The sequence below is a fragment of the Drosophila hydei genome, unplaced genomic scaffold (genome assembly GCF_003285905.1).
Source record: "Drosophila hydei strain 15085-1641.00,03,60 unplaced genomic scaffold, DhydRS2 tig00008114-arrow-pilon, whole genome shotgun sequence".
Taxonomy (NCBI): domain Eukaryota; kingdom Metazoa; phylum Arthropoda; class Insecta; order Diptera; family Drosophilidae; genus Drosophila; species Drosophila hydei.
In genome coordinates this window covers 6070329-6174145 of record NW_022045827.1, presented here as the reverse complement: position 1 = coordinate 6174145, position 103817 = coordinate 6070329, and the positions used below count along the sequence as shown (strand labels likewise).

Genomic DNA, 103817 nt, shown 5'->3' with positions numbered 1-103817 from the left:
ATTACGTGACTGCTGCAGACATGCAATTGCCTTGTTTGTGCCATAAACTCGATTTCCATTTCAATTTACTTACTCGTAGATTTTACATTTCATTGCTAGTCAAATAATTCATATAGTTGCCTCAGTTGTTATTATATTTGTTGTTGTACCTGCAGCTGTTGCTATCAAATATGTAGTTTTAATTAAACAAATAAAATGCTCTCAACTTGTGCCTTGCTGCATTGTGGCTTAAAGCAGTCGAAAACAGCGAAAGCACGAGCATACACACACACACACACACACACGATAGACAACATGTGGAGTGCATGATAATAGAAATTAAGTATACGACCGCGAGCGCTGTCAGTGTGCGTACTGTCTGGGCCTGCCTTTGTTGGGCATATCAAATGCATCCCTTTTTCAACTCATCCACGTCCATTGTCGTCTGCCATGCTACTGGCAGGATAACAGTTCAGGATTATCTCTAAACATGCGCTACAAAAGGGCAAAAGAGAGAGCTCGACACAGTTTTATGGTAAAGAATTTTATTCAAAAAAGTTACTCGGCTTAACTTTATACAAATTATAATTTACAAGGTAAAAAATCAATAATCAAAGTATATATATATAATTGTAATTAGTGCTGCGCTTAAATTATACATAATAATTATCATAATCATATAATTTATATTTATTTATTTTTTTTAATTCACTTTTAAATTAATAACGTAATAATAGGCCTGGCTTGGATTGGAAAATGTGAATAGAAATTAGCATAAAATACTTTCGGTTACAATTTTGTTGCGCCTTCGTGGAGATTCGAGAATGATCGATAACTATCGATAATGAAGATTAATGAATAAAGCTTATTCGCTTTTCTCTGTATTATCAACTTTTGCTTAAATGCTTTACTCTGGCTGCTCGAATTGTTTGTGTTTGTTTTTCGTTAAATGTTTATCAAAAAGTTGTTAAAAAAATCCATTTTCTTTTTTGTATAAAAAATCGTTTTGTAATAAATAAAATTTTTTTGTGGGGCTTTTTTTTTTGTTTTTGCATATTTTCTTGGCTTAAATTACATTTAGCTTAATTGCGAGACATTTATGTAAATAATTGAGATTTTCAAATATTTTTTTAAGGTTTTCATTTGATTTTTTTAATATATTTTTTTATATTTATTTTTTTTATTTGTGTTTTGCCTATGTAAATTTAATTTATAATCTTTTATTAATTTTATGCTTGTTTTAGTTTTATTTTGTTGTAAATTTTATTTAGGTGTGTGTGGGACTGTGTATGGATTTAGCTGTGCGTATGTTTTTTTTGTTTTTAATTATATATTTATGTATGTGGAAAAATGTTTTTTTTTTTAGTTTTTGTATTGTTTTTTTAACACATTAATTACGTTTTGTCTTGTAATTAGCTTTAAGATTTTTCTTGTTTTTTAGTACACACATTCAATGGAGTTTTTGAAAAACCACACTTAAAATTCATAATTTTTTTATATTTATTTTCTTTTTTTTTAATGTTATTTTATGTTTATGCATTGGGTTTTGTTGTGTTTTTTTTGTATTTTGTTGTGGTTCACAATATATATAATAATTTTTTAATGTTGTTGTTGTTGTTGTTGTTGCTGTTGTTGTAGCTGTTGTTGGTACAGCCTCATTGGGCATTTTGTTGAGTATTTTTATTTCTTGCCATCGCCCTTTTGCACATAGACTATTTCGGCATATTCAGTAGCATTTTTGCCAGCTGCATCTGCGCCCGCCAGAGCTGCAGCTGTTGTTGTGTTGGCTGGTGTTGCTGCTGCTGCTGTTGTTGTTGCTGTTGTTAGTGCAGCTGGCGTCTTCTCCTGGGCGGGCTTTAGTACAAGTTCAGCATAGACGAGTTGTTTGTCTTGCTGCGGGCAATAAACAAAAATTTCTATTAAATTTCAATCTAGAAAGGAAACACACTTCAAATTGTAAATAAAAATAAATTTATATACATTTTATTTTGATTCATGTCATTTATTTTGGTGGAAGGGCAAATTGTGATACCTTTTTGCTGCTGCGCTACGTGTTTTCATTTGCTTAGCTTTCTTACTTAAAAGTCCACACGGGTGAGGTGCTCTGCCAAACTATAGCCTTATATAGCAAATATCGATAAATCGTACAGAGTATATAGACAGAGTATTTACAAGTTACACAAATTTTTTGCATGCGTTATCAACACGACGAATTTACAAAAAAAGCATTAAAAATGAAGCAAAAAATTGTGTAGCAGCCAAAAAGAGAGCAAGAGAGAGAGAGAGAGAGAGAGAGAGAGCAAATGACAAAAAAGTTTGTGATTATAGAAAAATTATAAATCGATATAAAATATATATATCTATATATATTTGGCCTAAGAGTATGCTAAGCTAAATGGTGTAGAAAACACACAATTAAATAAACACGCGCACACACACACGCACACACATACAAGCACGCATAGTAAGAGATATATAGAGAGAGAGATAGAGAAAGAGACAGCAAGATTTTCGTGTGGTTGTCTATTCAAGGACTGGTTCAGTTTTTGTATACCTTTGGTTCATTGTCATTGCCATCGATTGTTGTTGCTGTTGCTGCTGCTGCTGTTGTTGTATTGTTGTCGTTGTCATTTGCGCCTGCCGCCGTTGTCAGCGTCTCACCATTGTTATCCTTGGCATCCTTCTCATTGAAACGCTTTAAAATGGCAACAGCAAAGGCTGGCAAACGTTTGGCCTTCTTGCCGGCCGGCGCCTCCTGGTCGCTGCCATTGTTGCCCACATCCTCAGATTCAACGCCAGCTCCAGCGCCAGCTCCTGTTGTCGTCGCCGTCGTTGTTGCCGTGGCGGTTGAGGTGGAGGTGGCTTTTATGTCGGCGCTTTCGGTGTCGCTGCTGTTTTTGGTTTCAATTGTGGTTAAGGGCTTGGTGTTTCGTGGTCGTTGCGACTTTTTGGGGCTACTTATTAAATGTGTCAAAATAATTGTTTGTCGTGCAGCCGGGACATTAGTTAGATTAACAGACAGTATAGTATAGCATGGCATAGCGCTGGCTGGCCCCAAAAAATAGCCATTAAAGCGGTATTAGTCGTGGGTTAGATAGAAGGTGTGTTTGTGTGTGCTTTGGATTAGAGAAAGTATTTGGTTTTCAGTTTGGCTGCAGCTGCGTGGCACCAATAAACCAGAGCCTTCAACTACTCAAAATTATTTGATTTGGATTGCAATTAGTTGGGGCGTTGCTCAAGGGAATGTTACGAAAACAGAGAGAGAGGATTGTCAAGGAATGTGAACTTTAGCTGTCGGTCGAGCGGTATCTGTTAAAGAGTTTTGAATGTGTTTAGTAAGGCAGAGTTTGAAGTGGATTTCAGGTTTTTATCTCGGGGTTTTTAAGTCAGAATTGGGTACTAAAGAAAAACTGACAATTTATTTTTTTATAAATGAGCTAAGTCCCTTAACAGAAACATTTTCTAAAGAATCTTTGAATAGCTCTTTAAGACTTTCATCTGTATTTAATTTCGATCTTCTGCTTTAGCTTTTCTTTCAGATATATGAAAAGCAGATCATAACGTATATAAGAAGAACTCTTTTAATATATTTTCTACTTTAGATAATGGACTATAACTGAACTCAGCAAGAGTCTCTTTGCAGATTTAGGCAAAACCTCGCAGCATTGGCAAATAACTCTCACAGTCAGCTAGGCTTAAAGTATCAAGTCCTGAACTTCTTAAAGCTGCTTTAACTTTTTAGCACATGTTTCTTTTTTTGATATACTGAATTCTAAGTCAGCTAGGCTTAAAGAATGGCAAGAAAAATGTTCTGCTGAAATTCAGAATTTAAGCAAAACTCTTAAAAAATTGTTCTCTTTAGCTTTACCATTGACCTCCGCTCAGCTCGTGCGCAATTGACCTTCAAAGCTGGCGCTGTGCAGATGCCAGTAAGCTGATAGCTGATAGTTGGTCGCATAATTTGTTTGCCACACACACAGAGAGAGAGAGAGAGACAGAGATAGAGAGACGTGCAGCACACGTTAAGTGTATCCATATAAATTCCATAAATAATTTTTTGGCTCATTTGAATGTCTGGCAGCCGTCTGGCTGCGTGTTTGTTCAGTTGCCTGATATCATGTTGGAAACAACTATTAAAAAACTATTGCTGCTATTGTAGTGAGTGTGAGTGTGTGTGTATGTGTGTGTATAGTTAAGCTGCGACACGTATTCTCTAGCTGGCCAACCAAATTGCAAATGTAAAGCACGCAGCTTCAACAAATCCAATAAAATGCAGTTTTCATACGAAAACATGTGTTATATTGTGCTTATTTAAAAAAAAAGTTTGAAAAGTAATTGAAACAATATATAAAATAAATGCATAAAAAATAACATTTGAAACAACCCCGAAACCATGGAACACACGCACACACACGCAGGCATTTATTCAGTTTTCGCTTTTGTTTTTTGTTAATTTATTAAAAATATATATATGTATATATAGATATAAAATAAAGAACAACCTTAGCAAAAAGACTCAACTAACTACAACTTAATAAATAAACGCGCGCTTCGTTTCGTCTTCAACCTTAACTACTTGTTCAACTTAGGTTAAATGTTGTAATTAGAACAAATTAATACAATTGCAATAAAGGAAAATATGTTGCGGCTCTTAAGGAAGTGAAAAAAATAATATATATAAAGTACAGTGGGCACAGCTTAAACTTTGTTCCAAATAAATACTTGAGAAAAGTTAAAAACAAAAAAAAAAGAACAAAATCTTTTTTGCTTTTCTTCAACTTTTTGTTGTCGTTTGAGTAACATAACATTTAGCTTTTTGACGCTCAGACTTGGCCATGCAACAACTCTATTAATTACATACATATTCGAAAAATTCTTAATTTCATGTCTAAATTTCATGCTGTTTTGGTAAAAATTCTCAACTATGTCAAGATTTCGTATATGTGTAAGTGTGTGTGTGTGTGTGTGAATGAAGCTGTCATGAGTCTCGCTTTGCTTGTCGAGCTGCATAGCTCGCTGCTATGTAACGACATTCTGAACTAAATAAATTAGAAATTCTAGACTTCAATTTTGTGGCATTTCCTGCACCTAACTAAACACATGTTTACACACAAACACACACACATTTAAATTTCCGTTTCCTGTGGCAGCTTTGGTGTTGTCGGCGTTGTCGTCTGTGTTGTTGGTGAACTTTTGTTTGGTTTTGGGGGCGTTGCTGGCGGTGCTGCCTTCGCCAGTGCCTGACTGCGTCCTGACAGCAGCTTAGCCTGCTTCTCGAGCAGCTCGCGCTGATCCTTGGGCAGCCAGCGTGAGAAACGTGACTCGGGTATGCCCAACTGATTGCCGCGCTGCAGCAGATCCGTGTCCGTATCGCTGTCGGCTGTCGGTGCCTCCGGCTCGCTTCTGCTCGCCTGCGTGTTGCGTCCGCCCGCCTGGCCCATTAGCACATTACGCAGCGGCTTTGTGGTGGGATTATAGACGCTGCTCTCGCGATCCGTGCCATATTCAAATGAATCATCTTCATCGTGCACGCGTCGCTCCACCGAGAACCGCTCGTGATTATGCCCATGGCCATTGCCAGTGCCGTTCCCATTCGCCTCGCGCGTTTTACTGGCGCCTAGAAGCGTGATGCCATTGGGCGTCTCCAGCAGCGCCACATTTTGGCCATGATACGCTGCCTCGCCGGAGTCGAGCTGCTTCTCGCTGCAAATGTAGTCCGCGAATGGTTGGGTTGGTTGAGTGGTTGAGTGGTTCAGTGGTTCAATGTTTGGGGCAGAACAACAAATTTTTGACAGTTTTGAATTTATTTTGACAGTTTAGTTTTTTGGTGGATGTTATGTTGGCCATATGAAAGTACACAAAATAAGTACAATGGGAAATTGTGTTGTTGCTGTTGTTGTTGTTTTTGTTGCTACTGTTGTTGTTGCAGTTGTTGTTTTTGAGATGCATTTGCGAAATGGACAATTTCAGTTGTTGATTTTTTGGTATATGGCTTGGACAGCGACTTGACGTTTTAGTATATGCATATTAAATTGTTGTTGTTTTGCGGTACGGCACAGTGAATAGTTGGAGAGAGAGAGAGAGCGACAGCGAGAGCGAGAGAGTGGGAGGAAGAGATAGACAGACTGCAACTAGTACGACTAGGGAGAGTTTTTGGTGGACGAGGCGAGGCGAGGCGAGCGAACGAGCGAGCGAGCAGTGTGTGAGGGGGTTGAGTGTGTGCGTGTGTGTGTTGTGTGTGTGTGTGGCAGCGTGAAATTTGTTTAGCTAAGTGATTTTGATTTGATTTCAATTTTGAAAATAGACAAGACAACGTCACGCAACGAAAATGAGACAAAACACAATTCTTTTTTGGACGCTAAATTTTTAGTCGTTCCACTGACAATCAAAATAATTGCATTTCAATTGTTTAGCTTAATTTGAATTTGCAAAAAGTTTTTATTTTTTATTTTATATGTTTACTTATGCTAAATATAAAAACTGTTGCCCCGAGTTTACTTTCTCTGCCGCAACATCATTTCATTTAATATATGGTCAGTTTTTTCTGCTTGCCTAATATACAATTGCCAGTGGAAACGATGAATGAGCATTAAATGTGTGTATGCATGTGAGTGTGTATGTATGTGCTTATGTTAAACGCTGACTAAAGTTGTACTAGCCTATAGATAATGATAATAATGATGATGCTGATGATGACTAAATGCTATCTAGCTGCGCTTGTTAATGAAGATAGTAAAATTAAGTATACGAATTAGCTAACAGGAAGAAGCACATGCAACCAGATTCATGCAAAGCTTTATGAAAATTGATCTAATTATAAAGGATGCAAAGAACAGATACCGTTACAATGGGTTAGTTGTATGGATTGTCCAGTTAAGGATAGTTAATTGATGGCTTTATAGAAATGACCTGGTCCCGTTGCACGTTGAACTTATTTTGACAGTTGCTCAGGATCTGTTTTGGGGTACTTACGTTTCGTTAGTGGGCGTCTTGATCGATTTACCTGTGGAAACATGTGAGAGAAGACAAGTATTAAAGTATATATTAAGCATTAAGTAAGTAAGGAATGGATTGTGACTGGGTCAGAAGGGAAGCCCCGCCATCATCATCTTAAGCCAAAGCTGCATAGTGAAGCCAAATGAGTTGCAAGACAAATCGCTGATTATTTAAATAAAAACACAATTTATTGTTAACTTTAAAAATATATATGTTTTGTTTTCATTTGTTTATACAAATTACTACAAACTGCAAATTAAGTGTGAGCAAATTATAATAAAATAAGTTTTGTTTTGTTTTGTTTTGTTTTTTTTTAGCCAATTTGTTTACGATTTATAACTATATATAATTTACGTACGTCGCTTCTAATTATTCGAGCCAAGTTTCATTTTTAACATATGCATAATATTCCTTTTGTTTTAAATATTATTAACTAATAAGTTGAGTGAGCTAAAAAATTTGTGTATTTATTGGAGAAAAAATGCAAAATGCTGGCAGGTCGGAGCTTAAAATAAATTAATTGCTGGCAAAAAAATTATAAAACAAATGTGAGAAATTATGTTACAAAATACAATTTGTGATTTACATATAATAAAGGTGGAGAAAATATGTGAATATATAAATATATATAAAAAAATATATATAAGTATATTTTGAGTGCGGACGGGTTTATAAAAATTGCGAGATTCCTAAAGATTTCGAGATGTGTTAACCTTAACTTAAGGGTGGAAGGACGAGAGCTTATCAAAATACTTGGCCAACTTAAGGTTTTCTTCTATTTATATTTTTAGTTTTAGTTTTTAATTTTTCTGATTTTCATTTGTTTTGATATTTTGTGCGCCTTTGTGATTGCTGAGTGAAATATAGAGAGCGTTGCTGTTTCGTTTAAGGTATCTTAAGGTTTGTTTGCTTAAAGCAGTTGCTAAGCGCGCACAGCTAACAGAGTTCCTCTCACGTTGCTCAAACGGACGTGTTTGGTGGCTTGGGTGCATCGGCGCCGTTTTGCTGTTGGCCATTGCCGGCCGCAATTACAGCGGCTGCGGTCGCTGCGGCGCTTCGCTTTAGATCGGCTTTCTTCTGCGCCTCCAATTTATCAGTGACTGGGGGCGTGGCTTCCTCTGATTGCTGTGTGGTATCGATGTGCTCGTCGCCATTGTCTTGGCCATCGAGCTCGTCCTCCTGCTGGTCGGGATGGATCTGGGCCTCCGAATCGGGACCGAGATCCGTATTGAGCGTGGCGCCTGCAAGAACAACAACAACAAGAACTAACATTTAGCGACGAGCGAGCTCTGACTGCTTGACACAACCATCGGGGCCAACCTTCGAACCAGTTTAGTCGGTTTGAGCCAAAGCTATAAAACGTGTGGGGTTAGTCCAATTACCAAGTAAAGCAACAAAGTAGAAAAGGTTACAAAAGAATAGAGTAGAAAATCTAAAATTAAAAGTGAAACAGAGAAAAGCAAATACCAGAATCGAATTCTCTTCATCTTCATATTTTTTGATAGAAATTTGAAACACATAAGAATTAAAATTAAAAAAATAAATAAATTAATTAGAGAAATGGCTGTAATTAATATTTGTGAAGCGTCTCTTATGTTAGCTCTTCTTGTTGTTGTCATTTGTAGACATTTTTTAAGGCAGAGTATTTGTGTGTTTGCTAAATTATTTATACAGTTTTTTCTTCTGTTGTTGTTTAACAATTGTTTTTGTTATTTTGTTGTTTCTTTTTATATGCTAAATACATTTATATAATGGAGAACAAAATGATATTCAAATTTCGTTTGTGCTTGGCTTTTGTCTTGTATTTATTATTAACATGCTGTGGCTTGAGCGAGCTGTGTGTGTGTGTGGCTGTGTGTGTGTTGGCCTTGTGTATAAACAGCAATTTTATAGGTATTTGATAGGGTCTTTGTTTACTCTTTATAGCCTAAGCCCATTGATAGTGGGCTTTGCTTTTACTGTAATATTTTTAAAGAAAACTTTGAAAACATTTTTAAAGGCTTTATAAATATATATATAGAAGTACAGATAATTGAGTATATTTCATTGTAATATATATATTTTAAATTTGGCTTTTAATACATTTTAAAGGAATTTAATTTAAATATATTTATTGCTGATGACAAGTTGTTAAATTAAGCTTTTAGAATATTTTTTATTGCACAATTTCTTTGACAGAAAGGTTAAGCTGGCTCAGAGTGTAAGGAGAGTATATTAGTTCGTTCGTCGAAGAGTTGAAATTCGAAATAGATATGCCCCATAAGCTAATAAGTGCATAAAACTATGTTCACTGGGGTCTGGCAATCATCAATCAGTTCCACAAACCATTTGACCTAGCCCTTTTCTTTTCTTTCACAAATTTTTAACTGGATGTTTGATCACGTCTAAGAAATTTGTTGTCTTAGCATTTAATGCTAATTAAGTGTCGCATATTAAAAACTGAAAGACATCTAAAGAATCTGTCGCAATCCCTTAATTTGTGCCCGCAGCTCTACAAAAGCTTAGAAAGCCGACAAAGAAAAGCAAAGAACAAGCCGCCCAAAAGTCAAGTGAAATACGTAAAAAATGGAAGAGAAAAAGGAATTTAAATATGAAAAGTATGTTTAATTAGATGAGTTTTTAAGGCTGCGCGAGTTGCTGCCACTGCCAGCTTGCAACTCGACGCTAATTAAAATTTAAAAGCCGCACAATGAGTTAAAAGTTAGCAACTGGCTGTGGCAATGCCACGCCCACTCCCATACACACATACACATGTGCTGTGGGGGCGAATGAGATGAGCGATGGCCAAATGGCTTGGGGTAGGTTTTGTGGGCCAGAAATTATTGTTAGCATAGCTGATGATGATGGCATGATGTCTACAATGATGCGAGTACATGGTTGATGGTTGATGATGATGATGAAGGGCTGGGGCAAGGGCAACCGCGCACAAATAAAATGTGATGAAAGCCCCAAGAAAAGAGTGTATGAGCCAGAGAGAGATTGAGAGAGAGGGAGAGTGAGAGAGGTAACGCTCTTGTTACTTACCGCCAAAGCACCATCTGCCGGTGGCGCGCGCAAACAGTATGAGCAGCACAATCAGGACAAGAACAGCAACGGCCACAACGATGCCCACAATGGCAGCCACATCCAAGCTGCTGCTGGGCGGCTTGCTCGACGAACTGATGCGCACATGATAGTCGGTGGTGCCCAGCTCATTGCTGGCGCGCAGATTATACGTTTTGGTCGTGTCCTCCAGTGTGAGGCCGGCAATCGCCAGGGTCACATTGTACTCATCATTGCCGACATACTGTGGCTCATAGGCCGAATAACGTCCCTCGGTCCGGCCCTGCGACACAATGGTACCGTCGATGTTCCACTCAATAGACGGCGGCGGGCTGGCACGAATCGTAATATTCACAATGGCGGTGTGCTCCAAATAGAGACCGTACACCGATGCCTCGGGCTGATGAACAGGCGCATCTGCGGGCGAAGAGGAATATTGATTTTAATCAATTTATAGTTTGAATTAATAAAAGGTTTTAGGTGCATAACTCTCGGTGTAGTTTGAGCTAGTCTTACTTTCACTTTCATATATATACATATCGATTTATGGTTCGATATATATCGATATAGACAGACATTCCATTCTAGATACTTACAGCGCACATTGATGATATAGGCAGCCTCTTGGGGTGGCACGCTCTCGCGATCGGTTTGATGATGTGAACGGCAGACCAATTTGCGATTGCTATCGTCCGCTGTCAATGGCCATTGGATTTCCTGCACCGAGGTGGATAGCTCAACATTGTCGTGGGTGGGCGTGGCCACAACCTGCAGGGGACTGGTGCGCTTATTGGCGGGCATGTTGTCAATGTACCAGGAAATGTTAGCAGCCGGACGACCATCGCGCACACTGCAACGGGCATGGAATTCAGTAGACTCCGAGAAGAAGCCATCGCGATTGGGCTTCGAGATGAGCTCAATAATGGGCTGCTGCGGGCGAACTATAAAAGAGATGAAGAAAAGGAGCATAAATAAGCTGTGGATCTAGCTGAAAATTGGAGTTAAGCTTATGCTTGGGTAATATGAAATTGATAGTTGGTTAACTTACGTGCCACAACCAGATCTATGGTGCCGGACAGCTCCTCGCCCTCGACGCCCAGACTGCACTTGACCTGGCCATTGTTGCTGGCCTTAACGCGCTCAATGGTAACGCCGCACTGGCCGGCATTCAAGCCGGAGCCGTAGTAGGTAAATCCTGGCGTCTTGCTCCAAACGGGCGATAAATTGAGCACCTTCTGCTCGCCGGGTATCTCGATGCGGCAGTAGTTGATGGCGCGTCCATAGCGGCAGAGCAACTCAGTGCGATCGCCCTCGTTGAGCAGCGCTGTGTTGGGCTCCACATTCACCTGGCCAAAGCTGAGCGCATCTGAAAAACAAAACAGCAAATAAATCATAAATGCATGCCCATTGTTCAGCATTGTGCAATGCACACAGAGTAGAGTATCTTGTATCTGTTAACTGGTATTTTATGGCTTGAAAGCTAAAAAATGTATCTTATAACCGCTTTATGGCAGCGCTTGCCTAATGCCTTGGCAAATGACTGGCCATAGCTCAGCCAGACACTGGCACGTTTTGCATCTTTCAGATACGCATCTGCGCTGCAGAGTATCTTCAGTTACGAACGCACGACAAACACCCCATTACTCGGCGTGACTTTGCCAACAACTTGTCCCAGCTTCAAATATGCATGTGGCTGATGCGGCTGCTCCGACTGCTCCGACTGCTCCGACTGCTGCGGCTGCTGTCTCTACTCATTAAGTTTCAATTACGCCATCTTTTTTCTTGGCAAACAGTTTTCAAATACCTCTCAGTCTCCGTCTCTGTGGAGAACTTAACTGCAATGGCATTTGCAAAAGTTCGTTTTGACTCGCTTTTTTTCTGCTTTTCTGCTGCCAATTAAGATGTTGAAGCGATTTGCCAACTTACAAATTAAATGATTTAGCAACATGGAAAGTTTTCTTTAAACTGTTCCTGAAATCGCTTTCTGCTTAATTACGCTTCAATTATACTTGACGTCGAGCTAGCAGCTAGAACTAGCTATTGCATATATGTAATTTGCTTAACCTTTCCCAACTAGCTTCGATAGCTCTTTGGGTAGCATCTGCTTATGTCTGTTTTCGTCAAGCATTCACTTATGTCTTGCTCAACCATAACGCTTTTAGTAGCCCTATCAATTTCGTTTCACTTTTCTTTCAACTTGTTTGGAAAACATTTATCCAACTGTTGCCAGCAAATTTGGCTTGAAAATTTCATTTTTCTTTACACGTTTTTTTTTTTTTGTTTTGCTGCAAATTTTGTGCTGTTGATCGATTGATTTGTTGTTTTTGCGCTTTTCCGCATAGGCTTCATTTTTCACACTGCAGCAATTGGCTGTTCTGCAGCCTCTTGCGCCTCCCTCGTGTGCACAATGCCAATCTAACTAATTTTGTAAATGAAAGCCACAAAATTGCAAAATGTGGCATAAACATGAGTCGGTTGCTGTTGCAGCTGTTTGCTGAGATGGCCATAAGGGAGGGGCGAGTGGCCAGTTGGGCGGGAGTGGTGTGAAGGCCAGCCAAGTGCAGCTGGGCATGCATTGATTTCAATTTCGTTGCGCTTTTTGGCTTTTTGACTGACTCTGTCTGGCTGACGTGCGGGCCGTGCTGCCAAGACTTTTGTTTGGTCAGCCGCACACACACTCGCAGCGGCACAGCACGACAGGAAACAACAGCAGCAACAGCAACAGCAACAGCAGCAACAATGGTTGTTTTGCATGCCGGCTGCCAATTCATTGGACTCGTCTTTGATATTTGCATTTGTTTGGCTTTAAAGCGGGTCAGCCAGCTGGTCCGTTGCTCTGGCTGAAATTTAAAACCCACTCGACTTGCTGCCGCTGCCAAACTGTTGACAATTGAGTTGCGAGTGATTTTTTTCTTGTTCTCTCGCTGCCATTCAATAATTCTTTGCTATTTTATTTCACACTTGAGCTTGCGGCGCAATGAAACCACTTAGAGTTCTGCACATAAACCAAATCGCCGAATTTATATTCAGTTTTAAGCTAGAATTTCAAGCGTCAGCACTTGTCGACAACTCCCACACCCAGACCCGGACTCCAGTGCCCGCCACACAACTGTGGAATGTCACATTCACAGCTATGAAAACAAAGATGATGGCGACAATGGCAAACGGATGCGGAATGGATTGGCTACATAGTCGTCCCCTCACCTCAGTGATGCTATTTGTATACCCTTTTTTTGCGATATACCCAAACGGGGTATGATGTTGTTGTTGCTGACAGGGAAGCAACATGAATAACATAAATAAAGCTTAAGAGGTTTACTCTAAATGCAAAAATTTGTCATAGAGTGTGCCAGGCAGGGCATTGGCTAGTCTGCAGTTTTTGTCTGCAGTTTTTCGTTATTGCTGACTAGTCAGACAGGCCATCTATACCCTGTTTCTTATTGCAAGCAACGCATCGTGATATTTATTTATTTAGTTTCTTCTGTTTTTTTCGAGCTGGCTGCATTTTCAGTGGAATGTCGTCGTCTCTTCCCATGTTCTATGTCTCCCTCCCTCTTCCTCTCTCCCTCTCTCTCTCTCTCTCGCAATATGTGTGCTTTATTTGATGCCAAGTCTGCAGTTTTCGCCTTGGTTCAGCCAGACCCAGCGGCGGCTGCTGCCGGACGGACACTGTCCAGTTCAGTGGTCATGGCTCAGTTGGTGCTATGTGCAAAAGTTGCTTTCCGTTTTGCTTCATTTTTTTTACCCCTGCTGTGTGTGTGTACGTGCGTGTGTGTGTGCGGCTACAAAATCATTTCACTTCACTTTCTTTCTATATAAATTGTACAATATATTTAATTTAAAGCGCAATAAAATCAACTTGCCGACCATTGCCGGGCAATCGCGGTCAAGTGGCACGCCCCGCCACACGCCCCCCTTTTGCATGGCTATTGTTTCCATTTGACTTTGGCCACGTTAGCGTCTTTTATGTGAAACGTGATTTTTCCTTAAATATAACGTTCAAGTATTTGATTTTCCGCCCCGCGGGGCAGTCGCCTCAACAATTTTTTCCTCTGTCGACGTTCTCTCGAATTTCTATTGCACAGTGGTGCAATGGTCAATGAAAAGCTCTTGAAATATGATATATATAGATGTGTACATAAGTCTAAGTCTTTATATAGTCATGGCAAGCACATCGAAATGTGAATCGTTGGACTAAAAAGATTTTCTTAGAGTAGCTTCAGATTATATATATTTTTGTATATATATATTAAAAAAAAAAATAAAACAAATAAAAAAAAAAAAAAAAATATATATATATATATATATATAAATTAATATGTTGCTGGTCCAGCGATGAACTAGGCGTCGGTGGCAGGTCCAGCGTTGATCGGGTATTTATAGTCTTAATCAATAAGTTGCTGGTCCAGCTATGAGCTAGGCGTCGGTGGCAGGTCCAGCGTTGATCGGGTAATTATAATCTTCTTATGATGATTATGTTGGAGGGTTTGACTTCACCCCCTTTTCTATTAACTGGCCTTGTGGCTCAGCAATGATCAGAAATATAACAATTTGATTACGGCGGTGTGCCGGAGTAGTGCGGGTTTATTCTTCAAACTTCAATGCAAAACTGATTTTTAGCTACATAGAATATTTCACTTAAGCTAAGCCAAAACTCGCATCACACCACAATGTCATGGTCGGCAAGCCGACTCAGCAATCTTAGGCAATAACGGAAACTCTTGCAGTAAACAAAAGTATCTGGTTACCGCCGCTGACCATTGCAGTTATAGCGCGCTGATACAAAGTATGCAGTGTCGCAATTGCGAGGGCTGTTTCTTAACTTACGAAACACGCGATAGCGAGGGTTGATTATAAACTTATGAAATACCCTATATTAAATGTTATGTGTTAACTACTCCCCCTTCAAGTGTAAGGCCGCCCTCGGCCGACCCAATTCCGGCGACGACTTCTCGTAATTGCTTCGCAGACTTCCTTGCGTCGATGAACCGCCAAAGGGTGAGGCCAATGCAGATTAAAGCACAGCATATACCTCCAATGATGAATGCCACACGATAAGCTTGATCAGTTCCGGCGTCTTTCTTGAATTGCTGTATCTCCTCCAAATTACGTTCATTTAAACGATGAAGATAAGGGAGGCTGAGGACATCTTGGCTGGCAGTGATGTTCAGCAAGGGAGAGTTGGCAATGCCCGGGACTCTATTGCGTACGTTGTTGTGGTTGTAAAACAGAGTCCCGTTGATCGCGACTCGGTCCCCGAACGTAATGAGATGCGTGCCGTGTACTTGGATTTCAGTGCCGTTATCCACCTGGATCCTTGCGGACCCGTCGTTAAGAATGATGATTCCATCATCTACGTGGGTGATTATTTCCAGGTTGCTCGGCTGGATTTCACAGTGTGCCGTGCCACCTGCATGGAGCTCTTTGGCACATGAACTCTCTAATGCCAGACGACAAAAGGTGGCTCCAGGTGAAGCGGTGCAACTCTGCAGTGTGTGGGTTTTTCCATCGCATTCGGCTATGACGTTGTCAGGCAATCGCAATATGAAATTCTTGTGAATGACAGGATAAATCGTAATTTTTCTGCAAGCTTGTTTAATATGATTTAAATTCCAAAAAAAAAAAAATTTTTTTTTTTTTTTTTTTTTTTTTTTACGTTGGGCGCCAATTAATATGTTGCTGGTCCAGCGATGAACTAGGCGTCGGTGGCAGGTCCAGCGTTGATCGGGTATTTATAGTCTTAATCAATAAGTTGCTGGTCCAGCTATGAGCTAGGCGTCGGTGGCAGGTCCAGCGTTGATCGGGTAATTATAATCTTCTTATGATGATTATGTTGGAGGGTTTGACTTCACCCCCTTTTCTATTAACTGGCCTTGTGGCTCAGCAATGATCAGAAATATAACAATTTGATTACGGCGGTGTGCCGGAGTAGTGCGGGTTTATTCTTCAAACTTCAATGCAAAACTGATTTTTAGCTACATAGAATATTTCACTTAAGCTAAGCCAAAACTCGCATCACACCACAATGTCATGGTCGGCAAGCCGACTCAGCAATCTTAGGCAATAACGGAAACTCTTGCAGTAAACAAAAGTATCTGGTTACCGCCGCTGACCATTGCAGTTATAGCGCGCTGATACAAAGTATGCAGTGTCGCAATTGCGAGGGCTGTTTCTTAACTTACGAAACACGCGATAGCGAGGGTTGATTATAAACTTATGAAATACCCTATATTAAATGTTATGTGTTAACTTATATATATATATATATATATATATATATATATATATATATATATATATATATATATATATATATATATATATATATATATGTATATATATATATATATATATATTTATATATATTTTTATATATTCGTATCTCTTCTCACGCAGTCCCACTGTCTTCGGTGCATGTTTTATTCATGCTTCAGACAGATTACTGCCATCATTATTCTCATTTGCTACACAATTCGTTTGCTTGCCCCACTGTGTGGCACAGGTCAAAAGGAATAAGCCAAATCCAGCGCGCAATGTCTGGCTGGCTGGCTGTCTGCCTGGTTGGATGGCAAGCCACAAGAAGTCGGCATGCAATTTGGGCATAAAGAAAGGAATCAGCCACACATTGTGGCTATAGAGTCATGTTTATGTCTGTGGCATAGATAGACATGCGCGACTCGTACCGAAGCAGCTGCCGCCTTGTTGTGTTCCTTCGTAATTTTCAATTTATCAGCGTCGACTTATCGATATGTTGTTGTTGTTATTGTTGCTGCCACCTGCAGCGCAATAAAATGAACCAAAATATAAAAAAATATTGAAGCAAAAAAAACTAATAATTATTGTTGATTTATGGCTAAGGAAAGCGCGATTATATCCCAGTCTAGAGCTGATATGTGATATCTGTGTGTGCACATCTTAAGCTTGACTCTTGGCCACGAATTAAACAAAAAGCACAAAACCTCGTTGCTCTTATGTCTTTTTTTGCTTTCTAGTATTATGCGGGCTAACATGGCGTGTGTGCAATTTCTTTGGCTATTAATAATGATTGGTTGTTACATCAAATTGCCGGGTCGCGGTCTCTGGCTTTCCTTTTATTTATTATTAGCATTATTTATGGCCTTTATGAATCACGCTTTATGTACAAGGTGTCCAAATTTATTAAATATTACATTTGATTTATGCGCCGGATAATGAAAAGTGTTAAGCGACAAATTATCAAAGCCAGCCTCACTTCAGAAAAGTCCTTCTGCCCCTCTCTCTCTCTCTCTCTTAGGGTCATTTGCTACACGTGCCACACAGCAAGCGGTAAAAGTGAGCTGGGCCCAACCCTGTCTGCAGTCAGTTCCTCTTAATCGAAAACTGGCCTCAACTGTGGCTTGGCTTTCGAATTTGGCAAGGGCAATCGCTGCACCGCAGCGCCATCTATGATTGGGCTCTGCATTTCACTAATCGCAGGCTTGGGCTTTATGAAAGTGAAAGACGGCGCCAAATTGCCAAATTTCCATTGGTATTGAGTGTAATTTTCAGTTGGCAAGGTGAAAGTTGCCCAGACACAGCGAGTTTAATCAAGCCGCGAAGTGTTTCCTGTTGCGCAGCAATCAAATGCCAATTAGAACGGCTTGAAGTCGTTGAAATTTGTTGCACTCTCAACAGGCACCAAGCAAGCAAGCCTAAGCTGTAGAATTAAGTGATTTGATTTGAGTTGTAAATATCTAATAAAATTTCAAAAGTATTTTTCGGGTTTTATGTGCGATTTGTATATGCAAAAAGTAAAGTCTGCACGCCTTCTTCCTATGCATTAGATAAAATATTTTGTCAGTATTTAAGAACCCTCTGCATTCTAGAAACATAGAAGTCATAGCGATGAACTAGCTTGATAAAGATACTGAAAGTTTTGCAGCATCAGGTACAGATGGAAAGACATATAGATATGGATATAGATATAGATATAGATATAGATATAGATATAGATATAGATATAGATATAGATATAGATATAGATATAGATATAGATATAGATATAGATATAGGTATAGATATAGATATAGATATAGATATAGATATAGATATAGATATAGATATAGATATAGATATAGATATAGATATAGATATAGATATAGATATAGATATAGATATAGATATAGATATAGATATAGATATAGATATAGATATAGATAAAGATATGAATACATATACAAATATATATAGACAGATAGAGCTACAGATACAGATAAAGATACATATACATATACCTATATAGATGCAGATGCAGATACAGATACACATAAGTTATTGATAGTCAGATATGCCCATATCTACTCGATACAAGATTCTTGTCAGTATAAAGAAACCCATTCGTTGTCTAAGATCAAAGACACAATATCCAAGATGCCACAGTTTAATTTCTACTTTCAATTTAAGTAGCTAAACAATTAACAATTGCAATTATGTAGAGGAGCGAAAAACCTTGTTAACAGTTGCCTAGAATCTATTTTAATTGCCTCGTTCGTTAGCATCGACTCTGTCTGCTGCAACTGTTGGACTGTTGTTCAGGTTCTTTACAGCTTTTCTCTGCTTTCTGTCATTGCACTAGCAACAACTGTGTGTATGTGTGTGTGCAGAGATACAGCTGGCAGTCACTTGAACAGCTTCCAGTTAATTATTATAAAATATGCCAAAAACACAAAAGCGGCGAGGCAAAGTATCTCTGGCAGAGACTCAGCAGTTGCTGACGCTGGTGCTGCGGCTGCCGCTATGCAGAGTCGACTTCTTGCACTTGGCACTTAAGTTTTCGATGAGCTTATAAGCGTCTTATTGTAATTACCTGACAATGCACTCAAGTGGCACTGCAACTACAACAGCAATAACAAGTACTATGACAACAACTAGAGCTGACTGCAAGTGGCGAGCTGTTTGCATATTTGAATAGCTGGAACTGGGCAGAAAGGCAAGCAAAGTGCCCACAGAATGCCAAATGCTTATTAAAGCCCCGAGAATTATTATCATAATTAATGCAATGCAATGAGCAGAGTGAGGGCTGATGAGGGGCTAAGTGGTTTTTGCGGCTAAGCCGCAAACTTTGCCAGCTTTGTTGAGTTCGGCTGTGAACCTCTTGACTTATTGTGCAATTTATGCAAATACAACGCGTATTAAATGCATGCATATGAAAATATATATTATATATATATATATATATATATATATATATATATATATATATATATATATATATATATAAAAGCGATTTGCCATTCAAAACTCTGTTTGCCGGACATGTGATAAATTTTGCGGTGCATTTTCCTCATAAATTTTACAGCACAGCCAGAGCAAAACCAATTTATATATAATGCGAGTGTCAAAGAGAGAGAGAGAGAGAGAGAGAGGGCTTGTGCAGCCTGATGTTCTTGTTGTTGCATGCATTTGAATGTATTTTGCCCAATTACGAATATTTCAAATTAATTGCGCTAGTTTTCTGAGCGAGCATTAATATGCGTCAGGTCAGGCCATTTGACCAGAGTCCTCATTGTTGTTGCGACAGCCGTTACTATGACTGAAAATGAACATAACTTAAAGCAAATTCTGCCCATTATTTATATTAAGCTGCATTCACACACACATTTTAAGTGCACAAATCTGGCTTAACAATTGTTAAGCTTTTGCATTAAGTATGACTGGGTCTGATTGAAAATCTATATTGTTCATTGCTAGGAGCTCGAAACTAAGTGATAAATATATAAATATATATATAACACCCTCTTATATTCTATTAACATTTTGAATGCGTTTAATCCTTTCAATTCAACTTGAATTACAGCACTTTGGCACTAGACAGCATAGCTTAGCAACATCAATTTGGGACTTAGGCCTTAGACCTTCGAGTTTTTGATACTTTATTCATTTAAAACAATATGAAATGTGAGTAAAATGACATTAACTGTAAAGCCTAAAAAGTACTTTAAGCTTCAGTGAAAGCATATTAACTTTAAAAGTCTTTAAGAGTCTGAAATATGTGCTCAATCTTGAGATCACATTCTAAGAATAATTTCAATTTTGCTTAATAAAATAATCTGTCTTTCTGAGAATTTGATGTAGTCGATATTAGCACGTGTGAACTCGTTTCGAACCCTTTTGAGCTGTTTCTTCATCATCTTTTTTTTTCTTTTTGCCTCAAAGCAATACGTTTGCGACAGGCAGCAGAATGTTGCCACGTTTTTCCCCTTTAATTTCATAATTTAATGCATGAAGCTCACGCACACGCAAAATGTGACAAGGCGGATGTGTTCACACAGCAAAAGTCAATGATGCCGTCAATAATACCCTGTAATGTGTGAGAGCCCAAAGGACAAATAAACTGCTGGCATGAGCTGCGAGCAGCTTATTAATTTGACAGGGTATTCAGATTGATCAATATATAATAAAAATATGTACATATTTATGAGCGAATCCCTAAATATAGAACGCGCCTAAATATGTCTGGGATTATGTAAAGTAATGCATAAGGAGCTTTAAGATTATTTGGAATATTCGAGCACTTAGACGGAATACAATCAATTCACGGGGTATTTGAGTCAGAGCCAGCATAGTTTGGTATGCTCATGCTATATATATAAACATATATGTGTGGAAGCGGGGCAGAGTGCGGCTTATTCATTAACATAATTTTTATATACACGCGCCAGCTTGCCGCACCTTATGCCAGCCAGGTGAGGCAGTCCTGTTGCGCCGGTTGCTCCCTGCTGGCGTTATGCAAAAGAGCAACACAGACAGCGCTTGAGTTTTATTTGATTCACTTTTCTTTCCTTTTTTGTTTTTTTATTTTGTTTTGAAATACGTAGAAAAACTGCAAAGAATGTCAAAGAAATCGGCTGGAAATGGTCTTACGACGCGCATACAGCATGACAGTTATTAATGCATATAAGCTACGGCAACATAAAGAATCGAAATAAATTTATGGAGAGAACAAAAACGTTGCCTACTTTCAGGTCGCCTGGCCGGACGCCAAGTGTCGCCTGCTATTTGCGAAACATTTATCAAACCTGCAGACGCAGAGACAGGCAAAAAATTGTTAGCCAAATCAGCGCCAAAAGGTAAATAAAGTTAATGGCAATAGCTACTAGCGGGAGGAGGTGTGGACGGAGTGGGCCCAGTAATAGTCCAGACGCAGTCGTCGTAGTCGCCGACGCTCGTAAAATGTCTGGGGCTTAGTTTTAATTGTTTTTGCGGCGCAACGTTGACAGAGCAGGCTATAGCTTAGGGGGCGGGCCGAGCAAAGTGTCTAGAACGTTTTTCTGGCCACAAAATAAATTGATCTGCGGTTTTTGGTCTCATAATTTATGTGCCAACGAACTGCAGAGCACAGAATTCCTTTGACAAATGGCTGCGTATCGTCAAGTCACATTTTGAAAACGAATCAAATCAATTAATTATCGCTGCAAGTGCGTATTAACAATTAAATAAAACCGAAATACCTATAAAAAAAAAAAAAAACCAAACATACATTCGCATAAAATACTATATAAATTGCGCACAATTTGTATTGGCAATTGCCATTTGTCTGCCTGGAGGTTATTGATCCCAATGGGTGTTGACATGCCCTCGAGGCGCACTCGACTGACAGCCCAGCCTTAAAGAGTGGGAGTGGCAATGATTGCGTGGGCTCTGGGCGTGTTGAGTATAAAAATTTAATATTTCATTACGTTTAATTAATATCATTAATAATAGATGTAGCAACTTTTGAGTTTAGAGAAGGGAATATAAATGGAAAGTTCAACACAAATAACTAAATTCTAATTAAATTTATAAAAAAGGCAATCTGTATAGATGATAGATATATATGATAGCTAAGTCAAGAAATTAAAAGAAAATTCTCTTGAGAATTTCATTAAAATTAACTTATTTTAGAGAAGAAAGTAGCTCCAAAATAAATTGCCTTTTATTAAACAGCTGAGTAGGTGTTGAGTCTAAAAACTTAAATTAAATTATAATTATTTTTACACAAATGTTGAGTCTAAGCTGGGTAACAAGTTAAATGGCAAAACTTAATAAATATTTCTACAGCTACAGATTAACCAAAACTTAAAACAGCTTCCAGAATAAAGTTGTCTCGCTGCCTTTGTCATATTATGACATTTTTACTTGACTTTTATTTATTTATGACTTTGAGTTTTCACAAAAGTATTAACAACAATGTGACAAGCATACAAATTAAATACAAAAATTGTTGGCATATTTCTTTTGTATTTAACACCTTTTTTTGCACAGCAGATGCATGCGGCATTTTAATTGCATAATTAATATGCGCACATATACATACATATATTTATATTTATTTATATATATATATATTAAATATTTTCTCTTTTGAATGTTGTGCAAGGGCAAATTTTTTGCATGTGTCATCGCCGCATACACAAACTCAAACGCAAACTATGCTTAAATTTTTTGTTCATTTATATATGTTGTAATCTACCTTTTTCTTTTTATAACGGTGCTTACTTAAGCACAACTAACGGTTGTCATGCCAAAAGTGTCTTTGAACTCGGCTATGTTTTCTCGTTTCTTTTTCCAGCCCAAAACTTTCAAGTTTGCATTTCGTACGCTGATCTGTTGAACCGATTAAATAGCTGCTTAGCTCACTGACTCATAGAGAGCCTCGAAAAGCCGACACCAAAAGTATTTTAATTAACTGCAAATTAAAGCGTCACATATGTGCCGCGCTTATGTTTTATATTTATTTTTATTTTTATTTATTTTTCTTTCCGAGAATTTTTGTCTGCTGGAAATTTCGGTCACAATGTGAATTTGATTATGAATGTCATGCAAATGAAATGCGGAAAATATAAATTATTATATTCCTTACAAGGGTACTTTAAATGTGTCATGCAATGTGTAACGCCTAGAAAGAGGTAGTGAGAGGGAGTGATAAGTGTAACTATGATTCAAGATCAACTTGAAAGTTTAGCAATTGCTTGATTCACTATTTCATATACTCTAACTATGTTAAAGAGTTGTAAGGTCAAAATAGACAAAATATTTTATATGATAATATATATTTAGTAGTTGTTTGTGTCTGGAAAAATAAATAAGAGGATTTGAAGCGGGCCTAATTTGAATAAAACACGTTTAAAGTCTTAAGACTATAAACTAACATAACTTTATCAAAAGTTTGCTTGATAATTATATTTTATAGAGATTTAGTAAAGAACATCTTTTTAATTTTTGTTGTCATTGTACATCATCTGCATTAAAATTGAAGCCACATTCAAAACTTTTTTCTTACAATTATATTTCAATTGTTAGAGTATAAAATCTTCGTCTACCGCCACTCCTTAGAAACTTTTTTTTTCTGCTGTGCTCTCTCTTCTTAGCATCTGACAAAGTGCTAAAGAAGTTGGCCAAGTTGTTGCTGCGTTTTCTGTGTCAGCAACAAATGTAAAGAAAAAACTTGAGTTTGAACTTTGACTCGGCAGGCGGCTGACGAGCTGACAGGCAGTCAGCTCACAGAACTTCAGCTGCAGCATTTCATTTTAATTTATGCAATATTTGTCGCTATTTAAATGCTTTCCAAGCTGGCAAATAAATACAACAAAAATAAATAGCTACACTTTACAATTTAATGTAGTTAGACAGGTTAACGCGCGTCTGTCCATGGCTTAGTTTTTCTTTTGTTTTTTTTATTTAACTTTTGTTTTTGTTTGCTCTCATGCAAATTGTGCAAAGCAAAGTGGGAAACGTGTTTTTTTTTGTACCATTCACAGCGCTGATTTGTGGGAAAATGAGCTGACGGCTGCTGCTGTTGCTGTTGCTGCTGCCTCAAGGTTTCATTGCAGTTGCAGTTAGACGGGCTGCCTATTGGACAAGCGCCAAGAGCTCAAGGTGAGCCGCTTCTGGTCAGAGCTGAGTATACTTCAAATACGAGTTTGCATTTCTTGTAGGAATAAAACAACAAGACAAACTATAAATACAACTTTAAATGTGATTAGGTCTACAATCTTTGCTTGGCATTAGCGTGGGTGTCTCAATGGATCAGCCTTGAGCTCAACTTGACAATTGCGCTGCGACCTCTGCCCTCGGCTCAAGTACGCCAAAAGTCATTTACTTTCCCATCGCATAATAATATTAAACTGTTTTTTGTTTGCTTATTATTATTTGTCATTTGTGCTGTCCAAGCTCATTTGCATAATACTTATTTTTTAATCAACTGATAACATAAATTTGGTTTATGTGCATGGTAAATGACATTGAAATTAACTTGGTTAGTTGCTGTATTTATTTTACGTTTTACACGCTCGCATAATTAAAGCTTATGTGATTTTTTCATTAACTGTCCGCTCAAATAATATGCCTATTAAAATATATTTTGCAGCTCTATTAAATATTTTGACATTAATGCGCATCGAAAAGGGATTGCAGCAACAAAAAGTATATTTATGTATGTATATATATGCAATTCATTATGCATAATTTGATGAGAGACGATGACATAATCATCAGTTACGTATATTTTTTGTTACACCGAAACTGTTAATTGGCAAAAGCCGACAATCATAACAGTTAAATCTGTTACCATAAAAGTATTAACTTTAATATTTCGAATAATGCTTATTATTTCTTAACTATGTCTTAATATTCAATTATATATATTTCTCAATCAATCATAAGAAGTGACTTGGCATTATTAAGGAGAAAGTAATTGAGACCTAAGCTGGTGAGAGCGTAGAGTAGGTAAGAATATGTAAAAGGTAGTTGTAAGTGTGAAATAGAGCAATTATGAACAGAAATATATTAAAGACAATTTAGAAAATATTTTTTAAATATATAAATATTTATTTTAATTAAATTTAATTTTCAGGTCTTTTATTTGATATGCATAAAGTAAAGTATATGGAAATATATATTAATTTTTTGCATTTATATATATATATATATATATATATATTTTTAATTTTTTTTGCTATTTATTTTAGTAAAATTTAATTCTCAGCCAATTTATTTGGAAAGCATAAGCTTAGAGATATTAAAGAAATCTTACATAATATTTATTTATATTATTTTTGCAATTTATTTTTATTAAATTTAACTTTGTCAATTTATTTGGAATTTTATTTCATAATTAATACATTTTTATATTATGTTCTTTATGTCTGAAAACTCTCAAAAAGATTAGGCAAATTATATTTATGTGTTATATGTTAAGCTCTACTTTGCATCAAGTGACATTCCCTTAATTTTATATAAAATTTTCTGCTTGTCGCAAATTGAGGCGCAATTGATTTTCAGAACACATGCGATTATGCAATTAAAGGCGTTCGCCTCAAGTACGGTCTGAGAAGTTGTGCCCTGTGTAATTTATCATAAATGTGGAGTGTGCAAAGTACTCCCAGGTGTGGGCTGTCGTTTGTCACATGAAATAGGTGGGGGCGTGGCAGGTGGTTAGGGCAGAGGCGGCATTGTTTTCGGACCTTTGTTGAAAGTCTAATTAAAAGCGAAAGGTGACCGCACCTTAGCTCAGTGTCTCTACTCCTCTATCTCTCTGTCTCTCTTTATCTTTCTTTCTCTGTCTCTCGCTCTCCCTTTCTCCAACTCTATCTCTGCTCAAATTGAAGGTGGCGACAAATGTGTAGCCTGCCACGAGGCGCTTTTACTGACAGCCGCCTGCAGGTTAAATGCGTCTCACTGCGCCCGTTTAACCTGCACGCTGGGTGTGTATAGGTAGGTGTGTGTGTGTATGGGTGTGTGTGTGCGCGCGCTGGCCACGGGCAAACATAATTGAAGTCATAAATAACGAATTATGTTGCGAAAGTTGAGCTCAGAAACTGTTTGTTTAGTCAACTTTGTGTTTTTTCTCACTTTTCTTGTTTTTTTTTTCCTGTGCTTCACACTTTTGCATAATTATGTTGTGCTGTGCAGGTGCAGGCGGAAGGGGGGATTGGCGGGGCTGACTTCCCGTTTGCTCTATGGACAGGGCTAATTATGGAGTAAGCCCGCACGCTTGGCCGCCGCGTCTAGGCCAGGCAGCTCGTCTACCTTTGGGCCGGCGTCAAGATTTATGATGATGGAATAAGTTTTTTGCCAAGACTGAAACGGGGTGAGGGCGGACATTGGGTTTGGGGTTGGGGCTTGGGTTGCTAGGGTAACTCTAATTAAAAGCTTCAATGCCTAAGAGGAACCCGGAGGCAGGGTGTTAGTTTTAATAAATGTTGCGATTTGTTTGACAGGCGCGAAGCTCTAGTTTTAGTTGTTTGTGATGTGGATTGAAAAGCAGCTTTGCCAAATTGAAAAGTTCCGAGACAAAGAGAAAGAGAAAGAGAGAGAGAGACAGCAAGATTTATGGAGATGGAAAAGTATTTTTAATTAATGAACGTATCGAATGATTCTCACAGCCCGTTGATAGCCTGTAAAACTGCATTAAATTGCAATTATGTTGTGTTTCGTGGTGTAAATGTTGTTGTTGTTGTTATTGTTGCTGTTATTGCTGACAAGTGAAAACACTTTGCTGTCTGCAAAAATACATTCGTCAGTCATTTAATATCGCATCTGTTGCAGCACTTTGTGTGCAGCTACTTTTAATGCCGTGTTGTTTCAGTTTTAAGCACACATTCAATATATATTTATTTTAATTAAGGTCCAAAATACACTTATAAATGCCAAACACTTTTATGCCTTTGACTCTATATATAGTTATATATTTTCATATTTTCATTTTAAGCCCACCGATGCATTATAATATATTATAAAAGCCCGGCCATTCAATGGAACGTAGAGCAGAGCGCCGCAAAGGCTGAGAAGAAAAAACAATTATCGCAAAAGGGCTCGACAATTGTTTCAAATGACAATGAAAATATAGTGCAGAACAACTCAACAGAAACGCAAAGACATCGAAATTCATTAAATTTCAGTCTGTGCTGTGGCCCCTTTCAAAATTTGCCAGTCATAAAAATCATTTTTTCATCATTTAAAGTGGACTTCAAGTGTAATTCGATTCATATATAATTTATTTGTAATTAAGCTTTACTTTGCTTCGTAATCTGATTCGCATGACATGCATAGGAAATTGAAATACGAGATCAACACGTACGGAATAGCATGAAGTATTTAAGATATGGTTCGGCACAGAACAGAGATTGATTGTGGGGGAACGTGCGAGTAGGAAAGATAAAGATAAGCAGAGAGAGGGAGTAAGAGTGAAGAAAAGGAAAAGATTTAGAGAAAGAGACGACAAAAAATAGAGAGTGGTGGAAGAAACAAGTAGAAAGAGTGTGGAAAAAGATATAGAGAGAAAGAGAGAGAGAGTAAGAAAGAGATTGCTTTAGAGAGAAATGAAAAGAGAGAGACAGAGAGAAGCAGGCAGAAAGTGTTTGATAGAGAAAAAAGTGATTGAGGTTTTGGGAAAGAGAGAGAGATAGAGAGAGTGAGGGGGAGAGAGATAGAGAGGGGATGAGGCAGAAGCGAGATAGTTAGAACACGACAGAGAAATCAACGGAAAAAGATATTCAAGAGAAAGAGTTCTAAGGATACAGAGAGCTAGAGACAGTGATCGAGATATCTTGAGAACTAAAGAGGCAGAGAGTACAATAGTATTCAAGAAAGAAATTGGAAGATACAGAAAGATAAAGAGAGACAAAGTCATAGAATGCCAGAGTGATATATACAATGTCGAGACTTGGAGCTATAATTCGATTCTCTCTTATCATGCTCCTCAAGAATGTCTGATTCGGTGTCTTCTTATTTCTATTGAGGCATACTCTCAACTGTTTTTAAACTAGCTAATAACCCTCTCAGCATTGTCAGACATACTTAAACTATCTTATCAACTTCTTGCATTCATATTTCCATTATTCCTATTCAAGTTGCAGTTTTTCTTTCATTTGCATTCAAAGAACTTCAGCTCGCTTTTCAGTTTTCTCGCAGTTTTTCTTTGCTCAGCATTTTTCCTGTTGCCTTCTGTGCCAATCATTGCCAATTAACTGGCTTATCTTTTGTGCAGCTAGCAAATGTAATTCTTAGAAATTCATGTCAACATCAATATGCAGAACACATTGCTTTTTGAGCTGAAGGAAACCAAAAATATTCCCTAACATTGCGATAATTAATAGCAGGACATTTTGCTGGATTTTTGCAAGCGACGTTTGTGCCAAAAAGTTGTTGTCATGTTTTCGTTGCTTCCGCTTCCGTTACGTCAACAGCCCCAACGTCGCAGCCTCCCTCTCTCCCTCTCTCTGTCTCCGGCCAAATAGTGGCCAAGTTCTGCTGGCAAGAACTGATGCTGGGAATTATTTTCATTTAGCAAACGAATGTCTGGCGTGGTTAGGGTAGAGTTTGGGTCTACCTGCCACAGACCCGCAGACGGCCCTGCCACTTCCCTTACCCCTAGTTGCTCTTCCTGCTCATGATGATTATTATGACGATGATGATGGTGATAATTACGAGGGCTGCTCATTTGCGTTGATTTCAAGCGGAAAACGTTTGTCGCAAAATTTCATTTCGATTCGATTGACATTAATTAATGATTGTTTCAATTCACACACACACATACACTCGCACACTCATTGGTTATAGTAAATATGTGTATTGCATTGATTTACGTCGTCAACGATTCCCTGGTTACATTATTATGCTGGCACAGCAACAATTCCTACAGCAGAACCAGAACTTTAACAGCAGAAGCAGCAGCAGCCGCAGCAGCCCACATGCCGGAGTTTCATTTCCCTAACCCAATCCCTGGTTGCCTAGTTGCCAAGTTACGACAATTGTCGTTGGGTGTTAATGATGATGAGCTGTCCTTGTCGATACTGCTGTCCCATGTCCCCTGTCCCTCATGCCCTGTCAAGTTGGCTGCCCGCCTTGCGGTTTGCCTGGGCTTTAGTCGGCTCCGAGCTTCGAGTTTCCAATTCCGCTCGAGCACTGAATTTCACTAATTGTTCAAGACAGTTCGGCCAGAGCTGAAATATTTAATTATGCTTTTCAGACGGCCTTTGGCCACACTTGAATTTCTCGCAACACATTACGAACATTTCAGAGAGTTCGATAATACACTGAGAGAAATATGCCTAGAGTTCACGGTAATCGAATAGAATATGAATTAACTATATTTAATAAAATTTAAACAAATTGTTTTAATTTATTAAGAGAATTACAAAATACAATTCATAAAATTTTATTTAAAAATTGTTACAAGAAATGTTTCTGTCTAAAATTCAACCAAATATTTGAGCTTGACTTAAGCTCTGCTTACTATTTCCATAGTTAAATCATTCTCCTAATCTTAAAGAAACCTAAACTTGTTTTCTTCGACTTATTATAGACTGGGGATCCCATATCTAATCTGACTGCATTAAACATGAATTTGACCTATTAACATTCAGTAAATGAAAACAATCAGCAAAGAGCTCAAACTACAAAATGAAAGCTCAGGCCACATTAAAAATTGAAGCTTAATTTCTGATTTGTCACTACACACACTCAAACACCCTGAGTACACGTGTGCTTCGATTAGCTAATAAAAATCAGAGCAAATAGCTTGAATTTTTCATGAACTAAGTATCTGTGACTATTGAATATTTCACCCAAACTCCGGTTCGGCGAACTGCTCGAAATCCTTCGAGTGCCACAAAAGAACAAAATTCCCGCACTGACGACACTGGAGAAATCAACGCAAAAATTTGAGCGCGCCAAAGCTTTTAGCTTAAGCATTGAGAGAATATCGCTGCCAAATCCAGGAGGATTTCTGCAGTTGCTGACTTGCATTTTTTATGGCACACCAAGGCGAAGCGCGGATGAATAGAGCAACTGCTTCGCCTCGGGCTCTTCGCGACTTGTAATAAATGCTAGGTGCACCCTCTTAATATACTCTGTAGATAACTGCGAGCAGGTGGGGTAGCCTGGGGGTGATCTAGAATGTGCATGAAATGGGGAAGTATTGGTCGAGATTTGTGGCTGTATCTAAGTATGTTGATAAATGTATGCCTGCTGCAAAGCCTTGCAAACTGAGAGACTTTTGCTTATATAGAAACTTCATTTGGTATATTGTTTATAATATAATATATATAATCTATAAGGAAATAAGTTTTATAAATTTAAAAAAATATAAATATATTTAATTTATATATTTAATCTGGCTATGCAGATTTGATGAAATATAATGCGGAATTATTTTGATATCAAATTAAAAAGTACAGGGTATCTTTTAGTGCAACCATCACACTCGAGGTGTGCCACAAAATAGTTGCTAGCTGTTGCTTCCCTTTCTTTTATTTGAGATTTTTTTGATTCTTGCATTTGTGATTTTCATGAAGTTTCGCGCTCGTCGCTTAATGCGTGAAAATGCAACGAGCTCAATGAAAAATTTGCATAATTTGATATTAAAAAGCAAAAGTTTTCATTTAACAATTGTAATGCTTTACATTTGATTGGGTTTTTCCCTGACTGCCAGCTGTGCACACAAGTGAGGGGTGTGGCTACGCATTAATAGGGTAGCTAACACAGCTCACCCTAATTATGCCATTGAGCGGTGTCAGGGTGACTGTGGACAGGGGCATGCAGGCGAAATTCGACCAGGAATTATGTCATTGAAAGTGGATGTAACAAAAGCATCACAACTGTCAGTCGCAATGTAATTAGTTTGGCTATTTCGAAATTGAGACGTCTAGAGTGGGCCTCGAGGCATACAGATATGTACTACTCGTCTTTCGGTAGATCTGTGAACCGCATTGCCATACCAAGCAAATGCAAACAGGTGTCTGCCAACTGTAATGCGAACTCCCCAAAATACAGTGGAATATAAATTATTTTTACCAAATGGCTACAATTTCAATTAGTCAACAATGCGGAAGCATCTAGCTGCTAGCTAAGGAAGTTGACAATGGTAACTGGAAACCGAATGCTTGGGCTGGTCAGCCGCACATACATAAGTCTCTATATATAGACGTAAATAATTTATATATGTGCATAGCTATCTGTGCTGTAAGCTGATCTGCCTCTTGTTGCCAAATGCAAAACGCAAAATGCAAAATTCGAAATTTAATTAATTAATAGGTTCGTTGAGCAGTGTTTGGTGTCGCCTGTGGGTGTGCGCGCGCGTGTGTGTTGCTGTGTGTGTGTGTTGGTTAAGGTTCATATATTTGGTCTACATAATTAGTGGCTAAAACATGAATGGACAAAGTTTGCTGTTTAATATTTCATGTTTAGGTTAGGCAAACATTTGTGCTAAGGCTTTGCAAAATAAAATATTTTGATTAGTTTAATAACTTAATGACTGAGAACTAAAATTCTTTCGATTCTGGAAAAGTTTTTTATACAGGATTACAATTTTTAAAACTATTTTTATATAATATTTATATAAAAAATTTTAATTAAAATTCTTTAACTTCTGGAAAAGTTTTTAAAATGATATTACATCTTTCAAAAATATTTTTAAATATATTTTATTTATTTTTTAATATTGTTAAATATTTTTAAACACTTTTATATGCTTGTAAATATTTTAAAATATTTGTATATAATATTTATATAGATATGAAAACAATTTTATAAAACGTCATTAAGGCTACGTTTAGCATGGATGATAATACATTCTTTAGGAACAATATATACATATATGTATATAAAATTACATGTATTATAAGTAGATCCTGAAATATCTACATAAATATGTATAGAAATATCAACTCTAATATATATTTATTGATATATGCACTGACTCACATTCAGGGCTTGGGACTAGCTGAGCTAAAGTCCTTAGAATCAAGTGCTGTCAAACTGCTTTTAACTTTATCTTCTGCTCACAAAAAAAAACATAAACAACTTATCATTTTGATAATATTTATAACTTCCGACTATAATTTTCCGAGCTGATGAGCCGCTATATACAGCTATCTATTCACGATCGCAACATTGTGAGGCGTAAAAGACTTGAGAGAGCAGCTTGCCAGCTAAATTCAATCAGCGCCCTGCATAAATCTCTATATTTGTTCACTCACTACCCATCGATTTCCAGCTGACCTCATCCGCTGGCTGAGCTGTCAATTAGCTGCCCCTAGTCTCAGCTTCACCAGCAGCTGATTGCGATCCATTCAAGCGTTGGTTGCGGACTGCAGTCAAGCAGCCTTAGCTAATCTCACTCACTGCTCTCTTTGTTTGCGTCTCTTTCTGGCTGCACGCAATGCAGGAAGTGCTTAGCCAAATGGTTCAGTTGCCGCTGAGTTTTCGGAGCAGCTTAAGCCGCATTAGACAATCGAAATGGATGGGTCTTACGCCTTATAGAGCACATGCCAATTGCTACCTGAGCCTAATATGACCTTATTAGCCGATTGGCAAACACGAGTATATAGCCAGAACCAGAGCCAGGAAACACGATTTGGGCCTTTGTTGTGTTTGTATTGTATAGTTGTACTGGCATTGTGCAAGCGAGTTGCGTTTTAACGGCTTTCCCTGATTTCCAAAATCTTTGCATAGATGAATATGTTGTAATAGCTATTGTTGTTGTTGCTGTTGCTGTACTTGATTTATTATGAAATCCGTACATGGTTATTAGTTTTTCAAATGCTTTCGGCACAGGCAATAATTTTCCAAAAAGCAGCCCTTGCCAAAAAAAAAAAGAAGAGAAGAGGAGAAAGGCAAAGGAAACCCCTGCCGTGAATTGTGTTCGTTCGCACACGCAACCCGTGGGCTAACAAAGGTTCAGGATGCCAGAGCTCTGGGACTGCCTCTCGCTGCTCGTGTCCCGCTCTTTCATTAAATCCTCGCACTCCTTTTGCCATTTCAGCGCTAAATTTGATTTATATACATTTTATTATATTTGCCCTTGCTGTCCCCCTGCGCTGTCTATCTTCTGCTATATTTGCCAATAGCCTCTGGTTGTTGTTGTTTTTGTTATTTCGTGTGGCGCTAATGAATTCAAATGTGTGCGTAATTGAGTTATTAAAATTTCAGTGAACAGCGAACGGCATACAGCGAACAGCCGCCGTCTGTTCTACCGCTCGCAGAGCAACTGCTCACGAGTCGGACTGTAGTCGAGAGGGGATGCTGCTTCTGTCTGCTGAGCCAAGCATTTCAATTCTTAAGAGGCGTTCAAGCGTATATTTCTGTTAGATTTACAACAAAAAAATACAAAAAATGAAAAGAAAATTATATATATATTTAATTTATAGCCAAGTGCAGTGCAATTTATCTCCGGGCCGAGCTTGCGAGCTGGCTGCAAGTGTAAATGGAACGAACGAAAAGGGGAGACGCGACAGTGCCAACTGAGCGTATTCGTACCGCAATGCAGACTGGATTACAGATGTACAGCTATACCATTCGATTGTAGCTATAAAACAATTCCAGAAGCGATTACTTAAGTTAGCAATTCTTATAAAGTATTCTTTAGATAATACAGCGAACTTTGCTAGCAAATTTTAACATGCATGTTAAGCTAAATAATTATTTTTGAGTTATTGAAAGCGAAAAACAGTTAGATATTTGAGTAGTTTAAAGTACTCTAGTCTAAAGGATTGACTTAGAGTTGGTCAACAACTTCAACACTTTAATGGAGAATGGAAAGGGAGACGAATCCAAAAATATATATTTTAAAGTTGGCATTTCTAGCTCTTAACTTTCATAAGCTAATTGTTTTAGATCTGAAGAGATTTCATGAAGTCGAGTGCCTTCATTGGCCCAACTTTTAATTGCTAACAAGAATGTGCCTACTTAACGGGGTCGGCCAAGCCTCCTTCTAACTGTTTCAGACTACCATAATGCAATAAATTTCTATTGTTCAAGAGTTCAAGTTAATCAGTTCTCATTTATAGTCTGAAAACTAAAACAAGTTAGATATATTTCAATGAAATAAATTTTAATATATATAGAAATTAATCAGTTGTGATGAAGTAAAGTTTCTGGCCCGTAAATTTTCATTTCATATAACTTTTATACATTTTTTTCAAGAACATACCAAAAAAAATCTCTTGTTTTGTATAAAATATTTTAGTTGAGTCTAGGTATTTAATATGAATGTTAAATTATTAAAGTTTGCTAGATATGCGCTTTAAAAACTAAACTAAATATGTATAAATATAAATATATGTCATATGAAAGGCTTTTCAGGCTTTTTACTTTTTATGCACGAAATGTAAACAAATTATGTTAAAATTTGCATAAGCATATGCCTATTCATGTTAAATATATTTGGGAGCTTGCAGTTTGACATGCATGTTGGAATTACAAGCTGCTAAAACTAAGCAAACACATTCTATCTGCGGGGGCATATTATGTTTTGGAATGCCCAAATACATAGATTATATAATTTGTTTATATTATTTCATAATTAGCATGCATATGCAAGCCCTGCTTTAATTATGTGAATTAAAATTTGAAAAATATTCGACTAGTTGTTAGTCGAAAGTGTTTATATTTTCGCTGTGTGTGTGACTGGAAACGTTTTAAATTATGTTCTATCTGTGATTTATGGCCAATCAGCAAGGGACTAAATAACTAACGAATGGAATTGGCCAAATGCCGCATGTACAACAACAAATTCATCCATTTACAGGAAATGAACACACACACCAAGAGGCACGCCCCCGGGCCACACCCACTTATACCGCAAGCGAATTTTACAGTCAATAATTCCGCTTAAATACATCGCTTAAATTATGCAGCAGTTGGCGGCGCCCCCAACTGCCCGGCCCCAAACAGCAGCAAATAACAATAAAACTAACTAACCAAAAAACAAAGAGGGAAATTTTCACGTTTACGTTTTACCCTCGATGTATGTGAAAATGACTTTTCATTCTTTCATATTTGCCAAATTTTCAATTTTATTTCCTTTTTTTTTTGGTTTTTTTGCTTATGTCTCTCGAAGGACTCGGAGTTGAAATGTTTAAAGAGCGCCATGGGAATGCCACAGAGTTCTGGGCCAATTGGGGGAGTAAAAAAAACTACTCTATGCGAAAATTTAGTTGAGCTCTGTGAGTGAGCGGGGGCGAGCTGCGTACATAGGTCGAGCAAATATTACCCTTGCATTTTTCATGTATAATTCGAAGCGGCGCCTTTTTTTATTTTTTATTTTTTTTTATTTTTTGTTCGCCAGAGCAAATATTTTGCAATCAAACAAACTGCGCTGGGGGTTCGGAGTTTAGCCAGGCTGCAAATCTATATAATAATTTCGCGTGTGCTTGATTTTCACGGCACTTGAAACACTCAAGTGCAGCCGAAGTCGAGGCGGCAAGTCAGCGAGGCAGGCAGCCGGCATTTTATGCGCCTCGTATATTAAAACCCATAATTTGGCTTAATAGTTTTTGCAATTACCCGAAGGGTTGTGCGTACGGCGACAACCCTTTTTTGCGTTCGCGTTCGTTTTTTTTTTGCTTTGCCCGAACGAAGCGCAGCAATTTGCAAAGCAGCAGCCGTGGCAGGAAGCTGGCTGAAGGATGTGGAAGTGCGGCCTGTTTATGCGTGAAATGCGCCGCCTCGCAGCATTTGTCATGTGTGTGCAGGGCCTGAGAGGGGAACTGAAGGGCGTTGTCAATTATGAATTTATTAGAGACTACAATTGTGCTTGCTTATGTGTACATGTGTGTGTGAGTTTTTGACTGGGTAATTATGGCTTGAGAATCAGTAACAGCTGGCATTAAATATAGATATCAAAATTTTGGGACATGGCAGCAGCTGAGGATAATCCCAGACAAAGGGAAAGTTAAGTTAGATAATTGATGGGAAATTTTTTTAAATTTAAATAAAATAGAATTTAAATGTAATATACAAAATATTAAGTCCTGTTTGCACAGCTGTTTACATAAACTAAATTTATTTAATATAAGCTTCAAGTCTTCAAGCTTGACAATAAATGTTGCTGATGCAATATTATTAGACTCTTATTAAACTTTATAAATAGCAAAACGAATTGCATTTTTTATTATTTTATTTTTACATAATATTCAAAAGGAAACTCTCGAACTTCGACTCTTAGTTTTCATTTTATTTATCAACTACATTTGAATATCTAAAGCACTTCAAAGTTAATCTGCTCACAGTGTTTTGACAGACATGTGGACATGCGTGTAAGTATTTGTTAAGCCTCGTTACTGGGCAACAAATCGAAGCAGGCTTTTTCCACTTGATGTTTGTTGCCATAAAATGAAATTTACTAAAATGAAACTGTAACCATGGCTGAATACATAGCCTTGTGTTTTATTGCTTTTGCGGCTTATACTCTAAGACGGAGGCCTTACGTCTGTCAGACAGTTTGTATAAACCGATTTGAGTTGTCTAAAGTCTTTCAGTCTAACTACTCTAACTGCTTAAACCATTCATAAAAGTTTTGGTATATTAATTGAATTTAATTCTACTTTATGCTCTCTGCACAGAGTATTACCCAGTCATGCTGCACTTTTGCGGCACAGATTTATTCTTTTGATAACCTTTTCTATAGAAACTGCCACAGTTTCGTTTCCGTAATTTGCCGCACAAGCCCTGCACACATATTTAGTTTACATTTTTTTTTATGGCTCTAGAATTTGATTTTTATTTTGCTGACTTTCCACTCTTAGCGCTTGTCGCTTGTCTCTGCTCTCTGCTGTGTGTGTGTGTTGCCTCATTTTTGTTGTAAATTGTTTGAAGTGCCTCTCGAATGCGCAACGATTGGCCTTCCCGCCTGCTAAACCTCAGGCTGCCTGCTCTCTCCCTGCCTCTCCCTCTCCCTGTCCCACGTTTTCCGTGCCTGCAATTGCCCGTCCATGCTTCAATTTATGTTGATTTTAAGTGGCAAATTGTATTTGCATTTTAACTTTTATGAAGGAGCCAACCACAAGTAGCCCTTTGTGCATGGCTGACAGAAGTCCGACCACGACAGGGGCTAAGTGACTTTCTTGTCGTGTCACGAGCCGCGCGCAAACACAAAACACGAGCCGCAACTGCGGCTACCAAGTCTTTGATGGATTTTTAATTCAATAGAGCCTGTTTTCTTTATCTAGTTAGACAAATATATGTATATATATATAAATATATATATATATTTATAAATTTGCCATCGATAATAGTTGTTGTTGTCTGCTCTTCAATGTTAAATGCGCGACTAATTGGGGGCTCGGCAAAACACTTACAGTTTACTCAGTTGTGGCTTCCAGCTAAGAGCCATTGTCAGTGGAACACATTGTAATTACCTGTAAGCAAAAGATGACAAAATTTAATTAGTTCGGGTTGCATAAGAAGGTTAAAAATATTAAAGTGTTCTAGTTGTAAATTATGATGAAGGCTAGCCTTATTTTAGACTTCAAACAGGTCGAGAAATGTAGCAGAAAAATATGTGTTAGCATGAAGTTGACATTAGGTTAATTTGCGTGCTATTGACACTAAATTTACTTCATGCTAAAAACAACTTGAGACCGATAGAAAATTGCTTGCAAATCAGTTATGTAAATTGATCTGGGCTTAACATTAAGTTAACATTATGTTAATTACAGGAGAATGAGCTTGGCACTAATTGACTTGACTTTATGCTCAAAGCAACTTACAAACTTATTTTCGAATAAGTGTCGTGATAAGCCCAATTAAACTAGAATTTGTTTTTTTTAAGTTATTGTTAAATCCGCTTTTGTGTGACTTTATTATTAATTTTGCGGCATTTAGTTGTTCAACAAGTTTCTTAAATTTCTCCAATGAATGCAGAAAGCCCTTTGCACTGCACAAAAAAGATGATATATGATTCTGAGTTTGCAAGTTATCTCTGACCGAATCACATATCTACAAAATACCAAAAAAAAGGACAGAAAATAAAAGTTGTGCAAGGCATTTGGTTCAATTCCGTTTGGATTTTGGCTTTTTTGGCTAGCACACAAAATGGCTGCATGGAGAGTGATGCAAAGGATTTAGTTTGCCCACAGTTTCACACAGACACATTTAGTGCTGCATCTGTGTGCATGTGTGTATGTGTGTGTGTACATTGAGGCTTATTACACTAATTACTGTGGGTCACATTCCAGGCAGCCAGTGAGCCAGTGCCTCGTACTAGCCCTAGCCCAGCCAGCATAAACTTTTTGCGGCTGCTCGCAGTTGGCATGGAGAGGGGTTGGCAGCAGGAGATGGCACCAAGGGCTGTTTCGCTTTTTTGGCATGGCTTATTATGGCCGCCAACTGTTGTCTACATACAGAGATATTTGCGAACGTTCTATGCATGATATGTTATGTACTATATGGGCAATTATGCACTCAGAGAAACGGGCGCAGCATTTCGTGCTCAGCATTTAAATTGCCAATGATTTAGGAATAGTCTGGCATATGAATCATGATGATTCATAATGATTCACTAAGTGCGGGCTTGAGTAACAAATTAAATTGTTTAGTTTACAAAATTAATTTATTATTTATCAAGAGAGATTCGTAGAAATTATTTAAGATATATATTCTCGCAGAATAAATACTTTACTTATAAAAAATTATTTAAATTATTTATTAATACTTATTAATTTATTTACTTTAACCCTTTTCAGTTTGATTCCTCTATAAATTACTTGCTAATTTCTCTAAATATATATTTGGGCTATGTGGTCGATGGCTGTTTGTAAATGGTGTATGAAACTGCCCCGTTGAGTTAGTGAGTTACGGTTTGGAGTCTCTGTTACTGTTGCTGTTGCTGTGGCTCTGGCTGTTATTGCCGCTGCTGTCTCTGTTAATGGCTTTCATGGGAATCGCGTGCAGTAATACGATTTAGCACCGAGCTGAGAGTACAGTTGCGCCTCCCTCTCTCGCACTCTATGAGCTGCAGTTGTGCTGCGACTTCATATGTAAATAATAGCATAAATATAAATAAATATAAATAAAAACATTCACACACACACACATCCTGGTGCTGGTGCGAAATTCTGTGCATTTCATTTTATTTTATTGCATTTCACTTTTAGCAACTCCGCGCGTGTGCGACATTGCTTGCCCGCAAATACGCGCCGCAAATTCACGCAAACAAACAAAGAGTGTTGTGTTTGTGTGTGTGCGTGTGTACGCCTGCAAAGCTAATGCCATTGTGGAATTTTTATTGCCCTTCGCCACTGTCAGCGCACAAGCTGTGCACCACCTTACTATCAAAGCTTTAGAGTGTCCCAGCATGAAATATTTCATAAAAAGGCGCAGGACAAATGTATTAAGCAGCAGCTCTGAAAAGGTTGCACTGGCAGATATCCAAAAATGAATATATATATATATGTGTATATATTTATTCAATCGTTAATTTACTTACTTGGAAAGTAAAGCTTTGCTCAGGCTTAAGTTAATTTTATGAAAGAATTTTTAAGCGTCAACAACAAAATCTGATATAAGATTAAAGAGTAAAATTTAAATATTCAGTTCAATAGTTTGACTTAATCAAGCTTGCAACAAGCCAAAATATCTCAGATAATCTTCATATTATATTTGCCTTGACACAATACACCCGCTGCATGGCCTACGTGTTACAGGGTATGGCAAAAGCCAAAGGAATTTTTACAATTCTGCAAGCATTGCATAAATCCATTAGTGGGTGTGAGTGCGTGTGTGTGTGTGTGTGTGAGCATGTAGAAACAACTTTTAGCTGTGAGTGTGTGTGTGAGTGTGCGAGTGTTTGCATGTTTTGAAGTCGGCTTTCATTACGAATTACGTTATTTTCATTTTAATGCCAAAAGCATTTCAGCAACGAGCCAAAAAAGAAGGAATGGCTGGAAAATATTTCAGATTTGCGCCTTTCGTTTTTTACACCTTTGCTGCTGTTGTTGTTGTTGTTGCTACTGTCAACTATGCATGAGCTTCATCTGCAACGTTTGCGGTTAACAGGTCCTTTATACAACACGTTTCCCAGCACCACCACATGCCACACTCTCAGCAGATGCGCCAGCAAAACCAGCTAACAACAATCAAACTAATGAACTTGCCTCATCCATTTTTCACTACTGTGTGGGTCTGTGTGTGGTGGGCGTGGCATTGAAATATTTAACTACAATTTTGAATAGATTTTCTCACCTGTCGCCAACAGTTAGCTGTTGATGTCACACACTATCTATATTTATTTTTGCCAGCTTCTCTATGCGCTGTGATTTTGGATATGAAATTTTAAATAGCGATTGAATAGATGTTGACAGCTCCAGAGAGGGGGAGCTAGTGTGGCTGTGTGTGTGCCAGCTGTGGTGTCTGTGGCCACAATTGGAATTTCGATTGAATTTCCGAGTTGATTTTTATAGTCGATCAAATTCCATATAATAGCTAAAAATCTAGCCATATTTTACCCTAATGCAGTGGGGAGCACGCAGGCCTAATGGGCGTGGCATTGGTTGAGCTGCCATCATAGTTTGTGCGCTATTTGGCAGTTAGTCTTTATGCTGCATACGAATAGCTAGAATTGTATTTAATAGCTAGATTTGGCTATATGTAGTAGTAGCTTTTGGTAACCAAATGTCATATGAAAATGTATTTAGAAAACAAAAAAAAAGAATATTTAGCTCACGTTTTAATGGCCGTGGAACACATAAATTTCCATTTTCTATGCGGCATAAATCAAAAATGGCGATGCAAATGCTACACGCAGCGAAATATGCCAAACATTTAGCCGAAAAATGTGTGTGCGGCTTTATTTATTTGATTTTATCCCCGTCGACAAATAAAAAGTGAAGCAACCCCTCGGCTGATGATAAAAAAAATGGTCGGTAAAGTTCAGGCTGTGAAATTTTTAACATTTGTGGTGCGCCGTGACAACCCTGACAACATTTTGGGGTTGTCTCCGCTTGTGTTGTTGTTGTTGTTGTTGTTGTTTGTATTTCTTTGCCAGGCGGCTTCCTTCTGAGTTTTCCCTTTCCCTCTCTCTCTCTCTCTCTCTCTCTCTCAGTCGTCTTTCTCGGTTTGTTGGTTTATTAAATTTGCCAGCTGTAATGCAATTTTCGCGTGCCAAATTGGTTTAGGCTTGCCTTGGCTAGCGCTGCGGCTGCAGGGTTGTTCCACGCATCATCATCAGTATCAGCATCATCATCAACGTTGTTGTTATGAACATCATTAGCTGCAGCAGCGTCAAAGCCATCAATTTTTTTTTAGAAATTATCTTTAGGCTTTGCAGCCATTGGCTGTTTGCCAGGCGTCGGTTGCAACCCTAAGCAAATGGTTGCTAGAAATGTTTCGTATGTTGCGCTGGCATGGAGCATTAGCAACATGTTGCCGCAACATGCTGTGCAACATTTGTCAACTACATTTGAGTGAATTTTATGCGCTTCAAACGAGCTTAATAACTTTGTCATGAAATGTGAGAGCAGTTCTTATGGAGTATATATATTCCTGTGCAGTATGAATAGTTCAAGCTGAAGGCATGTCTGCTCGAATGTCTTAGTTTTATGGCAACTAAAGTCTTCATTTAAGTGCTAGCTCTGGAAAAGCTTGCATGGTTTTTCTTTTCTTTTATATGATGAACATGTTGTGAAAGCAGTTGAGTTGAGGCTCTATATCATACAGCTGTCATAGCTAGATGTGGTACCACAAAATCTTAATATTTGAGAAGTTTAAATGACTTTCTTTATAAACAAAATATTTCTTTTAAGTCTTTCATAATAACTCCAGCAAACTATGCCAACAAGCGCTCTACTCTTAACATTTGCTTGGCAGTGTATAAATTGTTCGGCAGGTCGAATATCGCTGCTCTTTTTTGTTCGCAGCTTGGGGAATTTAATTCACTTAAAATGCATCTGAGTACATAAATTCACACGTCTTTTAAGCGCAGCATAACAACACACAACACACACACATCCATGTGCCTCTGCAGCTCTGGAGACACATAAATCGCCAGCTAGCATAAAGTGCTGCATGCGCTCCCTTTGCTGCACTCCACTCGCTTGCAGCTCCAGTCAACTTTAGTAATTATTCAAATGTTGCTTCGCCCCGCTCTGCTGCCTGCAGACAGGTGCTGAAAGGGGCGTGGTCGCCGCCGCAGCTGGCAGTTTAGTATGTTAAGTTTTTAGTTGGTTTCTCGCCAATTTAATAATAACCAAAAAACTTTGTTGTTGTTTTTTATTCTTAACACCAAATTGACTGCACGTGCTGCAGCGCCCCGCCTCTCGCACCTATAGTCAGCTGTCCCATTTCGTTACATTTTACCTGGGCTTAGCTGCATCTTTTGGCTGTTGTCAGCTTTCAGTTTTGTTGACATTTTCCCTTCCTCAGGTTTTTATCGCAATTTGTTGCTGGCAGTTTTCTTGGCATTTTCTGCAAATTTAATTTTTATTACTATTTTTATTCACTGCTAACTTTGACAAGTTTGTAGTTGCAGCTTGGCTAAGTGAATTAGAGCATCTGGCTAAAAACTAAAAACTAAAACTTGAGCTAAATTGTTTTTCGAAATGCCTGCGAGCAATTGCGAAATGTTCTTTGATATTTGCTTAAACTTTGTGGCACATCAATTAGCCAAATGCCGAGCAGGAAAGGGGGCAGTCATGCCTCCTGCCACAGGCTCCATGCCTCATGTGGCATTCTCTGTTATTGTTGCTGATTAAATAGAGCAAACTTTAATGTAATTAAATTGTTGTTGTTCTTAATGTAACTTTGTGCTGCTCAGACTTCCGTCTGTGCCATGTCTTTTAGGCCTTTCCAAATTAAACACATTCTGTTTACACACGCTTGCTGCGTATGTGTGTGCGTGTGTGTGTGCGGTAGGCCTTTATCCTTAATGAATGTCTATTACTTAAGTGTCGATTTTCCAAGAACTACAGCTAAGTGGCCACATTCGAATGGAAAATCCTTGTATTGCGCTTAACAGTTGTAAATGTAAATGAAACCCAAATACGTTAATAATAAATTGCACAAAAACCAATTTAGTTTGCAACAATGAAGTACTTTGAGGCTTAAGAAACAAATTACAAAATAGCAAATTTAATAAGAAAGCAATTAATATCGATGACTACGAATGGCATTCGATAGGCATGTATAAGCCTTTCGAGCATATGCAAATCAAAATGGCAATGAGGAAAGTTCAGCATAATTCATTTAAATATTTTTATTCATTTTGGGTTTTTAAGCTGATTTTTTCTTATTATTTATATTTTGATATGAACATCATGTTTATTATTTTTTGTTTAGCATTGTTATTGTCTCAATTATTACTATTAATATTTTTTATTTTATTTTATATTATTTATTTTATTTTATATTTATATATTTTATAATATATTGTAATGCCTTGAATTATTACTGTTATATTATTTTATTTGTATTAAATTTGTTTTATTTGTTTTTACATATTTTTTTATTTTTATTATATTTCTATTTTTTATTATATTTTTATTATTTACTTTCATATTTTTGGCAATATAAATATTATAATTCTCATTATAGTTAAATTATTAAAAATATTTTAAATGTTTTTCTTTTAGCTGTAGAAAGCAATTTCGTCTTCACAGAAATCAATCAACTTCAATATCAAGCGCAATCAATCTAACTCCATAAATTGATCAAATTTTAATTTAAAAGAAAAACAACTTTCATGGCTAAATAAAGTGCTAATTAGCTTGTTCGATATTGTTAATTAATATGGCAATAATGCAGACATTTTCGAAAGCGAACTTCATTTTCGTGCATGAGGCTGTCAAAACCGAATCAAAGTTCATTTGTAACTCGAGCACGTGCCGTTGAGTGGGTGGTGTGGCAAAAGTATCTGTGAGACAGCAACTCAAGTATCTGTCAGATACAAATATACACATACACACACATATATACATAAGTATATATTTTTAAACATAACAGTTAGGCATACGAGCACATACGCAATTAAAATTTTACTCAAAATTTATGCCTGAATTTAATTTAATTTTATACACCCACGCACACACACACGTACACACATGGAATGCGTAAAATCTTAATGCTGATTACATGCGAGGCTTAAAGATAAGTCAAAGTCAGAAGTAAATGATTATTAACTTCCTCAGCTATGCAAATTGAGTGAATGTCGTGCGACGATGGAGTTAAACACGCATTTGCATATGAATAGCCCAATAAAACTGTAAAGTAATTTAATTAACAATACACACAAACAAACACACACACACTCTCACACACATACACACACACAACTCATAACAATTGTCTAATTGCTTCGCATATTTTGCGGTCAAATTATTAAATTTCCAAATTTCAGATTACGATTACGAAATATTATTGTTAAATGTAAATATTAATTAAAATGTTGTTATATAAAATATGCATTTCGGAATGCAGTGATGAATGCCTGCGCTCTTCAATCGATAATTGCTGCACATATCAATTTCAAATTGGTCGCCAAAATAAAACACAAATAAACTTCAAATTAAATTGTTATAAACGCGTTCGACTATCACACGGATTAATCACGTTTTTTACACTTTTTCCTCTCTATTTTTATTTTTAATATGAAAAAAAAACGTTCCGTGTTTACTGTTTGTCATTTTTTAACGACAATTTTTCCGCCCATCGCTTCGCTACTCAATTCATTTTTTGCGTCCTTTAATGAAAATGATGAAAAAAATTACATTTTATATGTGTTTTACTGCCTTATAAACGGGCCAGTTTTCCCCCGTCTGTGCCCCACTGTTAAAAGCCATTGACTTTATTGCGCGAAAATTTATATATAACATATATAACATATATATACTATGTGTACGATACTATATACGTTGTGTAATTCGGTTGCGTAGTTGGTAGTAAATTGTTAAGTGTTCTGAATGCAATTGAAATGTGAAGTCAACAGGAGCAGCAATGCCTTTGATACCCTATAAGGCTGTTGGTCGTGTACTCATATATACATATACAAGTGTATGTGTGTGTTTAAGTGTGTATGCCCATAGTATTCTCTTCGATATAAGCATATATCAAGCAGCTCTTTATGACTTCATTTGATTTGTTTTCGTTTACTTAGTGAAATATATTTAAATGTGCAAAAACCCCATGAAAATATATTGTATTACAGCTTTGGCTAGATGCATTTGTGAGTACGATTCTATAGAGTAACATTTGTTATATTAATAGTAAGCAGCAAAACTGTTAAAGTATGGTAAAAAGTGCGGAAAGTATGGACAAAGTTCTAGCAGTTCAAGAATTAGAAATAAAATCTTAACCAAATATTATTAATAGTTTTTAAAAGAATTCACTTAAAAAAAATAATTTTATTTGTTTTAGGATAAACTATAAATAGTTTGTTTTAAAATATATATATCATACATACTCTATATATATTTATTAATTTAATTTATTTTATTTTTTGCCCATTTTTATTTAATATATTTTGATATATTTTATTTATTTCTTTTATTATTTTATAGCTTTTAATTTTTACAAACTCATAAATTTAAGATAAAATATTATAAAATCCATGTTAATTTCTGTATGTGAGCTGCTCATTTAATTGATAGGGTATTTAGCGAAAGTTGTGTGGAGCAAAGATTTAATCAATGCCTCAACGAGCGAGTGCTTGGGCTGTTGTTGGGTTGTTGTCGTACGAATGCATGGTCATTTCGTGGATTTCGATGGGGGCTTTGCATGTGTAAGGGCCCAAGTTAACAGTATTTGCGCGTTGTAATTCTTAAAAAACATGGCCGCAAAATTGTATTTAAGCTGGCCGGCAGAGGGCAAAGCGGCGCTTTAAGTCGCCGTTTAAAGATATTGTTGCTTTTGCAGTGCGTGCTCAGCTACAACAACAACAATTGCGAAAGCAGCAGCAACAGCAACAGCAAAAGCAATAACAAGACTCAATTTGCATATTGGAGCATTGAACTCCGGCAACTGAGAACTGAGAACTGAGAACTGGGTTGGTAATCGTAATCGCTGCGGTTGAAGTTGAGCTCGTTGACGTTTCGGGGTGGGGTATACACGTTTCAAATGACGTTCGTTTCAATTGAAATGAGTGGCAGGCAGGCAGGCAGGCAGACAGTCGGACAGACTGGCAGGGATAGGTGCGGGTCTAGCCATGGCTCATGACTTGGGCCAGTTTGTTTGCCCAGCTGATGGACAAGTGTCATGGACGCGACTCAAAAGGGCTTGGCTCTGACTGACAACTATCCAACTGTCTGACTATGTGACTGCTGCTCGTTTCGGGGCGCGTCGCACTAAATTTGATTAATTCAGCAAGCATGCATACATCAAATTTAATACGAGAGACATACGCATAACAGTGTTTACGTCGAAAACTGTGCCACGACCGACTTTCCTTAACGGCTAATGAAAAGCTCAAGCTGCAACCAAATCAGCACCAGCAGCAGCTGGAGATGAATTGATTTTAAATCAATATTGACAGATGACATTGGCAGCGATGTGAATGGACCCGCTAAGAAATGCGCCAAGCGCCAAGCGCCGAAGCGTAAAAGAGAACTGACAAAAAGAATAAAAGAAAATGTAGGCAAACAAAACAAAAAGCTTGCAACATGTCGCGAATGCGATGCAAATACTAAACGCAACATAATGAAAATCGCGCTCTCTCGCTCTATATCTGACTATCTTTCTCAATCACTCTAGCGCTGCGTCAAGTGAGGCGACAGTCGAAAGCTAAATTGTCAATAGAAGCATTTTAAAGATAGATGGATAGATAGATAGTTAGATAGATAGATGTGAGGAATGGCATTAGGGATAGCTGGAAGCGCGAATGGCGGAATAGAATGCGCTTGAAATGATTCGCTGCGATGACAACATATCGAATTATGTTGGGAACTGCTGCTGCTGCTGCTGCTGCTGCTTCTGTTGACCCAAATAGTGAATAACAACTGACAAGAGAGAAGGAAATATTTTAAATGGAATTTCTCATTTGTTAATGCCTCAAAGCTGATTGATTGCGAGCACTGCAACTGCAGCATTTGTTATAAGAAATTGTTGCGGTTGACAAAAGCAGAAAAAAGTGTAGGACTCCGAAATTGAGAACTAAGCCGATTTAGGTATTTAATAGCATTGCCACAATTTCAATTGAAGCAGCCTTTTAAAGACCTTCAGAATTTATGTTCGAAAACACTTAAAATATGATATGGTCTCTGTCGAAAATCGCATTAGAATTATGAGTTGGGTAAGCCTTCAGAGCAAACTGAAACTGTGCATCTTTGAATTGCTAAATCTAAACTCAACCCTAAGCCCTCTCTGCATCTTCATTTATCTTAACGCAGTAGCATTTGAGCTATTCGTATTCTGGTCACAGAGCCCGCATAGGCATTGAACAATTGGCTGGGCCAGACAGAAGAAGTGCTCGCCTAATGGAAACGACGTTCGCTTGTGTAGAGAGAAACAGGAATTGTGAGTTAATAAATGTCAAAAGTGACATTTTGCTGACTACTGGGCGAACGTTAATTGAATGACTTTCTAACCTTATCTGGCTGTGAGTCAGTGCCATCGGGCATCCGTTTCAGTATCTTTGGCTGTATATCTTTTTGCGTTTTAATGGGCCTTTCAACTGTCAACACTGGATTAAAACTAAACCGAATTGCCTGTCTGGCTGGCTGGCTGGCTGGGAGCCCTAGTCCTCCTAGTCCTTCTGATCCTGTCGTTGTGGCTAGCCGATGGAAACGCCTCGATAAGACAACATCATGAATGGCAATTATGTTTAACCATTTCCAGCTGTCGCTCTCAGTTGCAGCTTGAACTGGGCCAAGGCTGTTGCTGGCCTAAACAACTCTAAACTTTACAGCAGTTGAGTGAAATTTTGCAATTGCATAATTCCAATTGCCGGCAACTTTTTGCCATTTTCCCAGCACCTGCGGTGCCGACTTGATTTCAGTTAACAGTTTTCATGGCTTTTCACAATTTTCCGCATTTTTTTAGAGTGTCTGTGTCTGTGTGTGTGTGTGTGTGTGACTAAAGCAAGCGTACAAAATGCCGTGAGAGTATCTCAGCAATTTGAAAATTGTATCTGACAGATACTTTTGCTTTTGCTTTTGCTTGCAGTTTGTGCTGTGTTGCTGCAATTGCTTTTGCTGTCTTTTGGCGCCTTCATCCTAGCCTGACTTTTGTAGCCACCGTAATGAACTGTTATTGTTGTTGCTTCGGTTGCTGCTGTCATCGCTTCCGTGTGACTGAGCCACGCCTTGGCCCCGGTCCCCTGCTCACTGCCTGGGGCCCAGTTGTCAGCTGGCATCGCATAATCACAATAGACAGTGCCCGGCAGGCAATCTGCTCGCAAAATCATTTGTGGCACAAACACTTCTGTCGACTGATTGCGTTGCGTGGCAGTTGTCCAAAAGGCTGCTCAACCGCAATCCTTACAAACGGCCCGCAATCAACAAACGGGGCCAAGTCAAGCAGCGCAGCCAGGACGCTGCTTCAATATAAATTGCATTAAATTAACAAGACGCATTGCAGCGCACTTTAAAGCGCATTTCCCATTTACAACTACATTCGATTCCATTTGTCATTCACTTTTTCACGCTCTTCTCTTTCACACGCCATTTTTCTCGCTTTTCCGTGAACTGCATTCAATAAAGTGTGTAAAAAGTTTTCACAAATGAATATAACGCGCGGTACACAAATTATCGAAGCTGATCGCTCGAGTCGGTCGAGACTCTGAAAAACCAAACATTATTTTCCTTCATTCCATTTTTCTTTGCTTTTCCTTTTTTTCCTACTTCTCCAATTATATTTTTACGAAGCTCGAATATATTTTTATAATATTTAATATATACTGAATTTATGGAAATTCAAACGATTTTTTTTTTCGAATATACAAATGCTGCTTGGTGTGAATTTTCGTAATTATTAAAATGGTTATTTTATTTTATTTATGAAAATTGTTGTGGGAATTTCCTTATTCAAAATATTTGTATATAACTTAATAATATTTTTTTATTGTAAATATTAACATTATATAATATTATCAAAATATATTCAATCAAACATTTCAATTTTTATATATGAAATTAATCTTTTACTATCAACACTTATTTTCTCTTAAATTTATATTCAAGCCCTAAGCATATATGCTTAAAAAATATATAAAAAGTAATATTTATAATATAATATTAAATTAAAATTTAATATATTTTTGTATATTTATTTTGTTTCTATTTTAAATATTATAAATTATTATATTCAAATTTTAATTTTGCATATGAACATTGATTTTTTTTAAGAAAATTATTATTATTTTCTTTATATACTTCAGCTGAGGGCTTAGTTGTACAAACTTTATATAGACTATAGCTATTACAGGGTATCTATATATAAATTTTCCCTATCCGAGCATTTTCTCTTAGCATATGTAAAACTTATAGCCGATGAGAGTAGAGTTTCAGCTCGGGGCTAATTTGTGTCATGTCCATTTTCTGACATTGTTCATATTTTATATATATATAAATATATATGTGCATATATATTTATGGATTTTTGTAAAAAGTTGTAGCTGCAATTATTTACATTATTTTATTTGCAGTGCTCTATTCGCAATTGGATTCAATTTGTTTGCTATTTATTTGCATGAAACATTTTCGATGTTGTAAATTTGTGATTTTTTTTATTGTTTTTATTGTTGCTATGGCAACCATTGAATGCTTTCAATTTAATTAACTTTTTCGCCGAATATTTGCTTAAAGGTATTTTTTTATTTGTTGCTTTTGGGAAAGTTTGTAAAAGATTTTTTGTCTGATATTGGTGCAGGCGTTGCTAAACTTATTAAAGTTTTTACCATGGTCGCATCGTCAGTTTGTCAGCGTGGCGCAATCAATCAAATTTAACCTGATGGAAGCGTTTTTTATTTGCAAGGTGGAAAAGCTGAATTAACATTTAAAATACAGTTTGAGAGGTGCATGACATACGGACAAGATGATGAAGTCAATTGCTGTGTTGCTGTCAGGGCTTATAACAATATGAAAATATTTTATATGAAAAGGCTCTCTTTGGTTGCTAATTCCCTTACGTAGTGTTGCTTAACAATGGAATATAACAGTCTACAGTGTTGATCAACATCGGAAAAGCTTTACTAAAAGCTATCCAATCTATCTGATCTACCTGATCTCGTAGCTTATGTATGAAAGTATATTATTTTTAAGAGTTAACTTAAAGCTTAAACGAAAAGCTTTTTCTCTACTCTTCAAAGCATTTTTATAACTGTACACTATTGCTTAATCAAAAAGTTAAGTACTTTAAAGTTGTAGTAAACTTTTTCTTAATTTCCTATACTCATTAATGAGACCCATTAAGAGCTTTGAGCTAATGGCTCACAGATGAGCAGCCACGATCTGCCACGACGTCACTTAATGAATTCTCATTAGAATTGTTAGCCTAACTAGATGCTTAACTACACGTCAAGTCAAACCCTTAAGCGCTCTTGCAATAGCGATTAATTTTAAATCCAATTACAGGCGACAGCTGGCCAAAAACCCACTCGGAGAGTCGTAAAGCTGCATATGCCCGAATAGTATCTTACAGATAGATGCATATCAAATGTCATTCGTCATTTGCATTCGCTACGGTTCAAGCGTTGATAATGAGGCGACGTTCGCTATAAACATAATTACTTGTCTATGTTATTAGAGATCAACTGAAGCGCAGGGCATTCATCAGGCAACTGGCTGAACTCCTGCTCGGGGGCATTAGCATATGTTCAAATGAGCTAGCGTGCAAGCGAACTGGTTCCGTTTTCGGGCACTTTTGCGCCGATGTTTGTGCAAAGTATTTAGTGTAACAATTGAGCCGGAAATATACGAAAACAATAGAAGAGATAAAAAACAAGAGCATGTCTCAGGGAGAAGGGCGAAACCGCTTCAAGCTGAAGCCTGCTCCGCCCCTGCCGGAGCACTAATTTTACGGCAGAGCGCACGGCGGTTTGTAAAAATAACAACAAAACGTGCAACCACATGGAGTGGATGTGCTCGACGAGCAGTTACCCTAAGCTACATACTATATTTGATGGCTGAGATGTAGCTAAATAACAGTATATCGATAACGATTATTATCGATTTGTTGAAAATTGATAAGTGAATGTATACAATTGTGGAACTTTGATCAGGGTGAGCTATAGAAAAGATTTCAATATGTAGCTATACAAAGTAAAAGATATAGATAGAGCCAGTAATAGATGTAGAAATGGATGGGGGGTATGTATAAGTGGTATGTCACTTAAGGGAGCTCAACACCTATATACCCCTCCTAACGCGACTCTCTTTGAATACAGAGCATGAAAAGCGAAATGCGAAAACAAAAACTTCAAAAAACGCGGCGGTTCCAATAAATTGTTGACCAACTTTGAGTCCAGCTTTCTAAAAGAAGAAGAGGGAGCGCGTGCAGAGTGTGAGGGCAATTAAAATTGGATTCAAATGCGTGTTTGATTCCGGGATGCCGGGCACCCAGGGGTATTGCGAGTCAATTAAAAATCCTTGACAGTTGGGCAACAAGATGTCCTAGCAGCGAATAATTGCCAACAACAAGAAAGGGTTTCAAATAGGGTTTACTCAGCTAGCTTCTTTTTATTTGGTTGTTATTCTGGCAAATAAATAAATTGTTGCCGAAAAACTTTGTCTATTCGAAGATGTTGTTGTCAGCCGTCAGAGCTTAGGGCTAAGGGTACGAATTGGAGTTGGGGTGGGGCCGGGCGTTGGGAGTAGGGCGCAGCTGGGCACTGACCGTGCCTAAAGTTCGGTACGTTAAGCTAGCCATAATTAAAATTTCTTGCCGCATTGTAAGCCTCGGGCAGATTATAGCCCCAACTGCAGCAACAGCAACAGCTACATCAACTCGCTCAAGTTTTCAAGTGAAAACTGTGCTGCTCTATACGATTCGGGCTTTGTTTTCGCCCAGCGTTGATTGATGGCAAACAAGAGACCAAAACTTTTGAGTAATGGCCAAAAAGAGTACATTTCTCCTCCCTTATTTTTCATTTTTGAAAATTCAATTGGTGCCGCTTTAAGACCTGCGAGAGTTCAGTTCGCACTAATCGAATTTATTTGACACAAATTTGACCAAATTTTTGTCAGTTAAATTTCATTTCAATAAAATTCGCATTAATTTCATTTAATTGCTTTAGCTGTTGTTTTTTCATCTGGTTTTTCCACCTGTCACGCATTATTCAGCTGTCCGTTTGTCCCCCTCTCGCTCGCACTCACTCTCTACACATTTGCTCGACTCGTCCATTTCAATTAACTCTCAAGGATTATTTTATTATGTCAATCAATTTCCGTAACTAAAAAGGCAGCAATAAACGCAACCAAGCGTCCAATTCGTTTAACTCTTATGCTCTTTTTTGTTGTAGTCTTTTTTATAGGTAGAGGCACTCGCTCTTTTGAACACTTTGCCATTTTGTCGCTTTGCCTGCAGCTAGATAGGATTTTAATTAAATGAAAATTGATATCAACTCTATGATAATTAGTAAGGTATTTGAGTAGGAATTTGAGAGTGAGTGACAAATATTTGAAAGGCATTAAATATTTCAGCAAATGCATAAGTATTCGAGAGCTTTCAAAAGCTCCACATGTGCTTGCAATTCATTACCAAACTAAGCTCTGTATTTATGTATGTGCGCGTGTGTGTGTGCAGTGCTCTAAAATATTGTAAAACAATTTTGAGTTTTGTGTTAAAAAGAGCAAAGCTCATGTTATTCTTGGTATGCATAACCAGACTGCTGTGCATATGGAATGGATAAAATGTTTCCATACAATTGCCCACTTACCGGTGGTTAGTAGTGCCCTATATTTTCTAGTAATTGCCAGTTTATTGCTAACAAATTTCATATAACAATTTTCATAGAAAATACAGAAAATACAAAATGCAAGCGGCAATAAAATCAAAACGGCAATGAATCATTGAACACATTGGAAACACTCGGCCAATTATAATAGTTGGATTTTATGGGGTGGACGTGGGCGTGGCTAGGCATGCTCATGCGTGTATATGTGTGTGTATCTGTAAGTTGATCTATGGCCTGACCGTATGCTGAAAAAGAAACAACAAACAATGGTTACGACTACAATAAATGAGTGGGAAAGCCAATTAAAGATAACAAGAGGCCAGCAGCAAGAACTTAAAGTCGAAAGCTGGAATGAAAACACATTAGCATAACCAAACAGAGAGACGCCCACAGCAGCGAGGGTAGGTGTGTAACTATGTATGTGCAGCAGAAAAAAGCCTATGACTAACCGCCTAACTGGAAATAAATGTTGTATAAAGAACAAACAATTGTTGACTGCAATCAATCAGCAGAGTTAAACGTTTGCCCACACTGCGAACAGTGCTCAACATAGACGGAGCCACAAACCAGTTCAAGGCAGGAAGGAAGTGCTCTGAGCCCCGGGCTTAACTTCTGGCTGACTCTGGCAATGCTGGGCATAACTTCAAGACATGAAATGGGCCGAGCAAATGCAGAAAAGCAAAGTTGAGCACAGCGGCGCACAAGAGGGGCAGAGGCAAGCGAAAGGCATTTGAAATGAAGTGCATGTTGTGCGGGCATTGTATGAAATGCCATAAGAAGCAGACGTAGAAGAAATGAAGAAGAAGCAGTAGAGGTGGTGTGCGTACTAAGCCGACAAGACTGACTGCGCCAGGGCAGAGGCATAGCAGAATGGAAGAGAGTGAGAGAGGGTAACCAAGGGAATGCCTGCAGGAAGCAAGAGTTGTAGCGTGGCATTGAAAAATCATTGCAACGGTAAAGGGGAAGCGCAGAGAGAGAGAGGCAGATAGGATGGGAGCGACAGAGTGTGGGGCGCAACAGCAGGGCAAACAAAGCGGCAATAAATGCAAAAATGCCAAGTGCATAAATATGATAGAGGGTTTGTTGATGCTTGAGCAGGGCGCGGAGGGGGCGTGGATCAGGGCACTACCAATGGGTAGAGGTAGCAAAAGGCTTTATAGCTTTAATCGAGCGTAACAGAAAAAGAGATGCACTGAGCCACAAGCAATGCACGCAATTACATTGAGCTACAAACAAAATTACGGTTAAATATAAATACATATATTTAAAGCAATACTATATTATATTTAATTTTTAAAAACTTTTAACTTATGAATTTCTTTTAATATAGCAACTCTGAATGTTGTTTACAAATATTGTCGCGCAGTGTATCGAAAAAGGAACAAAACAATAACTGTAAACGTTCATACTAATTGTGAAAAGAGCATAAATACTGAGAAGCTTGAAGACAATTGATGTGAGCGAGACGGCACGAGAGACAGGCTTGGTCAGGGATTTCGTTCTTGGAAACTGAATTAACGGCAGAGATTGAGAAAGAGAGATCAACTGATAATAGATGAGCGCATAATATTTATGCAAGCTACCGTCTACAGTAGCAGCAACAGCAACAACAATACTGTTACTGGCAATGACAGTGACAAAAGGTAAATGCGAAAGACAGAAAGAAAAAATAAGCAAAGAAAGCAATAGAATAGAGTAAAATGAACTATTGTGGGGCAGAGACTGACTGACTGACTATTTCAGTGGAACCATTCCGGGTTGTTGTTCACATTGTTGAATGATTCTTTTATTTTGTTGTTCGAGTGCTTCATTTGAATGTATGAATACTATACATAAATGCTATGAATGTGAATTTTTGTTTGTTGGCTATGTTGTATTCATGGCCAATGCACTTGAATATGCCAAGGCACAAAAAAGGAGTTTTGGGCTAGATTTCGAGTAGCTGATTGCGGTTTAAGTGGACGTTGTGTATGTAGGTAGGTTTGGGAATGTGTGCATATGGAACCCTTTTGCGTCTTCAAGGGAGAATCAACTATTGTGTTTGGGGCCCATAAACAGATCGTTAAACGTTCGAGCAAATTGCTGGCACACGCAAGCCACGCCCAAAAACCGGTTCAAAGGCAACTGGTTGCCACAATTCCACAGATATATCAAGCTGCAGGCACAAGCAGTCACAACGCTGCAGAAGATGAAGAAGAAGTAGAGGAGCATGATGCTGATGATGATGCTAATGCTATGGCAGCAGGCAAAACAAAAGATGATGATGCTGCTGCTGCTGCTGCTGGCTGTTGCAGCAGCTATTGCGTGCCACGCCCCCTAATGACCCGGCCATAAAAAGCTCATCAACGTCTTGGAGCAGCTGGCGCAACAACAACAACAACAACATCAAATTTGATAAAAATTGCAGCAGTCAAGGTAAAGCATTCACTGCCCTCACTTATACCCACACACACACATACAGCCACATACCCACACACGCATCAATTTGAGGCAACGATTATTTAAAGTGCACTCAGGCAACAAATGATAATGTAATAGCAACGACAACAACAACAACAACAACAAGAACAGCAACAACAATGGCCAACAAGCTGCCCTAAAGCCGAATGGCAACTGTCATGAAGCCAAATTTCATAAGATTGCATAGATATTTATTTTTTTATGCATATAAAAATGGCAACAATGCAAAAAAGTGAAAAGAAATGCATGAAAAATACACAAACACAAGCACACACATGCACACGTACATAGAGTGACTGTTGTTGTTGTTGTTGCTGTTTGCTGTTGGTCGTTGTCTTTTGTCGTTGTCCTGCAAAACGTTTCCGGCAACAGCTTTAACTATAAACGACATATACACTGTGAATAAAGCATTGTTAGGGCATATACATGCACACATGTGCATATGTTACATAGAAATAATCATAGACATAAATGCTAATGTTATATATGATGTAGACTACCTCGAAAATACTCTTTAATTTTGTAAGTAATTTTTAAAACTTCACAAAGTAAATATAAGCATATACATACTATTTAAATAAATAAACAGTAAAACAAAGTAGCGCATAACTGAGCTCCTGCATAAGCAATTGCGAACTGAGACAGCTGCCGCTAGAGGCCGCCACTGTACAGTCAGCTGCTGCATTTCATATTCAATTAAAGCTCTGATTCCACGAGCTGTGCTACAGGGTATATGAAAGCTGAGCTCTGCACATTATTCATATTTCACTTCCGTAAATATTTATTAATTTTTTACATTTTTGACAATGATTTCGATAATTGTCAAACATTTTTTATCACACATTCATTTTATTAATTTATTATATATTATGTTATCGGAAGCAATCGGGCATTTCAGCAGCTGTCGCTGTGGCTGTTGGCACGGGCCTAAATCCAATGTTGCATGCGGCATGAAGCCGACCAAGCCATTCAGCTAATTAAGAGTCATAAATCTGAATAGAAGCCAAGTGCATAGATCAATAATATATATATAATAATATAAGAATATATATATATATATATATATATATATATATATATATATATATATATATATATATGGAGACAGAGAGATGAATGGTTCCAAATCAAAGCGCGAAAAGTTTCACTCGCGACGAGGCGACGTTTCTTTAGCCATTCAAGGCGCGTCCAACGGCTCAGTTGACCCACATTTTTGGGGTCAACAGAGGATGAGCTGACAGGCGAGACTTTTATGAGTTACGCTACGCTATGGAGTTGGAGGCTTATCGTTATGGTTGAGCGACACGACATGACTCCACGAGAGACTCGTAGCGTGTACAAAGGGGCAGCAGGCAACATTTGCATGTTGCATGTTGACTCGGCTTGACTACAACAGCATTGAAAGTCATGGCCCGATTGCATATGGTATCGTTTTTTCTCTGTTTTATTTTATTTTGTTATGTAGCTTTTTTTTATAATATTATAAACAAAGACATGTGTGTGTGTGTGCGTGTGTCTGTGTTTGTGTGTGTTAAATTTGAAAGTCTTTCGAAAGGCCACTTAGCACTTGGCGCTGCATTGATCGCGGCAAATGTGAATGCGCTTTGGTCAGCTGCTTGGGTTTTGGCCACGATTCGTGCCTTTTTCTCTTTTTATTAATGTTCAGTTTTTATGTTTATTAATTTATGTGTCCATTGCTAAAGACGTCATTAAAGTGAAAGTCAATTTGTTTCATCTGTCGCTTTGGCTCTTTGTTTTTCCCACAGACTTTGCATTTTACTTGAACTTCCCATTGCCAGACCAAAATTTATAGCTAATCATTTGTCTTCTTGTTTATTATTATTTTTTTTTCTAACAATTTTTTCATTTTTTTTTCTGTGTGGTGTAAGCGACTTTTATTAATGACTGCAACAAGGCTTGTATTAGATTTGAGGCTCAATTAAAATTTGGATTGTGTAATTTGTCAGCGAGCTGTGGGCTTGGCTTTGGTTTGGTTAAGGTGCATGGAATGGAAATAGCTTTGGGATTTACTTTAGAAAAATTGTGTTTACTAATAAATCATTTATACTAGTATTTAGTATAAAATTTATAACAAAGTGAAAGAGTTCCAGACGTCTAATGTCAGTCTCAGTGTTAGAGTTGTTAAAAGACAGCGTGAGTGTTAGCTTAATAATTAGATGATGTTAGTTGACTGTTAAAAAGATCAGGCTTAACAGTGCAAGTTAACAGAGCGCTTTAAATACTCGAGAAAAGTTCCAGATATGATGCAATTCAGCATAGAGAGTAGAGAGAGAGAGAGAGTAACAGTAGTTAACATACTGTTAACTCTTAAGCCTCTGTTACACTTAATATGCTAAGCTCTGTACTGTGAAGCTCTACTGTTTTAAGCTTTGCTCTGTTAAGCGTTGTCCTGTTAAGCTCCCCCACCTATAATGTTAACAGCATTAAAATTAAGCCCCTACATAATAGTTATACAATTAGAATGTGTTTATATCTTATTTAATCTTTTACACTAAGTTTTACACACTATAAAAAACTATATTTATAGCATTTGCTCCTCTTCACTATGCCCAACCTAATCCGCTCTTCATTAGCAACCGCACAAAAATCCCAGCAATTTTGTTCACAAAGAAAATCAAAATCGATGCCATAAAAAATGTTGGTAAAGCTTTTACTACGGGCGTAAAAACCAAAGTTTAATTACGCTAAAGGACTATTTGGTGTTTTCGAGCCTGTCGGCGCTTCGATGATGGCTCGCTTAATACCAAAAAAGGGTTGCGACAATGCCAGCGAGTGTCAAAAGCCCAACAGACCGCGACCAAGCCCACGCCCACGCCCACGCCCACGCCCACTTGACTGGCGAAAATGTTTAGCTGTTGCGTAGCATTTCCACTAAACTTGGCCGGAACAAAAGCAGTTAGGGTTATCCGAGTGTTTTTCATTAAAGCCATGAGCCAGTGCGAGCGAGCGCAGAGCTGCTAAATGTTTAGCAAATAGTTACAAAAACGAAGCAACTGGCGACAGTTGAGAGAGTTTTGAGGCCCGCTGAATGGAATCCAATAAACTGCAGTCAGTTGGCCTCTGTATCTGTGTGTGTGTTGGGAAAGTGGCTTCGAGCTGGTTGGCTAAGTGGTCAGGCGGGAATAGAACCAAAGACCGAGAGACCGAGCGAGACCGAGACCGTAGCGAGACCAAACAGCAGCGACTGCCAGTTAACTTGGTCAAGTGTAGCGCCGGAATGTGAAAGCTATAACTATAGAGCATATATGTACACAGACACAGTGTATGTGTGTTTGTGTGTTTGCACAGTCATGACCAGCTATAGCGACCCGCTGACTCTCGAATGGTCGCACGTTTCTGGGCCGCGGTTGCAGCTGCAGCTGCAGCACGGCTTAATACGGTCAAGTGGAGTGGAGCGATTGAAGGCGTGTCTCTACGTGTGTGTGTGTGTGTGTGTGTGTGTGTGTGCGTGTGTTGTTTTTTCTAATTTCACTTGCAGACACCTGAACTTACGAGGCGGCAGCTAGTGCTTCTGCATTTGCCCGTATTTAGTTGGCTTTGGCTTATATTGTTCAGGCATTCTTTGGCCCCATTTTAATTGCAAGCTGTTTGGCCTGCACTTTGTATGCAGGTCTCGGACTCTGGGCCATACTCGAATACGATTGCGTTTAGTGCGTTTCCCGTTTGATGCCACTTTCAGTTGTGCGCTTCATTCGTAATTCGCTTAGCGCCGCTAGATGGCGCTGCTGCTGCTGCTGCTGTTATGGCCCCGTTGACCCAATTGCCAACAGACAAACGCCCTTCGGGCTCATAAAGTACAGACCGCTCCAGCTGGCCAATGTCTAATATTTTTAGTTTCCTGCTCGCTCACGTTTTTAATACCGAGCATATACGTGTCCAGTGTGAAACTGAAGTCCTATTGGAAGTTAGAGACTTGTGAACTTGGTTCCCTGAGCTCTACTAATATATATGCTTTGCTAGCTGAAATCTTTGTGTAGAAATTGTATTCAAATTGTTCATGCTTAGACCTTGCTTTGCTTCTCTGAACACGGTCTAGCTCTTGCCCAGTTCGTGGCGAGTATTTCGCAGTTGTGAACAACTGACTGCAATTTTCTTGTGTTTTTCCTTCTGTTTTTTTTTATGCTCTTGCCATTTTTTTGTGGTTTTTTTATCTGTTTAATTGTAAGTGTGAACATTTTTGTCTATCTTAGAGCTTTTTTCTTCAGCTGCGCAATTCTCTTCGCGTTCTGTTTTTGTGCTGTTTGGCCAGAGGCACGATTTAGTCTGAGTTTTCTATTGCTGCATTTAGCAACTGTTTGAAAACATTAATTTAATTATATATATATATATATTCATATAGATATATATATATATATATATAGACATATATATGTGCTACATTTACCTGTGCAAGATCTAAGACTAAACACGCTTTGAGTTTATGTTACATACCTGTAAAGAGAAGAATGTTAAACAAAAATTAGTTTCACTTTAATTTAAATGGGAAAATGAAGAATTAGATTTGACATAAGAGCGATAAATATATCGATACTACACACTTCTTATCTATAAACTTATTTCAGCTAACTCTAAAAATGCACAAAAATATCTATAATATTTAAGTTCCGTCGCTAATAATGCTGTCTTCATTCTCTGTCCTCTGCAATTTGAATAGTCATCAAATAGTCGTCTGCTCGTCTTCAGCTTTTTACTGTCAATTGAGTTCATTATGTTAGCGTCATTGTGTCTATTATCTATATTTATACGTCCAACCACAAAGGATGTGCGTTTTTGCCTCATGTCTTATTCATTTCATTGTTCTATCTATGCAAATGCAGTCATCCAGCCACCCACACAGCCACCCAAAGAAGAAGCCAAGAAAATATTAAAAATGATAAAGGAAAAAACCTGTGGCAAGAGAAGTTTTCTATGTTCTTTTCTTATATTTTGCAATGCCAACAACTTCACATGTCAAAGCAGCTTATTTTTCACTGCAAATTTCACGGGGTTTGCGCTCACAAAAAAAGTCTTTTATTTACTTAATATTATGTAGTCTAACGCACATATGTCCCATTAGACAACGCACACACATTGTAGACACATAATAAACACACATTGTTGTTGTCGCTGTTGTTGTTGTTGTTCTCTATTTTTTCGCGCGCGCTTTTTCTGCGTGCGCTTGGCAAATGGGGAGATAAAAAGGTGCCACAGGTGGTTAATATCGTAACTTCCACACTTAACGCTGGTGGCTCTCTCTGCTAGTCTTTCAATGTGTCTATCGCCGCTCTCGCTCTCTCTCAGACTCTCCCTCTCTCTCTATCTTTTATGTATACATTATGCTGTAATTTACATACATTTTGCATGCTCTGCTCAGGTACATTGAACCTTCAACGATTACAAACAGAACAAAATAAAAAAAAAAATAGTCCAAAAGCCGCGAGCAAAAAACTAACGCGCCCCGCTGATAAGGTGGGGTACAGACATACATATATGCATATATACATAATATATATAAATATATGTATGTATTGGGGGTGGTTGGGCATAACAAATAAAGTTCTGGCAACAGGCATGACAACAACAACGATAACGCCAACGACAACAACAACTGTTGCTAGTTTCCGGTTTCCTGCAGCGTTGACAAATTCTCTGCTAGCCAGTATTTTGTTCAAGCTTTTTATTTCCAATACCCTATAAAAAAGTAGCAGAGGTATACCGGTTTTTGTGTAGAGGAAAGGATTAACAGCTGTAAGCTTACATAGAAATAAAGCTGACTATATTTGACAATGTTTATGCGCCTGTTCTTATCAGTTTCATCTCACTCAAAGAGTGCAGCTTAGAGGGTATCTCGCAGCCTCTCAACTCTGAACTCTCACATTTTTACAGACTTTGATCGGATTTGAACTGTGTGTGCTGGAGCCTGTGCTTGGTTTGAGTTTTGGTCATGTTTCTGGCTCTGGTTCTGGTCTGTCGTCTGTCGCCATATTTCGTCATGCATTCGATTTCCATGCATATTTTTTTGTTTGTCCCGCTCTCTATGGCAAATGCAATGTTATGAAGTTTAATAATGCACCGTGACAATTGTTAGCTGCTTGGGTATGGTGCATGTAGAAAACAAAAATAAAAACTGTTAATAAATATGCTATCGGGCTTTGCATATCGGTAAACATTGATGGACTTCAGGAAACTCTGTGCAACCCGATTTGAAATAATGCTTGAAATGTATAGAAATATTTAAGCTTGACAACTGGTAGCGATATTGAGTTTATATCAGAGAGTTTTTTTTTGTAATAGTTACAATAAAGTGTGGACAATATTGACAGAGATTACAGTAGAAGGAGCGACTGCTAACGAGATTTCACTAACAGCAAAGATTACAGTAACAGTAGAGTTAACAGTAACTGAAAAGTAGACAATAACATGAGATTTTACAGTAACAGGAGAGAGTAAGAGCAAAGATTACACTAACAGGAGAGTTAACAGTAACATAACAGCTGACAAATACATGAAAGTTTACAGCAACAGTAGAGTTTATCACAGCTTACAACAGCAGAAAGTAGTACAGTAGAGATTACAGTAATATAAGTGTTGTAGTGCTTGTAGTTTTTATAGTAACAGCAAAGATTGCAATAACATGGGAGTTAACAGTCAACAGTACCCATGTACTAACAGCAGGTAGTACACTAACAGTAGCTAGTACAGTAACAGCAGAGCTTGCAGCATCAGCAGAGCTTAAGTACATTAACAGCTGCAGTAACTGTTTACATAACATTAACATTGCCTTAACATTTGAAAGAAATCTTAACCAATTTCTCAGATATTTTATTATTTTTCTCTCAAACACTTTTAGACTATTTGTAAAGATTATTTGAAGCTCTTTTCCAGCACTGAGCTGACAAATTCAAATAAATGTGACTTGCTTTCAGTTCAACGCGTAAAAACTTTGTCTGTTTCGAATTTTCTTTTGTCGCTTTTGCAGTTAACCAATTCAGTTTGCTACTCAATGCGGGTGTAATCGTCTCCAGGGCATACAAATTATTTAGGCAATTTCCATTTCAGTTTCTCACTCTCGCCTGGCACAATGCACAGCTCAATTCTGGCTGCACACATCCTGCCTGCTGCCTGCTGCCCGACTTCTAAGTACTTTAAATAATGAAGCTATTTTCGCGCTCAATTCCCATACGCAGGCAATCACTTCAGAGCTCAGACTTTCGACTTTGCGTCCTAAGAGATTCGAAGAGAGAATGGAAGGGATACAGCATTCCGTTTGGTTAACAATGCCGAAATGGGCTGCATTTTTTTTTGCTTGCTTTTCGCTCGAGTCGAGAACTTTACACGAAATCAATGGGAAAATGGAGGAACTCCTTTGGCGGGCACATGCGCTGGCGTTTTATCTGCATCTCTGGCATCTGCAGCTATCTTCATAATCGCCATCATCATCCGTTTGGCATGACCATAACGTGTCCTGAACACGTACCGCGCATCCCCAGTGAAAGGATGGAACGGGCTGCAAACGCGTTATCAACATGCTTCGCATTCATAAGATCTCTAAACCGAATCGTTTCACGGTATCTCGGGGTATAGCCTCAGCGCTGAGCTACTTAAGACGCGCGACAGCCACAACCAGCTACCAGCTGTGCTGGGGCTAGGTGGGCGCTGCTAGAAGGGCTGCATACACAATAGAGCGAAGGCAATCGTGGTCCGCGCTGCATTGTGCCAGCATTCAAGCGGCAACGCCGATGCCGATGCCGACAACCTGCTCAGGCGCGCAACCAAATATGCTCAACGTACATATAATACCTGCCTTTTGTGTGTGCCATTCCTGTAACCACACCCTTCACACCCTCGCACGCCTCTCTGGCCCACCCCCTTCCGGCCTATTACAGTGCCAGCCACTTGCTTTTGGCACGACAAAGTTTTCAATAAACTCCCTGAAGCGTGTGCATTAAGTGCAGCGAAGGAAGCCAACTCAATGTATTGCGAATGTCTCCCTCTCTCTGTGTGTGTGTGCGCAGGTGTGTGTGTGGGTGTGTGAATATAGGTATACAGTGGGATTTAAAGCACGAAGGGGATACAAGATGTGATAGAAAAAACATACTGAACATTATCGTTTTAATAAAAACAAATCGATCATTATCGACAGTTACTTAATATGAGTCTATAATACATATTTCCTATAGAATATCGAAACTTATCGATAGCAAATTTATTTATATAATTTATAATTTATCGAATAAAATACTCATTAAATGGAAAATCAAAATCAATGTTGTGTGCAGCTGATCGATTAACGCTGATATTATGCTAACTTCAAGTAATCGATTGATATTAGTATGTGTTTATCGATAAAATATTATTTAAATATGCATGAAGAAATTTATTTTAATGGTATATATCACAGACAATCTATAATAAATTCATACTAATCGATAACATATAAATCGATAACAGCTGGATGTTAATCGATAACCAACTTAGGTACCTTGATATATAAATATATTTTAATGATATCAAAAACACATTTAATCGATCACAAATAAGCATTAATCGATAACTCATTTGCGATAATAATCGATAAATAAGTTATCTATACAGTTATCGATGAGTAGTTTTTATTAATTTATATAAATTATTTACACCAATTACGTATCGATGGCATATCGGTTGCTTGTCGCATATGCAAATGAAACTGAATTTCTTTATATTAAAAGTTTTTACCAGGAAAAGCCCCATGACAACCATTGTACTTGGTTGTAGCTCATCATTGGCCTCATTGTGGCCGTGTCGGCGTCTTATTTGTTTCGTTCTTTACATTTTTCTTTTTTTTGGTGGTTGGTTCTGTGTTTTCCATAACCAAAGAGCTGGTTCCCTGTGCCGCACAGCAATTTGCATAGCTTGAGATTCGAATTCGAAATGGAAAAGTAAATCGTGTAATGTGCCTGCAAGAAATTGCCTAATGCGCCGACGCTTGGTAGCGATCCGAGGGATTGAGTTGAGTTAGTGATTGCGAGTGGAATGGAGAACGGAGGAATGGGACTGCGACTGCGACTGGGCTTGGTTATAGTTATGCGAAACGGGAATGGCAGCCGCAAAAGTGCGCCGCGGGATAATCTAACAATAAGCAATGGCTACGAGGCATATGAGACCTCCAAGCAGCTATGACCGTGAGCAGGGCCAGGGGCAAAGTGCTAGCTCATAACGAGTTGTACGTGTCACCTGTTGTCGTTGTTGCTGTTGTTGCTGCGTGGGCACAGCAGCAGGTGGTGTGGCATGCCTGGACGCAGTCTGTGCAACTTGATTGCATTGAGGTTTCGGTAGTTTGTTGCTGCGTGTTGATGCCAAAGTTAGATAAATAAACTTCAAGTGTCTGCACAAAGGAAAACCGAAAGAAAGAAAAAAGTTGCAACGCACTCTGCCCTCGCAGCGTGGGAGCTTAATCTCTGGTCCGAGCTCTTGTGCTGCGCTATGGCTGCTTCTGCTGCCATCCTGCCTGATTAAATGCACATTTTTGTGCACAGTTTTTAACACGTAGCTGTTGTACGCAAGAGCGGATGGAAGGGCGGGGGCGTGTTGGCTGAGTGCATTGTTGCTTTTTTGCCAAATGGGCACGAACAAAAGCGCACAACAATGAAACAAGCAGCCAGCCAACCTGGCCATGGCCGTGGCCATAAAAATTGAGTTGAGTCCAGCCTTGTGTCCTGCGCCTTCATTGTGCTGCCTGCCATGCAGCCAACTGCCTGACGCCCCCTCCCTGCCGCTCTGCCTATGTGACGATTGTCAATGTGTAAGCCATAATTTAAGCTTAAAGCCAAATGTCCACTGACAGCAAGAAATGTAATCAGCCCACGCCCCAAACCTCGCCCGCGCTCACTCAGTTTCGCCCCAAAAAAAAGTCAAGCTGAAACAAAAACTCAATTGCATTGCATAAAATTACAACCTGCCCCAAATATCAGCCGCACACTTCGGACTTCAAACTGGGCGAAAATCCACTGCCAGTTGTTGTTGTTGCTGCTGTTTCTTTTGTTTTTTAGTTCTTTTTATGTACATTGCGCATACGTCACGTTGGCTTTACTTCGCTTCGCTTCGCCTTTTTTTTTGGCTTTCTTTCGCTTTTGTTTGCTGGCCCTGTTCTTCGTTTTTTTTTTTGGACGTATTGTTTCGTGCTCAGCGACAGCCTCAAGCAAAAATTATACGCATGAGCGCGCCGGAAATGGCAAACTTTACAGCAACAACAACGCTGGCAAAAACGGAAGCAACTGCAAAGGCAGCCAAATTGAAAGCCACACCAAAAAGTGTTGCCAGGCCGTGTTGCTTTTGCAGCGTTTGGCTGGCGTGCCAGTGGCAAAATAAAAGGTAGCCACTACTCCACCTGTGCCACGCCCAGCTCGGCTTGCAGCAGCGCCACCTGGCGTGTTGGCTTTGCAATTTGAATTGCATTTCGCAGCGAGCTTTATGGGCTTCTCATACCGTTTGCACTGGAACAGGATGTTCAAATAGACGAAAAAACGACGAATAGATTTGAGATAGAGACTGCAGAGAGACGCTCGGAAATGGCTAACGATTTTAGGATTTACACTATAAATGCCTAAACATTTTTTTATCACATTCCCAGCTGACTAATAGTGGCCCAGGCATAACAAGAATGGAACACAGTTGAGCTGTGTTGAGCTGCAATAGAAACTTAAAGAGTGGCCAACACTGATTAAGATTTTATAAAGAAACGATTGGAATTGAGCATGGCTATTTGAAATTGTGAAATTTAAGAGCTGAAAGATTGGCTGAAACAATTTGGAATGGAACAATTGGAAATAGAACTCTATGGAATTAGATTAAGATATTTTGGTGTAATTATTTTTGGAATACTAAGAGCCTTGTTCTCTTGGAAACAATGGAATGAAACATGTGCAATGCATTGAAATGAAATTGAATTGATATTTGATGTCTTGAAAAATCCTGGAATGAGACAAAACCAAAACATAGTCAAACACATATGTTTTGTGAAACAGTGGAATCGAAACACAGCTACCTTAAGGCAACGTTCAGCTACTTTTCACAGCCAAATTGCTTCCAAAACGAAGCTGTCACATGTTGTGCCTAGTGCATCTATAATTCGGCTTGGACCTCAAGGGTTTAAGCCTTTCACTAGCTCGGCTAGCTGTTTATGTTTTTGCAGCTTCGGTCAAAATTGCAGGGGATTAGACAGCAATAGCATAACATTCAAAACGTTCCCCATAGTGGGCCAAGCGGGAGGGGAGGCTGTACAACGTGTAATAGGTTAACGCAAATAAACAAACAAATGCAAAGCGAAAACCAAAGTGTGGCAGCCACTGCAGATAGGTGTGAGTGTGAGTGTGTGTGTGGGTGTGGGTGTAGATGTGGTAGCTGTGCTTGTTCATATTGCCGTTGTTGCCCACTGGCGAGTGGCCAGAAAACCCTTTCACTTTGATGTGCCAGTCGAGCCGAGCTCTGGTCACTGCTGCCAAACTGCTGGATGGGATTAGCATGGCTTACAGCTGCACAAATGCAGTTGCAATTGCAGTTAGCCAAGTTAGCCCCCTCTTCAGCATGGTTGCGGGCATCATCATAAAAAGCAAAGCAACTAAAGGCCATAAAAGTGACTGAGACCAGAAACAGACAGCTCCGAACGAGCTTAGCAGACTTTAGTTACGAATTCAAATGCGATGCGACTAGGCTCTGCGATTGGCTTATCTATGGCCAGATGTGAAAGCTGAGCTGCGGCTGAGCTCATAAATTAATTGCCAAAGCCAAGCTGCAGTCGCGGCCAATGAATGGCCAATGGCCCCGAGCGGAGTCCATGCGGATCTCGGAGGCTTTTTAAGGCAACTCTTGCAGCTGGCTTAATTGATGTGGGCTTTCCATTTTAGTTGACAGCCGCCAGTTGAATGCACTCGCAGTGCAGACGGACGACCCAATAGCATGAATGCCACTAGCCATAATAACGCGACAGTCGATGGGCGTGGCAGTCTAATTGAAGTGAGTGCGCGCGCTCGCGCTCGCGTTAGTGTTTTCCGTTTTCATTTTCGTTGAGTCTTTCTCGTTTTCTTTTATAGAGGAGCTGCACCATTGACAGTAATTAGATTGATTGCAGCAGCGCCATCTAGCGGCTGTCAGCTGCTTGAACATGCAAATTGCAAGTTGCCCGCTTCAGCATAATACCTGAGCGAAAGTAATTTTCGCTTTTTCCTGTGTTGACATTTGCTTGCTTTTTTCTTGGCCAGATGTTAGAAAAAGCGCGTAATAATAATTTCATATTTCATTTTAATTATTGGCCGCACCAGGCCGGGCCGGGCCTGGCCTTTATGGCTCGTGTCAAGGCGCGTCTTGTGAAAGTTTTATAAACTCTCCTCGCCTGCTGCTGCTCCTGACAGCGTTGACAGGTTTATGGAGCTGCCTTTTTTAGAGGCAACATTTAATTAGCTTTTAATTATTACATTTTGTTGCTGTTATTGTTGGCTTTTTGTTTGCTTTATGCTGGTTATAATTGCCGCTGTCCCGAGGTCATTGCGGCTGGCAATGAAAATGTGCAGCATGTTTGTTTTGATTTCTATAAAAATCAATTAATTATCTATAATAATAAAATACTCTGACAAATTGTGATTCGATAAACGTTGTAAGTTATTAAACTATTTTTGTTCAATTAAATAGTAGCAAGAGCTAAACGTGTTTTAATTGTCTGTTAATGCCTATGTTAATGTTAATAGTAATGTTAATATTTATTACAGAGTTTGTAAATGTTATGCTACAGCAGCTGCAGGCGTGTCACTATGTTAATGTCAATGTTCGTGTCAATGCTGTACTGATGCTCTTGTTAACATGCCTCTGTTAACTTCTCTATTATATTAAATCTGTCACTATGTTAGCTAAGGAGCTAGTTTACCTGGATCTGATAGGCTTTAAGGCAAAAGCTATGTTGAAGTTAGAGTTAAAGTCAATGTTCCTGTCATTTCTATACTGATATTCTTGTCAATAATCAGTTAACATTTATGTTAATGCTTCTGATAACTTCTCTAAATTATCAAATCGGCATTTAAGTTATTTTACTTCTGATTTATCTCAATTTTTCTGTTCGATCTGGCCTGCTTAGCTAACATTTAAGTTAAACATCATGTTAAATTAGTTACTCAGACTAAATGAACCTCTTGAAATAATAATAATTTAGCCTAATATTTGCGGACAAGAGTTTATTCTTGCCCAACAGCCCCACAACAGAGCGCCTCACTCTCTGTCTAGACTTTACATGGTATACACTTGATTACACTGCCCACATGCAAAGCTTTATCTAAAATCTTACACTTATTCTGCTATGATTATTTTCAACGTTAATCTATAACTTCCCGCAGTGGCCGAAATTCCTATTAGTGATTGCGCCGTAAATACACAGCGGAAATTGTACGAAATTCATCAATTGCAGCCACGGACAAGAGACGAGAGGCAATTGTGGCTTGAGTTTTGGCATGTGGGCGGGCGGTGGGTCGTGGCTTATTAGCCACAACAATCAACTCAAACACCGCACAAATCAAATGCGAAATCGGAGCAGCGGTTTAGTTATGATTTTGACCAGGCCAATACCAATTGCTAGCTCTAATTACAGGCCACCAGCTGGTGGTCAGCGGCTGCAGGCGTTGCATGCAACAAATTGCCAACAAAATCGAGACACACACACACGCAGACAAACACTCATGAATACACATGAGCTTGCAGCCAGTGTGTGTGTGAGTGCATTTATCGTTTCAGTTTAATGTAAAGCACAGCTCTACTAATAAATCGTGCAGATCGGCCGACGCTAGCCGATGACAACGTCAGCATGTCAAATCGACTGTCTGCTGCGACCGGGCCAACGGCTTCTGCTGTGTCTTGGGCTTTGGCTTTAGCTGCGGCCCGGAGGCAGTCGAGCAACATGCATAAGCAAAGATAGTCATCAGCAAGGCGAGCGCATTAATGACTCACTGAGCAGACAGCCAAACGGCCGGAGCTAGGGGCAGTTAGGGTGGCATTGGGGGCGGTGGGGTGGTTGCCTCACAATTGTTGTGGCTTTGCATTTGTGGCGCAATTTATATGCAGCGATTGCAATTGCAATGCGTGGTGCACAAAACGCATACAAATGTAATTTGTGCACAGCGCTCCGAATGCAAACAGCGGCAAGTGGATGAGCGGCTGCAGCAGAACAAGAAGCGCAGAGGGGGCAGGGCTGATGGAGGCGTAGATGTTGGCATTGCTGCAGACAAGGCGCATATGAAATCACTTGCAAACATACAAATACATACAGAGAGACACACACACATGCACATTACATGGCGGCTCATTTTGGTGAATAATTGAGACAATTACGCATACGCCATGTGAAGCGTGCGGCAGGCGTAGCCTAGGCATGGAGACTGCTTAACAGAGACAGATATGGGAAAGAGGGAGAGCGGGCGGAAGAGCTGACAGCGCTGAAAACAAAGCGTGCTGCACACATAAGGCATAAAGATAGGCAGATAAACGATCTAAGTGAATGAGAGCAAGAGGAGGACAGAGAGAGCGAGAGAAGGAGAGAGGAGTAGAGCAGCAGCAGCAACTGACAATAAAGCAAATGAATTTATGAGCTCGACAAAAAGATAAGACTTGGATAAAACGGGAAAGAGAGAGTTATGCAACATCTGGAAAGGTATTTATGAGCGCTTAATCTGCATGCGAGCAGCGTGAGATAAGGGCATTCCCTGAAGGCAGAACTTCAATTTATGTGCTCTTTGAACTTTGCACTTTTTCTGATATACAGTGAATAGTTAAGAAATTCTTAGAGATTTGATTGATGAGAAAAGCCTAGTTTGTATTTTTTTTGTCTTAAGTATATATCTGAAGCTTTACCCGATATATATGGTATATTATTGCTACTATATACTACTGTTAATACTTTTACTATTTCTGGTACCATTTCTACTACTCATTTTACAACTATTTCTACTACTTCTCCTGCATGTGCTGAGCTAAGTAATTATCAATTAATAATTTCTATAAATACTACTTATTTTATTTACTTCTTTTAGTAGTTATTACTTCTGCTACTATATATACTACTTATACTACGTTTTCTACTTCTACTTCTTCTATTACTCATGATTCTACTTCTCTTACTACTTTTGGTGCTGCTTCTACTACTACTTAAACAACTGCCTCTACTACTTCTCCTTTTACTACTATCTTTTACTCATTCTACTACTACACCTACTACTACTTCTCCTACTACTTTTGCTGCTACTTCTACTACTACTGCAACTGCCTCTACTACTACTTCTTCTACTACTACTTTTGTTACTACTTCTCCTACGAATTCTACTACCAATTCTCCTACGACTTCAAATATTACTTCCATTACTATTTATACCAGCACTGCTTATTATTCAATTCCTCCTCCTTCTCCTACTACTACTTATCATTCTGCATTTACCATTCATATTACCATTCCTTCTATTTCTACTACTTTTGCCAATACTTTTCCTGCTCCTGTTATTTTTGTACTACTATTACTGTGACATTAAGTTCTCCCACTAGTGCTACTGCTTTTGCGATAACCCATATTAATAGTACTTATATTAATGCAGAGCTACAAATACTTTTCCATTATTCTCACAGTATTACTAAGAATACTACGCCTATGACAATCCCACAATTTCTACTAGTCATACGTTGTTTGTTTTCTAATTGTACCTCTACTAATTTCATTTTCGTATCTGAAGTAGCTATAATCTCATCTTTATAATGCCATGAACTCATTTCCCGTGGTCCCATTCCATGCTGTCTGATTACTCATAACATTTGGGCATGTAGCGCTCCCAAGTTGACCCCGCCCAAGTAGTGGCACATAGCGTATTCAATGCGTATGGCAATTTGGAGCTTTATGCAGATTAATTTATAGCGGCTGCCAGTCATTGAGGGGTTCAAGTGGCCAGTTCCCCTTTAAGTAGCCTGGGCCTGAACTTTACCAATTGAGCATTGAAATTGTGTTCACTTTTTATTCGATTCTGTGAAGTGTTTTTTTTTTGTGTTTCGTTTTTCTACTCTTTTGTAGTTGAACTCAAGTTGGGGCTAAAAACATTGGCTGGGGCTGCGGCTTTGTTTTTATTAATTATTATTATTAACTCGATGTGCAATCAGAGCGGCACAGAAAGAGTCCCAGCAGAGCCGATGATCCACTGCAATTCAGTTTGTTGAAGGGGTATATAGGCTTGCGTGTGCAGAATGCAATCTCAATTGGATAGGTCTAAGTTATAGGAATATATCGTTCAGTTGTCGCTTAATATCGATATACGCTTTTGTGCCTTTATCGTATTTCTGTCTTCATTCACATTTACCTTTGGCATATCTCTGTGTGCTTACAGAGCATCTGCTAGTCCATTACTTCTTGCTATTTTCTATATATGCAAAAGAGCAGCAACAACTTAATCATTAAAAACGAGTCTAGAGCAAAGGCATTTTAAGTGACTTAATTGCTGGCAGCAGCAGCAGCAGCAACAGCAACAAGAACATTCTACAGACTGGGCCATAGGTTATGCCATTTTGTGTTGGCATGCGACTAAAGCCCCCCACGCAGCCCTATGCCTCGCCCTCCCCACGCCACTCCCTTGAGCGGGCATAAAATAAAAATGAAAAAATAAAATAAAAAAATACTGGAAAATGTTGTTAATTACGTTTTCATACACAAGAACAACAATAGCCAAAGTTGCAACAGCAATTTGATAACTTGCAGCAAGCAAGCAACAGTCGGTGCAAAAAGTGTGCGCACGCTTGCACAGTTTAAAAATGTGCAAAATGTTAAAAATGCACAAAAATAGCTAAGCATAAAAAAAGAAGAAATGCAAAGTTTGCGGCTCATTTGTTGCTGTTGCTGCTGCTGCTGCTGCTGCTGTTGTTGCTGCGGCGGACAGCTACAACAAGTTGCCATTCATTGTGCATACAACGAGCAGCAAACACGAATGAAACACGCATTGCCATTTAGCTGTTTGCTGCGTTTATTCTTTTTCGTGTTGCTGCTGCTGCCTTTTGTCTTCCGTATTCACATTTGTATCTGTATCTGTATCTGTATCTGTAGCCACAGCTGTGCATGTATCTGCGGGATGTGAGTTGCGTGTGGCAGCTGCCCTCGGGAACGCACAGCTTAGCAGCACAGAAGCCCGGGCATGCCCAATATATGCCACAAAATTTTGCAACTAATTGCAGCTTAGCCTGGCTCTATTTTTTTTTTGTTCACCAGTGTAAACGAAACAGATACCAAAAGGACCGCTAGAGCATCAAAATGCTTCTATAAACTATTTTATGCCCTGCGGTATGTTGCCTAGCTCTATTTGATGTTGGCGGCTGTGGGAGGTATGCAATGCAGTTGGATTAAGGCAAACTATAAACTTATGAAAGAAAATTTAATAAAATTAAGATATGATATAATTAGGTTTAGTTTTTATTATAGATTTTGTTCTACATATTTTAGAAAGCATTTTTATATGAGCTACAATAGCTTTCTTTAGGCTTACTTTTTCCATTAACATACTGTTAACAGTTTAATGTTAACAAGCCTCTAGCAACTGTTGTCTGTTGTAGGTGCATTTCTGATTAACATAGTTGAGCTAATGTTAATGTTAACATTTATAATTTGCTGTAACATTATGCTAAAATTGTTAACAGATCAACAGACTCTTAACAGCTTATGTTAAATACTGAATAATTGCGGCTTCTGCTGTGATAACATAACGAATTAAAAACGATTTAGCTTCTTCTACTTCTTCTCCTTCTGCTCTAACCAACTTTCCTTCAATGCACTTATTAGAATTTTACTTTTGCTGCATGAACTGTGATATTTAAAACTTAAGTCCAATTTATGCAGAACCCTTGACTTTGTCCACATCAAAGTTTTCAAAAATAGCACACACACACACGCACCCCTTTGTACACACAGTGGGGCAAACTGAAACTTTAGTTTTGTTTGCATTGTTTCTAAAGTTGCTATTTTCAAGCAATTCATTTCTAATTGCTTGTAATTGTCTTCGTCTGCCTCTGCCACATCAGGCCGCAGTTGCCCGAGCCCCGGACTGCTCCCCCGTGACCCCAACCCATGCACACAGTCAGCTCTCATGCTTCGCTTTCGCAATGCGCCGCAGCTGCGAGACCCAGAGACCTACAAAACTAAGCAACAACAACAATAACAACAACAACAAGTTGCGTGTTATAGCAAATTATGTTGCAATTACAAAAGCAACACAAAAGCAAATGCTAACAGCCAGCAAAAATGAGAAAAGAAACCAAAAAAAAGAAAAACAAAATTGCTATAAATTGGTTTTTTTTTCTCTCTTCACATGAGAATTGCGCACATGGCCCAAGTTTCCTGTCCTCGCGCGCTGCCTCCACACTCCAGTTAAATTCTAATTGTTTTGTCGTATCTACAAAAATGTAGCCAAACAAACAGTTTCTTGAAACTAGAGAAATATATGCCGTATTAACTGAAAAAAAAGCGTTTCACGCTTCAGCTTGATTTGTCAAGTGCGACGAAAGCTGAGCAACAGCAAATTGCAGGAAATTGTTTAAAGAGTTCCAAAGACTAACACACAGACAGGCAGAGAGACGGTTCCACCTTGAATACGAGTTTAATAGGCGAGAGCTCAGAGACATGTGAGACGCCTACACAACAAAATCAACGATTGACAAACAATTTAATTTGTGCCAATTTAAAGAGTTAAGCAGCAAGTTTAAGCTCAAATTCGAATTTCGTATACACTTTTAGTACAAATAATTCGAACTAGATAAATATTTTGGTATAACTGCGCTCAATCAGGCTGATTGTTCTAATTAGTTATGATAATTAAATGAGAGCTGATAAAGCATGCAACTTTAGCTGACATGGGTTAGCCAATAAGTCAGCTAGTCTAGCAATCCATCACTAGATCAGTTATTAAGCCAAGCAAGTCATTCAGTCAATCAGTCCATCAATCTGACGAATGCGTAATTCAATCAATCAGGCATTCAGCCAATCAACCTATCCATCTGTAAGTAAATCAGTCACTAGTTCAATCAAATTGTTACTTAGATATTCAAACAGTCAGTCAGTCAATCAGCCAATCAATCTGCGTTTTGAAGCATCAGTGAATAAATCCCTAAGTCAATCAATCACTCACTCAGTCCGTGAATCAGTCAGCAAATCAGTCATTCAGAGAAGAATCAGTCAATCAATCGCTCACTCAGTCAGTCAATCAGTCAGCTAGTCAATCAAGCTATCCTTTCAACACTCAAGCAAACAGTTAGTAACTTGTAACACTGTGTCTTGTAACAGTCAGTCTAGCAGTCAGTCAGTCAATCAAATCAAAACATATTTGTAAAACAGAATACCAAAAAATATAATTAAATACACAAACTTAAACGTATCTAACTACGGATTCAGCTGTCAAATTGTGTTACCCCAAAAAGCTTCAGTTTGTTCCATTTATTTTTAGCATAATCGATATCTAAATGAACTTTTGGACTTCAATTTATACGAATGGCACAGTATGTAAGACACATGTGTCGCATGCCCCAATCAAACTAGGTTCTCATTGCCCTTCGGCGACAATTTAAGCCTCACAAAAGAGGAATCGAAAGAGATATAGAGAGAGGAGAGTGAGTTAGAGCCCGAGTGGGTGTGCCAACATTTGGCAGCTGCTAATTGCGATTTGATTAATGCCAATGAAAAGTGTAAACTTTCAGCTGGCACTGTTTAACAAAAAATTGAATTTTGATGCGGTTTCTGCTATAGAAAAGATCTCAAAGAAACCCGAACAAATGCCGTCTGTTTGTACTTTATCTGCGCTTCTTCTAATACTCGCTAATGAAATGAGTTGGGTATATTGGTTTTGAGTTGTCGTGAGAGATTCATATTTAACATTTATTTACAGATAGACCTATAAATAATATGAAAATAATTAAAATTTTAATTTCTTTATAAACCATTTCTAGAGCAAAAAAGAGTATTACGAAATCGATTACACCCAACTACAATTGCTTTTTTTTTGCTTGACATTTTTCTGCACATTTTGTTGAAGGTTTTTTTTCAGTTTTTTATCTTTTTTTGTGCTTTTCCTCATAATTAATTCAGCTTTTTAGTTACTTTTATGTTTTCTCATAATTATTATGCAGCGCATTTTACCTTTTTGCTATGCTTTATTGTTGTTTTTTGCGCAGTTGCTGTTATCGTTGTTGTTGTTGTTGCTTCCCTCACAATTAACTTTGTTTTCCGCCTAAGTTGGCTGTGTCTAGTTTGAACCTAGGACGTTTGTTGTTTTCTTTGTAATCTTGTTTCAAATTTTTTAAAAAATATTGAAAGAAAATGTTTTAATTATGAACTCACGCAAGCAAATAAAGCAAATGAACACAATTATATTTTCTTTTGTTATTTTTGTTTTTTGGCGGTTTTTGTTTTTTTTTTGGGAAAGCGTAAATAAAGAACTTGAACTCAATTTGACCGGAATTTGAGGTTTCGTTTAACTGTACTTTGCTTGTTTTTTCCTAAAAAACCTGACAAAGCAACTTTTTTGTTGCTTGTTCTATAATCAAGAATCGTTTGTATTTGTGAGTTGGGCTAAGAATTTGATTAGTCATCTAACGCGGTATTTTTTTATTGGGCTTCTTTGGTTCAGTTTTAAGAATTGGTAGTTAATGACAATGAACTCTGATTGAAGTGCTTGGGCTTGGAATAATTGGTTCAAGTTGAGTTTTTTTTTCCATAGATTTCCCAAGTATTTTCACTTGAAATTTGTTTCATTTTTTGTAGAGCATATTTAAAGTATATTTAATAAAGAATCTCAGGAATTTCAACGTGCACTTCTTGAAATGTTCTGCCAATTGTAGTAGGAAATTATGGAGTTGGAGTAATATATCCAAAAGTCGTCTTTAGTTTGCCCCTTTCTGCACTTTTATTTATATTCAAGTCGAGAATTTTCATTTCAAAAATTGAATATTTGAGTTCTGAAATATTTTACTCAAAGACTTGGCTTTACTTGATAGATTTACTCTTCTAACACCCAAAATTAGAAAATTAATTATAGAAATTAGTTTTTCAAGTTCTTGGACTACTTTTTATAAAAGTTTTAATTTTTCAACATTTTTTCAGCTTCATTTAACACAGAAAGTCTCCACCTATATCATTCACAGTCTGCTGTTTGCTTTGCTGACTTTGTATCCACCAATATATTTAGAAACAACATTTGTTGATTGAGCGCATGAAATTAAATTGATTTCTGAATAAGGAAAAACGGACTCAGGAATGTTGTTAACCCATTTCAATCAGCATGTTGTCAAATCAAAACGTATATATTTTATAAACATATTCATAAAAAACGGAACGGGTATTAAGCTGAAGAGCAGTTCACAGAAGTAAACAGGAATGAATGTTAAAGCAAATTAAATTGAGCTGGCAGCTGAGTTACCACAACAACAACAACAACGACGACAATGCAGCAGTACAGAAACAATCAGAACTGGATGCTCGTTTGTTGTGGGCGTCGTCGCATGTTTCTTGTCAGCTCTCATTGATGGGTAAACAAAGCGAACGAAACTATGCAGCGACGGACGACAAAGATGCATAAACAGAATGCAACAAAAAGTACAAATAACAACAACTCTACAGCAGCAGAAGAAGCAGAAGTAATAGCAGCAGCAGCAGCAGCAGCAGCGGCCGCACTTGAAGCCACTTGTGAAACAAATGAAACATACCAGAGCATCCAGAGATACAGAGTAGTAGGGAGAGGTGGACAGGGAGAGGGAGGAGGCCAGAGTACTCTGAGCATCCAGAGCAAACAGCACAGCCGGTGCCCCCGCTGTGTCTGTCTATCGATGCAACAATTCCGGCAGTTCCAGAGCGGAACTGTTAACGGAGACTGACGTTGAGGCTGACGTTGGCAGCGTCTGATAAGAGCCGGGGCGTGTGCTCAACGCATTCTACAGACAACAGAGACACAGAGGCTGCTACAGAGACACATATATGCTTTATACAATTGTCACTCGTACGCCCCTTTCGGAGAGAGCAGCTAGATGACTAATTAGGGCATAATAAATAGTTTGGCAATAGCTGCCAGTATGCTAGTCAGCTAGGCAGCAAGGCAGTTGGTTGTTGCAACAGCCAAGTGGCATGCCTCTCAAATATGTAGCCAAGCATTCGATCAATAAATATACAACTCTTAAGCAGCCCCTCGCGATGTGCTATAACAACAAGTGGAGAACAAGAAGAAAAAATAATGAAAAACACAATCAAAATACAAATAATGAAGAATAATGAACACAAAGGGCCAACAAATTGGTTGCAAGCACCGCCAGATGGAGGCTGCTGCCTGCGGAGCAACTGGCTGGCGTCTCTTCTCCACAGATGTGGCATGTTTATACTTGGAAGCTTTACGGCTGGCAAATGCTGCAGCTTAAGATGCCACTGATTTCATAGCGAACTCATTGTATTTTTATCTACGACAGCCTGGCAACATGCGGAAGGGATTATCAATGGGCCAAGCGGCTGTGATCAATGATAGCAAAATAGAAAAAATACACAATGCTTAATCAAGAGTGCTTCAAGAAATGCAGCTGAGATCAGGTAACGATGAGTAACGAAAAGTGGAGATTGAACTTGATAGAAATTGAGGCATGAAAGTGTTTCAGACAACAAAGCAAGCTGTGCAGATATTGAGAATCTTTTAGATTAAATTAAATATTTTTTATCTTCAGCTCATTGCTAAAATGTTTGTTTAAAACTTCACTTAAACTGTGCCCAGCCTGACACTATAATATTCATACTCAGCATTTCAATTACAAATCTAATGCTAGCAGCTTATGCATTGCAACAGCTGCGATCCTAAGCCACACACACACACACACCCACACTCATGCAAATACCTTTTAAACCAACTACTTTATGAAACAACAGAACGAAATGACACTTTGCTCTAAAAACCAGCAAATGAATTTACAACACATATATAACTAATCAATTGTGGGCAATATTTACCAGATACTAAAACCACAAATGCAGACAACACCAACAGCAGCAACAACACGAAAGACACTTGTATTTGCATTTGTTATTAATTGGAAATCACATATATCAATTAAAGCAACAGCAGGCCGCAAATCGAATTTAGTATTGCAGCTGGAGTGTGGCTTATTGAGGGATTTATCCAAAAAATTGCGAATCTAGAATCAATTTCCATGCCTGACATATTTCTGTTTGTTGTTGTTTTTGTAGCGAGTATTTGTGTTAGATTTTTATGTGATTTTAATAGGAAATAAAAATGAAATCATGTGTGCAACAGATTGTGGTTGACTCTGACCAAACCAGCCGGACAACAGGCAACAGACAACAGACAATAGACAACAACAACAATAACAATAATAATATTAAATGTGTGCATTTGTGTTGGCATACCCTGTTACCAATTAGAAATGGCCAAGTGAGAGTATTATGAATTTGTTGAGCTGTGTAAAGTTATGTAGGCAGAGGGAGGGAGGCTAGGCTGGTGGCTAGACAAAATGATCTATGAATTGAAGTATTTCTGAAGCTATGTGATTGTTCTAGCTAAATATATATATTTATATATATATTTATAAATATATATATTTATAGTCTCAACTAGTTTCAACAATTTGTTAATGAATAGTAGATATATATTTATAAAATTCATATTGCTAGTGCCTCTTTCTCTTTAAGTCATTTCGAACTAAAAAAACATAAATAGCAATACAGAAAATTGAAGCTAGAGCCTTTAGTCTAGAGTATATAGTCCAATTCATCATATAGAAAACTAAAATATTTCACCTTTTATATATATATTTCACAGCTCTCTCTAGGGCATCTGCTAGTCGAGCACTGCCCAACACTTGTTAGCTCTCATTGTTGCTGTTGGTTTCATGTTGTTATGCCAGTGTCACTTGCTCAAAAAAGAACGAAAACAACAAAATGTAAACAATATATTTTGTGGATTTGATTCAAGCCACAAAACATTTGATTTCAATTGGTGCACTTTCGTGGCAAGTCAATTGATTTTGCAGCTCGCTTTCACTCAGCCACAGCCAAGCTGCTGCATCTGCCCCTGCTCCTGCCGCTGTCTATGACTCAAATATTCAATTAGTTGACTTTTGATAGATTTATTTTGTCTTTAAGCTGTGCGCTGGCAAGTTTAATTGAACTTTTTAGCTTGGCCAAAATGGAAATCAGAATGGAATGCAGCTGTGCCACGCCCACACATTGCTATGGCAACTCGAGGCGTAAGCCAGAAAAAAAAAGAAATACGCTTTTGCCATATCAAAGCAAAACTCAAAAACCGCAAACAGAAAAACTTCAAAAAATGAAGAAAAACAAACCAAGTGAAAAACAAAAGCCGGAAAACAATTTGACGGCTCGACAAGGGCGGGCAGCCGCATTGAAGCGCACGAAAACGCCCCCAAACACACACACACACACACCAGTTCAAGTGAGGCCATTGACATTTGCGTGTGTGAGTGTGTGTGTGTGCGTGTTGCACTTGTTGTTTTTGTTGCCATTGATTGCAGTTGATTGTAATCGAATTGCAATTGGGCTCTGTGAAGTGAATGCCGGCCGTAAATCCCATTGAATGGCATTTCGTTTAGTTGAAACTATTTTTGGCTTTCAGCAGCGGGCGGGTGTTAATTGCCCGCACACTGTTTCCTGTTAATGAACAATTTCAAGGTGTTTACTGTACGAGTTGCTCTGGCTTTGAAGACACCAATAATTTCTTTTTTATGGCTCAGCCTTTCCCTTCCCGCTCAACACCCGCTACAATTTATGCGTTTGTTTTGCTTTAATTATGGACGTGCAATTGTTTTTGTTGTTCTTTAACCATACGAACACACACACACACACACACACACACACACACACACACACACACACACACACACACACACACACACACACACACACACACACACACACACACACACACACACACACTCTAGCACACCCACGCACATGTACGTCGCTTGCTTGGCTGCCTGCCCCGCCTATTGTCATACGCATTGTTTACGTTGCACGTTGCCTGAGCTGTTGCATGCGCTGCAGCATAAACAAATGTTGTGGCATGCGTGTAGCGTGTGCGTGTTCCATTGCCAAACGTTCCCACTGTTTGCCTGAAGCAGCAGCAGCTGTCAACAGGCGGAACATTTGAGCCTGTCAACGCCATCAACTTAAACAACAATCAAAAAAAAAAATGACTTAAAAAATTATTCAAAAATCATGAAAGCGTAAACTTTTCTCAAAATCTTTTTTGCCTCTCTTTTGTTTACTAATTTGCTTCCGTTTTGACGCACGAGTGTCAACAAAAATAAGAGAAAAATTTGTATTGTTTACACACAGTTTTTGTTAGACTTTCTTTTCAGATTTCGAGTGCGTGGCATCTTCTAATTGCGGCGTCGTGTCGCCTACTTGAACGTCTTCTATGCTACCCCAGCCCCTTCCACTCTGTGACACCAGGTGATAATTCTTTTTTAATAGTTTTCCGGTAGCGCGCAAACAAGTGACATTTATTGGCTGACTGTGCGAGGCGTGCCTCGCATCGAAATTCCCTGCAGCCATCAGAAAAGATTTGTGGGCTCTTCGCAAGCAATGGACAACTTTCGCTTGGACGGGTTCACGGTTCAAATAAATAAATTGTTTGGCGTATTTCGTGTGCGTTTTAACGTTTTGCTAGAAATGAGATCGACCCAGCTTACGTGAGCCTTTCAAGTTCATTTTTGTGTGACACATTTTAAGGTTGTTTACCTGGAAAGACAGAGGGAGAGAGAGGAATTAGTATTAGAATTAATTAGTTGGGACTTAGGTATATAGATTGAGCTAAATATTTATTTTTAAAATTTATTTTTAATTTAAATTTATTTTTGTGCAGACAATTATATTTTTTTTAATTTTAGATTTATATTATTATTGTTAAGAATTTCATCATGTTTACTTTGAAATGCTGAGAGCATCCCAGACATACTTATTTACTGTCTGCTCTCTCTGGTTGCTTCTTATCCTTGGCCGCCTGCAATTAATTGCCTGCAGCTGGAAACTAGTTTTTCGCACTTCATTTTGCTGTCTCATCCTCAACTACTTACGATGATTAGCTTACAGCCAATTTCCTGCTAATTAAATGTTCTATAAATGGAAACCTGTTTTTTCTCTCTCCCTTTTTACTGCCTCATCCTTAAGCACATGCAATTTATCGCTCTCAGCTGCGAATGGGTTTGTTTTCGCTCGCCCTTTGTCCAGGCCCATCCTCAAGCGTTGACAACGATTGTTCCCACACTTTTCGGCAGCGTCACAAATTAGCTGTTTATCACATACCTTTGGCTATCATAACAAATACCTCTCACCTATTCAATTTCATGGCTTCATTATGTCATTAACACACATGCAGAAGCTGTCCCAGCTCACTTATGGCCAGCAAATAGCCAAAACCCACACACACACACTCGCACTCACACTTGAAACACACATACGGAGAGCTTACTCTGATGGGTTATTTATGACAAAAAGTGTTAGGCTTAAGCGTACCACAAATTTTATGCAGCACTGTGAGGCCGAAAGCAACGTCATCGGCAGAAACACTTTAATAGCGACTCATTTGAATATTCAACTTAATTAGAGACATTTGCTAGAGTAGAAGAGAGATAGAACGAGCGAAAGAGAGAGGGCGACAGCGCAGGGGCACTCACTGAATCATGTTCAATTAGTGCAATTGAGCCGCAGCCCCGAACCGGGACCTCACGTATTCATGAATATATTGTTCGACTATAGCGATGAGTGTTTACACTGTGAATCATCCCAAATATATTTCATTCATAAATATGAATCGACAATTTCAATGTCAGCGAAATGCGCATGGAAATGGAAATGGAAATTCGTTAGCTTCCATATCAGCGATTTTGTGGCTTTGATATTTGAATGGCCAAGTGGATTGCGCAATTTGCATGCAGTGGCAATTAAAGTGGAGTTCTCTTTGACTCACTCCACTAATCCCAGAGATGAGAACCCAAAAACTGAATGCCAGACGAGCGAGCGAGACACACAAAAGGCGAGCTACCGAAAAAAACCCTAAAGAAAAAAAAACTATTTAATGGCGTTGACCCAAACTAACGACCGCAATATTTATGCATTTTTATGGCGAGCGTCGTGTTGTAACTATGAGAATGAAAACTGCCAAAATGGGCGTGGCTCTCAGCGTAGGCAACAGTCAAAGAATCGAGTCACGTAAAAGTGCCGCCACGAGTGCTGCGAGTGTTGCGACTAGAAATTGCCCTCGAAAAAGGCTTTGCTCGTGTTATTTGATGTTTCACAATGTTAAGCTTAAGAAATTTCACTAATTTGTGACTTTATAAATATATAAATATCACACAAATTATATGTTTTGAAAGTGTTAAATAAATTCAAATAAAATTATATATTTTATTATTTACATATGTGTTTGTAAGAAATATTTTTATAAAAATATATTAAAAAAAAAATTAAATAAAATAGAAATTTTTTAAATATATTTTTATTTTTTTCAATATAAATAAATTATTTATTTCTTGTTATAAGTAGCTTGCTTAGCCTTAAGATAATGACATGTTTATGCCCTTTATATAAATGTTATCTCTAAGCAATTTATGATAGAGCACTACTCGATCTATCATGTTTATATGATAGAGGAAAACTTGTGTCAATATCGAAATTGATCGATTTGAAGTTGAAGTACTAATTTAGAAATCATTTCATATGACCTTATGCTGCATAAAATAATAAAGAAATCTTTGAGCTCCGAAAGCCTCACCGAAATCAAAACTCTTTTCTTTAGCTGGTCGAGACGCCATGCGCGTAGGGTATTCGAAACCAGAAATGCAAGGAAAACCAAGAAAACCGCCAAAAAGCCACTTGGAGAACTCGTTGCCAGAAGTCGCGTTCGGGCCTCAAGTAAGTCGCTTTATGGGCAATGGCAACCGTTTAATTGGACTTGGTTGCCGTGGTTGCTGTTGTTGCTGCTGCAGCTGCTGTAGCTGGCGCATTTTTTATCGCTGACAAAAAGGTTTTACTTGACCCACTCAAGTGGGCTGGCTGAGCGGCCAAAGTGGGTCGGCAGTTACGCCAGTTTTTACTGCTGTTGTTGCCGTTGTTGTCGCTTTAACTTTAAGCGCCGCACTGCAGCGCGCTGAAGTGCAGGCAAATCGAATTTAGATACTTAGTACCATTTGCTGAGGGCTGTCCATGTACAAGGCACACGCCCCCAACGCTCACTACGCCCCCTCGTCGGCTCCATTTTTTAGCCGAACAGTCGACTCACCTCTCACTTTATGCGATTTTAAGTTAGTTAAGCGGAAAAGTTGTAAACCATTTGCGAGTCGCTGTTGAATGTTTGTTTGTTGTTGTTTCTTCTTGTTGCTGTTGCCATTCAAGTTGTTGACTTGACAGCGCCTCAACTGTGTGTGCGTGCAACTTGTGGAGTGCATATATTTTGCAACACTAATAACACGGCTTGCCACAGCGCGCATTAGGGCATTGAGTAGGAAAACCAGAGTTGCTTAAGGGATTTGCTATATATTATCTTGTTTTGCGTTAACTTAAGTTTCTTATTTTAAGTAGTTTTTAAACTTGTAATTATAATTGATAAAAAATAAAATTTAAGAAAAATGTATATATTTATTTGATATATATAATATATATTTTAATATTAAAAGTTTTAATATATTTTGTATTTTTTAGGACTTTTTTTTTTAAATATTCTTGTATATTATTAAACATTTTATTAAAAATAATTTCTGCAAAAGCTACAGAGCAAAAATCATAAATTGAAGAAATCATAATTTATTTTTTTCAATTTTTATTATTATATATTTTTTTAAATAAATTAATTTATAAAAATTAATTTTTTATATATTTCATCAACATTATTTTATTTGTAGTAAAGTTTTTACAATTTAATAGTTAATTAAAAGAAGCTTGTTTTTGGAAAGAAATATTTTTCTATCTGATATATTTCTAGTTTGTTCGCCCTAGCCAAAGCTGAAGACTAACATACGCTAATGATACCCACAGCATGCCACATAATATCGGAAAACGTAATCACTGCTTTCGTAGACATTTAAAGCCCAATTTACGTGCACAATTAAAATTATTGGCATATTTTGCATTGCGTATTTCTGACCGATATTTTCGACCAAAGCCCGATTTGGAGCCTAATTAAGTTGGGCCGCATTCCGCATTTGCATTGTTTTACATTGTGCAATTATATTTTTAATCAAATTTGCCCGACAATATATTGCCAAATTTACGAAATAATTTGCGTTGCATTGCGGTAATGACAATATCACTGAATAAATACATATATACAGAAATACTGTCTAGAAATATGTGTTAAATAATTTTCATAATTTGATTATGAAATCATTTTTCAATTATTTGTTGATTAGCCTTTTATTATTTTATTACCATTTGCAGTGCATAATTATATAAAATATGAGAAAACAAAAACAATTAATCTAAATAATAATTCTTAATGAAAAGACAATACAAATTGGGTAACGAGAGTTAAATACTCGGCATATGTTGGCTTCTACAATAAATATGAAAGAGGCCGTTGGGCATAACCACATCAAAAGTGATAAATAAGGAAAATCGCTTTAGCTGCATTTAATTTGCATTTAATGTATTTAATTTGTAAACATTTTAATTACTTTTATTTACGCTGCCCTCATTGTCAGCTCGGCGCAATTGTTGTAAATGTTGATTCTGTTTGTTTGTTTGCTTTGCCGAATGTTCGCTTTTGCAGTTGCCAGCAGATTGTCGCTTTGTTGTTTACTCGTTTTTATTATTTAATATTTTTATGTAATGTTCACAACAAAACTCAAGCCCAAAAAAAACACTCGCTGTAAAAGTGTAGCTGTGACTCCATCTATAGTTACAGCTACAGCTACAGCTTTGCTATATCTTCATCTGTGGCAGTGTCTGAGCCTTTGGCCGAGGTGAAAGTTTTTCTGTATTTTATATTTTTGAAGAGCTTTTTATGCTTTTTCTACCTCGTTTCAGTTGTTTTTGTTGCTGTTGCTGGGTCTCTTTTGTACATGTTGATTTTCTACGTTTAATTACTTAATTAAATGCGGAAATTAGTTGTGTGATAAACCGTTGCGCTGAGCTACAGAAATATGAGAACTCACTGTGAGTCCGATTCTATGAAGTGAAAGTGCTTGAAGGGCACATGAAAATGAAAACGAAATTGAAGTCTCAAATTTATATTAAAGCGATTAAAGGGGCTGAGGGGCTGTTGGACGATAACTTTTCAAGTGGAAATGCTGAAGCTATTGAAAATTGTTGCATCAGCAAAGTTAGGTGTAAGGAACACAGCAGCTAAAATAGTTTCAAAAACTTCTAATCCTGGAAATAGTTTATTAGACTGTTTAAGGCATCGAATTACTGATAGCTTATATATTCCTTCTGGAAAATTTTCAGTTGAAAAAGGGCTCAAGAGTTAGCTTAATTAATTGCTGAACCTGTTGGATAAATTCTTAGACGCACAGCTAAAGTAATTGAGACTTGAGTAGCGAAAGGTGTCAAAGCTGAGCGAGAAATTTTATATGATCAAGAAAAATCTATAAAAATGTCTAACAACTTTTCTGATGCCAATAAACCTCTTCCAAATAAGTGCCTCGAGCTATTATCAATTTCATATATTTGTCGACCCTCAAATTACATAATTTTAAGTTAGCTGATTTAATTAGTTATCTTTTATGCCACGCCCCGAGCTAATTAATCAGAAGGTGAGCTTAAATAACTTTCAGCTGGCATATTTTCAGCGAATTTTCACGTTCTAAACTATTTTGTTTTTGTTTTCGCTTTAGTTTTTTAGCTTGGTAACAAAGCGGACTGCGTCGACTGATTAGGTCAGCACTATCAGCAAAAAGCAAATACTTTTCTGGCCTCAAAAATATATATACATATTCAGTATGCGATAAGTTAAGAGCGGCATTCCGGGACGGCGTTAGCTAGGAGGGGCTAGAAAACTTTCAGCTGTTTGCTGCCAGGCTTATAAAAAAAGCAAAATAAACATAAAACACAACGCCATAAAGCTAAAAAACTTTCTTGCCTGACTCACGCACTCGCTCACTTAGAAAGTAATTACATAAAAAATACAACAGATCCCCCACCCATAGAATAAAAAATCGTATGTCTATGTCAGGGAAAATCTCTCCCATCTCTCTGCCTGCCTCTCTCTGTCTCTCACAGTCAGCGTGCGTGCCTCGTGAAATTTATTTAAATTTAATTTTAATTCTACGTACTTTATACGTTTTTCTTTGAAAGTTTACTCGGCTATTGCTCGTTTAGGCTGTAATGCTTTGTATTTAGCGGGAGGGAGAACAAAACTCTTTTTTTTATTTATTTTATTTTATTTTATGGCCACGGCTTTTCACTCTTAATGGTGCTGGCGTCGGTGTTCGTGGGCTGGTCAGTTTTGGCATTTGCATTCGGAATGTATTGGACTAGTCACGCACGGCAGGTTCTCTGATAGAATTTGGACTTACGCTTGTTGACGTCGAGCCTTTGCTTGGCGGGTCGGATAAGGCATCAGCTCTGAGAAAGGCTTGACTAATGCACTTTTTGCGTATTTTGACAAGGGAAAAGTAACGAAACACAAATGTGTTGACTGCTGAGATTAAAATCTGTATGGCTTTGTAAGGTTAAACATTATTTTGCACTGTTTCGTTTCCACTATTTCAATTATTGCATGTTCCATTACCATCGTTCCACTATATACACAATTTAAATGCTTGTTGATATCTAGCTTATTTATTTGCCAAACTTTAATGTGTTCCATTGCCATTTTGTTTCATTTCCAATCTGTTTCACTTTGAATATTTCTGAAACTTTCATTCATTCTGACTATACACAATCTTTGATTGCAATTTCAGTGATCCACTTCCAACGTTCCCTTCGTCAACTTCTCTTCACTTCCTTGATATCTAGCTTATTTATTTGCCAAACTTTAATGTGTTCAATTGCCATTTTGTTTCATTTCCAATCTGTTTCACTTTGAATATTTCTGAAGCACTCATTCATTCTGACTATACACAATCTTTGATTGCAATTTCAATGATCCACTTCCAACGTTCCCTTCGTCAACTTCTCTTCACTTCCTTCAAAGTTCATCTCTTTGTCTATTTTCTGTCTTTTCTAATTGACTTCATTAGCCTGGTGCAACTGCTTTGGCCAAGGCATTCCATTAGCCAGGCCAGTTTCCACCTCATTTCGTTTATTTTGCACACTCTTCCGAACACTTCAAAATTGCATGCAAAGTGTCAGGCACGTTAATATGCCCACATCAATCCTAATCTGAACGAGCGGCACATTGATGAGAAAATTGAGTGGGACGTATGGGGGGATGGGGACAGAGGCGCTGTTGTGGCAAAAGTCGTTCGCTCAGTCAGCCAGACATTTTGCTAATGAACAACTGGGCTCATTGTCTGGCCAATAAATGAGTAAGTGCGACAGCAGCTGTGGCAGTGACTGCGGCTGCGGCAATGGCAGTAGCTGCCGCAGTAGCTGTGGCAGCAACACGCCAGCTGACAACTGTTTTCTCGCACGAGCCTGGCACATTTATCAAATTAAACATTGGCCCAGTCTCGGTTCGAAGGCGCTGAGATTGCAGTGATTGCAGCGGCCGGACATGCTCAGTTTTTGCTGCACAGTTGCGGACACAGCAGAAGGCAACCCTAAAACCCCTTTACCCCAACCACTCTACACGCTGTCCAAGCTGGTGCTAAATTGTCAATTTTTATGTGAGTGTGTGTGTGTGTCTGTGTGGCACAAGCGAGAGTTAACGAGCTGCTGTCATGTCATAGCAAAATTGTCACCGTCCCCTTAATTGCAGGACAAACAGCGATCCCAACAATTTAGACATTAGCAGTTGAGTCCAAAGCCGCAGCTCAAGTGCCAGTTACAAAGGTTTTAATTATGTGGATGTATTTTAGTTGTCTCCATGTCTCTCACTAACTGTGTGTGTGTGTGTAAATAAAGTGAAGAAAAAGAGCACAATAACTGGATAAATAGCCAACAAAAAAATGTCTCTGTGTGTGTCGGTCAGAGTCGGGTCATGGCTGGAAAATGGGTTACAGCATACTGCACACAAATATCTATATATAAAATAATAATAGTAAGTGAGAGCACTCAGAGGAGCTTAATAGACTGCACAATGCGCTGTTAACAGTTGAAATTTAACTGAAGTTGGAGAAAGCAGTTGACTCTCAGATTTCTGTGCTGAGTTATAACAGTGGAGGATCAGAAGAGCGAAGGATTTCAGTTTAATTAATTAAAGATATTGAAAATAGCATTAAGATGAGATCAGGATGACATTTGGCTAGACTGTCATACATTATCAAGCTTTATATATCCTATACGCTTTCTTCCCTTCACTTTAGCAAATTAGAAAGCAAACAAATATACCCCGTTTCAGTTTGATTTGCAGCGTATGGAAAAACAAGTGTGTGTGCTGCTGTCCAAACTGTCGAAACTTTGAAATTGACTCCCTGATGGTTTGGGTTTTCTCTTTTTTTCGGGTTTTTATTTTGTACCAAAAGTCACACAGAAAACAAAAAGTCGAAACAGAACTCAGGCAACAGAAAGAAAACAAAAAAAAAAAAACAGCGAAAAAGTTGTACAAATACAACGTGCAAGCAATACAAACACAAATAATTAACTTTTAACAATTTCAAGCGCGCTCTCCCACTCTCTCACTCTCTCTTGATAGAGGGGCAACACTCATAGAACAAATAGAGTGAGTTGCATAGAGCTATGTATGGAAAAATAACAAAACATAATGGACAGTAATAATAATAAGTGCAACAACAATAAAGAGCAATAGCAATAACAGTTAAAATGATTAACACTCACACACACACGCAGATAGCTGGTGGGGCAATCATTGCGCATGTGTGCGTGCTTTTGCTACGCTTTTCACGCTTCAGTGCGAGCAACGAAAACACACAAAATATAGGTCTAATAACATTTTGTGGCAAATTAAAAAAAAAATTAAACGAAAAAAAAAACCAAGAAACCACAACTGAAAATAGCTTTAGAAATGTTAAGAAATAACGAGAAGAAGAAGACGCAGAAGTTGTAGAAAGAGAACAAGCGCCAAGTTATAATGAACAAAAATGGAAACTAGTCGAGCAGAATCGAGGAACCGGTTCGTGAGCAACAACTTGGCAACTGTTTGACTCTGTGTACAAGTTGCTTTGCGTGTGTGTGTGTGTGTATCTATGAGCTACACAAAAGTTTAGCATTTAGATAAGAAAGATAGCAGCTGCGTCTTGCGGGTGGCGGGGAGCCACGCAGAAGCTTTGTTCGCGTACAAGTTGTAAACATGTGCTTGGGTGAGGCTGAACAGAAAAATAAAATATAATAAAATATACTGAAGAAGAGGAAGAATAAGCCATAACTCTATAAGGGAGAGAAGCAGAGAGTAAGAGAGCGAGAGCGAGAGTCTTTGAACTTTGAGCAGGGCGATCCAAGCTGCGGTTGCATACCTAGCAACAGCAGCAACTACAGCAGCTGAAGAAGGTGTGATATGATATATAGATACATAAACTGTATGTGGAAATGTGTTGCAAAGCTTGAGAACACGTTTTACCAAAGGTTCTTTCTTTTCTTGAGAAAAGAAAATGTTATTTGTCATTTTAGCGTTAACTTAAATTATTATGTTATTTATATTTCTATGAAAGTTCTAACATAGTTTTTTTTTTTTCAATTTTTATGTTAAGATTTATTTATTTGAGTTAGATTAATACTATTTGTTTTTTTTTTATTTGTCAAAATGATATATTTATTTTATTATTGTTAGTTTATTATTGAATAAATATTCTTCTCGATTAAATATTTATTGTTCGACATTTGTTATTTATTAGTCATTATTAATTATTTGGCATTCATTTTTTAATACTTATTGTTCAATATTAATTTTTCTAATCAGATTTACTGATAATTATTATTTTTAATTGATCATTTATTGTTTGTAATTTATTATTAAATTATAATTATGCAATAAGTTAAGAAGATTTTTTTATCATTCGTTGTTCATTATTCATTGGTTTTATTATTCAATATTTATTCCCATTATTTGTTTCATTACTCATTACATATGAATTATGCGTTACTCATTACTTAATATTCATTACTCATTACTCATCACTCATCATTCATTACTACTATAATTTGATCCTTAAACAAATTTATTTAGTTAACTTTAATTCGCATTTTCACCCCTGTAAGCTTTCATTAATAGGTCAGCTAGATATGTGAGCATTTCCTGTTAAATTCAATAATTAAATTAATTACAAGGGATTATAGAAAACTTCCCAGTCTACTAATATTTTTTTTATTTATGGATTTTGGATACACACATATATATTTATTTTTTTATGATTTTATTAATATTTATTTTAAGTTATGTTCGGTTATTTGCACAGTTGTTATATTTATTATCTCTGCCATTCATTGTTTGGACAAATGCATTTTGTTTTGAAATAATTATTAATTATAATTCACAGCGTTGCACTTGCATTATTTTCAATTATTTCGCATTCTGGCAGACAGGTTAACAGGGCTCGAGAGGTGCGCCAAAAGGGGCCGGCTCTAATGCATATATGCTCATTTGGGCATGTAAATTTAATTAAAATTGCACATCTAATTATGTTATAATATGCCAAAAATGCATTCGAAATGCTACACGCTGCACGCTGCCTGCTGCATGCTGCATGCTACATGTCACGGCCACAAGCCATGCCTACTTTGTGAAATAACAATTTTATAGGGCTGCTGACCATCCATGGATCCATGGAACGACTGAATGATTCATTTAGCAAGTCATGTCATAAAATGGATAGAAAAATAATAAAATTGTCTATATTGGTTAAAATTTAATCAATTTGACATTTGTACAATGGCATCAAGTGGCATGTGGCATGTGGCATGTGACAAGCTTTTATTAAAATTTAATTACATTTTTAAGTAGCTTGGCAAATCCAATGAACTTGGCCTGAGAAATGAGATTTTGGCCAGCCAATACAAAATTATTTATACTAACTAATTAGCATTGTTTTTGGCCAGCCAGAGCAGTTTATGTTTGCCACAAACAGTTCGATTAGATGAAGGCAAGTTGAAATTGTGCTGCTATCCCTCCACACAAAGCAAATTGCATGTGAATAATGCCACATATGACCAGATATACGCATATATATGACACAATAAAGTGGCCTTATCTGTAACCTGCCAGCACACAAAGTGTATGGATGTGTGTGTGCGTGTGTGCGTGTGTTATACAGAATGTTGATATTGATAAGAGCTCCACTAGCAGAAAGCTTATCTAATCGCATTCACCCAATGCGACCACAACAAAATCAATGTACACAAATATGTCAACTGTATGTGTATTTGTGTGTGCTTGTTGTGTGTGTCTGCCCCAAAAACGAGAAGCGTCCAACAATAATGGAAATTACAAATTGTTGCTGCACAGGTGCATTGTGTTATCAGGTAAACGTGGCCTAAATCAAAGCCAACACACACACAAAATAGCACAAACAAATACAATCAATTGTGTTCGATTGTGAATGGCATTTGTGAATGCATTCTAACAGAAAACACAGACCGTATCCATGACTAACAACAGTTTTTTCTCTTCTAATAAGCTGTTTGCCAAATGAAAAACTTCTAGCCAATAACTTGCTGCAACGGGCTGAGAGAGAGAGAGAGAGAAACTGTTTTCTCTGCGTGACTAATTACGAACGGCGACTCGAGTTAAATCGTGAATCGAATATGAGCTTGTGAATCATTTATGTACTCATGCTATTTTTATATTATAGATATATATTTTTATATATATATAGACTGACCGTAGCTCTCACTATTGTAGCTATCAAGTATTTCGTGGAAAAATTAAATAAGTAAAAGACGAGCGAGACTAAATTGGGTCGTCATATGATAAGTGTAAATAGTATAAATAATTATCGAAGCTGATTCGTATGAAGTAATTGTAAATCATCTGAGCTGTATTCAATGAAAAAGTTGGAGACCCAAGTATGAGCAGATAATCAGCAGCCAAAATCTGATGGCAATGCGCGCATGAGTATAAGATATCTTCATATATTAAACAGATGAGTAATCTTTATACGCCTGAGTACTTAGCATACTAAGGCGCACTTAACTCTTAGAACTAACTTGTAGTGAACACTATGAGTATTAGAAAAACTTTGCAGGTATTATTAATACTATTGAGTATTTTATGATTAGATAAACGAGCATTTTGCTTATGAATAGTTTTTGAGAAATGTGAATATGAGTGAGTAGAGATGAGAGAGTGCTGCTAAGTACTCTATGACTTATTAAGTAGTCCGAAAATAAGTATTTTTAATAATAATATAAGTAATATGAACAATTGATACATTAAGTGTAATTCGAGCCAACTAATTAACACCCAAATATACTGCAAAGAGTTTTGCTCTATGAATCTGTATGAAGAGTTTTGAGTATTTATATTTTATAGCCAATATTATTAATATATTATTATTATTTTTAAAAGGACAAAGGTTCGACTAGTACAAGCATAGTATTACAAGTTATCTTACTTCTTATGAATATTCACCTTGAATACAGTCAACAGTTGAGCTAAAAGACTATGAGTTTCAATAAAAATAGCATAAATATTGAGCAGCAATTGCTCACAACTCCAACTGGCTCTAGGTAAAGAATCCCAATGAGAGATGCGATATATATATGTTTTGCTTACAGTGACAACTGTGACTCAGGCCTTATACTTAAAAGTAACTTTTCTCTTTCATAGAGCTCTTATTCAAAGCACTCCTGTACGTGCTCATATAGACAATGCGTACAAATCGATCAAAAGTTTGGCTCACTGTAAGCTGTCAACTGTAAACTGTGCTCTACTTAAGGAAGAACAACCTAACACACACACACACACACACGCACACCCTTGGCAAACTTCTATATAAGCTCTCAACTTTTCTTTATTGTCTCGCAAATGTTTCATTGTTTGTTACATATATACATACATGTGTATATGTATGTTAGGGGGGAGCTTGTGTCTGCTATTATATTTAATTTGTCTGACATACGCTTTGTCAATATAGCACCATATTCTTCTTTCTCTCTCTCTGCCCAGCGATCTGTGTATGTGCCTTTTGCCCAAAATTTCAACATGGCCCAAACCGTTGCCAACTTCCTGTGCCCCACACACACGCACACATCGACACAGTGACACGTAAAGCGTTACACAAAGCTGCATTTTATGCATGTTAAAAAAGTTGTCTCTCAGAATTGTGGTTGTTGCCGACATTGTTCCGTCATTTTTCAGCAAATTAGTCATGAATTTGTTTATTTTATTTGCCGCAAACTCCGCTTGCCGCTAATGCGCTCCAAATGACAGGGAAAATGCCCGAAATGGAAAAACGACACCAATTTGTGCCACATAATCCGCAAATTGTGTGAGTGAATTTGAAAGAGAAAATCAATAGAGAGCTATTGCTGTGCTGCCAATCTGACCGAAGGCATCCAAAGCAGACCCAAAGCAGCCGACAAAATGAGCTGCAAATTTAAAGGCGTCAAAAAAAAAAAGGAAAAAAAAGTGGGCGGCAAGCAATTAAAAAGCGGAAATTGAATAAGCCAAAAGCAAAAGCAGCAGCAGCAACACCAACAGCAACAGAAAGGGAAACAAAAAAGTTAAGAACAAGAACAAGTAACTGGGCAAACTCTGCTCGCTGCGTAGCTGGAGGCGCGTTTAAGCCTTTGTCTTGGGCCCATTCACCTGCGAATTGCTTTGGGCCAACACCATTTGCTCAACTCGCCCAGTTTCAGTTTCAGTTACAAAAATTTTGTTTTCTAAGCCCGATCAAAAATAAAAAAGAAAATAAAAAAAAAAAACAAGAAGAAAAAACGTTGAGTCCAAGTCCAAGCACGGGCACAAAGCAAGGCAAAAACTCTAACGAAACGAGGATGTTATGAATATGAATGAGAATTCTGTCTCTCAGTTGTGCTTCTTCTTATATGCTGCATGTACGTGCAATTACCATACGATGAAATGCTGAGAGAATATGCTAAACAAGCTGCATAGACTCTATAAATACGCTAACATTTATATCGCAGAAAATATAGATTTGTATGTATAATTATATATTAATTTAATACAGTAATATATATATTTAAAAATATTTGAAGAAATAAAAAAAAAAAACATTTTAATGCATATATTATTTTTAATAATAATATATATATATATATATATATATATAGACAGATTTTTAAAGAGCATTTTTTTATAAATATTTTTGTTTCGTATTTTAAAATGTTTTTTTTTTTAAATTTTAAATGGAAAAAAATTTGTTCTTTTGCATATTTTTGAAAAATTATCTCATTTTTTCGCTACTTTTGAAGTAATAAAAGACTTGGCTGTACGAATCAATATATATAAATATAAATATATTTTTTTTTAAAATTTTTTTTCCACAATTTCTTTTAGGTCTTCCAAAAGATTCAATTACATACGAAATTAAGCCATTGATGTTCAAGCACGGTAAATCATATCTATAACCAAATATCGATATCAATTCACACACACACACACAGTCATGCCCCGACTGGATGCCCTATCACCTACCAAGTAATGCATGAAAAGGTCAGGTCTGCCAGACTGCCAAAAACAGTAGCTGGCCAAATGCAACCATTTTGCATTGCCAAACCAAAAAATCAAATATTTATTTCTATGCATGCTTTTTGTTTGCCATTTTATTTATTATAGAGACAGCGAGAAAGGGGAAGAGAGAGAGAGAGAGAGTAGCGGAGGCATGCCTCAATTTGCGGCCATTAAAATGCATAAGCTGCAAGCAGATTTTTTGCATTTGACATTTGGTTATTTCGTGCCATAACTAATACGCCGCGTATGCAGCAAGTTTTTTGAAAAGAAAAGATGGGCTACAAGAATTACAGTCTGGACACACACTCGCCCACTCACCACGCCCTCCTCTCTCGCTCTTTATAGAACTACGTCCAGCAGCCCATTAAACATTTATAATTACAAGATGCCAGCTCTGATGTGTGTTTGGCCATAAATGGAGAGAAAGCAACAAAACAATGTTAAAGTATTCAGTGTAAAGTGGCAGAGAGCAGCGGCTGCATTGCGTTAAGCTGCATCAACTTGTAGGAGCAACTGAAACCGAATCAGAATGTGAATCAGAAGCTTTAGCTCCTGCATTTTTTGGCTTGTTTTTGCAGCGGATTTTTTTGCTTTGCATACAATTTGCGAGGCTGCGGACTAAAGGGATTGGGGCTTGGCGTTGGGGAGGTTGTCAGCTTTCGACACACGTTGGGCGCCAGTTGAAAGGTTTTGCCTGCGGCAGAGGCTAAGCACGACGTGAACAAAAAGTGTCTGTCTTAAAGTCACGTCATGTTCGTGTGTTTCATGGGGTTTTTGCCTTGAGCGAGCGAGTGAGTCTGTGGTTGGGCTGGGGTGGGCTGGAGGCGTGAGGATGGGGGTTAACTGTAATGAGACAGCTGCTGCTGCTGCTTCATATGCCGCCCGACTCTGTTAATGTTGTTAGGCAGCAACAGCGGCAGCAGCATAAATAGCATCAGCATCAGCATCAACATCAACAGCAGCAGCATCAGCAGCAGCAGCAACAGCAGCTTCTTTTCAGCTAATGAGAATGGGAGCCGCCATGTGCGGCCCGCGCTGCATGGGCTCACAAAATTTTGTGTGGCTTAATAAGAAGCAAGCCAAAAACTCAAAATAAAAAAGGGAAAAACTGAAAAACATTGAAGGATTTTAATTAAATAGGCTGCTAGGCGCTGGCAAGTTGTAAATTTAACCCAGCCAAAAGTAGATGGGGCTCTTAAAGGCACCCACACACGTACGTACATATATAAAGCAGAATTGTGAGCAGCGAGCAGGAGGAAGAAGAAGAGGCTTTCGTCTTTTTATTGCTAGGATGTATCATGAGCACCTTTATTGTACACATAACTCTTTGAGCCTTTCATTACGTACAGCATATTGAAGATTGTGGAATGCCTAAGAGCTAAGCATGCTACTCCAGAAGGGAATAGAAGAAAAGTAGATTGCAGCTCAGGTGATTTATGTGCGGAAAATCATATTTTTAAAGACTTACAACATTGAGAAATTGTAAAATTAGATATTAAGTAAAATTAAAAAAAATATTGGGAAAGAAATAAATTAAAATTCCATTAAAAATAAATACAATAATCTGAAAAATTAAAAAAAAATTATAAAAAAAATGCTAAAGAAATTTTAATTAAGAAAAAAAGTTTAAAGGGAGTAACAGCTCTTCCATCTAGTCAGCTATAATTATGTATCTAATATTTCCATAATTCAAAAAAATCTTTTAGAATCTTCCATGCCTCGTATTGCAGTCATTAATTATAGCCGAAGAGCTAAATAAGCAAAGAACTCGCAACACAATAGCTTCATTAAAAGCCGAGTTACTTGGTACATTTGACCTTTCCGGCTTAAAAGCGAAGCATACGACGAAGCTCAAGCTGTTGCCTACCAAAGGTCACAGGGCATTCGCCCGCCTGGCGCTTCGGCCGAAGTCTTTCGGCTGTGGAGCCTACGAGCATGCGCAGTGGGGCAGAATATCCAAAATAATCTGTATAAGCAGGTCACTCAATGTGTGTGCGGAAAAAACCGCCAAACGAGACACTAAACGATATCGACTTTTGCTAATAGTTCCGTGCACTTCCATGTTAATCAATCATATTCGAAATATTTATACAATGAGCCAGCCCAGCAGCATATTTTGTATAGAACAAGTTTTCTATAATAAAAAAAACATTGTGATGTTCCCACACACACATACACACGGAAAAAGTTGTGTGTGTATCAATCAGCGCTTAAAAATAAACGTCGCTGCCTCGTGATATCATCTCGAGGCTCTGGCGCTCAACTTCTGAGTTCAGCTTACCTGCTAAGATGGCTGCCAGAAATACAAAAACGATCCGTGACATTTTGTTGTTGTTGCAGATTCTTCTTGTGCTTCTTCTTCTGCTCTTTGCTGCTCCTGTAATCCTTATGTGTGCACTTTTATAAGTATTTTATGTGACTTTTGCCCTGGCAAAGGCGCTTTTTTTATTATTATGATTTTTATGTTTGAGGTTTCTTGTTGTTGTTGTTGTTTTTTGCCTTTTTTCACTCTCGCGTATTTGGCAAAGAGCTTAGTGATTTTTGCCGTTGCTGTTGTTGTTGTGCTTTAGCTTTTCAAGCATTAAATGTGTCGCTTTAGCTGAGCTGAAGCAGAGCACTGAACACTTTATGGCCGCTGCAGGCTTTGTGTGTGTGTGTATGTATGTGTGCATATATTTTATATGTGTTTACTTTTAGCGCGCACTGTCAACGGCACAAATTTGATGACGAAATTTTTGCGGGTTTCTCTGGCACAAAATATTATTTTTTTTCTATATATGTATTTGATTTTATATGCAATTGCCAATTGGCACAACTAACGCGACAGAACGCAAGTCCGGCTGACTAGTTGGCCAAGACGCAGATACGGGCACAGATACAGATACAGCGACTGCTATAGCGATAGCGACAGCGACAGCAACAGCTCCTACAGATACACACGCACAGCGCACGCTACCAAAACGAAATGACGTTATGAATTTGATGACGTTGAGCGTGGAACGTTAAGTATTCGGCTTTACCGGTAAAATATATACACGCACACGCACTACACACCAATACGCGCGTCTGTTCTCTGTGTGTGTGTGTGTGTGTGGGTGAAACGACGAAATCGAACGAACCGACGTGCCGAGTCAAGCCAAACAAAATAAACGAACGTGCGAAACGAAACGAACACGAGTCGCACAGCGCACACGAACGAAATGGCGTTTCGAATGTTTAAATGGGAATTCGGCTGGAGAGCGAACGAAGCGTTGAATGCAACAGTTACCAACAGACTGAGTGTATCTGTTTCCATGAAGTTGCCAAACGGCCACGCAGCGGCAGCAGCAACAACACACACACACACATGCACGTACACGACGCCGCGTTGATTGCACACATATGCAGCGCTCATACACACGCATATGCAGGCAGCGCAGCGCAACCCAGCAACATATTTCGTGTGCGCTTGGCAACATGCGCACCAAGCTAGCAACATTTGCTGATGTTGCTAAGCCCATAGCATGTTGTTGCTGCGTGTCGTGTTCCACTTTTGCTGCGGCATCGACTGTGGCATCTTTTGTCCGTTTGATTTGAATTTGTTTGTCTCTTGTGCATTGTCAAACACACACACACTCGCACACTCGCACACACACCTAAATCAATTATGAACTGCAATCGAAATATGCATATTGCATGACAAGTTCTCTGCGGGCATCTGTGGCGCCACCGAGTTATTTATTGTGGCACATAACATATTCATTTTTCCCAGTGCCACCGCCATCCACACCGTGCAACGCACGTGGCCAATAACATTAGCAACCTTTTAAATTTAATCGAAGCTTCTATTTTTTCAACAAAACGCGCGCGCTTTGAATGCCCTTTGGCCATATTTTTGCATACGCTTAACCAAAACCAAGGCATTGGCAAAAATATATACCCTGTAGAGCGGCAAGTGAGAGTATATATTCAATTTGTATGTAGCTTGTCAGAGAGTTTTTGACTTATTTAAAGATTGGCTTATTCTAAATGAGCTTTGGGAAATGATTGAATTTTTTGCTGTTTACAGGGTATACAGGGCTTTTGCTTGATTGATTGGGAACGAAGATTTGTCTTAATTTATATGGAGCTGTTTGAATTTACTATTTATTATTATTTTTTTTTAATTTTTTCCTATGCTCGAATTTGTTATTTCTTGTAAAAATAAATAAATAAAAATATATAAAATAAAGAAAACAAAATTTATGAACTAATTTTAAAAGTATTCAAATGCTAAAGAGAAGAGAGATAGGAAATAGAAGATATTATAAAATATCATTGAAAGCTGAATCTTGTCAAGAAAGCTATATAGAAATCAATAGATCAGCTGAAAAATCTTGTATTCAACTATTTTTTAAAAATTCTTTTAAATTAATTTTACAAATTTTTATCAATAAAAATGTCAATCGAGTCTGATTTAATCTCAACAAATGTCCAAAATTCGAGCAAGGCAATAAAACTTACCTTTTATATACATATTCAATGTTCATTATGAATACAGGGAATCTGCTAGTCGTTCAATTGCAGCTGCAGTTTGCTGCTGCTTTTTTTGTTGTCGATGCTTGTGCATTTTGCATGCAATAAAAATATCGCATGCTGTAAAGAATGTGAGCAGTGTGCAGTGCACTGGAAATTGTAAATTCATGTTATGGCCAGGCGACGGGACTATGGAAATGTGCGAGTGAAATGGGCAGAGAGCAGAGGGCAGAGGGCAGAGGGAGGAAGGGAGGGAGCTGTGTAAGGGGAGGGGATGGCAAAGCCTAGGGTATGTTGTTGTTGTGGGGGGTTCGTCACTTGGGCGAAGGCGTCGCTGCAAAATGTAGTCCAGTTACTTGGGGCAATTGAAAGAGGTAGAGAGAGCAGAAGAGAGGGGGCAGAGAGCAAGGGAAAGCTAGTGGCAGCATGTGTTTATTGCCAGCCAGAAAATGATGATTACACGTAATGTGTAAATGAAGGAGGGACTGAGGCTGGACTAAGAAGAGGAGCTAACGCTGAGGCGTGCAAAGGCCCGGAAAAGCAGCCGGAAAAAGCAGCGGCAAGCAGCAAGGCAAAAGCTAACAGGCGTTGGCAGCCAATGGACAGCTGCAGCCAGTGGCATATGCAAGCAGCTTCTGCAGTTCAATTTTGCGTGTGTGGCAGTGGCAGCAGCAGCAGCAGCAGCAGCAGAACAAGCTGATGATGAAGAAGAAGCAACAGCCACAAGGCAGTCCGCCTGGCGACAGAACGAGCATCTGCCGTGGCCAGCAAACAGCTAGCAAATAAATATATATATATATATATAGAAAAACAATGTCGGCTGGCTGAATAGAGGCGGCGAAACAGCAACTGAAGCAGAGGATACAAAGCAGTTCACGTTGTAGTTATTGTAATTGCAAGTGTTTTGCAGCTTGCCAAGGAATTCAGGGGATTTGCAGCCACAGCTAAAAGCCATCTCAAAAGCAGAGGAAAAAGCCAGCTAAATAAGCCAGAGCATTCCTTGAGCTTAACCAAAAGAGTTTTCAACCTTTATTTGTTACATACAAATATCTTTTTACTTAATTACTTGCTCTCTCTCTCTCTCTCTCTCTCTCTCTCTTTCTTTTATATTAATTAAGCAAAAGATTCGCAGCTGTAAACAAGCAAAGAAAAAATGCTTGCTCACAGATCTCTATGGCATTTGGCTTTTGTACACATCTAAGAATTTCACCCAAAAACTGTCAAAGCTAAAAGTTTTTATATTATTCTCTTTTATGCTCATTGTGTATGGACGTAGAGGGTATAATGATTATGTGCACATTGATGTAGGAATTTATTATATTATTATTTTATTTATCTTCATACATATAAAATATATTTTGTCTGGCTGCTTCTCTGTCTATTTCCTTGTCGAGTTCTTAATATGGAGCAGCAGCAAAGTTTTGACTTTGATTAGGCTTGGTTATGCTATCATTTAATCTTTTCATAGATCCTTTTTATAATAAAAATCTGATATTTCCTCTTAGTTTTCATAGCATCGCTTGAAGAGCTTCAAATCAAGCGAAATTAAGTTCAGAATATAAACTAATGTCAGCCAATTTTGAATATCTTTTGCCATTTCCCCAGAGATTTTATTTTGTATATCTAAGAAGCAACAAGATGATTTGTTTCTAAGAAGATAGAAGCAAATAATTTCTAAATTCCCGCATGATTATGCCTATATTCTGATGCCTCTAGACTCTACTCTGATGTCCAAATTTTCAGTAACTTTTTTTATAAATTTTCTATAAATATTTATTTTAGTATTAAGCTGAGACTTGGAGCAGCCAATTTTATTTTATTTGAAGAAGAATTCATGAAAGTTTAATGGCTAAATATTGCAATCAATCAAATCAATTGAATTACTTAGATAGTTTTCGAGATGAACAAAGTATAAAGGGTGATCGCCTGATGCCTAGCTGTGCATATTTATTATTATTATTTAGTACATATATTTTATATTATTATGATATGGTTCTTATATAATTAATTCATATCACCTACTAGAACATAAACATCTACTTATAATTTTTAAAATTTATTTTTGCTTTTTCCTTGTATCACTTTTGGCATATGAGCCTCAGTTCTGTGGGCAACTGGTATTTGGCTTATGCTTCATAGATCTATGACTTCAGTCCTTAATCTTTCAGTGACTCTTCCTAAAATCATCAACGTTTGCCTCAACTCAAATGCTAACTTCTTCAGTCAATTCAATCTGAAGTCTCAGATCTATTGCTGTTTCAATTGAGCTGCAACTGTCAACTGCAACTCCTCATGACATAGATAAACAAACATATATATGTATATATATATAGAGTGAGAGAGAGAGAGGAGCTGTTTGGTCATATGCATTTTATGCTAAACCGAATATGGCATCCAATCATGTCACGCCCCTGCCGGCAATGTCAACGCCCACACAGAAAAGCCCAAGTCAAACTCATTATAATTTCATAGCAAGTCATTTCCATAGTGTTTTTCGATAGCATATGACAGAGAGAGAGAGAGACAGAGAGGGAGAGTGAAAGAGAGCAAAGATAAAAACAATAACCTGCAACATAATGAAATGAAAATCGCCTAGGCAGCTGGCAAGCGACTACTAGAAGCGACTGCTACAACTATATTAAGTTACCAGAACATGCAAATTTGGCCAAAATGAGGCAGGAGGGGCGTGGCGCGTTAAGCTGACTGTGGATGCGAGGAGATGCAAGCAGCAGCAAGACCTTGCATTGCAATTGAGTTACAGTTTTCAGTTTACAGTTTTCAGTTTTGTGTGTTTGCGATTATTACTGCAAGCCAAGAGGGGGCGTGGGGCGTGGCACTAGAGGGCCGGCGTGTGCCTCGCTCATATTGTGCAAAACAATGAATTTACATGGATTTTTACTAAAACATATTTTTTTTCTTTTCTAAGTGGGGGGTTGGGGGACTACATATATGTATATTGGACTGCGTTTGGTCTCTGCAACTGCAATGACTTTTAGGCCGTGGGCGCTGCGTTGGCAGCAGATTAAACTTCGCTTGTAATGAGAATTTTTTAACAGTTCAAGTTGTTGCAGCTGCTGCTGCTGCTGTTGCTGCTGCTGCTGCTGTTGCTGCTGCTGCTGCTGTGTGGGTGTGTAGCTGCTGCAGGCGGCTCTTGTTGCAGTTGCTGCAATTGTTGCAGCTGCTGTTGTTGTTGTTGCAATTGTTGCAGCTAGAATTGTAACCCGCAACGTCAGCACGTGCAACGCATCAGCGAATGCTTTTTTTATTTCGAGTCTTTTTTCTGGTTTGCGTGTGCCCAAGGGCGGCAGAGGTGGGCGTGGCACGCGTTTATCACAACCAAAAACGTCATTAGTAAGCGGCAGATGAAAAAAACTTAGATGAGCGCATTTGAAAGTCAATTGAAGATGAACTAGACGGGTCATAAAAATACCCTGCAATAGGCAAAGGAAACAGGGAAGTGTGAGCTAGTGGGGAGTGCACGACTGCCAGATACCCAACTGAGCTTCTCGCACAGCTGCTAAATAGGGAAATTCAAGTGCGTATCCTAAGTCCTCCTCAAGTTAAGCTAGAATAACAAAAATATCAAAATATCGATAATTATCGATAGTCAGAAAATGGGCTGACTTATCGAAAAAATAACTGATGAACCCAAGCTGCGTATGCAGAAATATGCACTTAAATTGCACGTCTCTAGCTGGACACAAACGATCTACCCCATATGCATGTGTCAACTACAGGGTATACTTGCTGTTAAAACTAGTGTAGGGCGTCTCGACTTTTGGGCATTGTTAACGCTGATGACGCTGAAGCTGACGCAGCAGCGTGCAACGTGCAGCGCGCAACGTGCAACATGTTGCGGTTGGGTGGCTCCAATTGGGACTCGAGTGAGCATAAATTCAAATGTGCTGCACGCCAAGCAGAGGGACTCATACTTATGCGACCAAGCGAGTGTGTGTGTGTGTGTGTGCGTGTGTGTGTGAGAGTCGCTGTGATTCATGCGAGTAGATGGCGCAGTATTCGCAAAACTATTCGCACTCGGAGCGTGGCAACAAATTGAGATTTATGTGCGAAAGGTTTGTGTAAAAAGTTGCGCAACCTCAGCCAATTGTGTGTGTGTGTGTGTTGGTGTGTGTGTGTGGCCTGGTGACCGCTGTGGTATGGGGAAATATGGCAAATGGCAAAAATGGGTCTCACTGCGGAAAGAGCTGAAACAACAGCAAACTGGCAAAAGTTCGCAAAGTTGTCGCCGCTGCAACATTAGCTTTGGTCCTGCAGGGCGCAACAATCTCGGCCCCGCTGACATATGTTGGTAGAAAGTTTTGAGCTTGCCAAAGGTTAAGGGCGCTGGGGATTTAGTTTGCTACTTGGCTTATTTACTTCATGGCACTTGCACAGTTTTTGGCAGTTAACAAGCAACTAAAATGCGCAAAGTAATGCAAATGTTTTACTCGGCAAGATGATTGCCAAAGTTGCCAGAGTTGCCAAAGTTGCCAAAGTTGCCTAAATAAATTACACTTAGCACACGCAGG

The 103817-nt window shown here is 38.2% G+C and overlaps 1 protein-coding gene across 5 annotated transcripts; it reads right to left on the bottom strand.

Annotated features, from left to right (window-relative positions):
• Nucleotides 1–1597: 1597 nt before the first annotated feature.
• On the bottom strand, nucleotides 1598–98057 carry LOC111595419 (fasciclin-3). Of its 5 annotated transcripts, XM_030224379.1 has the most exons (7): nucleotides 97076–98057; nucleotides 11066–11383; nucleotides 10614–10958; nucleotides 10000–10434; nucleotides 6952–6982; nucleotides 2534–2870; nucleotides 1598–1872 (listed from the first exon to the last, which is right to left on the bottom strand). In XM_030224379.1, exons 1-7 carry the CDS (start codon nucleotides 97116–97118, stop codon nucleotides 1660–1662), a joined length of 1722 nt encoding a protein of 573 aa, XP_030080239.1. In that variant the 5' UTR covers nucleotides 97119–98057; the 3' UTR covers nucleotides 1598–1659. The 5 variants fall into 5 exon arrangements, with proteins under 5 accessions (XP_030080239.1, XP_030080241.1, XP_030080242.1 ...); XM_030224381.1 differs by lacking the exon at nucleotides 2534–2870 and having other exon boundaries at nucleotides 1755–1872; XM_030224382.1 differs by lacking the exons at nucleotides 1598–1872; nucleotides 2534–2870 and adding an exon at nucleotides 2077–2098.
• Between the last annotated feature and the right edge of the window lie 5760 nt (nucleotides 98058–103817).

Coding starts and splice junctions, on each gene's coding strand:
- LOC111595419 (XM_030224378.1), bottom strand. CDS start 97,118: ATGTCACGGATCGTTTTTGTATTTCTGGCAGCCATCTTAGCAG. Junction 11,384..97,075: donor TCTGGCAGCCATCTTAGCAG/GTAAGCTGAACT, acceptor TTTGTTTTTCAG/ATGCGCTCAGCTTTGGCCAG. Junction 10,959..11,065: donor CATAGATCTGGTTGTGGCAC/GTAAGTTAACCA, acceptor TCTCTTTTATAG/TTCGCCCGCAGCAGCCCATT.